This window comes from Sorex araneus, chromosome 5 (genome assembly GCF_027595985.1).
Source record: "Sorex araneus isolate mSorAra2 chromosome 5, mSorAra2.pri, whole genome shotgun sequence".
NCBI classification, from domain to species: domain Eukaryota; kingdom Metazoa; phylum Chordata; class Mammalia; order Eulipotyphla; family Soricidae; genus Sorex; species Sorex araneus.
The window spans coordinates 152,988,512-153,096,471 of record NC_073306.1 but is presented as its reverse complement, the minus strand read 5'-3'; the positions used below and the strand labels follow the sequence as shown (position 1 = coordinate 153,096,471).

Genomic DNA, 107,960 nt, shown 5'->3' with positions numbered 1-107,960 from the left:
GATGGTACTGAACTCCTGAAACTAGGAGATTTCAAAAAGAATGCAATGAAGCAATGTCGAAGGATGACTACCAATGTCAAAGTAGAATGTTGGGGGGGTTCAGGAAGTAAGCCTTCAGGATATTTAGAACAGAGGTTGGGTATATGGGAAATGTAAGGAGTGACACAGATATTGGAATACTAACTGGGGAAAGCTAGTAATGAGAGGAGGCAATTAGAAATAACATGTGGGATAGGGGGTTTGAGCTCCCAGCAGTTCTAGGCTAATCAGACCTGTGCTTCAATACCAGGGCCTGAGGATATAATTGTTCAGAGCGTAGGTGCCAAAGATCCAACCAGGGTTTGAGCCAGAGTTGGCCATTTGCGTGGCTTGCCTCTCAACTTCTGTATTATCTGGTCCCAAATACAGACTTTTGGGGTTTCATTTTACACCTAAAATTTTCTCTCAATATGGAGTAACAATTTCAGCAGTCAGATTTTAGAAGTTGATGTTGTATCAGCTCCTTAAGCCATCATACTGTGGATACTTGCTTTAGATGCACACTTAAGTAAGATGTATGCTGCAGAGGTTTTTATTTGGGGGGCTCTGGGGTGCTGCAGGCAGAGGAGATTGGGAGTGGTACATCTGGCAGCTCAGGACTTACTCCTGACCCAGTGTTCAGGGATCTATATCTGGTGCCTCTCAACGTTCCGTGCAAGTACCTTAACATCTGTACTATCTATCCCTCTAGCCCCTATACACTTTTTTTAAAGAGGAGATAATTCAGGAATTTTGTAAAATGGACTTTTTCCTTGCTTGGAAAAATGAAACAAAAATTTGTTTTCAGAAATGATAGTTAATTTAACTTCAGGCTTTTTATTTCAAATGTTAAGCTTTCCTAGACTCGGACATAAGGAATTGTCTTATACATTTGGACTGAAAATTTTACTTTCTTGGGGTTGGAACAATAGCACAGCGGGTAGGGCGTTTCCCTTGCACACGGCCGACCCGGGTTCGATTCCCAGCATCCCATATGGTCCCCCGAGCACCGCCAGGAGTAATGCCTGAGTGCACGAGCCAGGAGTAACCCCTGTGCATCGCCGGGTATGACCTAAAAAGGAAAATTTTACTTTTTTGTTTTGTTTTTGTTTGTTTGCAGGGGCCACACCTGGCGGTGCTCAGGAGTTACTTCTGGCTCTGTGCTTAGGATTTACTCCTGGCTTGTCCATATAAGGTGCCAGGGATCTAATCCAGCTCAGCCACATGTACGGCAAACAACCTCCTTGCCAGACTGTTGATCCGGCTCTGCTTTCAGTTTTTCATTTTGAAATTTTACATCGTTTTTTATCTTCAAGCTTTTTGCTCTTAAGATGTGGTAATATCCAGTGACAAGTTTGGTTATGGTTGAAGGCTTTTTGTACATTAGTTTGTTTATATCAATAATGCATAACCAAAATAAATTTTTACTTAATTGCAAATGATTATGTATGCTCATGTCTTTTCACTTGGTCGCCAGATGTCTTGAAAAAATTATGCCAGCCAATATTTTGGTTTATTTTTGGGTTTTGGTCCATACATGATGGTGTTCAGGGCTTGCTTGTAGCTGTGCACTCAGTAATCACTCCTGAAAGGGCTTGGGAACCATACTTGCTTTGTGCCCAGGGTGGAACTCAGGTAAAGTCACATGCAAGGCATACGCCCTATCCACTAGACTATTACTCCGGCCATATATTAATCTTGTATCTTGTTATTTCTTGGTGTTTCACATAAATGCACTTAAAGAGACATTCACATAGATTTAAATAGAAATTTTTTTCTGATTGCCTACTATTAGAAAAGAAGTCCTAATATAGGCCTTATCTAGCCCATAGGTGAATGGGATCATAGATTGTATTACATAAAAAATATTAAGAGTTGGTTTCTTTTATCATCGTGTTGTGATTGACTTAGGTATTTGCATGTATTTCTTTTTCTTTACACTTTGTCCCTGTATACATATATTACCCAGCTGCAATAAAAATTCTCATACATGTATTTTTTGTGACTAAGGGTGCTTGTTCCTCTTGGGCATGCTCTAAGAGTTATTACTGTGTCATAGATACTTGTCTGTCAAATGCTTTTTAAAGTTATTGTATATTTTATACACCCACAGCAATGTATAAAAGTTCAGTTGCTTCTTATCGGAACAGATTCTTATTGTCCATCTAATTTTACCATTAAGGTTAAGGCTTTAATAAGTATTTCTCATCTTAAAGGCTATGAAGATTCTGTGTTGTTTTTAAGACACCATTATTTTAGCTTTCACATGTAATATGAAATAGAACTGTTATTAAAGAATTCTTATTCCAGCTGACATTTTGGAGATGGGGGTTTCTTGGAATAATGTTGAAGTAGGAGAGCAGTATAGAAAATTACTGAGAGGTAGAAAATTAAAGGATGGAAATGCCAGCATTCTTGTTCTTTCAGTTACATCTCAGAACTAGTTCCAGTCAGTTACCAGTGCACTCTCAAGGAAGAAACCCAGACTACAATTTAGATGCCAGAGAGATATAGCAGGGTTTAAGTTTTTCACACCTGTGTTTGAGGTTCATGCTTTTAAAATCCATTTGCAGGACTGGAGCTTAAGTGCAGCAATGCTTACCTTGCACGAGGCCAACCCAGGTTCTGTGTCCGTGCCCCATGTGATTCCCCTAAGCAATGAGCCAGGAGTAAACCATGTGGCCCCAAAATGAAAAAATTCTTTTGCTCTCTTTAGATACCCTTTTAAACTTAATTCTCTAGCAAAGACAACTTGATATTTTGGTTGAGACTTCTTTCTTTCCTCTCTCTCAGTGTAATAGAGTGGAGGCATCCTAAGTCAAGTTCGTGCTTCCTGGTGGAAGGGTGGAAGCTTCCAGGCATGAAGATCAAACCTACTTGACGATTGCTTCTGTGAGTTGCCTGTGGACAGCTTAATTCCCGGCGCCTCTGAGAGAATGCGCTCCCAACAAGAATTGTTTTAAAACATTGTACACATTTTAAGAGTTCAGGTTTGCACATCTTAGATTTCCCACACTTTTTCTCCATACCTTCACCAAAGCTTGTTCTGGTCTTTACATTTAAACCAGTCTGGTGTGTGGTGATATCTAATTGTGTCTTTTATTTGTATTTCCCTGATAATTGGTGATAAATACTTTTCATGTGCCTGTTGGTCATTTGTGTATGTTTGGAAACATCTATTCAGTTCTATTCATTTTGGGGCTGGGTTATTTGAGATGTATAAGCTCTTTATTCTCGTATGTTAACTACTTGTTGAATATATGATGTGAAAACATTTTCTTAATCAGTGGAATGTATTTTTGGCTTTCTGCTATGTATACAGTAATTTGCTATGTATACAGTAATTTGCTATGTAATAAAGAGAATTAAAAAGCTTTATTTCTAACTGTTGCAGCATTTTATTACTTCTGAATGCTGGGGGGGTGAGAGGGGAGAAGGTAACTGTTTTGAGCTACAAGATTCACCTCATGTCTGATCTTAAAGGCAATCTCTAAGTGCACTTTGCAAATTGGTTGGTAAATGTTTTATGTACTGGATAAACTGAACCTTCCATTTCTCTATTCATGGGTGCAAATCCTCTTTAATCCTGTGTTCCACACTTTTGTTAGCACTAAAACATTCTTAAGTCAGGAAGATGGAAAAACAACTGCCAATGCTAGAGGTCCAATACTCACGTTACCTATAAGCTGTTTTTCAAACATTTATGGCATTCAAGGTGATTGTCAGCATTTAATATAATCTAGAAATAATTGTGATCCAAAACATATTGCTAGTGTCATTCCAAGGTATTTATGTCTATGCAAATCATACCACTTTGTTTTTATTTTCCCCAGAGATGAGAAAAAACCTTAGGTCTCTCAGACTACATTTAAAGACATCTTGGTTTTCTTAATGTGTATCAGGATTATTATAGAAGCATACTGTCAACTGAAGTTGTTAATCCCTTCCATTTCTTCACTTACTATAAAAGGTTTGATAGAGCAAGAGTTTTTAAAAATAAAGTATGTGTTAGTACAGTAGCTAGGGTGCTTGCCTTGCATGCAGCCAACCTGGGCTTAATCCGCAATACCTCATATGGTCCCCTGAGCCTTGCCAGAAGAGCCAGGAGTCAGCCTTGAGCACTGCCATGTGTACATATTTTCACCCCCCTGCCCCCAACACATGCTCCTAATGAACCCAGGTTCCGTTTCTTCTCAGCCATCAGAGCCCCTTGATATCTGCATGACCCTGCCATCAGGAGCCTAGTACTGAGCCACAGAACTCAACACAGTTGGACAAGATTTTAATCTTGTGATGGAGACGAAAGTGAACAGCTTCAAATCAGACACCAGTGTTTTGTCATACAGAGCAAGAAAGAACTCCAAGGAGTGTTTTATAGAATGTCAAAGAATTTGTTAGGTGAGCATACACAGCCAAATCATGGTGTGCATGCTCTCGAGGTGGGCATTGTGAGGGGAGTCACACCACTAATTTGGGGTATTGAAGTAATGCTCAAGATCCATTAAGAGTTGGGCTAATATTACCACCTGGGGAGTAATAGTGGGATTGGACAAATATATCCAAGTTACGTGTTCATGAGTCACTACCAGCTATATGAATCAGCTGTACAGCTAGGGGACACACCGGCTAAGGGAAGGTGAAATCAGCATCAGAGGTCTTTGCATATGCCAGTAACCTACTGGAACTGGTTCCTTTGAGTTCCTTTATTAAAATTGCAAAAATCACAATTATGTCTGCCAATGTTAGTGTATAATATAGATACAGTATGCCATTTTGTACTTAACATCAACATTTCACACAAGCTACTTAATGAGTTTCACAATACTTTTTGGGGGGTTGTACTTTATAATTGAATATTCTTACAATTCAACAAAACCATGCATTATGAACACGAAGCATTGTATAATGGAGGACTCAATACATACTCAATACTTCTCATTAACAAAAGTCTTATAGTGGGTTAATAGAAAAAAATTTCAGTGCTATATATTCACAAAAGATTTTCTAGATGTTTGGGAACATCTTTGGGATTTTGAACAGATCTTTTCCAAAATAGGACACTTTTGGATGGAAATTTTTCTAGACTGGATGGTTTTGCCTTGTTATTGCAGAAAATTTCAGCAAGAAGCTTATACTTCTATAAAGGGGAAAAAAACAGGTTTTAAATCTAACTGCCAGCATTATTAAGCTCTAGTAAGAACAGCTTTTGAAGTCGGATAGAACCAGATTCACATATAAATACATCAATAAAACTGGATACTAGCCTTCCTGCGCTTCATTCCTGGTCTGTTAAGTGAAAAGACTGAGCATGAGCCCAAGGCATATAGCACAAGTGCCAGAAACACATTAACAGTAAATATTCTTCCATCCCCGGATTTGCCCCAGTGCTTAATCCATCTGCCCTGTTTTTCCATTCCCGGCAGTATGGAAGGACCTACTGCTAACTCCCTGCCACTGCAGACCTGTTCGTGGCGTCTGCATTACAGCAGTGGGGTCCAGCCAGGCCTGATAAGTAACTGGGTTTTCCCACTGTCTTCATTATCCAGTTGAAAGTGTAATTCTCTAGAAATACCTTGACCTGTGGGTATAGTGAGGTCATGTTTAAATAACTAAAACTTGGACCTGGAGAAACAGTTTAGGGGTTAAGGCACTTGCCTTGCATGCTGCTGACCAAGGGTTGGTCCCTGGAATCACGTGTCATCAATTGATGATGCCCCCAGGAGTGATCTCCGAATACTGCCAAGTATGGCCTAAAGTCATGGAAACTTGAAATTATGTCTGCCCCAAAGTTTTAGTGTATAAATTACAATCCAAGCGTTTTCCATCCTATTCAGACATAACTGCCTTTTTCTTTATAGCATTCATGGTTCTGTGTTGAAGTTCCTAATTTCAAAAGTGTATGTATGTAGCACTGCACTGCAGCACTGTCATCCCATTGTTCACTGATTTGCTCGAGCGGGCACCAGTAATATCTCCATTGTGAGACATGTTACTCTTTTTTGGCATATCGAATATGCCACGGGTAGCTTGCAGGGCGGGATACTCTCGGTAGCTTGCCAGGCTCTCCAAGAGAGATGGAGGAATCGAACCCGGGTCAGCCTCATTCAAGGCAAACGCCCTACCCCCTGTGCTATTGGTCTAGTCCAACATTTGAAAAATTGGTCTGATTTCACAGTAATGAGTATAAAGGATAAATCCTATGTATAGAGACACAGAAACTGGTAGACTTAATCCTGTGACACAATGCATACACAGATTGGTAGAATTCACCACGAATTCCAATACTCGATAACATGAGCCTTCGTGGCCTTTGATGGTGCAGTTTTCCTACATGGTGAACAACTGGTCAAGTTCTGGCCCAAAAGACTTATTTCTATTTCGTAGTGCCATGATTGAATTCCTGTAAAATGTGGTATCTTTTAAAAGACTTCAGAAAATTCTCAGTGAAATTTAGAATTTCCTAGGGAGCTTGTTTAAAACGTGTATTTTAGGCTCCACCTGCCTCTACCCGCTCCTCCCGGTTCTCCCAGCCCCCTTCCCGCCAGGCTCGGCCTACGGAGTCGGGCATTTCAGTAAGGAGTTTCAGTGGCCTTTACCCTGCCAAAGAAAGGATACTAACAGGTAAAATGAGGTGCCAAAAGAATAATGGTCGGCCTCACCAATGTAGGGTAAAAGTAAGCAATTTAGAATTCAAATATGTTTCAGATGCAGTTTCAGATACAACAGCTGCTTGTCCTTACAGACTTGTGCAATTTTATAAAAATGAGTGTTGTCACCTACAGCGTGGAGGGTTGGACCCCTCGAAGTTTGCCTGCATTGTTTATCAAGATGAAAACTTGACCACGGACTAATAATAAACTGAAATATATTAGCTAGGCAGATTGCTTGCCGTGATCATGCCATAATTCACACTGTGGGGAGATGCAGCCAGGGTGCTGTCACTCAGCCAAAAAAGCTCACGGCTTGAAACCAGAGAATAAGAGCCGCAAAGGCATTTTTGGCCTGCTAAGCCCGTCCACCCTCCGAAGCGGCTCTTAGCCGGAAATTGACCTTAACCCGAAATGCAACCGGATTGAAGCTCCAGGCGGGCCAGGATCGAGAGTGTGGAGGAGTCTCTGCACTGGGCTTGGTGTCCTCAGACTTACGATCCCATCAGTTCTTCAACTCCTCCTTTGCTCTCCTTTCCCAAGCCTCCCCCTGCTGCCGGCTTTCCCCCTGGGCCCCTACCGCTTCTTACATGCCGCGGTCCGTGCTTTCTCCTCGCGGATTTCCCTTCCCAGCTCCTGGACAGCCCTGTTCGATTTCTTCCTTTTGTTCCTCGATCTCCCACAACGCCCAGGCCACTCCCCAAGATAGGAAGCAGAGGGGGGGCTTCCCATTTGCAACCCGAGTAAGACCCCGCACCTCCGGCGGTCCCTGAGACTCGCTTCCACCTGCACGCCCCTCCCGTGGGGTCCCGCCACCCCGACCCGTGCACGGCGGCTCCGAGCTCCCAGGCTGAGCGCGCCCGCGCCAGTCCCCGGGCTCCGTCCAGCTCTTCGCCCTGGAGCACATGGCCAGGGGCTCCTCCCCAGACCGCGCCCCGGGGAGCTGCCCCAGGCGGCGGCCGCCGTGGCCCGCGGGGCTCGGGCTGCCCGCCACGGGCGGGGACTGTCGCCGCCGAGTCCCGGGCCGGGCGCCACCCACGTGTCCGAGAGCGCCGGTCTCTCCGGGCGGGCACGCCGTGCCAGCGCGCGGGGCGAACGGCCGGGCAGCCCGAGCCGCAGGGGGCGGGCCCCCGCAGAGCCGGCGGGCGGCGGGACTGCAGTGCCCCCGAGCCCGCGCCCCCCACTCGCACGCCCCGCGCGCACACGCCCGCGCACACGCTCCAACGGGAGCCTGGCCCCGAGTGCGGGGCGCGCTGCCGCGATGGCTTCTGCGCTCCACGGCCAAAGCCACGCTCCGGGGGGCGCCGGCTGGAGGATGGACTGCGACGACCCCGACATGCACGTGAAGATGTGCAAGAAGATCGCCCAGCTCACCAAGGTAAGGCGGGCCAGGCGCCGCGGGGCTGGCGGCGGCGCGCCCGGGGCCGCCCCCGGGCCGAGGAGGGAGTGCGGGGTGCTCCCCCCACTCCTCCACCCCACCTCCGGGCGCTTTCGGGCGGGAACTTTGTGCTCGAGGCCAGCTCGGAAGGGAAACGGGCCTAAACCCCGGTGGGCTTGACCTCCGGAGGCACCTGCCTAAAGCCACCGAGACGGAGTCTGGCCCAGGAAACGCGGAGCAGGTGGCCGGTGCTCCCGAGCCGGTGCTCCCGAGCTGGCCCGGGGACTCGCGCGGCATCGGTGTGTGTGCGTGTATGTGTGTGTGTGTGTGTGCATGCGCGCGCGTGGGTGCGTGTGTGTCCGTGCGTGTGTGTGTGTGTGTGTGTGTGTGTGTGCGCGTGGGGGGGCGGGGACGGGGGGGGGGTGGCTGGGTTTGCCCCTCGCTGCCACCGCTCCAGTGACCGTGCCTGGAATGTTTGGCTTCCATTCATCGCCGTCTTTTCCAGCCGGCCCGTCCTGCGGGCTGCTCTTCCACACTTGATTCATCTCCTCCCTTCCACGGGCGCTGGAGTCGTGGGTGGCGTGCCAGCGGCGTGCGTGGCGCCGTGCTGGAAGGCAGCCCGGGCACTTACTATCAAACTGGGGAGCGACGCTGGGAGGAGCGCCCGAGGGGGAGGAGCGCGAGTCCCGCTTGGATTAAGGGGATCACCAAGGACCTTGGGAGGTCAGCCCGGCTCTTCTCGCCCCAGCCCCGCGGGAGAGCTGGGTCTGGCATCCCCCGGGTGAGCAGGGGGGCGTCCGTCCTTTTGGGAACGCCCCCCGCAGCCCCCGTGAGGGGCGCCGGGTCGGAGCTGCAGATGGAGACCGCAGCCCTCGCTGTCCTTCATGCGCGCCTCCCAGGGGGGCGGTTTGGCTCTTCCCCCAAAGGGTTTCCTGTGCTTCTCACGGTCAACTCCTGCTGTCAGGCGGGCTGAGCGGGCAGGCTGTGCCCCGGGGGTAGATGTGCAGATCAGATCCAGGTTCTGCCCGGAGGGTAGGGGACAGGGTAGGGGACGTTGAGGCTTCCTTCCCGCACTGGCTCCCCTCTCTTCCCCGCCGCCTCCCTCCCCACCCGCCAGCAGAATCAGAGGCAGGTTTTCCTCCCTATTTTCCCAGGAGACAGCACAGACTTGGTGTTGGCTAGTAGCTGCCTTCTCCCTGCCCTCCCAGAACTTCATATTCTTTGCCTTCCTACCCCTAGCTCCAAGCACCCCGTCTCAGGACAGGGATCTCTTTATTGAGGATGAAAAGGGGGAAAGGCGGGTTCCCCTTGGGCGCCCTGGCGGTCTACAACCATCTAAAGAGCGACACGCCCCCAGTCCCCAAAGCACTAATTCAAAGCACTAATTCAAACATGTGTCAAAGGCCCCCTTCTATTTTCAAAAAAACCTTAAAATAGTTTCAAGGGTGGGGGGGGTGGGGAACAAGGTTTGAAATGGGAAGAGAAAAAAATAAAAGACACTTCTATGTAATCAGGCGCTAAGTTGGGTGTTTCCGATTTTGCAGGCCTTAGAAGTAGGAGCAAAGGGTGGGCCATTGCGCGTAGGCACAGTTAGAAAAGATTTCATGGCCTCGACGATCCTTGGGATCCTTGGGCTCTGTTTGAGTTCACTGAGCTCCTTCGTGTGCGAGGCACCCGGGCGGGTTTCAGTGGCATGAAACTGAGCGAGACATGTCTGCTTTCTTTTTTTTTTTTTTTTTGCTTTTTTGGTCACACCCAGCGATGCTCAGGGGTTACTCCTGGCTTTGCACTCAGGAATTACTCCTGGCGGTGAGACATGTCTGCTTTCTGTGCTGAGGGACTGCCCCACCAGGCTTGGTGGCTGTGTGACCAGTGCTCCAATTAGCGTTTACTGCACGTCTCCGACTCTGAGGATGCAATACTGAAGAGACCCTGGCCCCTTCGAAGGAGCATTTTTCAAAGTATATTCTGCCTTGGAAGTCATGATTGAGCCTGGTTACCTGGTGCCTCTCGTTACCTTCAGGCACATCCTGGATAAGCCACCTCTCTTTGGACTACTGTTTGTAAGCACCGTAGTACTGTCATCCTGTTGTTCATCTATTTGCTTGAGCGGGCACCAGTAACATCTCCATTGTGAGACTTGTTACTGTTTTTGGCATATCAAATAGCCATGGGTAGCTTGCCAGGCTCTGCCATGTGGGTGGGATACTCTAGGGATACTGTTTATATGCCAGATTTTTTTTTATTTCTTTATAGTTAATACTTTTGTAGGCTTTAGTTGTTTTTCCAATTTTCTCCACATCTCATACATGTGCATTTATGGCAAATGCTAATATAGCCTCTCATTACAGTTTCTTTAATAGTTCTTTATGCGGGGATCTTGGTGCATATGCATAGGGAATTCTATGCATATTGTTTGAAAATGTCTTTCTTTGGCCCCTCATTTGGGGGGTTCATTCATTTGGGTGTCAGATTCTAGCTCTATCCCCATAGTACAATGGTGATTGTGCTCCACTGTCTTCTGGTGCTAAGTTTTCCTGGTAACAACCCCACCGCCAGACTAATTTTCATTCCTGTGTAGATGATATGTCTTTTCTCTCGCTGGCATTGAATGCTTGTGTTTGTTTATTTTGATGTCCATCAGTTTCATGAGAACTCTCTAGATGCTGGTGATTTTCTCTTTTTCTTTGTTGAAAACTCACATGCTCTCATTAATTCTGAAAAGCCATCAAGGGTTTTTTTGTCTTCCAAGACTGTTTCTCTCCTATTGCCGTCAACCGTTTACCTGGACTTCCTGTTAGGTGTAGGAGCCACCTCACACCATATCCTGAAATGCATCTCTTTTGTCCCCGTGCCACATCCCTGTGAGCCCCCCCTTTGCCAGCCACGCAAGTAAGTTCTGCAGTCGGAGACGTCTCCGTCTGTTAGGTTCCAGAATGTTAATCTTTCTGTATTTCCGTGGCTGGGCTTGCCATTCTTCCTTTCTAAGTTTGGCCACTTTTCCATTCTTGCAGATTCATTGAAATACAATTTCCACTTCATGAAATTCCACTGTTTGGGGTGTACAAATCAGCAGATTTTCATAAATTCATATCATCGCTGAGCAACAACCATAGTCTTATTTTAGGCTATTTCCATCGCTTTACACCACCACCAATATTCTAAGATATGCTCTGGGGCCCCATCTTCACTTTCCTGGGGGCCCCTCAGCAGCCTTGGGTGGCCCAGGACGTCCCCAGCACTGTCAGACCCCAGCAACAGGTCCTCAGTTCCTAGCATTGAGCTATCTGGCTGGGTTGGCTGCCTGGGCCACCTTGAGCACGGCTAGGGAGGGAGGAACCCCCCAAGAAAACAATCTCTTTGAAGACAGGGGAAGTGACTTAAGTGGTGAAGGCCCTCGCTTGCGCCATCTTCGAGCACCCTGACTTAGAGAGAGCACAGGAGGCCCCAGGGTTGGTTCCCAACACCGCTGGACCCCCACTGTCCGGAGTGGCCTCTACAGCTAAAAAGAATAGATATTTAAGGCTGAAAAGTGCTCGACACGCTCTGAGCTGTCAACTGGTTGTCCTGTTTTGGTTGGCGGAGGCTTTTGTGGGAGGGAAAAAAACAGCAACAGTAAACACTGCACGCAACACGAGAAAACGGGGGGTGCCCGTCACGTACCTCTCCTCGGGAGCTGTCCCCGGGGAAGTACCCAGGATAGGAGCATCCTCCGGGTGCCAAAGGCGACAAGCACCGAGCACCAGGCGTCCCCTCCCCTAGGGCACTCTGCTGTCTGTCGGAAGCCTCCCTAGGGCAGAGGCCAATGCGTGCCCGTGACTTCTGCACGGGTGCCAGGTCTCGGGCCCTCTGTGTCGGTCCTCTTGCCGTAGCCTCTGAAACACTCACCCTTTGCGTGCGCAGCAGTTCTGCTCGGAAGTGCTGTGTCTAACTGAAAAAGGAAGAATCTCGCCGTGAGCAGCTCCCAATTCTCCCCTGCCTTCAAGCTGGTGTTACACTGACAGAACCAGGAGACCCAGAACCTCCTACTGGATTCGGGGGCATAAGTGGCCTCTCCAAACTGCCTGCACTGTCTCCCTGTGCAAGGAGGAAGGTACATGGATGCACTGAGCTCAGAAACTGGTCTGCAGAGTCTCTCCTCCCCCGGCGCCTTCCTACGGGTGCCCCTAGAAGGATACATCCTACTCTTTCTTCCCAGGGCCCTCACTGTAATGGGATTAGGTATGGTCCTGGAGGGGAAAGCTGCCCTAAATCAGCATTGTGCCCAAATCCTGGCACTGCAGAGGTTAAAGCGTTTGCCTCGCATGAGGCCAACCCTGGCTTGAGTCCCTAGTGTCACATACGGTTCCCGAGCCCTCACTCCTGAGCACTGAGCCATGAATAGCTCCTAAGCACTGTTGGGTTTGGCCTCCAAACAGGTTATCCAGAATCCAGCTCCCCAGAGCATTCCAGCCAGCCAATATCTATAGCACTGTAGCACCGTCATCCTGTTGTTCACCGATTTGCTCGAGTGGCACCAGCAATGTCTCCATTGTGAGACTTGTTGTTACTGTTTTTGGCATATTGAATACGCCAATGGGGGTAACTTGCCAGGCTCTGCCATGTGGGTGAGATACTCTTGGTAACTTGCTGGGCTCTCCGAGAGGGGCGGAGGAATCGAACCCGGGCCGGTCGCATGCAAGGCAAATGCTCTACCTGCTGTGCTAACGCTCCAGTCCATTAACACCCACATCTCATCATTTCTTTAGAAAGACACAGACAACTCAACATGCTTCTATCTGGTCGCACAATATTCTGCTCTCACAATACCTCCGAACCCCGACCTTGTATTCCCTTCAGTTCAGTAATAAAGTATTTTGTTTACTGGACTTTCCTGAAGACCCAACGCACAGATTTGGGGATGAATTCAACGTTGAAGAGTTTGGGGAAATGTAGTAGAAATGTCGGAGAATCCTCTAAGGAAGGAGGGCAGCTGGAGGGGCCGTGAGGCGGATCATTCGTTCTTCTTCCACGGGAAGCTATGGAGTGTAAAGCCAAATACGGTTCGATCGGGATTTGTGGGTGCTGAGTCTACCCGTGTTCCGGAGCCTTACCAAGGCCTCCTGAGACCTGGTAGGGATGGAGTCTGGGGATGTTGTTATGAAGATCAGTCATCAAATATAAAATCCTCCATGTTAAGAACAAAGAATTACAATTTAAAACTTGAGTGGATTTAAACTCAGTTTATTGTGAAAGGAATACTTCTGGGGCAAGAAGAATAGCCCAGGGGTTAAGAGCCTTGCAGGTGGCTGGTCTGGATTGGATCTCAGGCATGACTCATCAGCCCCCATCAGCACCCCCTGGAGGGAGCACAGAGTCAGGACTAGCCCCTGGTCACTGTCAACTACAGCCCCCCAAAAAACTCTCAAACATTTTCAGAGATACTTTTATATTTATTTATACTAATGAATACCACTGGAAACTAAGCGACACTTGAAAATGGAGACGTGGGCTGGAGAGATTGTCCGGCAGGTAGAGCACTTGCCTGGCACACAGCTGACCTGGCTTCAATGCCCTCCACTGCCTCTGGTCCCCAGAGCGTCGCCAAGCCTGATGCCTGACACCACTGGGTGTGGCCCAAAACAGAAACACACCCTCTGAAGACCCTTGGAGCTCTAGACGGTGTTGCTATGTCTCCTCCTGGCCCTCCCCGGGTTGGTGGCACCTTGGCACCGCGTCAAGGAGGCTGTCCGAGCTTCCCAGCCAAGAGGGACCTGCTCTCTCCGCTGGCCCCGGGAAGACACGCTTCTTTCTTCCTTGGCGATCTGTTGGGAGGTTCTGCTGACTCCAGGAATGTGGGGCTAACCCAGGGCTGGGCGGGCGTGGCACGGCTCTGGGCTTCCCTCCCTGGCCGGCCAGGGCCGCGTGGAGCACACAGCTGCAGGCCTGCCTTCCAGCCAGCTCTGGAGGAAAACCGAGCCCGCCTGGGACAGAGGGGCCGGGACAGTGTCCTAAGGTGCCCTAAAGCCGCAGGAGGCTGCAGGGACAGGCTGCCACTTGCTCCCTGTTCTCCCCCATGCACGTTTTATTGCCTCCCCACCCCAACTCCCTCGGTATCTCAGGAAAGGCTCCCTTGCTTGCGGGCGCTTGTCTGGGGGCAGATGCTTAGGTGCTTCCTTACCAGTTGGCGCTAGGATTCTCCATGCAAAGTGCAGCTCTGTTTTAACAAGCCCGCCCAGTTGGAATCTTTTCATTTAACGATGTGATTCATGGTGTAAAGATGACTTTCTCTCTCTTTCAAAATCCTTTTGTCAAAAACCACTATCAAGTATATTGTTGGGGCAAGGCTGAATCCTAGGGGTTCTCCTTGAGCCCTAAGGAGAGGCCTCCACTTAGACACAGCCCTCTGGTCCCTGCTCCATCTTCCCCTGCGCCTTCCTCTACGTGGCAGCCCCGGGAAGCTCAAACAGAATCAAACCCTCAAAGCCTACGGCAGGAAGCGGACAGGGTCACAGCCAAGTTGGAAATCTGCCCACCAGTTCCTCATTTAAACTGAGAGTTAACCTCTGAGAATCCCTAATTCCACCTTTGGGCAGGTCCCTAAGAGAGATGAAAACAAACACCTACAGAAATGAGTTCGTAGAATAAGTGTTCATAGAAACCTAATTCGTAATAGCCCAAAGCACAGGCGCAAGCTCAAGACCCATTACTTGAAGGCTGGGTCGATAAGATGTGGAAGCAAATGAAACACCCATGAGTTCAGGACTGGGCCAAGGGTGGTTCAGAGGACAACAGTGGGTGGCGGGTGAGGGGTACAGGGTATTTCATCGCTGGGGGTGGGGGTGTAGCCTTCTAGCACCTTCTAGCATCCTTCTGGCTTATGCTACATGAGAGAAGAGAACTCTGCTCAGTGCAACTCCAGTTTGTGGTAACCACGTCTGACGAGCTCCAGGAAACGGATCCTCTGGCCACCCGTCACCTTGTCCTCTTCACAGCTTCCCAGGCTGCTTCCTCCTGCGACCATTCCTGACGAGGTTTTTGCCACTGGTCATGGGCTTATTTTTCACAAAGCCGGACTTGTGAGCTGAAATCTGCGGCTGGGGGCCTGGCAAGTCTGCATTCTGTTTTGTTTGGGGATCCACCCCGCAGTGCTCGGGGCTGCTGGGGACAGAACCTGAGGTTCCCAGGTGTCGAGCTGGCACTTGGTGGTTGAGCGAGCTCCAGCCCAAGGCTCTACCTTTGAAAACGCTCCCGGTGGGAGGGCCTGGAGAGAGCCCAGGAAGCAGGCACTGGCCTTGGGGTGGCCGTGCAGGATTCCCCACCAAACTCACTCCGGCGGCTTTAGCCTCCGGTGCTGCTCCTCGCTCCTTCCACCATGGGTCCTGGTTCCCAGTGTGGTCACATCGCAGAAGGGGAAGATGCCAAATACTTGGCATCAGTGAAAGATTAATGAATGCACAATAGCCTAAAAGGTGATGCGAAGTCAACCCTGTAACGAATCCTGGGTGCTGCATTTCTTGGGGGGAAGGTTTCGAGTAGAGCCAGTTTACAGGGCTCTGGCCGGTTTACAACGGACTCTCACTGGCATCAGAGAGGGCGAGCCTTTCCTTCACTTCCTCTGTAGTGTTTGTTGGTTTGTTTGGGGGGCCACACCCAGTGACTGTGGGCTGTGACACTCAGGGCTGACTCCTGGCTCTGTGCTCAGGGATCTCCCCTGGTGGGGCTCAGAGGACCGTATGAGATGCCTGGGCTCAAACCTAGAGTGGCCGTGTGCAAGGCAAGTGCCCTACCTGCTGGACCATCAAGCCAGCCCCTCTTTGAAGTTGTTTAAAAGACTCATCACGCTCAGACCTAAGTGTTGAGCATCACGGCCGGGCCCACCTGCACTGTTCCTCCTGTGGTCGGTTGAGGCTAAAGCTGCAGAATTCGCATTTTAAAGTCATCTGAGCTGCAGCCAGGAGTCTGGGTGGGCTTAAAGGATGATCAGCTCTGTCCGTCTTGCCCGTTGTGAACTTGGAATAACTTCTAGCTGTGCTACTCTCCGCGACACCCGGTAACGCGCGGATTAAACTCTTAAGGCCTGAGGTCTTCGTCTATATCTTTTTACTCTCTTGAGCAATTTCCTGAGTGCCCAGGCACCGGGAGTGCCCGGAGGAGCCCCCAGGGGTGGGTGTCCCCATGAAACTCCCTCTGAAAGGGAAGCTGGTGTCTTTCTAGGTCCTGGTACGTCATAGGAAGTGCCCAGAGAGGCTGAAATGGCAAACGCGTCCCCAGTGCATGCCCCAGGGACGTCCAGCTTGGGACGGCGCTTGGGGGTTGCCGACGAAATATGCAGCTTTAGGGCCTGGGCTGGACTGCTTCAGGCAGGAGAGGTTCCAGGTCAGAAAGACGGCATGGGAGCTAAGGCCTTTGCCTTGCTATGTGGCCAACCCCAGCGCCTCATACTGTTCCCTGAGCACAGAGCCAGGAGCAGTCCCCGAGCACCAAGCACCACCACCCCCCCCCCCCCGCCCCAAAGATTCATCTCCCCTCGGCAGTTTCCCTCCAGCTGCTGCCACTTTCGTCTAGGTCGGAAGGAGGAGCAGACGATCTGGTTCGGATCTTTGCTGCTTGCTTCATTCTGACCAGGACTCCAGGAGCACTGGTGGGTGCTGGGAGGAACTGCAGGTGGGATACTGCAGGGTGGGCGGCTTGATTTGGGTCTGTCCAGGTCAGTTTGGGGTGCACAGAACCTGTTCTACCAAGGTGAAAGGAGCCTCCTTCTGGCGCCCGCCCAGCTCCTGCCGGGATCCGCTGCCCTTGAGATGCACGTTTCTCCCACACAGGCCTTGCCTGCACTTGCGAGCTCACTAATGGCCTTTCCCGGAGGCCCCAGAAATAGCAAATTCCATTAAAAGGCTTATCATTAAACACAATACAGGTCTTTATGTGGGAGAAGGATGGCCTTTGTAGAGGAGTCCATTAGGACTATGGGCTGGAAAAAATGGGTCAGCTCTCTTGTAAGGGAGAAATTAATACAGCAGGCCAGAGCTAGCGATACAGCCAGCATTCGTCTCCCAAAGCTGCCCCCTCCGCACTGCCTAGTGTCCCTGCCCAGACCCGCTATTCCTGTCCTCAGTCCCTTGGAGAAGGGCCCATCTGTCCTGAGGAAACCGAATGAATTGTCCGGTGAGACCCAAATAAATTAGGAGGAGATTAGACCTGAGCCAAGGGTCCAGTGAGGAAGTGTGTGGGCGCAGACACATTCCAAATGTTTTGTTGAGTTTTTGTGGTGGTGGTGGGTTAGGTTTGGGGGCCATACATGGTGGTGTTCAGGGCTGACTCCTGGCTCGTGCTCAGGAATTACTCTTGGGGGGCTTGGGAGACCGTATGGGATGTCAGAGACAGCACCCAGGTGAGCCATGTGCTCGGTAAGCCAGAGCCCTACCCACTGTACCACCGGCCCCTACGCTCCTGATGTGATCCAAGCCGGGCCTCCTCGGTCCCTGTTTCACTGACCGCTCCCCACTGTGGTGTGCCTGGATGTCACTGCCACCATCTGTGGCCCGTCTTTGAGTCCTTCTGAGGTTGTGTCCCAGAGAAGGGCTCAGGGAGAGATGCTCGTGTCTGGGGTAGCAGGTGAGTGTTTCCTCCTCTAGCTGCACACTGAAGCTTGGGCACTGTGAGCCCGTGGTCGCTGGCTGACTGGCCAGGGAGAAGCTGGCACAGAGCAGACGGGCGCCAGGAACCAGACATTCCACTGTCTCCAGGGACGCAGCGTTGGAAAAGCACCAAGAAAGTCAGCCCTGCTCTGAAGCGGGAGGGATGTCCACCGTGCAGACCAGAGCAGGGGCGGATGACCCGAATCTAAGGGGCTCCGCTGTGAGAAGTAGGGGTTCTCTCCAAGGTCAGCAGGATCCGGGCCAGAGCCATGGTACAGCAGGGAGGGCGTTTGTCTTGCACACCGCTGCTCTAGGTTCCATCCCTAGCATCCCATATGGCCCCCCCGAGCAGGAGTAATTCCTGATTTGCGGAGCCTGGAGAAGCCTCTGAGTATTGCCCTACCCCCTGTTCGATCACTACAGCCTCCATGAGCCTCTTTGGCAGTGAACTCTACAAGATTCTTGTCATTCAAGCTTTGGCGTGGACTCTGAAGAGCCTGACTTCAGTACGTCAGGACTCCCGGGGTACACCGGAGAAAAGAAGCACATTTCTTCTGGAACCCCAGCAGGGGATTTTACAGATTTGCAGCCAGGCAGTGGTTCTACTCGAAGCTAAACTCGTGTCCCGGGAGGACCGAGCAGCCAGACTCACTATTTCCCCAGAGGTCCGTGGAGACTCCTAAGTGTGGGGCTGGAGAGATAGTGCCCCGGGGAGGGCATTTGCCTCACATGAGGCTGACCCAGGTTTGATCCCAGCATCCCAGATGGTTCCCCGAGCACCAACAGGAGTGACTCCCAAGTGCAGAGCCAAGAGTAACCCCGAGCATGGTCAGGTGTGTGTGTGTGGGGGGGGGGGAGCCTCTTAAAAATGCCCTGAAAACAAAAAGAACATTTCACCCATACTAGTAATAAAGGGAGGGTTTTGCAACCAATACAAAATAAATTATTTCGCTTCTGCTTTGGGGCAGGGGTTGGAAACATCCAAAATATGGTGATGGGATGTGTAATGTGGTGGGGTTGTTGTTCAAATAATAAATGTAATCAAATATTGTGAACTACTTTATAAAAATTAATTTTTTTAAAAAGGGGAGGGATTTGTAATAATGGGCAGAGTAAAATATCGTAGTACTAGAGACCCAAATTTGAGCGTCTGGTTGATCTTGAATTTTCATTCCTCTACACCTCAGGGTTTCAGTCTGTGAAATGGACCTCGTAGGGACTGGAGAGAGAGAGCAGAGGGTAAGGTGCTTGCTTTATACACGATGGGCCCTGATGCTGAATATGGCCCCCAAGTCCCCTCAGGAGTGACCCCCAAGCACAGAGCTAGAGTGAATCCCGAGCACTGCTGATGGGGGTCAAGCATTGGAGCCAAGAGAGAAAATCAAATCAGACCCTGCTCTCGGTGTGCCAGTGTAGACGGGCTGCAAGGGTGCCGCGTGCTGTCCTGTCCCCGAGACACGCACACCCGCTCGTCACTCAGGCCTGCCTCCTGCTAAGTGCCCTTAACAGCCTCCAACAACCGTATTTATCGCCCTGTTCGCTTCGCCGTGGGAGCACCCTCACTCAGGCAATAAAAATGACAAGTCACCCTTCCGCGGATGCTTCCGCAGGCACCAGAGGTCAAAGCTATCTCTTCCTCCTGCCTTGGAAAAAATTGCGCCTGTCACATTTGTGAAACAGATACTGCCGCCCAGGTGCGGAAGAAGCCAGCCACCTAAATTATCTTGGCCATCACAGACAGCTCTCTGGCTGTCTCAAGAGCGAGGCAGGTGGGTAGCTGCGTGCTTGGTTGGTTCCGGGATGCACGAGCCCAAACAGAGACAATTAGAGGAGCCCGGGCTGCAATTTCAGTCAAATCCTCTGCAGATAGATGCCAGCACTGCACACATGACCGCGGGTGGCTAAAGGCATGCTAAGCTTTTACGTGACATGGAGGGAGTAAAACAGGACTAAGATGCATCAGGAAATGGATCCGGAAGCATTTATCAGAAAATACATCGGCTCACTTCCTTCTAAGGTCATTTGAATTTGTTTGTTTGTTTGTTTTGTTTAGGGGCCACACCCAGCGGTGTCCGGGGCTTACTCTTGGCTCTGCACCTAGGGGTCACTCCTAGCAGTACTTCGGTGACCACAGGGAGTGCCAGGGATAAAATTTGGGTCAGCCACGTGCAAGGCAAGCAGTCTACCTGCTGTACTATCTCCCCAACCCTAAAATGACTTCTTTTTTTTTTTATAAAGGACACGTACACTGCCATATATGGCCTTCAAAACAATAATAATTATTTTTAAAAATTAACTAAACCTCAGGTCTGAGAGATGGTACAAGACAGAGGCATTTGCCTTGCATGTGGCCAACCAGTTTGATCCCTGGTATTATATGATCCCCTGAGTACCAGGGGTGATGCCTGAGCACAGAGCTAGGAATAACCTGTGAGCATCATTGGGTGTGACACATACAAAAAAAAGAGGAAAAAATCTATGATGGATAAGCTCTGGGGTTCACCTTAAGGCCCACCAGGTATGACCGCCCTCCCCCCAAAAAAGCAAATAACTGGTACCAACAAAGGGGGGAAATTTTAGTCTTGTACATTGCTTGATCAAACCTGGCAGTGTTCAAGGGCTAGTCCTGGTCCTGTCTCAAGAGTGACCCCTGGTGGTGTGGGGGACCATCTGCAGTGCCTGAGGGAGACCCAGGGCCAGCCAGGTGCAAGGCAGGTGCCTTAACCCCTGCACTCTCCTGCCAGCCTGCCAGTGGAGCTTTTTACTTGGCTCCTGGCGTCCATGGTCATGGAACGGTCATCACCGGTCCCACTTGAGGGGTCTCTGAAGGCGTCTCCTTGCTGACCGAGTCCCTGGAGTAGAGAGAGGGGGCACCCCACCGCGCCTCTCGCCTCTCTCCCATGAAACAACCACAGCTCCGTGGCCTAGTGAGCAGAGAGCCGCTGGCTCTTTAGTTTTGAGTTCCCTTCAGAAAGAAGCTATGCCCCTGCCCAGACAGCACCGCAGCCGACCCTGATTCAGTCCCCAGCACCCCACATGGTCCCCCGGAGTATGGCCAGGAGGAAGCCCTGAGAGTAGAGCCCAGAGGATGGGTGTGAGCAGAATGAACAAACCCCAGAAGTTGTGTGTGACTCTGGCTCACAAAGGTTCTGGTGGTCTCCCGCCAGCGGCCCCGGGCCTGTGCTCACTCCCCAGGGCAGGGGTGCCCTGCGGAAAGGGGGCCGCCTAGACCTTGGGGGTGGGCTATTGGATACGGATGCTGTGAGAAAACTCAGCAGCGATGCTGAATAATTGCTCCCCAGACGCTCCACTCCTATGGAGTAGAAATAGAATCCAAACCCAGGCGTTCGGGGCTGGAGCGATAGCACAGCGGGTAGGGCATTTGCCCTGTACATGACCGACCCGGGTTCGATTCCCAGCATCCAAAATGGTCCCCCAAGCGCCGCCAGAAGTAATTTCTGAGTGCAGAGCCAGGAGTAACCCCTGGGCATTGCCGGGTGTAACCCAAAAAGAAAAAAAAAAAAACAAAAAACCAAAAAACAAACCCAGGCGTTACTTGGCATTAGTGGTGACACTCTCCGAACCCACAGGCAACCACTGGGAGACTCGGTGCCAGTGCTCTGGGGTGATGGCTGGGAGCACACCAGGATGGTGCCCGTGTAGCTGCGGCCGGCCTCCGTGGCTCTCTGAGAAAGTGGAAACAGACAGGGCCACGGAGAGAGGCAGGCTGCCGTTGCTGAAATCAGGAAGGAGAGAGCACTGGAGGCAGAGTCATGCAGGGCCCCACACAGAGGTTCCTGGAGGGGAAGGAGGGAGCGCCCAGCTGGAAGAGGCCAGGAGAGAGGGGAAGCTGGGGGTCCAGGCAGAGAGGACAGAATCTGCTTCTTCGTGGGCTACATCCCATCGGAAGATTCAGTCTCCACCCGCAGAGTTGACTTTCAGGATGGAAATGAAGACGGGGCACTGGAGCAGTAATACCTCGGGGTGGGCGCTTTTGCCTGGCACGTGCCAAGCCGGGTTCCATCCTCGGCATCCCATACGGACCCCTAAACCTTGCCAGGAGTAACTCCTGAGCACAGAGCTAGGAGTCAGCCGTGAGCATCGCCAGGAGTGACCCAAAAACCAAAATAAAAGAATGAGGAGAAAGTCCGTGATGGATCAGCACCGGGCTTCTCCTTGGTACGACTGGCTGCGTTCCTCAGGACACATCCCCCTTGGCGTCCGCCTGAGAGCTGCTTCGGGTGGGGGGAGGGTCAGCGCAGAGCAGTGGGCTTTGCGGGCACGGCGGGGTGGCTTCCCTGGCACGTTCCTGTTTGACCTCACCTGCAGCACCAGCACGGCCTGCGTTTGCTCCTCCTTTTCATCAGCATCAACACGTCATCCCTGATTTGCTCCTCTGTCCTCGTATTCTTTCTTTGGTTTGTTTTAGTTTGGGGGGTGTCACACCCGGCAATGCACCGGGGTTACTCCTGGCTCTGCATTCAGAAATTACTCCTGGCGGTGCTCAGAGGACCATATGGGATGCTGGGAATCAAACCTGGGTCTGCCGCGTGCAAGGCAAACGCCCTACCCACTGTGCTATAGCTCCAGCCCCTGCCCTTGTATTCTTATTTATGTCTCAAATCATTTGTGTTTTGGTTTGGGGGGGTCGCAGCCAGCGATGCTCAGGGCTCCCTCCTAACTGCAAACAGGGATCACTCCTGGCGGGCTCAAGGGACCATTTCTGGTGCCAGGTTGGAACCAGTGTCATGTGTGCAAGCCAAACGCCCTGCCCGCTAGACTCTGTCTCCAGCCTATGCACTTTTATTTCCTTCCTTCTGATCTTGGGGGTCCAGCTGGCAGTGATCAGAGCTTACTCCTGAATCTGTGCTCAACTCTCACTCCTGGTGGTGCTCAGGGAAGCCGGTGATAGTGCCAGGGACCCATCTCGGGTCAGCCACACGCAAGGCCAGTGCCTCAACCCGTGCTCTCTCCACCCCCTCTGCCATCTAGACGCATTGGTGACCGTTCCACACCCTCCCGAGACAAAATGACTCACCAGCACACCATCCCGGCCGTGCTCATGTGTGTCCTTCCCTCGGCTTGCAGTGTCCTCTCTCCCTGGGGACCCCAGGGCTCTGCTCCAGGGGCTCTCGGAGGCCGTGTGCAAGTCCCGCAGTGTGGGCAGCGACCTCCCGCAGCTTGGGGTCTAGAGCCGCCCAGCTAGCCCTCTCCGAAGGAGGGCATCAGGCGGGGAGCACTCTCCGGGGAGCAGCTGGAGAGCAGCCACTGTGCAGACTTCCTCTGAGCTCGGAAGCCAGGGGTCTCCTCGAGGGAAGAGGCAGGCAGGCCGCTCCCCACTGTGTAGAATCAGTAGATGATGCCCCCCCCTCTCCTCTCTCCTCTCTCTCTTCTCTTCTCTCTCCTCTCTTCTCTCTCTGTCTCTCTCTCTATTCTCTCTCCTCTCTCTCTCTCCTCTCTCTCCTCTCTGTGTCTCTGTTTGGCTGTCTCTGTCTTTCTCTTTCCCTCTCTCTCTTCTCTCTCTCCCTCTCTCTTCCCTCTCTCTCTCTCTCTCTCTCTCTCTCTCTCTCTCTCTCTCTCTCTCTCTCTCTCTCTCTTCCCAACCCTCTAATATTTTTGTCATTTGATGCCTTAGTTTTTGGTTTGTCAATTTAGGGTTTGGTGATTATTCCCTAAATTGTTTTTCTCTCTGGAATTACTTTTGCTCTAAAGAATCGAGTTGGGCTCCAACTTCATTCCTTCTCAAAGCTTTTGCCATCTATCCTGCACCTTCATTGAGTTTTTCAGCCATTCTTGGTGGATTTGAAATACCCCCTTCACCATGAACTCAGTAACCAAGGGTTCTCTTGTGTTCTCAGATTTTTATCTCCTTCATGTCTAGAACAAGGTCATTTAGTTATAACTTTATGATAAGCCTTTTTATCAATATGACTTTTCTATAGTATTTTCCAGTGTTTTAAATAGTGTTTTCTATAGTATTTTTAATAGTATTTTCAATAGTATTTACAACACAGGCTCCAGCTTAGTTGCCTGTTTATTTTCCTTTGTGCATATCAGAATCAGTGTTTCCAGACCCCCTGGACCCTCTCAATGACTGCATTTAGGCATCAATTCAGAGGAAAGTTACCGACTAGATGCTGCGTTCCTTCCCAGGAGCATGGCAGGTATCCTCGTTTACTCTTCTTGGACTCAAGCTTTAAAGTGCTCTACACCTTAACTGCACATTTCTTAAGTGTCTTCTGCGTCTTTGCAGATCTGTGCGTTCACTTCTCTTGTCAGTGGAAGCTTCCTTTCTTCACCTTTTCCAGGCAGTTGTTTTATCCTAATTGGGAAAGCTATGAAATCATATATATTTTAAACCTAGTCAATTATTAAAGACATCCAGAGAGTGTCAGCCTCCAACTCCACAGCAGCCCACCTCGGTATTTAATGACCTTTTCCTCTGAATTACTTGGTTGTGGAAGTTAACAACAAGAAAGCTTGCCTTATGGCTACCTTTAGAGCTGTGTTCTATTTAAATGCATTTTTAAACTTCTAGTGATATACATAGAGAACAGAGTGTAATTGTTTCCTTTTCTTTTGTTTGTTTTTTTTGCTTGGGGGCCACACCAACCATGGTCAGGGTTTACTACTGCCTGTGTGTTCAGGGAAGACTCTTTTTTTTTTTTTTTAATGAAGATGTACTGCTTTTTATTCAGCCATTGATTTAGCTGATTGAATTGGGCATGAACTCCACATTGCTTTTATATATGTGTGTGTGTGTGTGTGTGTGTGTGTGTGTGTATGTATGTATATATTGAATCACCGTGAGAGAGTCACAAAGCTTTCATGTTTGAGACTCAGCCGTACAAGGATCGAACACCCATCCCTCCACCAGTGCACACTTTTTACCACCAGTGTCCCCCCGTATAGCCCCCGCCCCCATCCCAGTCCTTGCCCTGCCTCCATGGCAGGCAATTTCCTCGATACTCTCTCTACTTTGGGGCTTTATGGTTTGCTCGAATTTTCCCACCACCATTCAAGCCTGCCTGCCAGGGGCAGATGCTAGCTCATTTATTGTCCATTGCTCATTTTGGATATCTTGGGTGCCGCGACTGCATGCTTCTGGAATCCTAGATTGTAGATGGTTGGGTTCCAGAGACATTTCTGTAGGGAACTAATCCATTTTGGGGTTCAATTGGGCGTCTCTGCACCAGGGCTATTGGTGCACTAAGATGGTGCCCAGAGACACATTGTGGGGGTGACAGCGAGGCTGACGAGGGGAGTCGGGGAGGGACAGCCCAGTGCCTTGCCAGCATGTGGACCGGATACTTGGTCCTGGAACCCGAATACCTGGGCCTTGCTTGTGGGAGCTCTTGGTTGCTGGGATTCCATCTGGAGTAGGCGGGGAGATTGCACCTGCTCCATCTTGGTCTCTTTCGAGATTTATCTATGAGTCTCTGAAATAAGGTGAGTAAATGAGCTTGTATAGCTGAGCCGGAGGTGGTTTGTGGGTGTGGCTCCCACATACCTAACTTTTGGCTGTTTTATTTCTTGGTAAACTTGGCCCCAAGTTATTGGGGTCTGGCCAAAGGCACAGCAGCAATTTTGGGGTGTCAGGAACCCTGGAGGTACCATCAGGCTGTTGATGCACTCGCCCCACAGGTACAGATTGACCTGTTGGCGGCACCATGCCCCCTACAGGGATGACCCTTGGTGGTACTCAGGGAACCATATGTAATGCCAGGGACCAAACCAGGGTCAGCTGCAAGCAAGTCAAGGGCTTAAACCTCTGTACCATCTCCCTGATCCTTCTGCTGTTCTCTTATGTATGTGTGTGTGTGTGTGTGTGTGTATTTTATTTAATTTGTGTTTGGAACCATACTCAGCGGTTCTCGGGGCTTACTTCTACCTCTGTGCTCAGGAATCACTCCCAGTGATGCTTGGGAAAACATATGTGGTGCTGGGGATTGAGCCTAGGTCAGCGTGCGAGGCAAGTGTCCCACCCGCTGTCCTATCTCCACCCCCACTGTGCACCTCCTTCTATCAGTAAGGAACTCTTTTGCAAAAGGACTGAATTCCATGCCCGAACCACAATGGAGCTGTGAGGTTTGGCTTCGCCCACGTCCAGTTAGCATGGGAGAGGAGCCGCCCAGTGACATTGTTCTCCAGAAAGGATGTGAGTGGGCACATGAGCATTATGACACAAAGGAATGAAAGTCCAACATTGACATGGAAACTTGAACTAAGGAGCCTTGCACGCGTCATTATTCAGGAGCAACTTAGTTCCCAGGGGACTTTGGTTGACTCCCAGGGGTGTTTTACCCAGTCCTCTGGCGGGGGCTATGCTTAGACACTTCCTGGCACTGTTTTGGGTTGTCACTAACAGAGGATAGTGATGGCGGCAGGAGACGGCTGACATCTGGCAGGTGGAGACCAGGCGTGCTGCTACCCACATTAGAGTGCTCAGCACGGCCCCTGCAGCAAAGATTTATCCAGCTCAAAGTATCAGTAGAGCTGAGGGTGAAATGCGGCATTAAAATGCGAGAATACAAAGCACGATCAAGTGAAACAAAAACTGGCCTTTGAGCATGTATAAAATGTCTTAGCCCATTTTTTGAGCTTGATAATATTGGATACAATTTTACTGGGGTCTCCAGGAATCAAGGTTCCAATATCCAGGATGAAGGGCAATCAACTCTCTATGCCCTCCAGCAGGAAGAACTTGTAGAAGAGAAATCCCACCACAGTGGTGAGGGTACGGTGATGTGGACGTTTATTTAGCCAGGCTGGGGGCCAGGTGAAATGATCCCAGGGTTCAAAGCAGATTAGCAATATGTGTTCGCTCTTAAAAATGTTCATATATCTTCTCATTCCACCTCTGAGAATCTATCCTAGGGGAAAACTCCAAAATAGAAAAAGGCGTTAGTGCAAACCTTTATTTTAAGCACCATTACCTATATAAGAAAACACCGCATCCAACACAAACCCCCCATAAAAGGTGTACAAAGCAGTAAAATCTGATTGAGGTAGATAATAGAATTTTATGTGCACATGAAGCATGATGCTTATGAAGGAAAACTCACTTATAATGGTAAGTATAAAAGGAGGAAATGAAACGGAATACATGCCAATACATCTCAAGTATGGAAATAAATACCTTAAAACATTAACACACACACACACAAAAAAAAAAAAAACATTAACCCACAAAAGCATTCTGGTAGGAAACACCTGAATATTAACCTTTTTTTTTTTTACTATACTAGTGTGGATATATGTGATTTTATTCCTTGATATTTTTAAGCGATGCACCACCTTTATTTAAGATTTTTATGTCTAAGGAAACAAAAGCCTAATCTATAGTTGGCACTAACTGCCATGTTTACATCTGTTTCTGTTTAGGGGTCTTTTTTTCGGGGGTCTTAGTTTTCCACCTCTGCTTCCTTTTTCCTTCTGCCCTTGGGAAGATAGACAGTAAAAGACTTCAGAGGGATTTTAATACCCTAAAATCAGAGGGGATACATATATTTATTTACATACATAAATAAGAGCAGTGGGCTCTTTCCATTTGGGGTTCTTTCATTGTTTACCTTGATCATGGTTAATTTTATTTTTTAAAAAACAGGCTTCTAAAAATAAAAGTATAGGGGATTGAAATTGAAAGGATGAAGCCATGTGTCAAATTTAAGAGCAAGTAATGGGCTAGTTGTTAATCGACTGAGTCGTTTGATCCACTCTTCTGCCAGGGCAGCCCTGTGGAGGATGACCCGTACCAAACCCACGTGCCTGCTGCCTCCTTTCCAAAAAAAAAAAAAAAAACACCAAAACTTAGCACCCTTCTGAGCACCGAGCAGAAAGCTTATTAAGAACAAGCAGAGGGGCTGGAGCGACAGTACAGTGGGTGGGACATTGGTCTTGCACGCAGCCGACCCGGTTCGATCCTCAGTATCCCATGTGGTCCCCCAAGCACCGCCAGGAGTAATTCCTGAGTGCAGAGCCAGGAAGAACCCCGGAGCATCGCCTGGTGTGATTTCCCCCCCACCCCCTGCCAAAAAAAAGCAAAAAATAAAAGAACAAGCAGAAAGCTTCCCTCAGTTGGGCCTGAGGGGACAGTTACTCCCCAGATCATCCCAGTGCTCCCTGACTCACCGCCCTGGTGGGGAGCACTTACCCACTTTGGGGGGCTGGGGGCCCTAGAACCAGAGTAACTTTGGGGTGGACAGGAAAGGGTTACCAAAGCCAGTTAGATGCTCCCTCCTGAGACTGTGACCTGCTTCTGGAGGATGACAAGGCACAATCTGAGGGAGCGAGAGCCTGCAGGGACTGAGTTCCAGAGCAGAGGATGCTGGGTAAGGAAAGCCAAGAGCCCCGAGCCTTGACTCTCTCTCTGCTTCCTGTCCATTTCGGAAAGAGAGGTTGCCCCCTTCACTGTTCAAGGGATGTTTCTGTGCCCATCAAGGCTGTCCAGAGGAAAGTCCAAGCTGGACACTGAGATGAAAGCCGAAGGTCCACTTGCCCTCTTTGGGTTTTCGAACCCACTGTGACCAATTCCGGAATGCCCCTACTTCAATAGAGAAGGGACCACTAAGTCAGTGATGGCTGGAAGAATCGCTCGGGATGGGAAATATGTGCTGAAAGTATATAAAGGACCAGATGTGATGACCTCTCAGTATCTGTGTTGCAAATCACAATGCCCAAAAGGAGAGAGAGACTATGGGGGAAATTGTCTGCCGTGGAGGCAGGGGAAGGGCTGTAAAGGGGGGGATACTGGGGACGTTGGTGGTGGAGAATGCACACTGGTGGAGGGACAGGTGTTCAATCATTGTATGACTGAAACTCAAACACAAAAGCTTTGTAACTGTATCTCACGGTGATTCAATATAAATTAATAAATAAGTAAAATAAAGACAGGTAGCTCATAAATAAATAAATGAATCAGCACTGTCATCCCACTGTTCATCGATTTGCTTGAGTGGGCACCAGTAACGTCTCCATTGTAAGACTTGTTGTTACTGTTTTTGGCATATTAAATACACCGTGGGTAGCTTGCCAGGCTCTGCCGTGTGGGCAGGATACTCTCAGTAGCTTGCCAGGCTCTCCGAGAAGGATGGAGGAATCAAACCCGGGTCAGCCACATGCAAGGCAAACGCCCTCCCCGCTGTTCTATCACTCCACAAATATCACTCAATAAATAAATAAATAAATAAATAAATAAATGACACTCCACAAATAAAAAAATAAATAAGAGACAGAATGCCCCTACTTAACTAGCTAAATAGACTGGGCATGCCCTCGCCATCTTACCTCCCATGGAACTTGTTCTTTCTCATTTTTCTTTTTTTGGGTGGGGGCTGAGGGGAAGCTGTGCTCAAGGCTTACCCCTGGCTCTGTACTCAGGGATCACTCCTGGCGGTGCTCAGGGGACCTTATGGGTACCAGGATCGACCCCATGTTGGCTGTGCACAAGGCAAGTGCCCTACCTACTGTACTATCTCTTGGGCCTCAAGAAATCCTGGTTTGGGGGCAGGAGGGGGGGCATGTGCCATGCATGCAGCCCACCTGGGTTTAATCCCCAGCATCCCATATGGTCCCCTGAGTAATTCCTGAAAGCAGAGCCAGGAGCAACCCCTGAGCATTGCTTGGTATGACCCAAAAAGAAAGAAAATAAAAGAAGAAAAAAAAGAAAACATGATTTTGCAGCGTTCTGTGTATGGGGACTTGATAGGGAAGACTGAACTAACCAATAAATAAAAACGTGACATAAACTCCCTGTGAAGCTCTACAGCACAAAGGCCTGGGCGTCTCTGATGAGAGTTACCTCCTGTAAGTACTCAGTCCGTAGAATCACAGAGGCCAACCAGCACTGCCTCGCTGCTCCTCTGCTGTCCGTCTATTCTGACTTTAACGATACGACCAGCCTGACAGCTGACCCCTCCTGCACACAACCCCAGAGATGTTATGCCAGGAGGCAAAGAGTGTAAACAGCAGCCCCACCGGACCCTCCCCAAGCAGGGGAGGCCCCCGCAGAAGCCCAGAACCTTCCCTGCACAGACTTACGTGTGGCTGCCTGACGCTTGGCTGGTCCTGCCTCTGCCAGTGCACACCCGCCCTCTGCCGTGGCTTCATCAGGTGTGCGCTCCCCTGGCACCTGTTGGATGTCAGAGGCCGGGAGACCCAGTCCCACTGCCCTTGTGTCATGACAGGGACAGGGACACCTCTGAGAAATGACCCATTAGATGGTTTGGACACCGTGGTGGTGTCAGGGGGAAGTCACACCGCCCTAGGTGTGGCTCCACACCTCAGCTGTACAGCAGAGCCCGCCAGATCACTCCTGAGTGCAGCTTGGTAGTCACCCAAAGACTGTTGCTCTGATGGTCAATGGCAGCCAAAGAGAACAACCAGAGAACCTCTGACCAGTTAGCATCAGGTTTGGCCACACGGAACAAAAGCCCACTCAGCTAAGAGGCTCATTTCTGTCATGCAGAAACGCAGTGATTAATTGGCAGGGAAGCTTCATATTGGAGGTGAAGTCGGTGGGCTCCCACGGGTGGCTTAAATGAGGTGGGGAGGAGAGAGACGGTCACTTTCTCCATAGGGTCAGTCCTCGGCCTTCCCCAGGGTTGCGGGTTCCTTGTCTTCCTCACAGAAAGAAATTTCAGCAGTTGATAAGCCATGGAGTGAAAACAGATTTCATTTGGAGGTTTTTAGGAAGGGGATAGAGGGAGAGAAAGTGAGGGGGGGGGAGAGCGTGGGCTTCTCCAAGGGTGGAGAGCCCCTACACGCATCCCAGCATTAGCTATGGAAGCATGAAAGTACGTACCTCAAGAGGGGAGATTAGGCGACACATATGATGTGCTCAGGCACCACATGTGCCGGCCATGTGGGCACAAGCAGGACCTAGGCTCCGGCAGCGTATGCACGCCCTTCCTTTGTTCAAGGTGGCTTTTACAGGGTCTCTCCAACTTGCCCCCACATGAATCTTTGCAGCTAGCTAAGAGTGTTGCTAGGGTGGTTGCCAGGGGGCAGAGTTGGGAGTGGCCGATGGTCCTCTTGAAACTCCTTTCCTGGTCTTTGTTCCTGCTTGGCTGACTGGAGGTCCAGCCTTCTCTGGGACTGTGGCTGGCACCGAGTGAGGGTCTTACCAGGCCTTGGTTTCTGTGCTTGCAGCCTTGGCCCTATTGGTTTTATTAATCCTAGAAATTCCATTGCCATGGGGCCCTTCCCTGTCTTCATGCCTACATCAGAGGGAGCCAGACGTTTTATCTTGTTGCTCTGCCAACCATGCCATGCCTGCCTCAAGATCTCCTCTTCAGCCTCACCTCACGGCCCAAGGTCGCTGCTGCTGCTCCAGCCATAACAGCCCCTTTCCCACACTGCTGAAAGGAGAGGGGGTAGAGACCGGTACATTCCCTCCCACTGAAGGCGCCTTCCTGGATGCCCACCTAACATTCTTGAGAATGTTTCATTAAATAGAACTCCGCTGTAGCCAGCTGCAGGCGTGAGATACAGCGGCGTTTATCCACAGGCTAATAGGTAAACATTGAAATTCTTGGGAGGGGTCAGCTGCTGAGCAGAATCCCAGGCACAGGGACCAAGGCCAGGGGCGTACACTGCAAAGACCCTCACCAGACAGGCCCCAGGATAGAGTCCAAAACACTTCTGCCCGCTGCGTTTTTGACCCTGGGCTCACCAAGGAAAGGGCAGCGCAGCCGAGTGCCGGAGGGAGCAGTTTGCTGTCATTTGCTCTGGTTGAGAAAACTTTTGAGTTGAAAGTCTGAGAATCAGGGGCCCGGATACTGTCCAGCCCCGTCTGGGGGCAGGCCAGCCAGCTGTAGAAAGCTTCCTTCTCCCGCAGACTTCCGCTCCAAACCGGCTTCCCAGGACTGAGTGAGGCCCACCTGCAGTGCGACAGCGCAGGGTCCTAGTCGACTATTCTGATGTCTTTGTTTCTGCTTTGCTGGGAGCTTGCGCAGGGCTGGGCTACACCCAGGGCTTACTCTGGGCTCTGCGCTCAGCGATCACTCCTGGCCGTCCGTGGCGGGGCTCGTATGTGGTTTTGGGGGTTGAACCTGGATCCATGACATGCAAAGCAAGTTTCGACCCCCCCTGCACATTCTCTCCAGCCCTTGTCACTCCGATGCTAAATCTCATCGAGAAACGTTCTCCTGAACAGGCTTGGAATTATGCTCTACCCCAAACTGTGTACCCCAGCCCAGCAGACACTGGTGTCACCCCACACCCGCCTGGTGGATGCATACCCTTCACCACCACGGGGGACTGTATTCCCTGGAACTCCAGTGAAGCAGGACCACGAGGGAAAGCTTTCCCTCTGACACAGAAGCCGCAGTTCCCCAGTTACGCAGCCCTTCGCACTTCCAGTCTGCGGTAAAACCCAGGTGCTCACCTCTGCGAACCCCAGCAGCCTGATTTCTGGGGCACGTTTTGGGAGGCTGCATGATCACCCAGTTCTCTGCAAACAGGATAAATCTAAATCCCCACCCGGGATGCTGGAGCCTCGGGTGTGTCAGCCCCATCCACCTGCCCCCCTCCCCCCGCACCGGATCACACTGTGACACTGTCGGCCCCTTCCCCAAACCCTGGCCAGGATCCCCTTCAGAATGCTCTCCTGTCATCTGTCCGTGTTTCCCAACCGTTTTCCAACTGTAACGTGCCTCTAATCTCTTTCCTTCCTGCGGCCCCCTGTACTGTAGGTTGACCCTCATGCTGTGGCCCCGTTGACACGATTTTCATCTGTGGTCCCCTGAAATACCCCACAAACCTATGAGGGCCCATGTGTCCCGAGGTGAGAAATGCTGCTGGAGGCTATGCCTTCGGGCTACTTTCTGTGCCCAGCGCTTCCCCTATGGGGATTGTCCTCTCTTTTCTGTCTGCCTGGCTGACGTTTCCTCTTCATCCCAAAGCCAACTCAGGTTTCTTCTGCATCCTTCTGCCTTTCTACTGAGACGAACAGGCATTTCATTCAGCTAATAGTCATAGTCTAAAATGCATCCCATTTTATTCATCCATTTTCCCGTTGATGGATGGTCGTTTCCACCTCGTTAGTGTGAATGATGCTGTGAGTCTGAGCATGTCGGTATCTCTTCACGGTACTTTTTTCATTTCTTTGGGAATTCAGTTCTGCACTGCCTCCCCAGCACTCACTGTCTGAGCTCCTGAGGGCGGCCGCTCCGACTTGGTGATGTAGAATTTCAAGTCGTTTTGATTTGACTTTCCTTAATTAGTGATGTTGAGCATGTTTTCACACACTCGTTGGTCAGCTCCAAACTTTTTACCTGAGCCCCGGGAGCAAGGAGATTGGAGAACCTCACCTGGACTCTGAATTTTACTGTGGGTGACGTGGAGACTGTTGTGGGAGAAGCAGTTTTTGAAGGAGACCAAGTTGGAGCCCAGGTGAGATGGCAAACGGAGATGCTAGTGGGCCACAGGGCAGGATCCAAGAGCCAGGCGACAAACCCAGCCTGTGCAGTACATTTGGGAGTTGCTAGCAAATAAAACCTGAGCCAAAACTTCACACTGAATGAGAGAGAGAGCTCCAGGGGATGTTTGGGGAGAAAATGAAGAGCCGAAGCGTAAGCTCTGGGGTCCTCTAATTGGGGGGAGAGAGGGAGAAACTAGCCAAGGGGATGAGATGAACTGGTCAGTAACCGGGTGATGGACCCTAGAGGCCCGGTGAAGACAGTTCTGGGAGAGGAGGGGAGGGCTTAGGGCCGAGGCGGAAATGTTGAGAAGACAGAGAGTGAGGACGAAGTTTCACTAGCTGCACAGAGGCCTTCGGTGGAAGAGCAGAGAGTTCTTTGGGATATGAGCTGAGCTGGAAGCGTTATTGGAGAGGGGTCAGGAGAGAAGGTGAGGGGAGGAATTAGTGACCGACAAGGTGTAGAAACAAACTTGAGGAGTTTCTGTAGAGGACTGCAGGAAACAGGGGAATACTGGAGCAAAAAAAAGCATTTTTGTTAAAGATAAAAATTATGGCACTTTTTGTTTGTTTTCTTCGTTTGGGGGCCACACCTGGTGGTGCTCAGGGCTTAGTCCTGTCTCCGCACTCAGGGATCACTCTTGCCAAGCTCAGGGACCATTTGACCACACCTGGTAGACAGGTACCCTACATACTGTATGCTCTCTCTGGCCCCCCAAATTGTAGAACTTTTATATGTCAAACATGATTAAGATGCAGGAAGGAATCAGGAAGAGGAATTACAGGGACAGCTCAATCCACCCCTTCCCTTTGTGTTTCTCTCCTCTCTGCAGACTTGCAGCCAACTCCTGAAATAACTCTCAGTGTACTAATTAGCTTACTTCCCCATTCTTTGGGTATTAGCCAGGCTTTCCTCCAGTAATGCCTAGTGACAACAATGAAGTTCTGAAGTCTCATTGCCCCGCAACAGCAGTCAACAACGGCCCTGCTTAGGTTGACTATTCTCTGCTGGGTGTGGCCGGGCCTAGAGCTGGGGTCCAGCCTGGTCCACGCGACTCTCGTCCCGTGCCAGCGGTTACCCTGCATGTCCTCTCCATCTATCGGCTACAGATAGATGATGCACCAGAGCGCAGCCGACACACCGAGGCACAGTTAAAGCCGTTGATTGCAGCCGGTCCATTCCATCAGCCAAGGCAGCCTCCCCGGCTCGCTCCACAGAGAACAGGAAATGCATCCCAGTCTGGGAGGGCCGTGGCGAAGAGAAAAGGAAGTGGGGAAACACACAACCAATATCATCTACCCCATTTTGCTGGGGTTTGGGGGCACCACACCTGGAAGTGCTTGGGGCTTAGTCCTGCTTCTGTGCTCAGGGATCACTCCTGGTGCTCAGGGATTGAACCTGGATTGGCCGTGTGAAAGGCAAGCACCCGACCTGCTGTACTATTGCTCCGGCCCCCGGTATACCACCATTTTGCTACTCAACAGAATGATTTTTTTTTCACTTTATTTAAACACAGTGGTTTACAACATTGTTCATGATGCATCTGTTACAGACCTTCAATATTCTAACACCAATCCCACCACGAGTGTCACCTTTTCTTCATCATCAGGCCCATTTTCCCAGGCACACCTCAAGCCTGCCCCCTTAGCAAGCCCAAAACAATATTTTATATTTCTTATTACCACTAAATGGCTAATGTAATTATCAAAACATACTTCAGTAGAAGAAAATCTGTAAAAGGGCCGAAGCAATAGTACAGCGGGTAGGGCATTTGCCTTGCATATGACTGACCTGGGTTCGATCCCCAGCATCCCATATGGTTCCCCAAGCACCACTAGGAGTAATTATTGAGTGCAGAGCCAGGAGTAACCCTTGAGCATCGCTGGGTGTGACCCAAAAAGAAAAAAGAAAGAAAGAAACAAATTGTAAAAATTGTGTATCTCACTACGGGGACGTTTAGTCCTTGTCCGCGGGTTTGCTGCACTGTTGTTCCTAGCTGAGCTGTCTTGCTGTTTGGATAGTTGAGCTTAGTTGGCTGCTTGTTGCTTCCCCACCTGACCCGGTGTGTTCCTACTGGGCGGTCAGAGTTGTAGAGCCCAGAGATGCCAGGCTGCCACAAGGATGGCCCCACGCTCCAGAAAATCCAGAATATTTCACGGGGCAGTGAGTTTCCATGGTCGTGGGCCGTGGGCGTGACGGCCAGGGCTTCCAGAAGCATGGCCGGGCGGAGGGGGGAATGCGGCCTGTCCCCACTCTGAGAAGACCCCAGGGCTCTCAGCCAAAAATCCCAGTGTGCCTGACATTTCCAGCAGTTTGGTGTGTGTGGTGCTCAGTCACAAGGCAGTGGAGTCTGGCTGCACGCCGGCCTGGCAGCAGCCGTTGAACTACAACAGCCTGACAGAATCATCTGACGACTTGGGCCTGTCTAGTTCCTATCCACCTGCCGAACGGTGTAGAAATATCGAAGCAAAGAATGGTGCTTGTTTTTTCCAAGCAAGCGTATGGTTCTATTTCTTTTATTTGGGATTCAGTGAAATTTGGATCTTAATCACAGCATTCTCCCTTTGAATGCCTTTCTGTATCATTATATTTATTATTCTGATGGACTGGAGCGATAGCACAGCAGGTAGGGTGTTTGCCTTGCATGCGGCCGACCTGGGTTCGATTCCTCTGTCCCTCTTGGAGACCCCAGCAAGCTACTGAGAGTATCCCGCCCGCATGGCAGAGCCTGGCAAGCTACCCGTGGCATATTCTATATGCTAAAAAACAGTTACAAGTCTCACAATGGAGACATTACTGGTGCCCGCTCAAGCAAATCAATGAACAATGGGACAACAGTGCTACAGTGCTATTCTTCTGATATCTTTCTAAGATTTTGGAGCAATAGTATCAACTTTCTCCCCAACAACATTTCTCAGGTGTCCACTCCATATTAGAAATCCTGCTAAGGGCTTTAGGGTTACCGTGCCATTTGGTGGGAGAGGCAGGGGGTGGTCAGGAGGATTGATTCAAGTATCTGAGAGCTGAACTCAGCCATCTGAGACTGCAGCCCGCAGATGTAGTGCTGCTCGGTGTTACAGTGTCAGGGATCACCTGTACCAGCCCAGCAGCGCACAAGGGCCTCCAGAGCTGCACCCAGAGATGCTGAGGGGACCGTGAGGACCCAGGGGGTTGACACATGTGCCTCCATCCCTGTATCACTTTCCCCACCTCTGTCATGTCATTTGGGAAGTGATGGGCCACATCCAGCTGTGCTGAGGTTCTCTAGCTCGGTTCCGACTTCACTGCAGGTGTTATTCCAGAAACCTGAAATGTGGTGCCAAGAATTAAACCAGGGTCAGGTGCATGCAAGAGAGTTCTTTAACCCAGTATTATCTCCCCGGGCCCTACCATGTCATTGTAATCTCCAGACTGACCTGGGAGGTAGACATTTCTCTCTTATCATAGGTGAGTGCCTGAGAGTCAGAGTGATTCAGCAACTCACTCCAGTCATGCTGTTAGAAATAGATGAAGCTACAGTGTAAACTCAGTTCCAGTAGGTTCCAGAGCCTTCCTTTTTTTGTTTCCTTTTTGGATCACACTCGGTGATGCACAGGGGTTACTCCTGGTTCATGCTCTCAGGAATTACTCCTGGCAGTGCTCGAGGAACCATATGGGATGCTGGGAATCGAACCCGAGTAGACCACATGCAAGGCAAATGCCCTACCTGCTGTGCTATTGCTCCAACCCTCTCCAGAGCCTTCTAAGCTCAATTTTCTCTCATTCCTACATATTAAGTGAACCCCACCTGATGTGTTTCCTCATTGGGCTAGTAGGGATAAATCTGCCCGCTTCGCAAAGCTCTCGGATTCCCTGAAAAATGTTAATTGCTTGGCCCAGTGAAGGTTATTTTCTGGGCACACAGCAAATATCATTTCCTTTTCCACTGTACTCTAGGTCCTGCTGCCAGACCCATGGAAACGTTTCTCAGGATTTAATGCCCATAGTCCACCCATGAGAGCTTTGTTAGGCCTGCCAGATGTGATTCCCCCACAAGGCCCTCCTCCCAGGCCCTCTGCTGGAATTTTCTCTGAATTCAGACCATTAGCAGTGCATTTCTAAAGCCTGGGGGAAGACTTCCCCCACTTGCTCATATTTCTTTTGTTGCTGAATTATTCATGTCTCTTGATGTCTGAAGTCAGCCCCCCCTGAGGAGGTGGATTTATAAATGAGACTTGGGTCAGCTGCTATGATGTGGCTGCTAAGGAGATGGTGACCAAATCGCAAGCAAGCTCATGACCTGAGAGGCACCCAGCACCCAAGGGGAAAGGCTGGCTTGAAATCTGCTCGGGTGTCAGGGTTGGGGCGGGGGCACAGGCTGATTGTGCCTCCAAAACCAAGAACCATTTCAGAGTGACAGGAGAGAAGGAAGAAACAGTGAAAGGTGTTTCTCTCCTCCGTGCCGGACACCGAATAGATGCTATCCCAATAGATAGTGGATCCTAAATGGGAAATAATAATCAAGTATAAGTTGTCTCTATTTTAGAGGCAGAAAAACGGGGTTGGAGCAATAGTAAATGGGTAGGGCATTTGCTTTGCACGCGACCGACCCGGGTTCGATTCCCAGCATCCCATATGGTCCCCCAGAGCACATCATGAGTGATTCCCGAATGCAAAGCCAGGAGTAACCCCTGAGCATCACTGGGTATGACCCAAAAAGAAAAAAAAATAGAGGCAGAATGAAAAAGTGCTCTACATCACTAGTCGTCAGAGAGATGCAGATCAAAACAACCATGAGATACCACCTCACACCACAGAGACTAGCACACATCCAAAAGAACAAAAGCAACCGCTGTTGGAGAGGATGTGGGGAGAAAGGGACCCTTCTACACTGCTGGTGGGAATGCCGGCTAGTTCAGCCCTTTTGGAAAACAGTATGGACGATTCTCAAAAAACTAGAGGTTGAGCTCCCATTTGACCCAGCAATACCACTGCTGGGAATATATCCCAGAAAAGCCAAAAAGTATAGTCGAAGTGACATATGCACTTATATGTTCACCGCAGCACTGTTTACAATAGCCAGAATCTGGAAAAAACCCGAGTGCCCTAGAACAGATGACTGGTTGAAGAAACTCTGGTACATCTATACAATGGAATACTATGCAGCTGTTAGAAAAAATAAGGTCATGACGTTTGCATATAAGTGGATCAACATGGAAAGTATCATGCTAAGTGAAATGAGTCAGAAAGAGAGAGACAGACATAGAAAGATTGCACTCATCTGTGGAATATAGAATAATAGACTATAAGACTAACGCCCAAGAATAGTAGAAATAAGTACCAGGAGAATGTTTCCATGGCTTGGAGGCTGGTCTCTCATTCTGGGTAACTCAGGGAAGGGACCACCAAGTAAACTGTGGTTGGAGGTCATGTGGGGGAAGGGTGAGGCGGGTGGAATACAGACTAGAGACTGAACACAATGGCCACTCAACACCTCTATTGCAAACCACAACACCTAATCAGAGAGAGAGAACAAAAGGGAATTCCCTGCCATAGTGGCAGGGTGGGGTGGGGGGAGACGGGTCTGGGGAGGGGGGGAGGGATGTTGGGTTTACAGGTGGTGGAGAATGGGCACTGGTGAAGGGATGGGTTATTGAACTTTGTATGGGGGAAGCATGAGCACAAAGATGTATGGATCTGTAACTGTACCCTCACGATGACTCTCTAATTAAAAATAAACTAATAAAAAATTAAAAAAAAATAGAGGCAGAAAAACTAGGGTTTCAATATATACACTAATGATCATTCTTTATCAGATGAAAGAACGTGAATATATCTGTGAATCTTTACATTTTCCCGTGAATCTCACAACTCTACAAAGTGGACATGCTTATTTATCCCCAGTGAAATGATGAGGAAATTGACAACAGGTGGAGTTCACTTTGCATGTCGGTGTGAATTGAAGTCAGTGGGACTTAGGGGTGGCTTATGAGAGGCGGAGAGGAGAGAGACGGTCACTTTCTCCCCATCGGCCTCTGCCGCCCGAGCCCCAGCTGGGAAGACCAGGGCTGCTAAAGTCTGCGATGAGCCCCTGCTCGGCCAGGGTCTGGGCCCCGCCTGCCCCACCATGTGGCCGTCAGGCCACACCTGAAGTCCCCTTGGTCTGCAAGGCACGGGAGTCGATCCCCGCCACCCGATTTCTTGGGGAGCCATGGACTCAGGGTGGGGCGAGGATTTGCTTTTTTGCAGGAAAGGAAAGCCAGTCCCTGGCTTTAGCCAGGCTTTCAGGGTTCTTCTCTTGCCTGACGGAAAAGCATTTCAGGAGTAGACGAGCAGTGAAGTAAAAACAGATTTTATTTAGGAGGCTTTTAGGAAGGCGAAGGAGGGAGAGAGAGTGGGAGGGCTTGTGCAAAGGCGGAGAGAGCCCCTCGCACCGCCCAGCATTAGATGTGGAAGCAGGAGAGCACACGTCTCAAGAGGGGAGATGCGGGCAACACGTGTGCTCAGGCACCACGTGTGCTCGGCCACGTGGGCACAAGCAGCACATGGGCTCGGGCAGCATATGCGCGCCCTTCCTTTGTCCTAGGTGGCCTTTATAGGGTTTCTCCAACCCGCCCCGTGTGGGGCTTCTGCTTGGGTCGAAGTCTGCTATTAGGGAGGCTGCCTGGGGCTGGAGTCGGCAGTGCTGATGGTCTTTGAAATTCCTTTCTTGGCCTTTGGTTCCTGCTGGAGCTTCTCGAAGGGGGTCCAGCCTGTTCTGGGTCTGCTGCTGGCACCGGGTAGAAAGTCTTGTCAGGCCTTACTTCCTGTGCTTACGGGGGGCCCTGATGGCCTTAAGGGTGGGCGGTTTATTACATCCTAGGAATTCATTGCCATCGGCGCTTCTCTGTCTACCAACCACATACATCAGTATAACATAGAGCTTAAGTACCGGCATTATGGGACACGGAAACAGTTCAATCCGGGGCATCAGGCTGAGCTGGCACCGTCTTCCCCGGTACTGAGACCTGACTCTGCTTATTTCCTTTATTGGGCTACCCTTCCCGTGGCGTCCACTTCCTGGTCCCAGAGGACGGTTCAGAAAGGGACGATTCACCCCAAAAGTAACGACAACACATCTTTCTATACTCGGCCAGGCAGAAGGTGGCCACTTGGCCGAGAGTGAAGAAAGTGGAACTTAATAACGTGGAGATGCGAAACCCATCCGTCATCTTCTACAGGGAACCTACTTACTGTCTCTCAGCGGGAACAGAGAGATTAATTTTAGCACATTCAAATGATGGCTTATGAAGCAGCCAGAAATAAAAATGAGGAATTTATCGACAGAAATAGCAAAGGCTCCAAAAATCTATTGTTAAGGGGGAAGACAGGGTGAGGATGAATGTGAATGTGGATAAAACGGGGCGAGAATACAAGACAGGTGATGTGTCTTTAAAAGGTGCCTGATGACTCCTGGCCCGGGACTGTAGGAATGAGGACGGGAGGGGAAATGGGGAGAGAGGAGGGGGAGGGAGGGAGCGGGGCAGGGACCAGGGCCCCAGCTTAGCAGTGCTGTGGAGCATGGAACATGGCCTCAACCCCAGAGCCAACAACAGTGACCCCGGAGACCCAGATGACGACAACCAAGCCAAAAACTGTGCCTGTGAAGGAGGCGGGCTGCGGGTGCGAGGGGCCTGGGGGCACTGGGGAGGGAAGTTATCGCCTGTGTTGGGGCTGATGCGGGAACATCGTCTGCCTCAGCGAGGAATGACTGTGTGACGGAAGATGGAGAGGCAAGGCAGCGCCGTGACAGGCCCTGCGAAGGATTTGGCCTGAGAGGCCTGAATTTTGCTCTCTAAACTGAAGTTGCAGCTTCGCCCCTCCCCCACCCCCTGAAATAAAGTGACAGGAGGACAACTAATCAGGCACGGCTGGCTAGAACAGCTAATCTAATTAGACCAGGGGCAGTTAACCCTGGGCCACCGCCTGGCAACTGCCCGGGTCAGCAGCCCAGCTGGGCAGCTGACCCCGCTAAGACCCAAACAGAAGTCACCAAGTAAGGGAAAGTCCCCGAGACATTGCCAAAGGAAAGCCGCCCCCCCCCCCCCCACCAACGCTTGCTTGGAGGATGGTGACTCTCCCGCTAGTCCTAGCTCGAGCTAGTCAATAAAGACCCTCTTGCGCTTGCACTTGAGTCAGCTTCTTGGTGGTCTTTTGGGAAACCGAGTCACAGGCTAACAGTAAATCATGGTGCCTTAATAAAACATATAATATATATATATATATATATTTTAATTGAATCACCAGTGCACATGTTCCACCACCAAGAACCTCAGTATACCTCCCATCCCATCCCCACCCCCCAACCTGTGTAGCTGATAATTTTCACTTTACTTTCTCTTTACTTTGATTACATTCAATATTTCCACAAAAAAACTCACTATTATTGTTTAGAGTCCCCCCCCAAATCAGACCTGCTGAAAAGGAAGCATTTGATAATTTGTTTTCCACTGCTGAGAATGAAGAGATATGAGGTCACACGACCGCGATAGCAGCCGCGCGGTTTTGGATTTCTGCATTTTAATATTTTAGTAACTAAGTCCAGAGAAATTTCTGCCAGAAATTGCATCATTGCAAGCTCCTGCCTCTCTTTAGTGGTCCTTATACCTTTCCCCTCCTGGGGCGGCATGGGGCTGTGGCTTAGGTCACAATCTAGAGACACTTCTGCAAGAAGCTGCTGGTGCCAAAAGTAGGTCGGTGGGTGGCCTCTGGGATCAGGTCATTCAGCGACGGAGAAGCCACACATGTGCGGCTGCTCAGATCACATCTCAGCGGAGAGCAGCTATAATTTTTTTTTTTTAAAAGCATTTCCTTGGGCTGGAGTGATAGCACAGAGGGTAGGACGTTTGCCTTGCATGCGGCCGACCCGGGTTTGAATCCCAGCATCCCATATGGTCCCCTGAGCACCGCCAGGGGTGATTCCTGAGTGCATGAGCCAGGAGTGACCCCTGTGCATCGCCGGGTGTGACCCAAAAAGCAAAAAAAAAAAAAAAAAGCATTTCCTTGCTTATGCACACACTATCCTTAGGCTAAGCTCCCAGAGAAGGGTCATTATCTCCCCTTTCCCGTCTCCAGAAGGGAGGTCAGTGGACAGGAAGTCTGAGGCCCCTTCAAAGCAGCTCTTCACAGCCAGAGCTTCACCCACCAGACGACGGTGGGGGGCATTAGCCACAAGACACCGCGAGTCACCGAGGCTCAGAGAGGCCTGCCCAAGGTGGGAGGCCCTCCCTGCTGGCCCAGCCTGGTCCCACCTGTGCCCATTCAGGGGGTGCCCCCGGGGACGGCTTCCCAAGGCAGGACGCTCGGGAGCGGGTGCCCAGACAGCACAAAGTGGGCCTGGCACACCAGGCAGCTTCCTGCCCGCAGAATATTCTGGTCTGATGTCCCGAACATCAGGCCACACTGCACCTTCAACTAAGTCTTCTGTTCCTGAGCAGAGGAGAATGTAGGAGCTCTAGGTACGCACCAACATTGGTGGTTCATTTTCCCCTTGACTGAAGCCCCAGTGCCCCGTGTCCTGGAATAACCTTTGTTTTCACCATGAGAAAAATCCCATACATTATGATTTGCTCGTGGCAAGCGTGGCTATGAAGGGTGTGGGGTCAGTTTTTCTTCAGTCAGTTGGAAACTTAGGTATGCAGAAGGGACTTAACATGGAGCTGGAGCGATAGTACAGCGGGGAGGGCATTTGCCTTGCATGTGGCCAACCCGGGTTCAATCCCCAGCATCCCATCTGGTCCCCTGAGCACCACCAGGAGTAATTCCTGAGTGCAGAGCCAGGAATGACCCCTGAGCATTGCCGGATGTGGCCCAAAATAAAATGAAACTCCTCTGGTGTTTAAAAAATATAAAGAAGAGACTTAACATGGCTGAGACTATTGACCCTGAGCACGGCCGGCATGCGAGGCTTTGCCTGTCCATGCTGGGATGGTAGGACTCATTCTTAGCGTCTGCTTGGTCCTGGGCACCTGGAGTTTGCTTGACGCTGGATAAGAGCTTCCCGGAGCCGGAGCCGTAGTAAGCAGGTAGGGCCCTTGTCTTGCATGTGGCTGACCCGGGTTCTATCCCTGGCACCACATATGGTTCCCCAAGCCCAGCCAGGAGTGATCCTGAACACAAAGTAAGCTCCGGGCACTACCACATGTGGCCCCCCAAAACAAACAACAAGAGTTTGCTTTCTTCCAGGCCCCCAGTGAAAACCTCGAGGGCCAAGCCTTTAATGAGCCCCTTTGGGACAGTAACCCACAGGCCCTGTCACACGGCACTGGGAAAGGAGCAGGTTCTGTGCGACTCCAGATGGGAGAACGTCTGGACGCTGTGCGCGGTGCTCGCCAGACTTACCCCACTTGCCTTTTCCTCTTGCTGATTTTGCTTTGTCTCCCTTTGCTGTAATTGAGCACGGCCACGGGTGGCTGGGCCGACTCCACAGACTTCTCCCGGGGCAGGAGAGCTGCTGCTATTGACAAACAGACCTAGGGACTTCGGAGGTTCAGCATGACGCTTTATTTGCAGCTGGCACTGCGCGTTTGCCATACATGCCCTGCATCCAGCTGAATAAGCGCCTTCTGGTTCTGGTTTGCTGAGTGTTTTAGTCCTGACGGGGTATTGAATCCTGTCAAGTGCTTTTCCTGAGCCCGTGGAGACCTGGGGTGTGTGTGTGGGGAGGGGGGAGGGTTGTTCTTTATTCTCTTTGGCTGGTGTAATACTGATTTTCAGGTATTGGATCAAAGTTGCATTCCTGGGAGAAATTCCAGTGGGTCATGATATAAAATCCTTTCTGCATGTTGGATTCTTCTTCCTAGTGTTGTGTGGTCTGGGGGTAGGGGGTGGTGTCCCAAAGTGTTCTTTCTGCAACGGCCCCTCGACATTGCTTCCACAAATTCGCCTCTTTTAATTTGTCCTGGGAGAGCGAGCCTGCCTTCCTTCCTTCCTTCCTTCCTTCCTTCCTTCCTTCCTTCCTTCCTTCCTTCCTTCCTTCCTTCCTTCCTTCCTCCTTCTTTTCTTCCTCTCTTCTTACCCTTTCTTGCTTCCCTCCTTCCCTCCTTCCCTCCCTCCTCCCTTCCTTCTTCCCCCCTCCCCATCTCTCCCTCCCTCCCTCCCTTCCTTCCTTCAGTCTTTCCTCTTTTTTCCTTTCTTTCTTGGCCACACAGCAGCAGTTCTCAGGGCTTACTCCTGGCTCTGCCCGCAGGGATTGCTCCTGGCAGGGCTGTGGCGGGGGGAGCAATCCTGTGTGTCCCTCTGCCACTCCCCAGCACCCCCCCCCCAGGACAATTTTTACTTACTTTTAATTGAATCACCATGAGATACACAGTCGTGCACGACTGGGTTTCAGTCATACACTGTCCAACCCCCAGGCCTTCACCAGTGTGCATTTCCCGCCACCAGTCTCTCTCCTTTTAGGCACTGTGGCTTGCAGTATTGCCACTGAAAGGGTATCATATATCTCCCTTTATCTCCTTTCAGCACTTAGTTCTTTTTTTTTTTTAATCTTTATTGTTTTATTTTTGACTCACCATGAGCTACAGCTACAAAGGTGTCATGTCTGAGCTCTGGTCCCGCAGTGATGGAGCACCCGTCCTCCAGCAGCCCTCAGCTCTGAGCGCCCACTTCCACGACCACGAACACAGTAGCCCTTCTCTCAGGCCATTTTCTCAAATTTAATTTTTTAATTGAATCACTGGACTGGAGCGATAGCACAGCAGGTAGAGCGTTTGCCTTGCACACAGCCAACCCGGGTTAGATTCCTCTGTCCCTCTCGGAGAGCCCGGCAAGCTACCGAGAGTATCATGGCCGCACGGCAGAGCCTGGCAAGCTCCCCGTGGCGTATTCGATATGCCAAACACAGTAACAACAAGTCTCACAATGGAGACGTTACTGGTGCCCGCTGGAGCAGATCTATGAACAATGGGAGGACAGAGCTACAGTGCAATTGACTCACCATGAGATACAGTTATGAAGGTGTTCGTGATTGGGTTTCAGTCATACGGGTCCAACCCCCAGCCCTTCAGCAGCGTGCATTTCCCAGCACAGTGTCCCCTGTTCCCTCCTGCCACGGCCTCCCCACCCCAGCCTGCTTCTATGGCAGGCACTTTTTTCTGTGTGTGTATGTGTGTGCATCTGTCTCTGTTTCTGTCTGTCTGTCTCTCCCTAGATCTGTGTCTGTCTTATCTCTCTCCTTGTCTCTCAGTGTGTCTCCATCTCTCTCTGTCTCTGTCTCTGTGTCTCTCTTTCTGTCTTTCTTTCCCTGTATGTGTCTCTGTCTTTCTGTCTCTGTGTCTCTGTCTCTGTCTGTCTCTATCTCTCTCTGTCTCTCTGTCTCTGTCTTTCTTTGCCTGTGTGTGTCTCTGTCTTTCTGCCTCTGTGTCTCTGTCTCTGTTTCTCTCTCTGTGTATCTGTGTGTGTCTCGTGTCTTCCTCTTCTCCCTGTCTCTGTCTTAGTGTGTCTCTGTGTCTGTCTCTGTCTCCCCCCGCCCCCGCACCCCTTTCCGGGCACTACTCTTTGCAGTACATGTCCCCAGAGGTTGTCCCTCCTGTCCCCTTACCTCCCCACCCTTCCGTTCCGCACTCAGTTCTCCAGACCATTTTCCGCGCACACCTGCCCCCAGGCCCTCCCGTCGAGGGCAGCGCGTCCGTGCGTGGGGTGGGGCCCGTGGCCCCGTGGCCCCCGTGCCCTGCTGGCCCTGACCCTCCCGGCCCCCGCAGGTGATCTACGCCCTGAACACGCGGCAGGACGAGGCGGAGGCCAGCCTGGAGGCGCTGCGGGAGGCGCACCAGGACGAGCTGCAGCGCGCGGCGGGCGCGGGCGAGGCGGCGCTGCGGGAGCGCGTGCGGGCGCTGGAGAGCGCGCTGGAGCTGCAGACGCGCCGCACGCAGGAGGCGCTGGCGCAGTCGGCCTCGTGCCGCCTGCAGAGCCACGAGCGCGAGCTGCGGGCCGAGGCCGAGCACGCCGAGCGCGTGCTCACGCTCTCGCAGGAGATGCTGCAGCTCAAGGCCGACTACGAGAAGCGGCTGCGGCACCTGGGCGGCCCCGAGCCCCCGCCGTGGGGCGGGCGGCCGTCCCAGGACAGCCCCGAGCCGCAGGCCGAGCCGGGCCGCGACGACCCCGGCATGCGCGAGGTGCTGCAGGAGGTGGAGCGCCTGCGGGGCGAGAACCAGCAGCTGAGCAGGGACTACGCGCGCAAGGCCGAGGAGCTGCAGGCCACCTACGAGCGCGAGAACGAGGCCATCCGCCGGGCCATGCAGCAGTCGGTGAGCGAGGCGCTGTGGCAGTGGCAGGAGAAGGAGACCGACCTCCGCAGGAACTTCCAGGTGCAGGAGTCGGCGCTGCAGGCGCAGGTGCGCAAGCTGGAAGGCGACCTGGAGCACCGCGGCCGCAAGATCAGCGACCTGAAGAAGTACGCCCAGAAGCTGAAGGACAGGATCCAGGTAACGCCTGGTCTCCGTACCCTCTCTGTGGGGGGCGGGGGTGGGGTCATAAGCAAGACCCGGGGGGCGAGCACCTACTATGTGTCAGGAGAGTGCCTACTACATGCAAAGCCCTTGGCCGCTACATGCACTCACGCCTTTCCATGGAGTTCCATGGCAAGCCGCTGGCTAATGTTTATTGAGCACTTACTATGTGCCAGGCCAGGCTCTGTGCAGGATATACCCGCGGTGAGCTAGATGTGATGTCTGGCCTCAAGGAGCCTCTTAGAAACTTTCACAGACTATTATAAACTTTCACCTGAGAAGATAAGAGAAACTGAGAGCATAAGAACTGGCCACATGCAACATAAAGACAAAGTTTCAAACTTGGGTCAGTCTCATTAAAAGCCCACACTCGGTGGGAACCACTTCCCTGTTCTGAACTACTTGAGTCTGGGCTGGAGTGATAGTACAGCGGGAGGGCGCTTGTGTTATCACAACTGACCTGGGTTCGATCCCCAGCACCTCAGAGGTTCCCCGAGCCCTGCAGGGTGTGGTCCCTGAGCTCAGAGCCAGGAGTAAGCCCTGAGCACTGCTGTGTGTGGCCCCCAAACAAAGCAAAACTTGTGAAAGTGCTTGAGACTTCCTGGGAGAGGGAGGGAGGGACACCGGAGCTCCGAGCCCCACAGGCTCCTGGGGCTGCATCTCTGTAAGGAGCAGGAACTGAGTCTCCTCATGTTTACTCGGCGCTTGCTCATTCCCGGAAGGTGAACCCCTCATCCCGGGGCACGCAGCCCTGCAGAGCTGCAGCCGGGGCTCTGACGGGCCCTGGGACCCACGGAGCTGCCGGCGGTTCTGGGTTCCCGGGTGTGTCTCTGTGGGACTGGACTAAATCCCGTCTGTCTGTGTAGGACCTGGACGTGCAGCTCAAGGAGGCTCGGCAGGAGAATTCCGAGTTGAAGAGCACCGCCAAAAAGCTCGGGGAGAAGCTGTCGGTGGCCAAAGACAGGCTGCTGCTGCGGGAGTGTCACGTGACCCAGAAACCAGGTGTGGCGCCCTCCCCCCTTCTTTGCCCACTGACAGGCTGCTGAGGGCTGCCACCTCAGACCCGTGGGAACGGAGTCGGGGGGGCCAAGGCTGTGAGATTTGACCTTCCTGGTGGGGCGGGTGAGCTGACGTCACAGGGCTGAAAGGCAGGGTGCAAAAGCTCCTCTGCCCATCAGTCCCCCCCACTTCCCACTGTGCCCCAACTTCCCGCACCCTAGGCCAAAGCTCTCTTCTTAGTTTTTGGTTGTTTGTTTGTTTGGGGAGGGCACCCATTGGTGCTCAGGGCTTACTCCTGGCTCTGCACTCAGGAATTACTACTAGTGGGCTCAGGGGACCACATGGGATACTGGGGATCGAGCCCAGGTCGATGGCATGCAAGGCATGTACCCTCACCACTGGACTATCTCTTCAGCTCCACAAAGCTGTGTTGTAACAGCGAAGAGTGCTGGCCTGGCCGATAACCTCCCGAGGCTGGTCTGCCCCTGGACTCTGGCTTACATGTAGGATGGGAAATGAGGCTGAGGGTAGAGACATACTCCAGGGGTTACGGCACTTGCCTTGATTTCGGCTGGCCCTACTTTGGACCCTGACACCCCATATTGTCCCCTGAGCACCGCCAGGAGTGTTCCCTCTGCCCTAGGAGTTACTCCTGAGCACCATTGGGCCCAAATCCACCTCCCCTAAATACTAGCAGGGAAGGAACGAGGCTGAGAAGGATAAAGTGGCTCTTCATTGAGAGCCAGTTAGCTCAATGGTTGGTGGCAGAGCCTGTGCTTATTTCTAAGAATCTCTAACTCGAGGCACTGACAGTGAGACCAGCTGGACCCCAGGAGCAACGGCAAAGACCCCAACACGAGCCCCGTGTGGCAGTGCTCAGGGCTGCCTCCTGGCTCTCTGCTCAGGGATCACTCCTGGAGGGACCCAGGGGGCTTTCTGGGGGGCTGGGGTGGAGCTGAGGTGGGCCGTGTGCAAGGCGTGCATCTCACCCTCCGTGTTGTCTCTCCGCTCTGCAGCCCCTGGGGACACTCTGCTGTCCTGGGTGTGGCTCTCACAGTAGGGATGAAAAAGTTCAGGACAGAGGGGCCGCCACACTCTGGAGAACTGCCGGGGAAGCAGTGCCGTGCGGAGGGCCTGGAGCAGACCCTCAGACATAGCGTACGGGCGCCTCAGCAATCAGGGGACAGAATGAGCCATTCCCGCTTGATACACATTCTCTTCTCACTCTCTAGATTCCTGTCATGCTCCTGTTGAATGGATGGATTCTGTGTGTGTGTGTTTGTGTGTGTGTGTGTGTGTGTGTGTGTGTGCATATGTGTGTACATGCACGTGGTTCTGGGAATCAAACCCAGGACCTCACACATGCAAGACATGTGCTCTACCACCACGCCACATCCTGGACCTGAATGTTTCATCTTGTGAACCCATGGAGGCATAATCCCCCAAATAAGAAAAACTCCTGGGGCTGGAGCAATAGCACAGCGGGTGGAGCGTTTGACTTGCACGCAGCCAACCAGGTTCGATTCCCAGCATCCCATATGGTCCCCTGAGCATTGCTAGGAGTAATTCCTGAGTGCAGAGCCAGGAGTAACTCCTGTGCATTGCCAGGTGTGACCCAAAAAGCAAAAAATAAAAAATAAAAGAAAAAAAATTTAAATTAAAAAAAAAAAAGAAAAACTCCTTTGCTTGAGGGAAAAAAAGTAGGGCAACTGCTTGAACTCAAGGTTTTTTTTTTTTTTTTTCTTTTTTGGTCTCACCCAGCGATGCTCAGGGGTTACTCCTGGCTCTGCACTCAGGAATCACTCCTGGCGGTGCTTGGGGAACCATATGGGATGCTGGGAATCGAACCCTGGTCGGCCGTGTGCAAGACAAACACCCTACCCTATCACTCCGGCCCCTGGACTCAAGGTTTTGGGGGGTTTATTTTGAACAAGAATGGCCACCATTTGGGGGACAGGCGTTGGGGGCCGCAGCCACAGTGGTTCTCAGGGGCCCGTCCTGGCTCTGAGTGACCCTGGGCTATTGCTTGGGGACGTGTGCAGTGCCGGGAGAGACCCAGGCAAGCGCCTGCAGCCCTGGGCTCTCTCGCGCCAGAGATGGCCACCTGGGGCGTGGAGGAGCGGCGACTGCGGCGACTGCTCGGGGGCGGTGGGAAGGAGTTGCCCGTCTCAGGCTGGGGGTTCAGTCCTCAGGCGCCAGACCACGGCCAAGGGCATTGCAGAGCATAACGAGGCTTCTGCTTGCAGATGACACGAAGACACAGCCGTTCCCCGAGCATAACGTCCCGGGAGAAGCAACTGACGCGGAACCCAGCAGCCCCCCTCCTCAGCAGGACCCGAACTTCCTGCCGGAGTGTTCGTGCGTGAAAGGAGACCCCGAAGGGCAGGGAGTGAGTGTCTGAGGATGTCCGGCCTCGCTGCCCGATGCTTCTGCTCTCGGGAGAGGCCGGCCCCCAACCACGTGGGGTCATTGGGAAGCCAAGCTCTGGGGCCTTCGGGGGCTGTGTGTGGGAGCCTTTGGCCAGCCACCTCCCGGCCCAGCTGATGACTGGGGAGTTGGGCCTAGGAATCGTGCCGGGATGTGCCCATTTCTTCTCACTGACTCCCGGGAAATTAGATCCTGGCCTCAGGTTCCCGCCGCCCCCCTGCGTGCAGGTGGCTAATGGGAAGTCTCGTACAAAAATCAAATATACAGTCTTGTAAACTTTATTGCACCTTGCCACCTAAGCCGTAAACCCAGAATATAGACACTGTAAAAGCGGCGCCGCAGAAGGCGTGCGAGGCTCGGCCTCACCCTGGCAGCTTGCCAAGACTCTCTGCTTTCACAGACCCAGGACGAGGCCTCTGTGGAGACGGAGTCCGTGAAGCAGCAGTACGAGGAAGACCTGCGCAAGATCAAGCAGCAGACGGAAGAGGAGAAGGAGCGTCTCCGAGAGCAGCTGGTGCGGCGGCTGGAGGAGCTGGTCAAGAAGCACGCGCGGGAAATCAAGTCTGTGCGCTCCTCGGGGGAGGCCGAGAGGAGGAAGCTGCAGAGGGTGAGGCCCTTCGCCGGCCGCCTGCTCTGACCCCCATTCTTGCTCCTCTGCTTTCATTTCATTCCTGTCTCTCCTTTCTCAGACATTCCTTGCATGTATTTTGGAGGGGAGAGATGGGAGTGGCACCCCGCGATGTTCCAGGGTTACTCCTGGCTCAGCTCATGGAAATCACTCCTGGCTGTTCTTGGGGGGCCGTGTGGGATGTCGGGGATCAAACCCAGGCCGACTGCCTGAAGGCAAATGCCCTCCCCGCTGGACTAGCTCTCTGACCTCACATTTCCTGCATCCTGCTGGGTGCAGATGCAAGCTCACCCAAGGGACTTCCGGGTGATGCAGGAGAGGGAAGCCTCCCCCAGCCACAGCCCCCCCCCCACCACAGCCCACCTGAGACAGTAAGGTCTGGAGTCATTGAGGTCATTGATATAGTCTGGAAGTGTCTTACGTGAGTGATTTTATTATGAGGGTGGGGGGCCTCCCAACCAATGCTTTGGAAACATGGGGACCCCTCCCCGTGATTCCCAGCCAACTGGTTCAATGCAAGTGCCCAAGGATTGGGCGCTACTCAGCCTCAAGGCACCAGAGATTGCCTGGGTCACCTCTCTTGTGGGGGCCCCCCAGGGCACACCTAGCAGTGCCTGGGGACCTCTGGAGCTGGACTCAGCGATGCTTGGGGCCCAGGAGATGTCAGGGACCAAACCAAGGTTGGCCTGTGCACAGGTTTCACCTTAACTCATCTGCTGTCTCTCTTCAGCCCCTTTTAACTTACAGAAGCTCAATTCTCTTGAACAAAAGTAGGAAAAAATATAACCAGAAGCAAACTCTGGCCTGGCAGATTGCCAGGTCTCAGATCCCAGCTCTGCCTCACTAAATTCGTGGGTGCAGCAAATATTTTTGAATATTTGGAGCCATAGCATAGTGGGTAGGGAGTTTGCCTTGCATGCGGCTGACCTGGGTTCGATTCCTCCATCTCTCTCGGAGAACCCAGCAAGCTACCAAGAGTATCCCCCTGCATGGCAAAACCTGGCAAGCGCCCCATAGTGTATTCAATATGCCAAAAACAGTAACAACAAGTCTCACAATGGAGACATTACTGGTGCCCGCTCGAGCAAATCGATGAACAATGGGACGACAGTGCTACAGTGCCCTCAGAAGGAATCTGGTTTAGACCTGGGTTCTGCTGCGGGTACAAACCAGATCCTAGCCCTTGTCGCATCTCCTGGAGCAGCTGCAAGGATTAACTCAGGAGCAGAGAGGAGCCTGCAGCATTAGAGGCGCTAAATCGCTGCTGGGGATTAGTGAGGGCACAGCGAGGAGGTCTCTGCCCCAGCTACACACCCGAGGGCGCGGCTCCGCTGAGCGAGATGCGAGAACTGTGTGTGGGTGTGCTAGGAGAGGAGTGGCGTGTGGGTCAGCCTTCCAGGGACGTTGCTTTATCATGAGACGCCCTGTGTCACCCCAGGACCTGCAGGAGCCGCCGGGAGCATTCCCTGCGAGTGTCACGGGGCGCCAACGCGCGGGTGCTCAGCGGATGTGTGTGCAGTGAATGAACTCGGCTTAGACCCAGGCTGCTCCTGGGTACGAGGCCCGAGTTTCCTGCTCACTAGCCCCCGACAGGTCACTCCACTCCTCAGAGATCTGATTTCTCGGGTAAGGCGAAGGACTTTGAGGGCTTAGACGGCTCACTTCGGGATTCTGTAGGTCCATAGCTCAGTGGACAGCACTGAATATAAAATAGTGGCTCTGTTTACACAGCACACCATGAGTCGGGTTCCATGGCGTGAGCCAGTTCGGTCCCCACTCTGCTCTAGGAAGCGCTGTGTTCTTGCGACACATTCAACCCTCCCAATGACCTTAAAAAATACGTACACATGTCCTTATTTCACTTTATTGTTCACTGTCACTGTCGCTGTCATCCCGGTGCTCATCGATTTGCTCGAGCGGGCACCAGTAACATCTCCATCGTGAGACTTGTTACTGTTTTTGGCATATTGAAAGAAGAGCCCGGCAAGCTACCGAGAGTATCTCACCCACACTTTATTGTTACTGCGTTACTATTGCATTATAGGGGCTGGAGTGATAGCACAGCGGGTAGGGCGTTTGCCTTGCACGCGGCCAACCCGGGTTCAATTCCCAGCATCCCACATGGTCCCCCAAGCATGGACAGGAGTTATTCCTGAGTGCAGAGCCAGGAGTTAACCCCTGTGCATCTCCGGGTGTGACCCAAAAGCAAAATAAAATAAAATAAAAAAATACTGCATTATAACATTACATAAGTTTCAGGTGTTCACTGCAAATTGACACAGACCCCAGCTTCCTCTTAATATACCTCTTCTCCTCCTCCCCTCTGGTATCCTCTGTTGGCATCAGAGTGCAGAAGCTCTGCACTGTGTGTTGTGTTCACCTTGTTGTGTTTTGTTTTCTCTACACTACACACATGAGTGAAGCCATGTGGAGTCCATCTCCCTGTGTCTGGCTTGCTCCACTAAGCCCAATGCCTTCTCCATGCATCCGTGTGGTTGCAAATGGCAGGATTTCCTCTTGGCCTGTGGAGGAGTCGCCTGTCGCTGTGTATGTACGTTCCTCCTCATCTGTTTCCGTTTGTCTGTCAGTGGTTCCTTAGGTTGTTTCCACTTACTGTTATAAATAGTGCTGCAGTTCATAAGGAATGGGTTCATCTCTTAAAGTCCGTGTTTGCTTTTTTCAGGCAAATGCCTAGAAGTGGGTGATATTCCAGTTTTGGAGATGAGCAAACTGAGGCTGAGCAAACAGTGTGGTGGGGAGGAGGTGTGGAACCTCAGAGCCCAGCAGGGAGCCGTGGTTTCCCCCTGCACCGGGTAGAAAGTTGCAGAAAGGGTGGAAAGTGTCTTCTTCCCTTCCCGCTGTGGCAGTCACACAGCTCGTCCTCAGGGAGCCAGGCCCAGCTCTCTTTCCACCAGAGCCACAGTCAGCAGGAGGGCGGGCACTCTCCACAGGTGCCTGTTACCATGGTAACCTGCCTCCCAGAGCCACAGTCAGCAAGAGGTTGGTCACTCTTCATAGGTGCATGTTACATGGTAACCTGTCACCCAGAGCCACAGTGGGCAGGAGGGTGGTCACTCTCCACAGGGGCCTGTTACCATGGTAACCTGTCACCCAGAGCCACAGTGGGCAGGAGGGTGGTCACTCTCCACAAGTGCCTGTTACCATGGTAACCTGTCACCCAGAGCCACAGTGGGCAGGAGGGTGGTCACTCTCCACAGGGGCCAATTACCATGGTAACCTGTCACCCAGAGCCACAGTGGACAGGAGGGTGGTCACTCTCCACAGGGGCCTGTTATTGTGGTAACCTATCAGCCAACCCTGACTCCGAACATGGAAATCCCACTGCAGCTGTCACAGGGACTGTGAGTTCATCTGGTATGAATCATGCAGGACTGGAGCGATAGCACAGAGGGTAGGGCACTTGCCTTGCACTCAGCCAACCCGGGTTCGATTCCTCCGTCCCTCTCAGAGAGCCCAGCAAGCTACCGAGAGTATCCCGCCTGCATGGCAGAACCTGGCAAGCTACCCGGGGCGTATTTGATATGCCAAAAACAGTAACAACAAGTCTCACAATGGAGACATTACTGTCCACTCGAGCAAATCGATGAACAACAGGATGACAGTGCTACAGCGCTACATGAATCATGCAAACATAAATAATATTATCCTACTCTTTTTTTTTTTTTTTTGCTTTTTGGGTCACACCTGACAATGCATAGGGGCTGCTCCTGGCTCTGCACTCAGGAATTACTCCTGGCGGTGCTTAGGGGACCATATGGGGTGCTGGGAATTGAACCCAGGTTGACCGCGTGCAAGGCAAATGCCCTACCCGCCATGCTATTGCTTTAGCCCCCCTATTTTTTCTTTATTATAAAAATTTTGGTCATTCTATGAGCTGTGAATATACACTACATAGACTAGGCCATACAGATTAGGGAAAGGTAAACCTTTGAAAAGCTCCTGATTCAGGGCCAGCAGACACTGTGTCCCGCCCAGCAGAGAAGACAGCGCTGTCCCTTTGAGTCCTTGAGAGCAGTGTGTCCTGAACACTCCCCTTCACCTGGCCGCTCTAGGGGACGTGCTGGGGTAGACTCAGAAGGCCCATCTGCCTTCTTCCTCTGAAGCGCTAGAGGAGAGTACCACTTAGTCCTGAGGGACAGAGTATTCTCGGGTCAGCCCTTGGCCGGATGGCCTGAGTGGGTGGAACAGTTTATTGAGCAGTCCTCGGCGGTGCTGGCTGATGCTGCCCTACACGTCTTGTTTGTGTCACTTAAGATTCTTGGTGGTGTGGCAGGAGGGATAGTTCAGGCCTAAGGCACTTGCCTTTTATTAAGGACTCCCAGTGGAAATGCCCAGCACCCAAGTGGTCCCTAGAGCCCTGCCTGGAGCCCAGGCCAGGGCTAAGCCCTGAGCACTGCCGGGTGTGGCACACCCCTGCCCCAGCTATTCCAGCGGAAATCGCTGGTAATTTGGGGGGTTGCTTGCTGGGTCTTCCCATCACAGCAGAACCTTCACGTGTCTCTTTCCCTAAATGACCATAGCTGATGGACAGACTAGATATGGAGAGTCTAGACACGGAAGCAGAAAAGTGTGGGTCTTGGTCTCATGCTACCTTTGGGCTTTTCTTCACTTAAGCAGCATGCAATAAAAATCCTTTTTCCCTGAGTATGAAAAAAGTTCAGGGAGAAGGGCTTTTTCTGAAAGTACTTTATGCATTCTAGAAGTTAGTGGCCCATGAAGCACTTCTTCCACATCTGGGACATGCTAAACACAACACACACACACACACACACACAATGTATAAACACAATTTAAAAACATCCATCTCCTTTCTCCTCCTGTTCTCATCTTCAAACTCTGCACCTGAGTTAGAAGAACCTTTCCCAGCTCCGTGTTGAAACCCTTGAGGTCACTTTGGATTAAGCACCACTTCGACAAGCTTTCTGCTAACCTCTCTCTCCCAAGTGATCAGTCCAGAGTTGTTTGCTTTCTGACAGCAAACCATATTATTATATACCTAAAACAAAGCTTACAATTGCCAAAAAATGGCTAAAACAATTTTTTTCCATCTCTGAAAATGTCTTCCCCACTAGCTCCATTTGTCAAGCCAGCAACTGGCGCTGTGATTGATTATGTGCCCTGCTAGGTTTGGCTCTTTAAAATTAGAACTAGCTTTTGATTTAGGCTGGGAATCTTTCTCTCGGGGGTCTCCACCATGCTGTTCCAGTGAATCTGCCTTAGTAAAATAGTATGTCTGCTCTAGTAAGCAAGTTAAACAAAGCCTTGGTTGAATAAAAGTTTCCGTGAATGGGAAGTTAATTAGTGAAGTGAAAAAAATCAGAATTTTTGCTGAGGGAATGTCTGTGTTTCTGATAGTTCCTTGAATTTGCTTTACTGACTCGGAACACAAGGATAATTTGTACATTGTCTTCAGAAGCAAATTCTCCAAAAAACAAACCCCACAAAAAGAGATCATAGATTTAATGAAGAAAGAGACTCTTCTTTTTTTTTTTTAATTTTTCTTTTTAGTTGAATCACCGTGAGAATAGTTACAAAGCTTTCAGGTTTACGACTCAGAAAGAGACTCTTCTTGTGCTAAGTGTCTTGTGATCCTTACAATGGATCCACAGATACTCCTGGTTCTGTGCTCAGGAAAACCGTAGAAAGTACTGGAGATCAAACCTCGGTTACCCATGTGCCAGGCTGCTGGTTAAGTTCCTTAACCACTGCGCTCTTTCTGCCCAACACATATCTTTTTGGATGCCCAACAAACACGATCAGAGCCTCTTCCCTTAACATTCACTCAAATATCAAGTCCATGTAATCTGCTTCTTCAAAGACCTAAATTTATATTTATTTGTAAATATATATATATATATATATATAATTACACCCAGCAGTGCTCAGGGCTTACTCCTGGCTCTGCACTCAGGGATCACTCCTGGCAGGGCTTGCAGAACCATATGGGGTGCCAGGAAGTGAATCCAGGTCAGCCACATGCAAGGCAACAGTGCCCAACCCACTGTGCTATTGCTCTGGCCCCTGGATTGTCTTAACTTCCCCTTATTTTCAGTGGAAACAGACAGCTCATACAGCCATCACTGTTACTTTTTATTATTATTATTATTATTATTATTAGTGAATCACCATGAGGTACAGTTACATACTTACAAACTTTTGTGATTGTGTTTCAGTCATACAATGATCGAGTACCCATCCCTCCACCAGTGTCCATTCTCCACCACCAATGGTCCCAGTATCCCTCCTACCACCTCCACCCCATCCCCCCACCGCACCCGGCCTCTGTGGCAGGGCATTCCCTATTGTTCTCTCTTTCCTTTTGGGTGTTGTGGTTTGCAGTAGAGGCATTGAGTGGCCGTTGCATTACTGTTACTTTTTTTAAAAAAAATTAAATTTTACTTCCATAAAGTAGTTCACAATAATTGATTACATTCCATTTTCAACACCAGTCCCACCACTATTACATTGTCCCACCACCACTCAAGCCTGCACCAGGCAGATACTAGATAATTTATTTTGTATTGCTTGTTATGAATAGTATAAGATGTCTGTAAGGGTTTATCTCAGTGATTCAACAAAAATCAAAAATAAAATAGTATGAGCATCACATGGCTGCACGCTCCTGGAATTCTAAAAATTTAAATAACTGGGATGCAGAACCATCTCTGCAGCGAGCTGCTTGGTTCCGAGATTCACTTGCATCACCGATGCTTGATGGACCAGACCGTGTGATGGATGACGTAAGCGGTCTTCTTTTCTCCCATTTCCCTGTTGCACCTAATTCAATTTTTGAATCTTCTGACAACTCAGCCTTAGTTTCAAATTCTCCAAAGGCATATGTATTGTATTCCTCACGTATTTCCAATTTATACAGGCTTGACGATACTCTCTGTGTGACCTAAGTCCTGTTTGCACCTCCTGCTCCATCCCACACCTCTCCCCTATCCAACTTGGCCCTCAGCTCTTTAGTTCATACTTCGTCCCATGCCTCTTTCCCATTTTGGATTTAATGCATAATTTTCCCCTGATGGAGAACACTCCCCCCACCACACACCCAAATTCCCCTCCCCACATCTATTTAGTTCTGACAGGTGAGTCTTCCCGCCAGCTCTCCTTGTCAGATCTAGTGATTTTATCACTGCTAATGCCACCCTCAGCCCCAGTTACGATACCTCTTACAACGCTGCCTTGTGATCGCCTACTTACTGCAGGTTTTTCCCACTCCCTTGTCCACTTCACCATCTAATGGAGCCTTGGAACTAATTCATATTGGTTCCTGAGAGGCAATTGTTGGGTTTGTTTAGTTTGCTTTGGGGGACCACACAGCTCTGGCTGTGCTCGGGGCTGACTCCTGACTCCTGACTTTGTGCTCAAGAATCATTTCTGGCAGGGCTCGGGGGACCATAGGGTGTGGTTGGCTGGACAAACTAAACCCAGATCGGCCAAGTGCAAGGCAAGTGCCCTACGCACTGTATTATCACTGCAGCAGCTCTGAGGAGCAATAGTGTGACTCTTCCCAACTCAGTGATGTCTCTGTAATAGCCGGAAACCAAGGCTGCAACAGCACTCAAATGGTTCAAATCCATAAATGCTTTGAGTTAATTCTCTCCTTTAGAAAACCAATTCTTAAACATTACCAACACACAACGACCATCTCCCTAATGCCTTATGCTTGGTGTAGAGTAGATGTTCAGTTATGTTTGTTGATTGGTTGGTTGGTTGATCGAATGAGTGAATGAACAGAGGACAAGTTTCTATTTGGCCTCTGATCATTGGTTGGTTGATTGGTTGAATGAATGAATGAATGAATGAATGAATGAACGAATGACAGGTTTTCATTCGGCCCTTGATCAGCCCCCATGACACAAGCGTCCTTCCCTATCCACAGTACACATACATTCCTACAGGTCAGCTGGAATGAACCTTCTTTCCTGGGTCTTGCAGGAATAGGTAAAACTCTGGGGCCCGGAGACTGAATGGGCTTCCCGCCCTGGGGAGCATCTGTTTCCTGCTCACAGACTCCTTCCACTTAGCCAGAGCAAAGACGGGAAGTCCATTAGTCAGATGTTTGTTTGGGTGCCTTGTTCTTAGGAATCAGGGAAGAAGCACAACCAAGAAATCTGCCTTTCCTGAGTCCTGATCTTTGATCACCACTTTTGGACCTTCTGGCCAGTCATTCACCCTCTTTAAGTTTCCTTTCTTTGTCAGTGTGAGCGTCTTCCGGTGTACCTAGCTCACAGAGTTGTCACTAGCACCGAGAGATGACCTGCATAAACTCCCAGCAGATGGAGTGCACTGGGTAAAGCCAGCTGGTGTGCATGTTTCCTTTCAGTTATACCATAAAGGGCCAGAATCACCGTCCCCGTCCAGCATGGTGTACAGCAACGTAGACCTATGGACTTTGCAACCTGTCTCTTTTATGCAAATTAGAGCAGCGGTGACTGGGGATTGAATCTCTATTTTTGTTTCACCTCCAAAATAGCATCAAGCTCATGACAGGCACTCAGTAGATATTTGTTGGATAAATAAATGACAATATTTACTTAAATTTCAGCTAAGATGAAGAGAATATTTCATTCACTGCTCTAGGTACGTGCAAAATTTTGGTAGAAATTAAGCCAAATTGGAAAGACTAGACATCTGAAAGAATAATGGTAGAACTTAACTTTTTGATCCCTTTTACCATGTGCCCTGAACTGGGATGACCATGTAAGTAGCAGCAAATGAGTGTGAATTGGGGAATGAGCTCAAGAGCTCATGTTAAAAGTCTACAATCTGGGGCTGGAGAGATAGTACATGGACAAGGCACAGGCCTTGCATGTGGTTGACTTAGGTTCAATCCCCAGCACCACATATAGTCCCCCGAGCACAGAGCCAGGAGTAGTTCCTGAGCACAGTCAGGAGTAATCCCTGAGCACTGATCCAGGAGTAATCCCTGAGCACAGAGCCAGGAATAAGACTTGTGCATAGCCAGGTGTGGACCAAAGCAAACAAACAAAAAGCGAAGTGAAAAGGCTACTACCACTCACTCACAGGACTCCATAATGTTCTTATCTGGATCCAGATTTCTTCTGTGTGTTCAGCTAAGGTGAGATGGCCACCCAGCGAGCCGGGTGCTTTCGGCTGCTTTCGAGAAAACCACAGAAGAAACTTGATTCAGATTTTAATATGTACCCACATCGAACTTGGCTTTAGAGTTGTCGGGAACAGAAGCTTTTGCCAATGAGTCTTCTCATTTGCTCGCTTGACACTGTGTTGGCTAGAGTGATAGCACAGCGGGTAGGGCATTTGCCTTGCACGAGGCCGACCCAAGTTCAATTCCTGTGCCCCTCTCGGAGAGCCTGGCAAGCTACCAAGAGTATCCCGCCTGCAGCAGAGCCTGGCAAGCTACCCATGGCGTATTCAATATGACAAAAACAGTAACAATAAGTTTCACAATGAAACAGTAACAATAAGTCTCACAATGAGACATTGCCCGCTTGAGTAAATCAATGAGCTACAGGATGACAGTGACAGTGACATTGTGTATCTATCCTGCTGTCTCCCCCCCACCTCTGTACTGATCAGCCTCAGGGTGTGGCTACCACCCTCAGTGTCTTCACCCTTCTCATGTGTTTCTGGTACCTGCTCTCTGGCTGTGTTATATAACCTCTCTGCAACGTCTTTATGTTCCTTTGGGGACGAACTTATTTCAGTATGTCTGTCCGTGAGTCCTGTCCTAGTTTTCATGCCACGGGTGGCTAATCCATCTAATCGTCGTTTAGGAAGTAGAAGCCAAGCTGGAGGAGGTGACGAAGAAGTCAGAGAATCGAGTCAAGCAACTGGAAGAAGAGAAAGCAGCCCTGAATGCGAAGCTTCAGAACTCTCTGCTGGAAGTAAGTCAGGGAGAGGCGCGGCGGGGAGAGTGAGCGCCTCCTTAGCTCCTGCACGCCTTACCCGAGTTCAGAACTCCGGAATGTCCTAACCTCCGTAGATGCAGCATCCATGAAAGAAAGAAAATCACTTTGGCTGCTCAAGATAGCTCCCCTGACGGGGCTGGAGTGATAGCACAGTTTGTAGGGCGTTTGCCTTGCACGCGGCCAACCAGGGTTTGATTCCCAGCATCCCATACGGTCCCCTGAGCACCGCCAGGAGTAATTCCTGAGTGCATGGGCCAGGAGTAATTCCTGTGCAACGCCAGGTGTGACCCAAAAAGAAAAAAAAAATGATAAAAAGAAAGCTCCCCCGAGCACCGCCAGGAGTAATTCCTGAGTGCAGAGCCAGGAGTGACCTCTGAGCGTAGCTGGGTGTGACCCAAAAAGCAAAAAAAAAAAAAAAAAAAGCTCTCTGGGGGAGTGTAAATTGGCCTGCGAGTAGCAGAGAGACGGACTGAGAGGCTTACACAGCCCGCCTTTCTACCTCCCAGGAATCAGGCTAGGGCTTCGGGGGCTAAGTGATGTCAGGCCTCGTAAATCTCTAGTTTTCTTGCTCGCTTCTTTATCCCCTCTTTGGCCCATTAGGTACTTTTGCCTCCGGGACCTCTTTCATGATTGGGGGCAAGGGAGTGAGCAGGAGAGAGAAATGACTAACTCCAGGCTCTATTTTTCCCCTTCTGATTTTATTTTTCTTTCTCTATTTGTTGTTTTTGTTTTGTTTTTGAACCACACCTGGCTGTACTCAGGGCTTACTCCTGGCTCTGCACTCAGCAATCACTCCTGGCGGGCGCAGGGGTCCACGCAGGGTGGCAGGAATCCACCCCAGGTTGGCCCTACCCACTGTGCTTTTCAATAGATTAAACAAACAAAAGGACAGGGGCTGGGGCTCAGGGACAGTGGGCAGGGAGGGGGGTACAGTGGGTTCGGTCCCCGGCATCCCATGTGGTCCCCTGAGCACTACCAGGAGTAATTCCAGAGTACAGAGCCAGTGGTAACCACTGAACACCTCTGGGTGTGGCCCGACAAGCCCCTCCTCACACACACACACACACACACACACACACACACACACACACACACACACAAAAAAAAAAAAAAAAAAAGGCATTCCATGCCCCTAGACTACGTTGTGCCACTTGCCTCTCATGCGGAAGTGACTCAGATTCCCCTGGACCGTGGCTCTCGAGTTGTTATGTTCAAGTCTAAGGCAGGAAACTGGGATTTGGGAATATGCCGGCCAGGCCTGTGCATTTCATCCTGGAAGCTCCCGCAGCTTCTCTCCTAGCAGGGGAGCAGGCAGAGAGGGAGGAGGGCTTCGGGGAGGCCGGAAGGCAGAGCTTGCTCTGGCCCCTCCCGCCCCCACCTCATCCCAGAGATTAAGGCCAGACTGTGTCCCTTGGGGAAGAATTAGCGGAAGGAGAGGACACAAGGTCCACCCTGGAGCTTAATCAAGTGAAAACACGCGTAACTATGTGTCCTGGCTTCCTGGGCCTCCTTCGCACACGAGACCTGCTTCTGCCCCGTCTCAGGAGCCCAGGAAGGCGACTCCTCAGCCCTGGACATTGCTCAGCTCTTCCTGGGGGAGCTTTTTGGCTTCAGTGATGGAGGTGGGGGGCTCCCAAGAAGTGTTCAGGAGGCCCCGAGGCCACTTCCCGAAACTCTGCCCATTTGGTCTGGCAGATCAGTGTTCAGGCCCCGTGATTCAGGGATGCTGGGACCAGGGTCCTGGTGGCCACCAGGCCTCCCCAAGCATCGAGGGGCTCGGACCTGAATCCTTGTGCATTAAAGCTTGTGTCCCTGACCTGTCCCCAGTGTAGCTCTAAGGACACATGGGCCATATGCAAAATAGTGTTGAGTAGTTAGGAGGAGTATATGTTATATATAATGATGTGAAGTCTAAAGACGTGGCCAAGCATGACACAACTGACTGTGAGCAAGTGTTTATTCCCAGGAGGGGGAGAGGAGCGGGTTGCAGCCTTCATTATGGTGCATTCATTATTCCGTGGTGGGTGACAACACACACACACACACACACACACACACACACACACGCTGTTTCATCTCACGTCTTTGGATTATTTTCTTTTTTCTAATTTTTGTTTTGTTTGGAGGCCACACCTGGCAATGCTCAAGGGTTCTCCTGGCCCTGCACTCAGGAGTCACTCCTGGCGGTGTTCAAGAACCATATGGAATGCCAGGGATCAAACCCAGGTCTGCTGTGTGCATAGCAAGCACCCTGCCCACTATACCACCTCCCTAGCCTATTAAAAAAAAAAAAATTGGGGCCACACTCGGCAGTGCTCAGGGCTTATTCCCAGCTCTGCACTCAAGGGCCACTCCTGGCAGGGTTCAGGGGACCGTTTGTGGTACCAGGGGTCGAATCAGGATAACTGAGTGCAAGGCAAGCGCCCTGCCCGTGATACTCTCTCACTGTCCCTCACTTTCTTCTCTGCCACAGGCATCCTTTATTTTAAAGGTGAGCGGGTGCTGCCTTGGGCTTGATGTGTTGGTGCTCTAGGCGTGGCTCTCGGTGGGAAATCTCTGCTATAGATGCTTCGGTTCCAAGCTGGGGTGTGCAACAAAGAAGCCCATTCCCCACTTTCTTCCTCCCCTGCTTCTCCTTCCGTTCTTCCTCCTTATTTCTGTCCACAGTGAAAATCCCCAGGGCTCTGGACAGTTATGCTCTGTAGAGTTTGGGGAGCCGTCCCGTGGGTGTGTGAGACCCACCCTGTTATCCTTCTGATACAAGAGTCTTGGACCATCCCTGACTTTTTCTCAGAATGACCCTACACCCTTATGTCTGCACACTGCCGCTTCTTCACCCGCTGTTCCCACTGACTGTTAAGAGCCATCACAGGGGCTAAAGAGAGTATCTCAAAGGACAGGATCCATGTTCTGTATTCAGGAAACCTGGGTTCAGAACCAGGGACCGTGAGCCAGAAGTAATCCCGGGCACTGCTCAGCCAGGAGCCATCCCGAGCAGAGCCGGGCACAGTCACCCCCAAGCACCATCTAGTGTCACCCCAGACCAAAGCCAGGACTGGAGGGATAGGACAGCAGTGGGCACTTGCCTTGCACGCGGCTGCCCAGGTTCCATTCCCAGTGCCAGCTGTGTCCTCCCAGCAGTGGCAGGAGTCATTCGGAGCACAACTGGGCATGGCCCAAAAGCCAGAAGCAAAACAAGACCCAAACAAAGACAGAGAAACCGCCCCTGGAAGTGGCCTTCGGCAACCAGGAACAAGCATCTTCTGCTGGACCTGGCGTAGGTGTCTGCGTGCAGATCGATCCGGGGAAGTTGCAGAACTGCACCCTGGCACGCGCTTCTTCTGGGAAGGCCAAGCTAACTAGAAGTGGCCTTTCTGGAAGCAGGTCTGGAATTTGTCTCAAGAGGCAATGTCCCCAGGGCCCAGACAGGTAGTGGCATCTGCCCTACCTGCAACTGACCCAGGTTTGATTCCCAGCATATGCCCCCCAAGCCCCGCCAGGAGTGATCCCTGAGTGCAGGGCCAGGAACAAGCCCTGAGCACAGCCGGGCGTGGCCCAAGCACCAACATCCAGATTTAAAATAATAACAACAACAACAACAATAATAATAATGATAAGAGGCACCCTCCCCAGGGCCCCTAGACGCAGACTTCCTATTGGCCTTGGTTTCATAGTCAAGTGGCTGTTTTCTTCTGTGTTAGGTTTTACGACTGGAAGAACTGATCCAGCAGAAGCAGATACAGTCCCTTCGAGGTGAGGAAAGGGAAGCCGACGCCCAGCACTGCGGCACCGGCTCGACCCAGGTAACCTCCAGCTCCTTCCGCTTGAATTAAGGCTGTTTGCCTTCTCGGCCACAGCCCTGTGGCGTCTCTGGTGGCACGGGTGAGACATTCAGGGACTCGCATCTCCACCCTTTTGTGGTCGCCCAGATGCTTGGCCCAAGGAAAATCCGTTTGCAAAAACCGCCAGGAAAATAGAGTTCCGTGTCATTACCCTTTGTGGCTTGAAAAAGAACAAGGCCGAGAGCTCCATCTCTCCCTGCCTCTGAGAGCAGCAGGTGGCGAATGGGGGACTCTGAGGGGGAGGAGGACTGACCAGCAGGAAGCACAGCCACCCCCCCATACACACACACATGCTGTCTCCCCCACCTTGCTCCTCCCTCCAGAGCTATTCTCACACTAAAGCTCCGTCGCCCAGTGCTCTCTCACATTGTCCTACCCCCAATCTTACCTCCCCAGAACCTGTTTCCTGTTCCTCCCAGCACTTTGGGGGGCTCGGAGTGCAGGAGCTTTCTGTCTTATGGTTGGGGGGCTGCTGGGAGGTCCCAGGTTTCCCCCTTCTCTCCCCTCGCTGGTGGCTGTGGCCTCTGGCCCGGGGCCTTCTGTGGCCGCCAATATAGCCCTGCAGTCTTGCCTTTGGGCAAACACTCATGGCCGTTTGCCCCGAGTCTGTCTCGAGCTCATTTATGTGGACACAGTTGCTCTAGTCCTTTTTTTCTTTTTTGGTCACACCCAGCGCTGCTCAGGGGTTACTCCTGGCTCTACTCTCAGGAATTACTCCTGGCAGTGCTCGGGGGACCATATGGACGGCTGTCAGAGCTCCTCAGCCAAGTCCCGCTACCCAAACCTGCTTCCCAGTGAGATCCGGTCTTCCAGGTCAGCACGCAGACGCAGTATTGGGGGAAACCCACTTCACTTTCCACTTAATTATTACCTGGAAGTCTGTATTTACCTTTGTGGTGTTGTTTTGGGGCCACCCCATCAGCTCAGTTCTGGGGTGCATTTGGAGCCGACCCCGTTGGACTGCGGGGTTTTGTAGGGCCTCTGATGGTTAGTGGGCTGGAGCGATAGCACAGCAGGTAGGGCGTTTGCCTTGCATGAGGTGGATCCAGGTTTGATTCTTCCATCCATCTCGGAGAGCCCAGCAAGCTACCAAGAGTATCCCACCCGCACAGCAGAGCCTGGCAAGCTACCCGTGGTGTATTCGATATGCCAAAAACAGTCACAAGTCTCACAATGGAGACGTTACTGGTGCCCGCTCAAGCAAATTGATGAACAATGGGACAACAGTGCTATAGTGCTATAATAGTTAAGGTAACATGACTACAGTCGAGTTAATGCCTATGATTTTATGATTTTATATTGTGGTTTTGGGGCCATGCCTGGCAATGCTCAGAAGTTACTCCTGGCTCTGCTCAGGAATTACTCCTGGTATTGGGGGACCATATAGGATGCTGGGGATGGAACCTGAATTGACTGCGTGCACTCTACCTACTGTACTCCGGCCCATGTTTATGATTTCAGTGTAGTCACCACACCTTCACCCTCACCTAACTGTCCCTGAACCACTTGGGGTCTACCTTTTCCACCCGCCCCCTTGCCCACCATTTGGTAATCCCAGTTCTGTAACCCAAGGCCAAGGATTTGCTGTTGTTTGATTCTGTCTGTCTGAGGCGACGCTTGACAGAAAACATGGCTCAGAGTTCTCAAGCGTCCCACGAAGCCAGTGGTAGAAATAACACCCCTCCCTCGGGGCTTGGATGGTTTCTGCTCCCTCTCCCCTCACCTGCCCAGACAGAGCCTTTAAAGACCATCCCTCTCCCAGGGCAGGAGAGCGGACAGTGGGTAAGGCTTTGCCTTGCTTGTGGCCAGCCAGGGTTCAATCCCTGCCACCTCACAGGGTCCATGAGTCCCTCCAATGGCAGAGCCAGGACTAAGCCCCGAGCACGGCTAGGTATGGCCCAAATACACACACACACACACACACACACACACACACACACACACACACACACACACACACACACACACACTTAAATATTCACCAGCCTCAGTTTTGTGTCTATTACACTGTCACCCTGTCCCTGCCTCAGAGTCCGGGTGGGCAAACTGCAGAGCTGTGGGAATCCGCCCGCTCTGCCCCAGCCATCCTTCTGCCCCGTCCCCCCATTTCTGGCGTCCTCAGACACGCAGCCTCTCTGCCATAACGCCCGTCTTCCGAGCCCGCGTGTGCACAGAGCCCAAATGAAGCCCCGGGTACTGTTTTTGGAGTTGGATATGGTCAGCATTACTCACTAACGCCGAAGGCAGGCCCTGGTCCTTACAGAGCCTTGTGTCCTCCTACAACTCCCCTGGGGGGTTGCACCCTCCCCAGGGGACCATTCTGCAGAAGAGAAAACAGAAGACAGAGGTCGAGGGGCTTGCAGGTCAGGGCCAGAGGCAGCCCCCACTCTTGCTGTGAGAACCCTGTGTGCCGAGGACTCCCAGTCAAACAGGCCCGGTGGTCTTTGTGTCCGCTGGGCTGAGCCGGGACCCCCGTCTTTCCTCCGCTCACACGCAGACTCAGGAAGATTGCCAGGACAGCCCCATTACTCCTGTGGGTGCCGGGAGGGGGCACGGCAGTGCAGACGGACCCCAGGGCAGCCACCCCACCCAGCACAGGGACCCCAGGACACCCACCCCACCCCGCACAGGGACCCCAGGACACCCAACCCACCCCCGCACAGGGACTCCAGGACGCCCACCCCACCCGAGAGATCCATGACCTCAGCTGACACAGACACAGTGAAGGGAGTAGGGGAAGTTTATTGGGGTGCGCTCCCAGTCCAACTCTATGAATCTCAGGTGAGGCTGGGTTCGAGCCGCGCCCTGGTCGAGACTGGGGGACATTTCTAAGTTGTCTTGGGCAGGAAAAGGGAACCAAGACTAGTGGGGCTGGTGCGCCTAATATGGCTCCCGTTATCTGTAGGGGTCAGTGGTGGGGAGGCAGGGAATGTAGCCGGGGGCCTCCTGCCCCAGGTGGGGCGTCGGTCCTGTCCTCCGTGCGGGGGCTCTGTCATCTCTGTTCCAGGAATGCTGTTGTTTCATCAGCCAGTTGCTGTTGGGTCGAGCAAACCTCATACCACACCCTCCAACCCCCACCTCTGCAGAGGGACCCCCAGGACAGCCCCCAACCCACCCACCCTCAGCCCCACCCTAGCAGAGGACCCCAGGACGCCTCCCCAGCCCCTCCCACCTCTCCTGCCCCTGGTCTTGGCGGCCCCCCTGACAAACACATAGAACTTTCATGCTCCGCCTCAAGTCCAGCCGCGGGCCGTGCCCTCTGCAGGAGGAGCTGGGCTCAGGGGGTGCCGGGCTCTCGGGACCCGGGCATCTGCGACATCTCCAAGCTCACACTGTCTTTCTCCAATATTCAGGTTTTTGCTCAGCTCGTCCAAGCACTGTGCAGGAAGGTGAGATTCTGAGCCGGGAGCCTTGGGTCAGAGCAAGGATGCGCTGCTGCGTGTAACTGATGACCAAGTGTGACCAAGTGTGGGGGAGGACATAGACTGTGTGCGGCATCGTCGAGGGTCGCACTCTGGAAAGTTCTAGGCATATTCTCTGCTGGTGACCCTGAGTCAGAGCTCCCTGCACGGTTCAGGGGTTATCTGCCTTGACTCTTGACTATTTGGGTGAATAGATTTGGGGGCCTTGTATGAGACAGCGCAGCAGGAGGGGCGCGTGGCTGGCCCGTGGCCAGCCCAGGTTCAGTCCCCGCACCCTGGTTGGTCCTCCTGAGTGCTGAGACAGGAGTCAGCCCTGCACAGCTCTGGGGGTGGTCCCATTCAGTCCTAGCATTGCAGACCCCTGCCCCATTCCTGTAGGTCACTCTCCAGAACTCTGTGCATGCAGCTCGTGCCTTAAAATGCAGTCTTGTTTCAGACAGGTCACCATGCTCGGAGGCGCAATGGGAAGTAGGCACTCCTATCTGTAGGCTTTCTTAGTGAGAACGCCAGCCCTCCGCACCAGGGGTGCAGGTGAGGGGCCAGGGAAAAGCATGAGGAGCATGAGGGGACACTCTCAGAACCGCAGCTTCCCGGAAAGGACGCTTGATTACCGCCCGCAACCCTCTCGGCAGGCCCCTGCTCCGGGTGTTCTATTTTCAGAGGTGCATAATGCCGCCTCTGAAACACTGGCCGCCGAGCCTGAGCGTGACTGGGAGTATTCCCTTCAGGAGACCTCTGGGTGTGGGCGCTTCTTTAAAATAGAACCAATCCAAAGAGGTGAATGCCCGCAAGGTGAGCGCTGAAGACCTAATGCGGACCAGGGTTTTATGGTTCTGGGAGTTGGTGTGGGGTTTTTTGTTTTTTTGTTTTTTGTTTTTTTCTTTTGCTTTTATGGGTTGATGTCAGTGGGCTCCACTGGTAGCTTGTGTGAAGCAGGGAGGAGAGAGACAGTCACTTTCTCCCCATCCGCCTCTGCCCCCCGGGTCCCACTGCAAGACTAGACTGGTAGAGTCTGCGATGAGCCCTGTTCAGCCCAGGCCTGAGCCCCCACCCCCTCACCCCACCTCCCCACCTGAAGTCCCCTTGGTTTTCCAGGCAGGGAATCAATCCCTACCACCCGATTTCTCGGGGAGCCACGGGCTCAGGCCGGGGCAAGGATTTGCTCTTCGCAGGAAAGGAGAGGCCAGTCCCAGGCCTGACCCAGGGTTTTGGGGGTTCTTATCTCACCCCGAAGAAAAGAATTATGGGGGTGGGAGGTATACTGTGGTTCTTGGTGGTGGAATGTGTGCACTGGTGAAGGGACGGGTGTTCGAGCATTGTATGACTGAGACTTAAGCCTGAAAGTTTTGTAACTTTCCACATGGTGATTCATAAAAGAATAAATTAATTAAAAAAAAGAATTTCAGGAGTAGATCAGCAGTGAGGCAAAACAGATTTTATTTGGAGGTTGTGAAGGGGAAGAGAGAGACTAGCTCACTCAAGGGAGAGTGCGGCCTTCCCCAAGGTGGAGAAGCCTTGAAAAGGCCTTTCAGGGGCCTTGCACGCGGCCGACCCGGGTTCAATCCCCAGCATCCCATATGGTCCCCCCAGCACCGCCAGGAATAATCCCGAGTGCAGAGCAAGGAGTAACCCCTGTGCATCAGGGATCAAATCCAGAATCAAATCTGGGTCGACTGCCTGCAAGGCAAATGCCCGACCCGCTGTACTGTCGCCCCAGCCCGTGGGGAAGGGTTTGAAATGACCAGCTTCGGAGGAGCTGGCGGAAGGGGAGTGAGCTGGGAGTTCAACCCCCGGCATCCTGTAGGGTCCCCCGAGCACCGCCAGGAGTAATTCCTGAGGGTGTGAGCCAGGAGTAATCCTTGAGCATCACCGGTGTGACCCAAAAAGCCAAAATAATAATAGTAATAATAATGATCAATAAATAAAAAAAGACATGGTTCCCACATCTTACGTTTCCTCGAACCCTCCCTGTCATCTGCAGTCAGATGTCCAGGTCTTGATGTCCATGCCTGGGGATCTGGCATGTTTTTCTTACGAGGCTGTCAACTCGTGACCCTGCGACACAAAATGGGGTCTGGCCTTCCACCAGACATCGCTGAGGTCCTGTTTCTTTCAGTTCGGTTCTTGTTTCTTTATTTTGGGTCCATCCCCGCGGGCGCTCAGGGATTCCCCCTGGCTCTGCACTCAGGGATCACTCCCGGCAGGGCTCGGGCGGAGGCTATCAGGAGTGCCAGGGATCGGACCCAGGTCGGTGAAGCTTGGGCCAGAAAGGGAAGGACTGTCTCAAAGATTCGAACTCAGCAGAAAACCCAGGTTGCGATTAAAATGAAATTCACCAGCTGAAGCATTGGCTCCTAATCTTCTTCATAAAGAATTTCCGGGGGTTGAAGGGACAGTAGAGTGGGCATGGCATTTGCTTACACGTGGCCAAACCCAGGTTTCCTCCCTGGCATCCCTGAGCACTGCCAGGAGCAATTCCTGATTGTAGTCAGGAGTAACCTCGAGCACTGATGAGTGTGGCCCCCAAACAAACAAACAAACAAAATCAAAAAATAAGTTTCCCAGCATAGTGCGGCAGGTAGGGCGCTTACCTTGCACAACACCTACCCGGGTTTGATCCCCGGCACCCCACATGGTCCCTCAAGCCCCTCCAGGGCTGCTCCCTGAGTGCAGAGCCAGGAGGAAGCCCTGGGCACGCCGGGCTGTGGTCCCAAAACAAAACCAAAAAAAAAAAAAAATCTTTTTCCTGTGATAGCAGTTACCATAACAACTAGAAAACTGAAAACGAGAAGGACTTTTTAGTCTTTAATCTTTGGGGAAAGGGGAGAATGATAAGAGATGAATAGGAAGCTCTGTCGCCCCCACTGTCTCAGCTTTATATTCTCTCCCGTCCACCCCCTTTTCTGTGTTTCTGTTCCTCCAGTCTGCAGTTTCTGATCCTGGGTAACAAGGAGCCATCTGTAAAATGGGCACAATTGTCCTCCCAGCTGCTCACACCTACACCCGCCAACCCTGGGGATCAGGCCTCACACGGTCTGTTGGTTACCGGGAGGTGGGTACGGGCCCAACCCCAGGGTCAGCTTGCCGAGAGCATTTGCTTACACGTGGACCCTTTCCCGGGGCTCTGTGGTGGGTCCCGGGACACGTGACTTACGTGTCTCCCCGTAACTGGCTTCCTTCATCGTGCTGGTCACCTGGCCAGCCGGGAGCCGTGTCGAAGGCTGGCAGCGTGGGCAGGCTGCAGACAGGTCACCCTCCAGGCTGTCTGCTGAGCTTCCGTCAGAGAGGGCCCTCGGCCTCTCCCTCCTGCCACGGTTTGGCCAGGCCCCGCAGAACAGGGCCCTGTGCTTACTCGAGTGTGCGGCTGGGTTTTCCCTTAGGACCCAGGCTTGACGCTGAGCCGACCTCCCGAGAAACTGCGCAGCGAAGAAGAGCAAGCGGAGTTGGTAGCGGAGGAAGGAAGCAGCAGTGACGAGGAGGAGAGGTAGGGGAGAGCAAGCAGCTCCCGGGCCCCGGCTGGAGGACTCAGGTCTGGAAGGGATTGCTCACTCTTCCGTGCTCAGTCTCTCTCATGCCCCTTGTGTCCTCCGTGGAGAAGAAGCAGATTCTGAATGTCTTCAGCACAGCTGAGGAATTTACATACGGGTCCTGTTCCGTTGTCACATGTCTCCCGACCAGCCTCTTCTTAGAGTGGGAGTCCGGAATTCAGAACCTGGCACCTAGCACAGGGGACAGAGCAGGATTTGCTTGGGTGAGACACTGTGTTCAAAACAAGCAAAAAAAAGGGGCCGGAGAGACAGTACAGTGGGTAGGGCGTTTGCCTTGCACGTGGCCATCCCGGGTTGGATTCCAAGCATCCCATATGGTCCCTTGAGCACCGGCAGGAGTGCAAAGCCAGGAGGAACCTCTGAGTATTGCTGGGTGTGACCCAGAAAGCGGAAAAAAAAAAATCCCAACTGAAAAAGAACCTGCAACTCAATGAGATTCATAAACCCACTCGACACTTAGCCCTAATGCCTGAGAGGTAGCGCAGATGGCCAGATACTTGTCTTGTATGGGGGGGTCCTAGGCCTCCTTGCAATGTGCGGGCCCCGTGGCACAGTCAGGTGTGGGACCCCTGGCCTTGGATCTGGACTGACCCAAAGCTTCTGTTCTTTTCTTCCAAATGCTCTTTAACTAGGGCACCTGTGGGAACTTTGTCACCCTAGACATGTGCCATTTGTATCACCTCTAGGGCTCAGCATTTACTGCTATAACAAATATTTCCCAAATATTGGCCATTTGGTTCAGAGGTCAACGGATGTTTTGTTGGCTGGGCCAGGTCCCGAGGGGCTAGAGGACCATGGCTCCTCGCTGAGGGCAGCGGGTGGCTCCGTCCCCGAGTGTGGCCGGAGTTCCCGTCTGCCCCGCAGTGCCTCTCACTGTGGGACCCAGATGGAAGCAAAACACCTCAGTAATCATGCGGGTATCCCGGTAAGGGGAAGTGATGGAAGTATGCCTCCCGGAAGCCTACACCCAGGACTCCATGCTCTCATCATGAGCCAGGGGCCAGGGGATCCTGGCATCTAATCTGCCTGCCCACGTGGCTCTATGGGCAAGCCCAGGGTACCTGACGACGAAAGAAAATAAGGAGGTGACAGCTTCAGGCTGCTGGCGTGGAAGCTCATGGGAGCAGGCAGGCTTGGCGGTGACGGGGAAGGACGGAAAGGGGGCTGGGGTCAGGGGCTTCAGGATGGGATCACTGGGGTCCCTGGAGGAACGTGGTTGCATGGTTGGAGCATGATTGCTTTGGACGTGGTAGATGTGAGAGGTGGTGCCTTAGCTGTTGATCTGAGAAGCTGCTTCCGGAGAGTTGGCTGTGCAGAGTCCGAGAGGGACAGCAGGATGGGGTCAGCTCCTCGGCATGTGAAGGAATCTGGGGCCGGTGGAATGGGGTCAGAGAGGGAAATTCCCCATAGAATAATGATGACGATGACGATGATGGTGATAAATATTTATTGAATGTGCAGTGTGATAAAGACATGTATTTATTGCTTTTTGGGTCACAGCAGCAATGCTCAGGAGTTATTCCTGGCTCTGCGCTCAGGAATTATTCCTGGCGGTACTCAGGAGGACCATATGGGATGCCGGGGATTGAACCCAGGTTGGCTGCATGCAAGGAAAATGCTCTACCCGCTGTACTATCAGTCCGGCCCCAGATAAAGACATTTAAAAAGTAATCCATTTCATCCTCATTAGGTGGGCTAAAGCTTAGGTACCCCACTTTACAAATAAAGGAAGCTAAGGAATGAAGAGATGATGTGACTTGTCCAAGTTACACGCCACTGGAGTAGTTACACTCATCAGCATGAGGGGTGTCAAGGATATAAAGGAAAATACTGTTAGAGTGATGAGCAAACAGGAATTTCAACAGAGCAGTGAAAACAGTGGGAAAAGAAGAGTGCATTGGGCAAACAAACAGTGAGGTGGAGACCGTTAATACGAAGTTAGTAACGGGGGTCAGATCAATAGAAGCTTTTTACCCAGAGAATGAAGAAAATGAAGGTTTTTGTTGTTGTTGTTGTTTATTTTTTGAGTTGGTTGTGGTTTAGTGCCAACAATCAAACCCAGGGTATCATAATGGAAGGCAAGTGTTCTACCATTGAGTTATATTCCTGGCTCCAGAGAAATATTTTAAAATGAAGAGAAGGGCTGGAGAAATACACTTACCTTTAATGCTGCCGACATGGGTTTGATCCCCAGCATCATATATGGTCCCTGAACTCTGCCAGGAGTGATCCCTGAGCTCAGAGCCAGGAATAAGCCCTGAGCATTACTGCGTGTGGCCCAAACTCCAAAATAAATAAGGGTCCAGAGTGATAGTCCAGATAGTGCACTTGCCTTGCACACGGCCAATCCAGGCTTTATCCCTAGCATTTCAAATGATCCCCTGAACCCACGAGGGGTGATCCCTGAGCACAGAATCAGGAGTAACCCCTGAGCACCGCTGGGTGTGGCCTCAAAACCAAAAGAAATGAGTAATATAAAAATAAGAATAAAGATGCCATCACTGCACTGAATTAAATATCAAGTGAGGGGCTGGAGCAATAGCACAGCAGGTAGGGCGTTTGCCTTGCACGTGGCCAACCCAGGTTCGAATCCCAGCATCCCATATGGTCCCCTGAGCACTGCCAGGAGTAATTCCTGAGTGCAGAGCCAGGAGTAACCCCTGTGCATTGCCGGGTGTGACCCCAAAAAGCAAAAAAAAAAAAATCAAGTGACTTGATAATCACATATTTATAGCCCATAAATGAGAAGAGAATTAAAACAGAACAGGGAAAAAATGAATGATAGTGGTTTAAAGCCCCCCCAAGGTGGACAGCAATACATATACTTAAGAAGCTCAGTGGGGTCCCAGCAGAATAAAAACAACAACCCTTCATAGGAAACGGAATAGAAATAAAACAAAACCACATTAAAGCTGTCAGCATGTAAGAAAGACAAACTTCAGACAAAACATACTTAGCTTCTCATGAATAGTAAAGACAGTTGTCTTCTCATCATCTTTCAGTCCCATTTTCTTCTGAAAGCCAGAGAGTAATAAGGGTAGGGACGAGAGCCCAGTCAGCTCCAAACTCTAAATCCAGTGAAGTGCCCACAAATAATGCGAGTGAAATTAACATGCTTTCAGATAGATGAAAGTGTAGAGATTTTTTTCACCAGTTAGCCTGCCTGGTGATAAATGTTAATAGAGTTTATTCAACCCGAACGGGGATTACACCAGATCTAAATTTACCTCTAAAGAAGAAAAAAATGATAATGCATTATAAATATAAAAGACCACACTCTTCCATTCTCTAATTTCTTTTGGGGGTGGAGGAGCAGGTTTTGGTGCTCGGGGTAATTCCTGTAAGTGCTCGGGAGTGACCTTGGGTCACATGGGGGGTCACATGGGCTCACCTCGTGTCAGGTCTTCCTCCCTGTCTTACCTCTGAGGTCATCTTTAAATTCTTTTTAATGACATGAAGCTTGGGGCCGGAGCAATAGCACAGCGGGTAGGGCGTTTGCCTTGCACGCGGCCGACCTGGGTTCGATCCCCGGCATCCCATATGGTCCCCCAATCACCGCTGGGAGTAATTCCTGAGTGCAAAGCCAGGAGTAACCCCTGAGCATCGCCGGGTGTGAGCCAAAAAGCCAAAAAAATAAATAAATAAAAACAAAGATATGGAGCTGTTTAATAACAGAAGCATAACAACAGTGTTGTATTATGGAGTTTTTTAATATATTGGAGAATATGTAACCCCAGTAGCACAAAGAACAAAGATGAGAGCACTTGCCTTGCAGTTGGCTGCCCTGGATTCCACCCCTAACACCTCATATGGTTCGCCGAGCTCTGAGCACTGAGTCAGGAGCAAACCCTGAGCACCACTGGGCGTGGCCCCCTCCCCTGACCCCAAACAAAAATCCAACCTGCCTCAAAAAAAAAAATAGTAGGTATGAGATGATGAAACTATTCTGCTGGAAACAACCTTTATTTTACTTGAAGACATGATATTAACTAAGAAGATCGTGATGAACAAAGTGTACAAATTATAACCCGGTACTTAACATCAATAGGAAGAAGAACTAAAAGTCTAGTAAAAGAATTAAGTCACAATACTAAAAAAATATTTGTCAGGTAGACAAAATCCCAGATACTTTGTAAAGCTGGAATACTTCAGCTGGCCTGTGTTCGGGGGGTCTCACTTCACCAAAGCAGGGTCCTGCTCCTCAGCGCCTCTCTTCCAGGTCCAGTCGGACCCTGACCGCGTGTCCTGGCCTGAGCAAACACACCCATGCGGGCCCGTTCCCTTGTTACAGAGGAGAAATCCGTACCACCCTGTTCTGAGCCACGGGCATTTGGATTTCTCGGCTGGTTCCAAAGTTTGGGACTGAGAAGGAAGGTCTCGTCCCAAGACTCAGTGTAAGACAGTCTGCGGAACTGAAGGCGTGGGGTGGGGGTCACCATAGAGCACTGCCCGTGTCATCGAGGCCCGGGTTTACCCAGCACAGACAGACGGAAGGAAAGGAGGAAGGAGGGAGGGAGGGAGAGGGGGATGGATGGAGGGAGGGAGGGAGGGAGGGAGGGAGGGAGGGAGGGAGGGAGGAAGGAAGGAAGGAAGGAAGGAAGGAAGGAAGGAAGGAAGGAAGGAAGGAAGGAAGGAAGGAAGGAAGGAAGGAAGGAAGGAAGGAAGGAAGGAAGGAAGGAAGGACTCTAAATTTCTGTTCGTAATCCTATTTGTGTTGGGAATGGCCAGGAAAAGTCAGTTCAGTTTGTACACTGTAAACTAGTGTCTTCAAATAAAGCATCATGGGCCTTATCTTCGTGGGCAGGACGGGCTGTGACATTAAAGACCTCTCCCCCCCCCCCCTCTCTCTCTCTCTCTCTCCCTCCCTCTCCCTCTCTCTCTCCCTCCCTCTCCCTCCCTCTCCCTCTCTCTCTCTCTCTCTCTCTCTCTCTCTCTCTCTCTCTCTCTCTCTCTCTGGTTTTTATAGCGCCCCCAACGGTTCCCTATAAATAACTGAGATCTCCCACATGGACTGTCACTGTGTCCAAAGCCCCCCCTGCTTTGTGGTGATGTGCCCGGTCCATCAGGGCCCCAGGAAGGGCGTGCCCGGCACACTCGCGGCCCAGCGTCTGGTCGCCGGCAGCCCCTGAGTGTTGCCGGGAGTAGCTCCCGTTCTTGCCGCTGTGTTGGGGCGAGGGTGGGGCGCTGCCGGACCCCAGCAGCAGGACCCCAGACTGCACTGCCTGAGGAGGTCCTGCACCGCCAGGCGGGCGTCCCTCTCACGGTGGCGGCTCTTGTCTCCCAAGGACCCGAGCGCCCTTCCGGGGAACAGCTGACCTGCAGGCCACAGCGGACTCTGTGCTGGACCAGCAGGGCCCCGAGCTGCAGGAGTGGCCGAGGCAGAAGGCACAGGTAGGCCCGCGGAGACCGCCTCCTCAGGGACAGGCACGCGGGTGGGGACGGCAGGCAGGCCAGGCCAGCGGGGACTCTGGGTTCTGGGCATTGATGCATCCCACCCGCGAGCAGCTTGAGCCCTGTCGAAGAACAACTGGACCATACGTGCTGAGAAAGCGACGGATGAGCGACAGGCAGGTAGTGGGACGGGCAGGCGTCGTGGTGCAGTGCACAGTGCTCGCCTTGCGTGCCGAGTGCCTGGTTGGACCCCCAGACCTGATGATGCCTTGCTGGGGGGATGCAGGGGGCGCACCTAGCGATGCTCAGGGCTTGCTCATGCCTCTTTGCGCAAGGTCACTCTTGGAGGGCTCAGGGGACTCCACGGGGTGCCAGGAGTCGAACCCAGGCCAGCTACCTGCCAGGCACACACCCTGCTTGCTGTCCTGTCTCGCTGCATCCCCACAATGTCTATTTTCCGTTTTCAGCCAGTGCATGTGACATTTTCCCATAGCGCTCGTGTCATTCTGATTGTGACGCCAGAGCACCTACTGGGCCGAGGTCTCCGTTTAGCGGGAGCCCGCGCTCAGGTCCTTGATGGGCGCGGGCAAGCTCCAGCCTGCGGCAAACAGTTCGCTTCAGCGTGGCTGAGGATGAAAGTCATCGGCCCTAAAAACACATCTCGCTGCTGGACGTGCAGAACGTGAAGTTACATTGTTCCATTAACCATGAAAAGAACTGCTCTCTCTGTTTGCCACAAGTGAACCCCGACGGCATCAACAGAGTATCTCATAGTGAACACAGGTCAAAACTGTCACCAGGAGGGTCCCAGAGAGAGAGGACAGTGGATAGGGCATTTGCCTGGATTTGGCCCCCAACACCCCACATATCCTCCCCTGAACGCCACCAGCAGTGACCCCCGAGCATAGCAGGAGACGCTGAGCACCACCAGGCGTGGCCTGGAAACAAATGACAAAGAAAATCCCCGGTCAGTCAGCCTGTCAGCAAGCCTAGACACTGTTTTTCACTTTCGCCCGATCCAGCACTTTCCCCCCGAGGGTGGGGAAGAGTGTCCCCCATTTCCTCTAAGGAAAGATCACAGACCGCAGGTGGCATCTCCTACGGTATCCCGAGCACTGCCAGCAGGATTGAGCGACCCCCGAGCACGGCCAGGCATGACCCCCCAACCCAGACACCAAAACGTTAGGGGCTGAGGCTCTGCGGTAGCACATGCCTTGCACAGGGAGCCCCTGGGCTGGGTTACAGCGCCCCCCAAATCTGAAAAGGACTGAGAGGGCCAGCAGGGTGTGGCGGAGGCAAGGCCCGCCTGGTCCCGCTGCACTGAAGCCAGAGCCACGGCGGCCCCTGAAGGAGCCATAGCGCAGTGGGGAGCGTTAGCCTTGCACATGGCTGACCCGGGTTCAATTCCCAGCATCCCACGTGGTCCCCCGAGCACTGCCAGGGGTAATTCCTGAGTGCATGAGCCAGGAGTAACCCCTGTGTATCGCCGGGTGTGACCCCCAAAAGGGGGGAAGAAAAAAGAAAACACATTATGAAGATTATTATGTCTCACTGTGGGGTCATTTAGTCACTGTCGAGGGCGGGCTGAGCGGCTGTGGCCAGCAGCCGTCTGTGCTACTGACTCATTGAGCTGAGGGCACTTCGGTGCCGCTCTCCCGTGAGTCTCTGTGTGCCCACTGGGCTGTCAGCGCTGTGGCATTTGGAGGGGTCCAGGACCCGTAGGAGCCACGAGGGGCCGGAGTGATAACACACCCAGGAGAGCGCTTGCCTTGCACACGGCTGACCTGGGTTCAGTCCCCGGATCCTGTGGTCCCCGGGCCCACCACAAGTGGCCCCTGAGCACGGAGCCAGGAGTGAGCCCTGCGCTCTGGCCCCAAATCAAAAAACAAAAACTGGACGGCCGAGTGTCCAGTGGGGCAGCTGCTGTGGGGCGTGGGGAGGCGACTGGGCCTCGGGAACACGCCCGACAGAGCCCGAGGGCTGCCCGCCGGGGACGCGCCCAGCAGCAGATGCGGACCCCAGCAAGGCCGCCTGGCCTGGGACGGGCAGAAGCAGAGAAGGTTTGAATGGGCACGACGGAGGCAGAGCTGGAGTCTCAGTCCTGGGCACAAGGGCTTTGCCGTGCTGTGAAGAAAGAGGGCCCGGAGCGACTCGGAGGGAAAGGGTCATTGGGTAAAGCCAATATTGGTGGCTCGGCTTGGTTTGGGGGCCACACCTGTGGGTGCTCAGTGCTTACTCCTGGCTTTGTGCTCAGGGATCACTCCTGGTGGGGTCTGGGAGACCACAGGGGTGCCTGGAATTGAACCCGGGCTGGTCAAGTCCATGGCGAATGCCCTGCCGGCTGCACCGTCTCTCTGGCCGCGCTGGGGAGAGCCTTAGGGGTGAGGCACACAGGGAGAAAGGTTCCCCTGGAGGAGTCAGCCCAAAGAAGGCCAAGCCAGCGGCGTTCCCGGGAGAGACTGGCAGAGCACTGCGCCCCAGACTCCCGACTGTGCACGGTGGGTTGGGTCTCCCCGAGACTGGACTCTCCCAGGACAAAGCGCGCGATCAGGGCGAGTATCGAGCTGCAGGAACCGGCTCGCTCACAGGGTGGCTGGGGCCGGAGAGGGCCTGGCATCGCCCCCACCCTGCTCACGTCCTGGGCATTGCCATGGTCCCCCAGCACCACCCAGGGCCCCTCCTAGGCAGAGTCAGGAATAGCACTGGGCACCCCCTGTGTGTGGCCCGAGAACGAACCACAGAAGGAATGAATGGGTGACGGAGAAACGAGCACCGAAATGACCCCAAGCGCAGAGACTGAGTCATTTCTTCTCAGTGTCAGACCAGACCGGGATGAGACCGGAAAAGGAAAATGCGGAGGGACCCTCCCTGCCTCCCCGCCCTCCTGCCAGTTCTTCTCTGCTCCGCAAGGCCCTTCACAGACTGTCACTCCCATTTCACTCCTCCTGGCTCAGGGGAAAGATGCTCATCTCCCTTCTCCTGAACGTTGAAGCTGAAGCCAACCAGTCAAGTGTCTGTGTCCATCTCTTGGCTTTCTTTCTCTCTCTTCCTAACACCAAATTATCAATAAACGTAGCCATGGATGGGGATAAAGTTCACTTGGTACAAAAGGGCTGCTGTGACCAGGCCATCACTGCTGCCATCCCAGAGGCATGGGAGAATAGAGGAGTGGCGAGTGCTCCGGGGGTCTGGAGGAGAAGGCTGGTCCGGGGAATGGGTCTGCTGCTCAGTGACCATTTTCATGCTTCTTCCCACCCACTTTTGCCACAGGCCACAGAAGAGCACCCGGAGAAGGAAGGCAGCCCCAGCGCGAGCACCACGAAGGGTCAGCACCAGGCACAGCCGCGGGAGCTCCAGGCCTCGGAGGCAAAGGCCCCACAGGAGCTGCAGGGGGAGCTGGAGAAGGCGCAGGCGCAGCTGATCGGTACCCGAGCCCACCCTGGACGGCCATGGGCAATGGCGGGGCGAGGGCGGGACGCGGGACCCTGGCCAGCAACAGGCTCTGTGGTGGGGAATTGCATCACCCTCCGCCTCCTTGTCCTTTGCTCCAAATTGGAGTTAGCGTGAGGGCCCCCGGGGCAGGACAAGATGGTACCAAGTGCCCAGCACCTAACGGGAGTCCAGTGAAACTAGCTCTGGCGCTCACTGTCTGTGTGGCCTCGAGCAAGTTATTTGACAACTCTGTGCCTCAGTTGCTCATCCTGTAAAATGAGAGAAGTGAGAGCATCCACCTCACTGGGCTGTTCCTGGAATTGCACCCGTCAGCGCGTGGGAAATGCAGGAACCAGCCTGGAGCAGAGCAGGCTCTGTGTGATTACAGGTTGCCGGTCACGGCTGCCGGCAGGGGCCACTTAGATTTTTGCAGATCGTGTCTCTCTCTCTGTCTCTCTCTCTCTTTCCTTTACTATCTCCTCAACTCTCATCTTCCTTCTTCTCCCTCTTCAGAGACAGATGAAATGCCTGGCATTAAAGACCACTGTGACTTTATTGCGTGGGTTGTTTTTCCTCTTTCAAACGCAGACAGTGCTCTTAAGATCATTATGGGAAAAAAGTCACTTTGTTTTTCTTTTTGGGTCACACCCGGCGATGCACAGGGGTTACTCCTGGCTCTGCACTCAGGAATTACTCCTGGCGGTGCTCAGGGACAATATGGGATGTTGGGAATCGAACCTGGGTTGGCTGCGTGCCAGGCAAACACTGTACCCGCTGTGCTATTGCTCCAGCTCCCTCCCCCCCACCCCAGAAGTCACCTTTTATATTGCCTGGCTGGTGCCTGGCTGACTCCCCAGGGCGCCCTCTAGCCCTGCTTCGGGAATGCGAGGGGGGGCCCGGCGGGGGCTCGGGGGAAGCACAAGGCGAGTGGTGTCTGCTGCGGATGCTCCGTGGTCCAAGTGCAAATACTGCTGTGATAGCGGATTTCCGAACATCGGGGTGTGCTTGGAGCCTTTAGAGAAAACAAGCTCTAGGAACGCAGTCTCCAACCCTACTGCAGAGGGAAGAGGCCCCCTGGCTTCACCATGACATCCATGACTGTCTGAAGTTAGGTTTCGGTTTACTAAACTGGTTTTACAGAAAAGCTTAATAAGCTTCTGGGAAGTCTTTTACAGTTGATGCACTTTCACGGGCTCATTAATTTTCCTGGTAAATTCCATTCACTTGTTTTACAAATCTGGGTCAAGCACTTTCTCTGTGCCAGATGCTGATCTTCACGTGTATGGAACTGAGAGAGCAGAGTTCCCAAGGCCTCCCGCAGTCGCTAACATGCAAGGTCGCAAAAGTCTAGGACAGAAAAGGGCCAGGTTTGGGCGCTGGAGCGATAGCACAGCAGGTAGGGCATTTGCCTTGCAGGCCGCCGGCCCGGGTTTGAATCCCAGCATCCCATATGGTCCCCTGAGCACCGCCAGGGATGGTTCCTGAGTGCACAGAGTGTGCTCGCCTTTCCCGTGGCCGACCTGGGTTCGATCCCCGGCATCCCATATGATCCTCTGAGCCCCACCGGGCGTGATCCCTGAGCACGGAGTCAGGAGAGAAAGCCTCTGAGCGCTGCCGGGTGTGGCCCCAAGGGAAAAAGAAAGCTGGAGGGGAACTTGATCCAAACCCGCAGCTGCTCTCCACGTCTCTGAACCCGCCCACCACCCCCGCGGGCCCAGCCGGACGCCCCCTGAGCTCCCGCCCCTCACCCTCGCGGCTCTTCCTTGCAGAGACCCTCCGGAAGGAGCTGGCCGAGCAGCGGGCTGCCTGCTGCCAGCACCGGAAGGACCTGGACGCCCTGCACGCCGAGCGGAGGGCCCGGGCGCCGGGCCACAGTGAGGACCACGCTGGCAGCGCAGAGGTCAGCGCTCCTGCCCACGGCACGCCCTTCCAGGGGTGCCAGAAGTGCACCGCGTTCTAGAAGGTTCCTTCCCTCCCTGATTGGCAGTGGGGGAGCCGCTTCTCCCACAAGCGGGGGAGGCCTGTGAGCGCCTCGCTTTGGAAACAGAGCAGCAGGAATTTGTTGTTGTGATTGAGCTTTTTTGGTTTTAGGACCACCTCTGGCCAGGCGCAGGGCTTACTCCTGGCTCTGTGCTCTGGGGTCACTCTTACTCTTGGTGGGACTGGGGGGGCGGCAGGGGGGAGGGGGGGAGGGGGTATTTATAGATGCTGGGGATAGAACCGGGTTGGCACGTGCAAGACATCTCTCTCTCTCTCTCTCTCTCTCTCTCTCTCTCTGGTCCTACAAATCAAGTTTCGTATTTCATGTTTTGATATTTTAAAATATTTGTTTATATTTCATGTTTTAAGCATTGCATATGGCTTTCATTTTTAATATTTGTTTATATTCACATTTTGAGGACGCACCTATCTGTGCTCAGGGGCCACTTCTGGTGGAACCCGGGACGCCGTATATGATGCTGGGGATCAAACCCAGGCCGTCCAAGTGCAAGGCAAATGCTGACCCGGGTGCACTAGCTCTCGGCCCAGCATGCATGGAATTGTATTCATATCTTTGTTTAGTCACCATGAAATTAGAAAATTATTCATGACTGGGCTTTAGTCATACAGTGTTCCAAGACCAATCCCCGCCCCGGTGTCCTTTCCCTCACCAATATCCCCCTCTGCCTCCACACCACCAGTCTGCCTCAAGGTGAGGCGGTTTTTGCTAAAAATTAGCTTTTGCACCGTGTTTTACAGCAGTGTTGCTACAAGGGTTTCACACATAACACTTCACCTTCCAGCACCACCTCCTCCTCCAGTTGAACCTTGCGCCACCATAGCCTTGCCCCCAGCACCCCCAACCCCACCCAAAGGGCATGGCTCCTGCTGAAAACCAGTTCTCAAGTTCTCTGGGCTTCCATTGTCCTCGGGCTTTTGTGAGAGAGAGAGAGAGAGAGAGAGAGAGAGAGAGAGAGAGATCATTCGTTCGGTGTCTGTCTCTCTTCCTCTAACTTCACTCAGCTTGGTACTGTCCAGGTCCCTCCACGTAGCAGCAAACTGCATGACTTTATCTTTTCTATGGCTGAGTAGTATTCCACTGTGTACATGTACCAGTTTCTTTTACCCGTCATCTCTCCTTGGACACTTGGGTTGTTTCCAGACTGAGGCTATTGTGGATAGTGCCTGATGTCATTTTAAATTCAGGTACAGTGGGGTACCAGACAGACTCTCGAGAGAGCCAATCAGGGTGGCTGCTGGGATCTGAGCTCCACAGACACTCTCACTGTCTGGCCGCCCCAGTGACTTGCACCCTGGGTCTCCGTCTTAATTGGGAGGCTCCCGCCACACCCCTTGCCTTGCTTCACCTCCAAGCCAGCCCTCGCTGAGCTCCCGCACTGGGCATCGTGGGTGGACCTGATACGCTGGTGTCCTGGGGGTGGGGTGGGAGGGCTGCCTGGAGTCCGCGGTGTTTGGCTGGCAGCGCCCCGTACGGCGCTTGCTTTGCATGCGGCAGACGCGGGTTCCACCCCGAGCCCTGCCAGGAGTGGCTTGGCCGTGAGTTGAGCACGCAGCGCGGGGCCCGACCTAGCCCCGCACACCTGTGGCCGTTTGGCCCCTTGGCGGTCTTGCACGCCCCTGGCAGCTTCCGCCTCAGACGCTTTCTCCGCAGGAAGGGACGGGCGCCGCTGAGCCGGGCGGCCCCTGGGAGGAGAACGCGCAGCTCAAGGACGCCGTGCGGCGGCTGCGTGCAGAGGTGGAGCAGCACCAGCAGGAGGCGCTGCAGCTCCGCGAGCAACGCAGGTGAGTCCGGTCGCGCCCTCCGCGCTCGGGAGGGGAGCCCTGAGCTCTACGCTGGGCACCTCCTGGCCTCTGGGTACCCGCTGGTCTCCCTTCCCTGGGAAAGACACTCCCCCGCCAGCACAGCGTTCACGGATACTATTAACTCTTCCCATCCAGGGTTCTAGAACTTCCAGAGGATGTGTATCTGATCTTTATTTTAAAATGTATTAAGAGTGTGTGGTTTACAGTGCTATTAGGAATATTTTCTCATGCACATATCACGTGCGTGTCCCCTCCCTCTCCCAAGGACCCCGACGCCCCTCCCTCCCACCAGGCCTCCCCCCTCAAGCCCCCCCCCAGTTGTGTGAGTTGTATCTTTAAGTCCCCCATATCCAGAGATATGGATATGGGGGACTTAAGATATGGATATGTGTCTGTCCCTTTCCTTCCATGACATCCTCTAATCCCATCCACATTGCTGCAAGTTACTTGGTTTTGTTCTTTCTCAGAGCTGCGTAGTATTCCACTGTGTCTCTATACACTGCACTGTCTGGATCCTCTCCTCTGTAGTTGGGCGTTTGGGTTTCCCATTTCTTGGCTCTGGTACTACGTGGGCAGTGGTCCCAGGTGTGCTTCTAACCTTTCCGATCCACGTGTTTGTGCTCGGGGGTAGATGCCAAGAAGGGGCACTGCCTACGAGTGTCTTTTAAAATCAGCCTTAGGGGGACTGTGGGGAAACAGCTTGAAATGTGTGCTTTGTGCTTTGATCTAGCTACGGGCCAGCCGCTGACCTCTCTAAAACCCGGTCACCACTTTTCAGGGCTCTTCCAGAGAGCGGTGACCGGTGGCGGGTGGCGGTGGCGGGACCCTGGTGGTTGCTGTTGGGCCTAACCCCACTGGAACGCTCTTCCTGGTCCTGGAATCCCAGACCCCCTCCCCGCGGAAGGCCGAGCCCCGAGCATTCGGTCTCCTTAGTCGCTCCAGGACTTGGCAGGCTGTTACCTGTCGAGGGAGCACTGTTAGCTTGCCTGTTTGAGACAGTAGGTCTGTGTTGCCACAGAGTTAGGATGTGTGTGTGGGGTCCCCGCCCGCCTTCCCTTTCTCTTCTGTGGAAAATGGCGTGGGAGCATACGGGGAAGCGCTGAGCAGAAAGCCCCTTACGTCTGGGTTCTCCTGGACCCCACAACTCAGAGACCCTCCCAGCTCCTCTTCCCATGACACGGAGCCACAGACACGCACTCCCGCTCCCCTTCACTGTCTCTGGAATTCGAGAAGGTGGGGGACAGCCCAGGGTCCGGGCGTTGGAACCCTGCAGTCTGGGCGAGTCCGTGGGCCTCCCCCCCCCCCCCCACGCAGGCTGCTGGAGGAGGAGCAGCAGGCCCAGCGGGCCCGGGAGGTGGACACGCTGCGCCAGGAGCACCGGAAGGAGATGCAGGCGCTGGCAGCAGACTTCAGCGGTGCCCAGGCCCGGCTCCAGGCCCGGCTGGCCGCCCTGGAGACGGAGTAAGTGTGCGCGGAGCTCCCGGGTGGACAGGCCTGTCTGCGTGCCGCGTGGCTAGGGGGCCCTCTCCTCTCGGAGACCCCGAGACTCCCTAGGCTAGCAGTCTCACGTCCCGGATGGTGGGCCAGCCGTCAGCGGGCGACTGTGGGTTCTGTTTTGTGCCAGAGACACGGTGGGGGAAGGGAGCTTCGCCTTGGGCTGTTTCACCCTCTTACGGGGCCGAAATGAGGAGCAACTTTTCATTTTTTATATTAATGTTTTGGAGGGGTCACACCCGGCGATGCTCAGGGGTTACTCCTGCCTCTGCACTCAGGAATTACTCCTGTTAGTGCTCGGGGACCATATGGGATGCCATGGATCGAACCCCGGGTCAGCCACATGCAAGGCAAACGCCCTACCCGCTGTGCTATGGCTCCAGCCCGTTGGAGCAACTCTTATGATGAGCATCTGCCTTCTGTCAATAACCATCATCCCTGCGCAGTAGTCCTGCAAGAGGAAGACTGTTCTCTCCACTGGCAAGTGAAGAGAGTCCGTCCCGCACACAGTAGTTGCTTTATTCAGTCACCAAAGAGCCCCTCAGAGCCTACCTTGCCCCGCCCCCGCCAGGGTTTCAGGCTTCAGTGTTAGGACAGGAACAAACCAGACTGTTCCCAGGCAGCCCACCTGTTCTAGCTGGGGACTCCTGAAGGCAGAGGACAAAACAACCTAATCACCACTTCACTTGATAGCAGGAAGTAAGCACATGGGGAGGAAAGGGGGTCAATGTCTAGGGGATGGCCAGGGTGGGCAAGGGCGGCTGCTCCAAGGAGACAAGGTGAGCTCAGGGAGGCAAGGCTGTGAGAGCCTGTGGAGAGCAAGTGCAAAGGCCCTGGGGTCCGAGGCAGGAGGGCTTCAGAGGCCTGAGTGAATGAGAGAGTTCGTGGGAGTTTAGCGGGTGGGTGAGTGGGAAAGAAAGGAAGGACCGTGTCCCAGATGGACGGGAAGGTATCACCTGTCTGTCTCCCACGTGGTCTGTCTCCCTTTTAGTGGACTCAGTTCAGGCTGCGCAGAGAGGAGATTGGGGACTTGAGGTCGATGCAAGGGGGAGGGGAGAGGCTTGCCTAGACCCAGGGGACAGGGAAGGGATTGCCTCTGTCCAGGTTCTGCTGGTGGAAGCCACGAGCTGCAGCAGCGGGAAATGAGCCTCCGTGTGTGGCCACTGGCTCCATCAGCGGTTCCTCCAGTGCGCAAAGGAACAAGCCCGGATGCACCCGTGTCAGGGAGCTGACCGCACACTGAGTGCTGACCCTTACAGCGGCCCCTCCCTCCACCTGGGTGCAGTGGGGCCGTTGCATTGATTTGTTTTGGCTTTGGGGAGGGCCACACTCAGGGATGCTCAGGGTTTACTCCTGGCTCTGTGCTCAGTGCTCAGTCCTGGCGGTGCTGGGAGACCAGAGGAGGTGCCGGGAATCGCTTGTCGGGGTGCAGAGCAGGCGCCCACCCGCTTCCTGGATGTGCGTGCTGGCCCCTGGGTGCCCATTTGCATGCCCATCTTCCTGTGTTCAATTTTAGTTATTACGATTGTTATTTGTTTGGGGGGTCTCAGCTGGCAGTGCTCAGGGGTTCCTCGTAGCTCTGCGCTGAGGCGCTACTCCTGGGGAGGCCAAGGATCGAACCTGGGTGGGCCGCGTGCGAGTTAATGCCCCTCCTGCTGTCCACCCCTCAACGCCGTAGGGGCCAGGCCAGCCCAAGGCGACATAGCTAGGGAAAAGGAAACGCGTTCACCAGGTCCCAGGTCACCTCACTCCAAAGCCCTGGCCTCTCACCAGCCACAGCAGGAACGCGAACCCTCCCCTGGCCCCGCCACCCACCAGGAGGCCGAGCCCCGCACCCGCACCCGCACCCCAGTCGCACCCCCAGCGCTGTGCAGCCGCGCCGCGCTCCCGCCGCGCCCCGAGCTGAGCAGCAGAGGGCGCCAGAGGCACGCGGGCGTTAGTTAGCGCGGGGCGCCCTGCGCTGGCGGCGGCGTGACGGCAGGGGGCGCTCACGCGAGCCTCCTGGGAACAGACGGAAAGACGCCGGGGAGAAGCCCGCCAAGGGCGCGTCCAGGCCCGAGGACGTGCAGCTCATCAGCCGCCTGCAGACCCGCCTGAAGGAGCGAGAGGACTTCATCCGGCAGCTCACGGTGAGGCCCCGCGCCCTGCCCGCCGCCCCCTCCCCTCCGCGCCCCGACTCGAGCCTGCGACGCTGCGGCCTTCCGTGTTGCAGCATCTTCGCTTCCCCGCGGTCTCCAGGTGAGACCTGGGGCCGCACGGTCCAGCGGGTAAGGCTTGCCCGGGGGCGATGAAACTAGGTAGGATAAAAATAATAAAAGTAAGGCCAGTCATTTCAATCCCCATCCATACAGTCACCCTTTAAAACTCTGTCATTGGTTGGTTTGGTTTTGGTTTTCAGGCCCAGTCCATGATGCTCAGGGCTTATTCCTGGCTCTGTGCTCGGGGCTCACTCCTGGTAGGGCTCAGGAACCGTACGTGGTGTCAGGGATCAAATCCCAGTCAGCCATGTGCAAGGGGAACATCCTAACCTCCGTACTATCTCTTCAGCCCCTACTCTGGTTATTTTGGTCTGTTGTATTAAAAAATATTCTCAACAGGAAAATGCAAGCAAAAACATCCTCACCTCCTTCCACCCACACACCCACACACATAGACTCATATATATACACAAATATATAAACACATACACATATATACGCACATGTATACACATACATATAAACCATACACAAATATAAATAAACACATATACACATGCACGCATGTATACATATAAACCACATACATACATAAATACACACATATGCACACATGTATATAAACCACACACACACACACACACACACACTCCAGGTCTCACCCCAGCTCTCCAGCCAGTTTCATGTTAGTTTTATCAACAAGGCAGTCAGGAAAATAATCACGACTGAACCCCATGGCATTCATGAGGAACTTCTTTGCCAAGTGTGGCAAGGGTCTGACGTGCTGCCCATAAATGTTTGTAAATAGGTAATTACCTCTTAGACAGACACATGGGGGGCTGGGGAGATAGTCTAGGGGTCAGATGTTCACCTTGCGCTGTCTGATTCTATGGCTGGAGTCACATCTGGTCCCCTGAGACCAGGAGTGGCCCCTGAGCCCGGAGAAGGAAGAAGCTCTAAGCATCACCAATTGTGACTCTAAAACAAACACAACAGGACTGGAGAGATGGGCCAGGAGATAAGGCACCTACCCTGCATTCGACCCTGGTTCAAATCCCCAGCACCACATTTGGACCCCTGAGCACTGCCAGGGCCACTCGGAGCACAGGGCAGGAGTCATCCCCGAGCACTGCTGGGAGTGGGCCAAGTGAGAAATTCCAAGCAGAGCAACACTGTAGATAATCCAGGGATGGGGGCACGTGCCTGCGCATCCCACCCTGGCTCTATCCCTGGCCCCACATAGGGTGGTCCCCGGAGCGCAGCCAGGAGCAAGTCTTGAGCACTGCCAGCTGCGACCCACCAGCAGCAAAGAAATCACACAGAGCAGAAGGAGAGGCAGGGACGGGGTGGGGCAGACAGCCACCTTGGGTTCCTTGGCCACAATGAACTGTTTGCAGGAGCCCCTTGGCGGCGGCTGCACGCTCTGCACCTGCTCCCCTTACAAGTGACGGGCGCCCTCCCAAACCGAGCCCCAACCGCCTCCACCCCTGCACCGTCCTTCCCGAGACCCCCTCCCTCCGCCTGCTCAGACTCTCCTGCTTTCCCAGGAGGAGCGCCGATTCCACTACGCCGCCTTCCCCAGTGCCATGGCCCACCGCAACCGCTCCTTCTCCTTCAACCCTCATCCCGGGTACCTCACTCCTTCCATGAAGGTAAGGCGCTTCTCCTGCTTCCCGGCATCCCTCTCCCCACGGGGGACGGAGGAGTCTTTGCATCTGCTGAGGTGGATTATGTGCACCCCTTCGGGAGGCAGGACTTTCTGCAGACCGTGAGTAACGGCAGAAACCTGCACGCCTCCGCTGATCTCCTCACCTGTGTGGGCCGTTGGGGAGCAAGCGCTACACGCCCACATCACCGCCAGTGAGGAGAGTCACGCTCACATCTCTCTCCTGCTACCGTCCAGTCTGAGTAGTGTTGGCGGGGCTGGAGAGCGCAAAGGCGTTGCACGGAGGGAGGAGGCCGGGGTCCCTCCCCGGCAGCACGTGGTCCCTGGAGCACTGCTGGGAGGAGCCTCTGAGCATTGCTGGATGTGGCCCAAACCAAACCAAATCAGCATCCTGAAAACTCTGCCACAAGCCTTATGGTCCATAGAACAGTGAGCCCCTCCGCAACGGATGTGAGCTCATTTATAGCGTGACAAGATTGATTCTTCTAATACTAACACATTTGAGGAAAAGGGGTCCCCGGGCCCTGCTGGGGTGCCATATGGCTCTCTAAAATATGAAGAAAGTGGGGGCTGGATAGCATAGCGGGTAGAGCGTTTGCCTACCTAGCATCGATTCCCAGTATCCCATATGGTTCCCGGAGCAATGCCAGGAGTAATTCCTGAGTACAAAGCCAGGAGTAGCCCCTCTATGCATCACCGGGTATGACCCAAAAAGCAAAAAACAAAAACAATAATAAAAAATAAAATATAAAGAAAGTGGGGTGCTTGTCTTGTACACAGCTGAATCAGGTTGGATCCTCAGTACCCCATACGGTGTTTGACCCCCCTCCCAGGATTGATCCCTTGGGGTGGAGCCAGGAGTAAGCCCTGAGCGCCGACTGATGTGACCCAAAAACCAACTAACAAAAATCTGACCATTTTAAACATAATACATGGTTTTAAATATTTATGGAGTGAGTGCCTAAATTATAATATCTGAATTATAAAACACTTCGGTCCAAGAAATCTGTGAATGAGATTGTGCACTTCTGTGCATTTTGTTTTGGGGGACAGTGGCTTTTTAGAAGATTTCTTTATTATAATTATTGCTGAAGCGATAGCACAGTGGGTAGGGTGCTTGCCTTGCACGCTGCCGACCTGGATTAGGTTCCTCCGTCCCTCTCGGAGAGCCCCGCAAACTACCGAGAGTATTGAGCCCGCATGGCAGAGCCTGTCAAGATACCCCTGGCATATTCGATATGCCAAAAACAATAACAACAAGTCTCCCAATGGAGACATTACTGGTGCCCACTCGAGCAAATCGATGAGCAACAGGATGACAGGGACAGTGACAGTGATTACTTTCAGACTTTGGGCCACACCCAGTGATGCTCAGGGCTTACTCCTGGCTCTGCACTCAAGAACCACTCCTGGTGGTGCTTGGGGGACCATATGGGGTGCTGGGATTGAACCTGGGTTGGCAGCCACAGGCAAGGCAAGCGCTCTACCTGCTGGACTATTGTTCTGGCCCCTTTTATTATTGCTTTTTTGGAAAATTTAAAAATTGAGATCCTGTGGTTTACAACACTATTCATAACGCTTTCCTGTGCACACAATTCCAGCACCACACCCCCACTAGTGTCCCTCTCTCTCCCGAGAACCCAAGCCCCTCCCCCCGCCCGCCCCCCGCCCCAGCCAACTGTGTGGATCAGTTCTGCCACTGCTGTGTCTTCCAACACGCGCAGTGGGTTAGGGGGACACACGCTTTACAAGTGAACGTTCGTCTGCCAGAGCGAGAGTCCAGCTCGCGACCACGCCGGGCCCCTCCCTGGCGCCCCATATGTTCCCCGAGCCCCACCAGGAGTGATCCCTGAGAGCAGAGCCAGGCGGAAGCCCCAAGCACTGACAGGTGTGATGTGACCCCCAAACAGAAACAAAATAGAAGTGAATGTGAGCACTTCTAAATGAGTCACTGCTGGCTTTGGGGGCCCTGCTGGGGCAGGGCTTGCCCGTGTTTCCAGCAGTGCCCTGATAGACATTTCTCTCCCGGGAAGCAGAAAAAGAAGCTGGAGGAGGTGCCCAGCCGAGTGGTGAGCGTGCCAAACCTGGCCTCCTACGCCAAGAACTTTCTGAGCGGCGACCTGAGCTCGAGGATCAGTGCTCCTCCCCTGACCAAGTCCCCCAGCCTGGACCCGAGCCCCAGCGGCGGCCGCCCCTACAAAGCCGCCCAGTCTCCAGACGTGAAAGCTGCCGCCAGGTAGGGGTGCAAGCTGCAGAGCCCCCCCCACCCCCTGCCACCAGAGCGGGGAAGTCCGGCCTTTCCTGGCATCTGAGCAGAGTCAGAGCAGTCAAGCCAGTCCTGTGCGAGCACAGGGGAGGGGGTGTCCTCACACGTGGTCCACCCAGGCTCCATCCCCAGCACCCCAGATGGTTCCCCGAGCCCCGCCCGCGGTGACCCCTGAGCGCAGAGCCAGGAGGAAGCCTGAGCACGGGCAGGTGAGGCCCAATGCCCCCCGTAAAAATAAAATAAATAAGATGAAGATGATCCGTCTGTCTCATCAGACTGATGTGAGCCTGGAGGAGCCGATCCAGAGACGCGCTTTCCTCAGTGGCTTGGAGTCTGTCTGTTACCAGGCTTAATCGAAAGGTTAGTTTGTTGCATCAGCTTGCAACTGTTTTAGCTTTGATTGTTTTTAGGGCCACACCTGGCACTGCTCAGGCCACATGCAGTGTTGCTCAGAGCTTCCTCCTGGCTCTCTGCTCCGGGGTCATTACTCGGCAGGGCTTGGGGAACCAGAGGAGGTGCCGGGGATGGAACCTGTGTCAGCCCGTGCAAGGCAAACACCCTGCCTTCTCCACTCGCGCTGGCCCCCGCCAAACAGAAAAGAAGCAGTTATCTTTCCCTGAAAGGATGGTGGGGATCACATTGATTATTGAATATTTTTGAAATCAGCTCTTTATTTTTTTTAAGGGCACAAGAAGGCGAAACAAGCCAGTCCAAAGAACCCCAGCCAAAGCAGGGCTCGGCCCACCAGGAATGGTTCACCAAATATTTTTCTTTCTAAACACACGCTTGGGATATGTCATGAAGACACTGAAGAAATTTCCTCTAAAACATCTGGTGATCTGAAGCCGAATGAACCAAAACACCAACCAAATAACTTGCTTGTTGATATGTGACAGTCAAAAAAAGTTGGTATTAACATCCCCGACCCCTTCATTGTGGCACCACCTCATTAAAGAGAGTGAGTCTTTGACATGGAGAGATACCAAACAGTGGCGTTAAGAAAGTACCCATAGAACAAGGTCATAGCGTGGCCCAGGAGCCACACGTGTTATGTCGTGTAAGACTGCCTTCTGTGTTGTGGAATATCAGACTTTGTGACGTCCATCATCTACCTTAATGGTGTCATTTGATGTTAGGATCTCAGTCATCTCCATGTGAAAAGTCATTGCTGTGTAAATGCTAATGGTTCCAATATGTACCTCTAACCTCAATAGGAAGAAAGAAGATAAAGTTCAGAAGAACTGGGAAAGCAGATTAAGAAACCAAACCGAAACTCCAACTACCAATGGACCGTAACAGGCCTTGCCACACTCAGGTGGGATCGTTTGACTTCCTGGGCCCAGGGACTGGTCCATCTGCGAGGGAATAACACCTACCTCCTTGGGGCCCTGGGGAGAGAAGGCACTGTGCATGAACTGGAATGAAAACACTGCCAGGATTTTTCTGGGGAGAATCCGTCTCGCCTCACCCCTTCTTGCTTTCAGTGGCTGCAGGTCTCCGTGGTTGCTCATGGAGCCTCCGAGACGATCCGTTCCTTGGCGTCAGAGAACTCCAGGGGCCCTCCAGCTTTGGGTTAGGACTTCGGCCTCTCGGTGCAGAGATGCTCAGTAAACTGCAGCCGGGAGTGTTCTCCCCTGGGGCTGGCCTGCGGTCAGTCGGCACCCACCCGCGGGGCCCCAGTGGCGCTGTGTGATTTGACGGGTCTCAGCACAGCTTTCTGTCCTCCGTCCTCCGGTGCTGGCGCAGCAGCGGCCTCTCGCCCAGTCTGTGCTGTCCGAATCCATGCTCTCTGAATAAAACTCGAAACTGGGCAGTGAAATGGTCTTGGTGTGCTTTGGCCCAGCAGAGGAAGGTGAAATTCAGAAGCCCACATCAAATTCAGTCAGATCACCCTCAAACAAAAAGGAGCTGCTTATATGAGTGTAAATGAAATGCAATCATAACACAACTCGTAAGTGAAAGCTAAAGGGATTCCAAAATGCAACAGTTATCGTGTCAGGTTCGCACGGTGGAGGGCTAAATTTACTACCTAGTCAGAACACACTGTCCTAGGGCCAGAGTGATAGTACTTCGGATGGGGCATTTGCCTTGTAGGCGGTCAACCCAGGTTCAATCCCCAGCATCCCATATGGTCCCCTAAGCACCACCAGGAGTAATTCCTGAATGCAGAGCCAGGAGCAACCCCTGAGCATAGCTGGGTGTGACCACCCCCCATGCCAAAAAAATAATAATAATAATAATAACCACTGTCCCAGTAAGAGCATTTTTCTTAATACCTAAATTTTATTTTTATAAAGTTGTTCACAATAGTTCATTACAGATAATTTCAAACACCAATCCCACCACCATGCACCTTCCCACCACCATAAGAGGAAGGTGTGTGAAGATTGCTGTATTTCACCCTGGAGCCATTTAAGCCCTTGCAGAAGGGATTCCAAGCATGCATGTTAAACCCAAACAAATGTGTGCTACTTTTGGTATATCAGTGGGCTAGAGTATGAGAGGTCCAGGACATTCTGTGTCACCCTCTGCTGGGAGCTTTATTTCAGTCTCTGGATCTTGGTCATTGATGAGATAATATGGCACCAGGGGCAGTTTGTGGGTGTGGCTGCCAAGTTACTGGAAAACTGGGGATCTGAGAGTAGAAGACCCAGTTCAGCTCTGAGTGAGCTTAGCGATCTCAGTCACGGGTCCTGCATACCTGGGTTTTTCTGCAGGTTCCCCGTAGGTGAGGCTCATCCAAGCCTGTGGAGAGTGGCCTTGAGGATGGCTGTGCAGCTGTGTTCTGGAGGTTTCGGGTGCCAGGGTTCTGCTGGGGCAGGGAGGGAAATTCAACCTGCCCCCCCTCCCCCCGCCAGTTGCCCTGATGAAGACAGCCTGGCTTGAGGTCAGGATGTTGTGTTGCTCTAAGAGCATTTTTTTTTATCACATGACTTACCACTAAATAGTAACACACCATATTACTTTTCAGTGTCACTTTTGTACATTCTTGTTTCTTACTAAGGTTAAGAATTGTAGGGTTGTTTTTATCCTGTGTTTTTTAAAACACTGCATAACGGTGGTTCTACCTTTGTTCAAACATTTTTTCCAACACTCTGCAAGTCCGGATGACAGGCAAACTAAGTAGCGCTCTATACCAGGTGTCTTCATGCTGGCCCACGGGCTAGCGCAGAGCCAGAGGTGCAGATCCAAACAACTGGTCTACCAGGCCACAGGCGTGCAAGCCTGAAGCTGGTCTGCCTAGCACGGTGGTTGTAAGTGCTGGTCCGTGGAGCAGTACGCGGACAGGAACCAGCTCACAGGGGTAGAGAGGCTGCAGGAAAGGAAGCTTTATACCACCGTCTTTTAAGCAGGATATTGGCCGCAGGATCAAATTTTCCTGGGACCCTTGATCTGTTTTTATTTAGTTTGGTTTAGGGGTCGTCACATCTAGCTGTGCTGAGCTGTGCTTAAGGATCACTCCTGGCGGGGCCCAGGGGACTCTATGGGGTGCTGGGGTTCAAACCTTGGTCAGAAGTGTGCAAGGCATGTGCCTTATCCACTGTACTCTCTCTCCAGCTCCCCTTCATGTTTCAAATCTCATAGCAGGTGGGCCAAAGAGCTCGTTAAATTCTTACACTCTATTAGAACTTTGGAGCTGGAAAGACAGTGCAGGGGCAAAGGCGTGTAACTGGCATGTGTCTGACCCTGGTTTGATTCCCAGCACCATGTGGGCTCCCAGGCACTGCAGGAGTGAGCCGACTACCAGATATGCTGCTTCATCCCCCACCCCCACTCCCCGCCCCTCAAAAAAACCTCTACTGGAACTGTGCGTGCTTGCCGTTTCTCCTGTCGGACACATTCCTTGGGGATGAAGGTGTGAGGCAGCTGGGGTAGGGATGCACAGGTCTTACGTGCTTGTGCTTCCCTCAGAAAGAATTTTTATGGGGCTGGAGTGATAGCACAGTGGGTAGGGCGTTTGCCTTGCACGCAGCAGACCCAGGTTCGATTCCCAGAATCCCGTATGGTCCCCTGAGCACTGCCAGGAGTAATTCCTGAGTGCATGAGCCAGATGTAAACCTTGTGCATCGCCGGGTGTGACCCAAAGAGAAAAAAAAGAAAAAATTTATCAGGAGCACAAAGGAGTACACATATATTAGTATGTTAGTATGAAAAAAATGCCAACATCTAGCAGGGGTTAAAGTGAGGCATTTATTGAAGAGTGATGGAAAGAACAGATCCCCCTCCCCCTGAATGGTGCGGTGGGGTGGGGGTAGAATCCTGTCTTTGTAAATGCTTTAAGCTCCCCACCTCCCCAGCACCCTAGGGATCACCCTCCTGAATGGGTGTAGAGACCTGCATTTCCATGGGTTACCATGTGCATCATGGTGGGGATGACCTGGACATTATAAGCTAGTGTTTGTCCAGAGGTCACTGAAGACTGACCTTCCCCCACTACCCCCCCCCCACCCCGGGTAAAATAAATTAGGGAGAGATCTTCGCAGGGCCATAAAAATCCAGTTCAATTTACCATTAGGACCTGCCTGGCACCTGGCTTCGGGGAGCCCATTAACACTCTTTCCCCTTCCCATCCTCCCTCCCACTCTGGTGACCTTGGCCAAGGTCACTGCTACCCACAGCTCTACAGAGTCAACATCAAACCTCAGAAAAACACACCTGTTAGCTTACTGCTGGCCGTTCCCGTTACCATCCAGAAGTACCATCTGTGCTTTAACCAACAGCGCAGGCTGCCCTGTCCCAGCCAGAATACTGACAAATATAACTGGGTCAGCCACTGCCCCCCTTGGTGTTGCCTACATATCTGTTGGTCCCCCAAGAGCAGAGTGGTCAAGAGATGATGATGATGACTGTAATGGCTTGGAGGACACTGAGAAGATAATGAAAGGAGAAACTGAGTCTGATGGCGGTCAGCTCTCCCGGCTGGACCATGAAAAGGAAGCTTGACCTTCCTGGAGCATAAGTGGGAAAGAATCTTGCTGCAAAGAGGTTTTAATTAGGGTCGAAAAGAACAGACTGGCCTGACCATGGCTGCGTGCGGCATACTTGTGCCTGTAACTGCTCTGGAGCTGACGGAGCACCTGACGCAGGACTGACAACTGAGGCTGGTGGATCTTTATGCTCAGCCACCCTGCAGGGTCACCTGGTTCTGCAAGGCAACTAAAGTGGCTGAAGGGCCCTGTGCTGCCTCATTTATTCCACTGCTCAGCTCATAAGACTTCCCCTGCATGCATTTCCTGCAGTTCTCATCTACGCCTCCCACGGCCCATTTCCTCCCTGCAGGAGGTAAGTGGGGACTCCCCAGGTGCTCTCGGTGGCACAGGCAGCTACATAAGCAGTTTGTTACCATTCCGCCATTGCCCACTGGACCGTTCAGAGGCAGGACTCTCCCAACCTCCGCTTCAGCTGGGACTTCCTGGCACGAGACGGCAGCAGGAGACCCCCCAAAGTCAGACTGCACCTCCAATACCACTCACATTGCTGCCGGGCGGGCGGCGAGCCAGTCCCTCGGCCACCCTAACAGTGGAGGGGTGGGGGAGCCTGGAGGCAGACCCCACAAAGTGAAGTGCAAGGAAGGAGTGAGGGATGCCCATGCTCTCTAGCCAAGAAACGCTCCCCAGGTGGAGCAAGTTGGATTGTACATGCAGGGGGCCTCATCACGAACGGGGAGGCCACTCAGCAGGACGCCTGGCAAGGAAATGGGGCGAAGGCCTGGGTGACAGGTGCTCTGAGGGTCACTTCTGTGACTGGGAACCACAACAAATCTTTATTAACAGTAGGAAGGGCAGTGAGGATGCGGGGGTGGGGGAGGAAAGCCAGGGATGTTTGGAGGGTTTGGGGGTGTAAAGGGGGGTGCACACCAGCTGTGCTTAGGGCTTACTTCTGGCTCTGTGCTCAGGGATCACTCCTGGTGGGCTCAGGGGACTGAGTCAGCGGGTACAGGTAAGCGCCCTCCCCCGCTGACCCTCTCCAGCTAGGATGTTGGTATTTTGAGGGTAGCTCACTCACCTTTTGCTTCTGCACTCAGAAAACACTCACCAGTAGGTCTGCTTCCCTTTGCTGTGGGCTGAGGCACTCTGTGCAGGCCAGTACTCAGACTGCGCACGCCGCAGGACCGATGGGCAGTGCTCATCAGTGCCCGCCACCAGGGGAGAGCCCTGGGTGAGACGAAGGGCTGAGAGGCAGAGCCTCCAGACCACAGTGCCATGGAGGCCTGGCCGGCAGGTGCCACGTCTCCACCAGGCCAACACGCAGGAACCAAACTGAGCCAACACTGGGTGAGCCCCGACCTGGCTCCATCGCTGCGGTCTGTCTGCTCGGGAGCACCTGCCCCCGGGGGTGGTGCGGAGTCCCAGAGGCAGGGAGGGGCTGACTGCACGCCTCACCGGGCCCCTCCCAGCACCCTCAGCCAACTGCTTGCCGCAAAACCACCCTCAGAGCCGAGGGAAGCAACTGCGCAGAGCAGGCTTGCAGCACGCGGGGCTCGTCACATCGGCCTGCCGGGGAGTTCACTAGGCAACGAAGCCATTAAAAGGAAGATTTACAAAAAAGATGAAAAATTTACTATTTGACAGAATTTAATAAATTAAGATCAGTGAATTTAATAAACAGCAACAAATGATATGTACAAAATACGATCACTGAAGCAGTTCTTTTGGTTGAGTAATCCTTTATTATTGAAAGATTGCCTCACATCAGTTGCTGTAGGGTTTAGTACAGAAATCTAAAGCGGCTGAACCTTGAAAGCATGTGACTAAAAACAGTTTTAAATGCTTGAAACACACAATCTGATGGCATTTGTTGCCCACAGACAATATGCCACACACACATGCATACAAAACAAAAATAGCGCCTCGGGTGAAAGATAAGTACGCAGACCCTGCAGGTGGAGGGGAACTACGTTCCCACCGAGAGGGCAGGGCTGAGCCCCCAGCCACGCCGGTGAGCCACACAAGGCTGGCGGGAGAGACGTGCAGCCTGTGTCCCGGCGGTGCCCGGAGGGCTCCCAAGTTTCGTGGCATCCACGGGAGGGGTGGGTGAGTGCGGGGAGGGGCGGTCGGCGGTGGGGGCACACAAAGCAAGCACCCCAAAAGACACTGGGGCTCACATGTGGGCACAAGGCTGGAACCCAGAAGACGAGACGATCAGCGAGGAAGATCTCACCCACGGAGAACCAGACACGTCGTGAGGGGCCCTGGGAATGGACCCCCCACGCCCACCCCATTAACAAGAATCTTACTTACCAGGGCAAAACAAGGCAGCACAACTCACGGGCCCACAGCCAGCGCTGCGGGCAGATGGCGGCTTCTAGACTACACAGCCAGGCGGAAGCAGGAAAGCAACACGACAGCGGACACCGAGCCCCCCAGTAGGGGCGTGTCCGAGAGGGACCCACTGCGACACTGCTACACTAAGCTGGGAGAACGGATGCTCAGCCCGGGCTCCGAGAGCGCCAGACACGGCACCATTAGATTCCTCTTTCTTGAGGTAGAAGTTCCAGGGCGGGGTACCCCCGCCCCGCGGCGCAGGCGGCCGATTCACAGGTCAGCTCAGACTGACCGACACACCGACTACAAACGGGGAAATGTGACAGGGCGTACAAAACTGACCCTCCCCCACCCCCCCCACCAAAACGAACACCGACAGTTGGCCAAAGAACAGACACAAATAACGGGGTGGTGCACGCGCTTGTCTGCCAACGCTAATGCCATTCGCTACAGTATTCACAGAACTACAGGAGAACAGCGCATAGGGACGGGGAGAGGCGTCAGCTCGGCTTCATGGGCGCCGGGATGTTGGCCGAAGCCTGCTCCAGGTAGGCCAGGGAGCCCTGCGGGGCGTCGGGGGGCTGCCGCTGCTGCACGCCCACCTCCTCCAGCACCTGCTGCCAGTGCCGCAGCTTGGCGAGGTGCTTCTGCACCAGGGCGTCCTTCCGCTGCAGCTCGTTCTTCAGCTCGGACACGTCCTGCAGAGCAAGAGGCAGGCGGGTCAGGGGTGCAGGGACACCCTCAGGGCTCCCCATAGGCAGGAAGGAACGCAAAGGAAACAGCTCCCACTGCTGAGGGGTCCCGGAGCAGAGCCCAGAGTAAGCCCCCGTCACCCCCAAACAAGACAAACTGGGCTGCAGACTACCGCGACCACGCTGCTGGGCTCTAAGACAGGGACAGTGCAGAGCAACTTTCCCCAAGGAAGACGCCAGGGCAATGAACCGCTGTTATTTCTCAAGACTTTGCTTCAGTAAGGACCATACGAGTGACAGAATCCTAAACAGCGAAAGCAGCGCAGCCAAAATGACTCTTTCTCCCCTCGGCTCCTGGCAGCCCAGATCTCCCTACAGGCGCTACAGAGCACGCTGCCAGCTGTTTACGATTCCAGCAGCCCTGCTGAGTGTGGCTCACTCCCGGCTCCGTGCCCAGGGGACGACGTGCAGTGCCAGGGATCGAACCAGAGCTGGCTGCGTGCAAAGCATGCGCCCTAGCCACTGTACTCTCAGGCGTAAAGAATTTTTAAAAATGGGGCTGGAGCAATAAGCACAGCGGGTAAGGAGTTTGCTTTGCACGCGGTGAAACCGGGTTCGATTCCCAGCATCCCATATGGTTCCCCCACCCCAGCACCGCCAGGGGTAATTCCTGAGTGCAGAGCCAGGAGTAACCCCTGTGCATCGCTGGCTGTGACCCAAAAAGAAAAAAAAAAATTTTTTTTTTTAAATAATGATAATAAAATAAAATAGGGGCCACTCCTGGTGGTGTTTGGGAAGTAAGTCAGTGTCAAGGATCAAACCCAGGGCCCTTCCCACCTCTCTAGCACTTAAGTTATCACCACTATCCTCAAATTTTTAATTGAAACTTTTTAAGAGAGAGAGAGAGAGAGAGAGAGAGAGAAGAAAAGCCCTTGCCATAGAGGCAGGCTGGGGGTGGGGGGTGATGGGAGGGAACCTGGGGACACTGGTGCTGGGAAATGTGCACACACAGGTGGAGGGAGGGGTGCTGGAACACTGTATGACTGAAACCTAATCATGAACAGCATTGTGAGGGTCTATCTCACAGTGATTCAATTAAAAAAAAAAAAACCTCTTTATTCAAAACCTGGTCTTGACTGTACACCTAATTATACACCTGTATAATCTGAGTAAGGACGCAAATTCAGGAAACGATCTGACATGATGGTTTTGGTGCCAGCCCTGGCAATGCTCAGGGGCTGCTCCTGGCTCTGTGCTCAGAGGGCCCTTTGCAGGGCCGGGTGGAAGCTGGCAGGAGCCTTAACTGTCCTCTGCAGCAGCTCTTCAGCCAACCACAAGGGATCAGCCCTTTCACCTTCCCACCTTGCTAGCAGCCCATCAGAACAATGCTCCTGATGAAAGGTCAGCTTAGGGGAGCACTCATTTCCGAAACAACCGTCTCCAGGGAGTGCTTCCCACTGGGGCTAGCGCTGGCCTGCTGGGCAGGGAAGTTCCTCCCTCCCCAGGGCAGGGGTCCCAGGCACCCCCATCACATAGGCCCTGATCTCACTCCACCAAGTTCAGGGAGACCCTGCGTTGCAAGACACTTGGGGCAGAACAGTTACTTTCTGCTCTGGTGAACACCGAGAGGCCTCACTGTGTAAGGCGCAGGGACACGCGGCTCCAAGTCCCCGTGAGGAACTGAAGGGGCACTTGCCTCTTTGATGACCTGCTCCGGTTTCTGCACAGAGAGCTGCAATCTTTTCTGTAGGAAGAAACACTCTGTCTGTCTGGCAATATCCAAGAACTTCTGGATACACTGATCAACACCTTAAAAATAATAAAGTAAGGCCAACAGACACACACTTACAGTGAGACGTGAACAGTCAAGAGTATCACAACAGCACCTCAGAGATGAACGGTGGGACTTTATCCTGGCCCCAGCAATAGTACCACCCCTGTCCCGACTCCCCAACCACAAGTAAGAGATCTTAAAAGCACACAAAAGCCACGAGTTCTGCAGGAAAATAGTCCAGAGACCCAGCAATCAGTACCATCATTTCTGCTTAAAATTGAACACCTAAAATATGATACCCCCCCCCCAAAAAATAACCCAGACGCTCTGGTCACCTCTGCAAACAGAACTTTGTGTGGGACTTTGAAAAGCCCACCAATACAGTCCATCCGCAGGACCAGTCAATAAGCAGCAGGAAGCAGAGACTCTGCATCTCAGCCGCCCCAGAAGCTCTCTTAGGGCAGTCAGCAAAATGGGACAGACTGCGGCATCAAAATGCTCTGAGCTGGGCTGGAACCCTAGTATGGCAAGCCACAGCACTCACCCTGCATGAGGTGACCTGCACATCCCTCATCCCACATGCACACCTGAGCACTGCTGGGTGTGGCCCCAAAACACCAAAAATCAAAGCCTGGCCAAAGCCACAGCCATTAGAAACCTTGCAGGCAAACCACAGGCCACAGGGCGGGGGTTCTTACCTGTTCGAATCTCTTCCTGATCTGTGCCATTCACGTAGTCCTGGCTCACAAGGGAAGCAAAGCAAGCCTGTGTGATCAAAACATCCACGGAAGAGAAAGTGTCAAAGATCCTACTTCGGAGTAAGACCAAGACTGCTGAGCTCACCAGGGCGCTCGTGCCCCAGACCCAAGGAGTGGGCTGCCCGCAAGGGAGTGCCTGAGCTCTGTCCCATCTCTCCCGCCCCATCTTTCAAGTCAGTCACTCCCAAATGTCTGAATGCACTCACCAGGAAACGCATTTTGCCTACGCAGCTCCCCCGACCCCCAATATTCCTTTATGGATGCCATCCGCGCCCCACTACAAGATTCGAAAGTTCCTGACACAGCGAACCTCACAGCTCCAACGAGAACTTATGACTGATGATTCCTTGGCCAGGTTCGACCCCCACGGAAGCTACCAAGGCACTTAACTTTCAATTATCCTTTCACCCGGCCCCGCCTCCCCTGCTGCGGTTATAAACTCCTGCAAAGAACCGAATGTGCACCTTTCCCCTGACCTCAGTCTGCCCAATACCAGGCTCTGCCCGCCAAGACTGTCTTGGGGCTACCCTTGGCGGTGCTCAGGGGTCACTACTGGGGGTGCTCGGGGGCGCTATGAAGGTCCGGGAACGAACCCAGGTGACCTGCATGCATGGCAAGCTCCCCGTCCGTTGTATTGTATCTCCAGCCCCGAGCCCGACAATCTGGCACTGTCCTCGAGCTCCGCAAGTCCCTGCGACTGGGGCCCGTGCAGTCGCTCGGGAGCCCAGACGACACGGCGCAGGGCGGGCTACGTGCTGGGTGGGCCGGGTTCGGCCGGCGGGTAAAGACTCGGGCAGCGTCTCCTCATCTCCGCCACACACCAGCCTCCGACGACTCTCGTGCCCGCTGCCCTGAGCGTGCAGACCCGTATCGGAGGGGGGCGGGGGCGGAGGCCCTGGCGCGCCAAGGCACTCGACTGCGCATGCGCAGTTGTGCTGCAGGGCGGCCGGGTCGGCCCAGGCCGCGGGCCCCCGGCCCGCCCTACCTCAAAAGAAGATTCCAGCTCGTCCACCAGCGTACTGTTGGAAGTGCGAGGGGCGCCTGTGGCGGCGTGAAGAAGGGAAGCCTGGCCTGGGAGCCCCGGCGGGGGCTGCGGGGCGCCCGGCGGCTGCCCGGAGAACATGCCGCCCAGCGGAGCCGCCATGTTTGAAAGGGCGGCAGAAGGGGCCGACCGCGCCTGCGCGGAGCGGGGGCGGGGGTTGTGGGCCAGCGCATGGTCACGTGATCCGAGCCTTCACGTGACGGGGCGGAGCTCGCGGAGGCGGGTCCGGGAGCGCTGATGGAACCAGATGAGTGTGTGTTTCCCTTAGTCCCCTCCTCTATCCCGCAAGAAGCCGCTCCGGGCTTTTTACCTTTGTTTGAGACGGGGATTAGGGTTTGATCTAATTTCGTTAAAGATGTGCGGAACGAGCCTTCCCACGGCTGCAGCCTGCTTTTCCCTTCATGGTTAAAGTGACTGGCCAATGCTCTCCCTCTGGGCTATTTACCTGTTAGTAGGGAGGTAGGTACCCATTCATTCTACACAAATTAAAAAAAAAATTATTTTAGGTACCTTGTATTACAATACTGATATTGATGGGGTTTTATGAATAAATTATTCCAGGGCCATTAGTCCAGTGGTCATCTCTGAATCGCATTACATGTCCGGTCCATCTGATTTTTGATGCCTTGGCAAACGAGACAGCGTCCCTGATTCTTAACCGTTGATGGAGGCCGGAACTCCTGATTTTTTCTCTCACTTGAGTGAGATGGCATACTCCTAGCATAGCTCTTTCGATTCCTCTTTGGGATACTGGAATAGCATTCTCAGCTTGTTTGCATAGGGCCCAGGTCTCTGAGGCATAGTTAGTGAAGGAAGTACGGTGGAGTCGAAAAGATGTGCCCAGGGTCAGAGGTTCTTCGTCCTCTTAACCACTTCTTCAACGCTCTTGAAGGCGTTCCACTCTGCTCTCTTCCTCCTGTGCAGTTCTGTTGTCAAGTCATACCTCATGTTGAGTTCTTGACCTGAAAGCTGCTGCATTCAAGGATGTTCATTCCATTGGGATCAAATGGAGTGTCAGGGACTAGTTCGTTTTTTATGAACATCGTCTTGTTGAGATTCAGCTGCAGTCTGACCTTTCCACACTCGCGTCGAAAACAGCCAGCATTTGTGCTGCTTGGCTAATGTTTGGCATTATCAGAACTATGTCATCAGTGAAGTGGAGGTGGTGTAGTTGCCGACTCTTTATCTTCACTCCCATTCCTCCTTCCCATTCCAGTCGTCGCATAACATTCTCGAGGGTGGCACCGAAGAGTTTCGGTGAAATGGTATCAACTGCTGAACCCCTCTCTTTATGTCAACGATCGCTTCCTTATAGAATGGTGAGATCCTGGTGGTGAATCCACAACACAGCTCCAGGAGGATCTTGATGTACTGACTTTGAACACCCTGTCTGGCCAGGGCTCCGATGACCACTTCATTCTCAACAGAATCGGAGGCCTTCTTTAAGTCGATGAATGTTAGACAGAGCGGCATCTTGAACTCTTGAGAAACTTCAATGAGTTTTGTCACTGTGCGGATATGGTCAATCGAGTGCTGAATCCTTTTTGGAACCCAGCTTGCTCGCATGGTTGTCCTTCATCTAGTGTTCTGCCTATTCTATTCAGGATGACACGAGTGAGCAACTTGTAAATGACAGACAGCAGGCAAATTGGGCAATGGTTGCCGATGTCGTAGATGTCTCCCTTCTTGTACAACAGAATGGTTTTCCACGGGAATGGAACCTTGCATTCAGACAGGTAGCATGTGAAGAGCCAAGCCAGTGTATTGATGAGCGCTGGCGGCAGATTCTTCAGGTGTTCGGGTCTTTTCTTATAGCTGAGTACTATTCCATTGGGTATATGTACCATAGTATCTTTATCCAATTATCTGTTTTTGGAAAGGAGTTGTTTGTGAATTTTGGCTATTGTGAATAATGCTGCAATGAATATCAGAGTGCAAATGTATTTTCTGAATAGGGCTCTTTGGGATAGACACCAAGATGTAAAATTGTTGGATCATGTGGAAGGTCAATTCCTAGCTTTTAGAGATGCAGCCATATTGTTTCCCCCCATTTAAACCTGTCAACATTCCCATCAGCACTGAATCGAGGGTGTCTTCCCCCTCACTCACCTCCCCCCACCTCACACCAACACTGGCTGTCACTATTTTTTGTGATGTGTGCCACTTTTACTGGTGTGAAATGATATTGTTTTGAATTGCATTTTCCTGATAATAAGTGATGAAGAGCATTTTTTCCCCATATACCTTTTAGCCATCTGCATGTCTTCTGTTCTGTTTTGTTTTGGGGTCACATCCAGCAGTGCTCAGGAGAACCCTCCGTGGACCATTTGTGGTACTGGGGATCCAACCTGGGTGAACCACTTTCAAGGCCAGCACCCACTCTGGCCCAAGGACGTTTTATTTTTAACATTCTACCAGCACATTATATATCTTGGATGTTAACCCTCTGCCAAATGAGTTGGTGCAAAAATATTTTCTTCCAATTAATGGAGTGTCCTTTTGCTCTGGTCATTATTGCTTTGTGGTGCAAAGTTTCTTGGTTTGATGGCACAGAATCATTGAGGATGCCTCTAGATTCAAAGTCTTGAAGTGTTCTACCTGTTTTCATCAATGTAACTTATGAGTTCAGGTCTAATATTGAGGTCTTTATTGTTTTTATTTGACTTTTGTGCACAGTGTTAGAAAGAGGCCAGAGTTTACTTTTTTTTTGCTTTTTGGGTCACACCCAGCGATGCACAGGGGTCACTCCTGGCTCATGCACTCAGGAATTACTCCTGGCGGTGCTGGGGACCATATAGGATGCTGGGATTCGAACCCGGGTCAGCCGCGTGCAAGGCAAACGCCCTACTCGCTGTGCTATCACTCCAGTCCCCAGAGTTTACTTTTTGCATGTGATTCACCCGTTTTCCCAAACCATCTGTTGAAGAGGTTTTCCTTGCTCCACTTCATATTTCTTGCTAGTTTTATTCAATTTTGTTTTCTTAGACCACACCCAGTACTGCTCAGGGCTTACTTCTGGCTCTGTGCTCAGGAATCACTCCTGGCGAAGATTTGGGAGACTGTATGGGGTGCCAGAGAACAACCTGGGTCAACTGTGTGCCAGGCAAATACCCCACCCATTGTACTATCCAGTGCCCCCTGTGCTCACTTTAACACGTTTCCCAAATCCCTTGCAGCCGTCATGGCATACCTGGTTGATGATGGAAGCCCAAGGGTTGTGTCGGGCTTCAGTGAAAGCTACTCACTCATGAATTGTAACTGCACTTCCTTTGCCTGGCACCAGTTACTTATCTTCATGTGACCTTTAACCCCAACAGGCCACGGGGACTGACGGTGCCGGTGATACTCACAGTCTCTGGTTTCTGATGGTTCTGGGGCTGCACTGGGCTCTGCAGTTTCTGCTTCAGTCATTGTGAACACTGATGGGGAGGAGGCGTCCTACATCTGCAGTTCTGGAGTTGCTTCTCTCCAGTTCTGCAGTATCCGCATCTACGATGCAGATGGAGGTACGGCCACTAGGTGTAGAGAGAGGTTCTGAGGACCAGTGTCGGGCTGCCAAGGAGCTAGCAGGCTGTTGCAAGTGCAGTGACCTCTATCAAGTTTCAGCTAAAGTAAGATAAGCCAGAGCATCCAGGGCCCTACCAGGCTCTTTGACTCCTACACTCAGTAAACAGAGTGCTATTGTCCTTTTGTCCGTAAAAGAGAAAAACACAAAAACCCTCTGACAGTAAGCTTCTGTCAAACCCTTCCTTAGCCTTGTGAATCTCCTAGAAAGAAACTGGGACATTGTGTGACTAAAACAACTATGAACAACTTTATTCAACAGTGTCTTTTTCTGGTTTTGCTCCCAGCAATGCTTGGGGTTACTCCTAGCTCTGCACTCAGGAATTACTCCCAGCAGTGCTTGGGGAACCATACGGGATGCTGGGGATTGAAATCCAGGTCAGCCACGTAGCAGAGAAGAGCTCTGTCCACTGTACCATCTCTCCAGCCCTGTAAACCATGGTGTCTTAGCACAAATTAAAAAAAAAAAATCCCAAATATTAAAGTTTCCCTCTACAAGCTGCCAGTTCTACCTCCTGATTCCATCTTTCCTCCATAGCAGCGGCAGCTTCTGGGGCTGCAGAGAGCACTGCAGGCGGGGAGATTGTTTGCATGCAGCCAACCCAGCTCCAATCCCCAACTCCCCATACAGTCCCCTGAGCCCCACCAGGATTGAGTCCAAACACCGAACTAGGAGTAAGCCCTGAGCACTGCCAGGCGTGGACCTTCCCCCCCACCACATCAAAGTAGCAACTTCTGAACCTGAATAACCAGGGAAACCCATAGGCCCCCTTTAGGAATTTCTTAATTCATGTAAGATACACTTGCATGCCGCTACCATCACCTCTCAACAGACAGGTCCAGATGCAGCAATATCCTCCTCTGTATCAAAAATTTTCAGTATTAAAAATAACTCCCAATACTTTCCCTGCCAGTTCTCCGTTTCCGCACACGGGGCAGGGCAGGGATCCTATTCCTGGGTAATCCGATTCATCCGACACAGTGAGGAAAGCTTTATTCTAAGCTTGTACAAATCAAACTCGGTTGACTGGCTGCAGGCCCAGGAGGTAAGCAAATAGTTTGTCTTGGTTTCTTACTTTAGTGTTTTGGACAAATTCCTTCCCCATCCGACCTGAAAGCCCGCATGACAGTGTAACTGAGGGCAGAGCCGAGAGCCAGGCCCTGGTGCTCATTCGCTTTGTCTATGGAATGAGGACTTGTTTTTCTGTTTTTGTTTTTTGGGGGGCCGCTTCTGATACGCTTAGGGCTTACTCCTGGCTCTACACTCTTGCCGGTGCTCG

General features: G+C 52.5%; 2 protein-coding genes across 2 annotated transcripts; one reads left to right on the top strand and one right to left on the bottom strand.

Moving 5' to 3' along the window:
- The first annotated feature begins 7,676 nt into the window (after window positions 1-7,676).
- On the top strand, window positions 7,677-93,589 carry FAM184B (family with sequence similarity 184 member B). The gene is made up of 17 exons (XM_055140463.1): window positions 7,677-8,043; window positions 45,802-46,524; window positions 47,415-47,550; window positions 49,794-49,936; window positions 50,375-50,581; window positions 60,388-60,498; window positions 64,224-64,325; window positions 71,167-71,270; window positions 76,620-76,725; window positions 79,996-80,149; window positions 81,927-82,057; window positions 83,810-83,940; window positions 85,276-85,422; window positions 87,467-87,584; window positions 89,201-89,305; window positions 91,356-91,555; window positions 92,270-93,589. Exons 1-17 carry the CDS (start codon window positions 7,927-7,929, stop codon window positions 92,361-92,363), a joined length of 2,829 nt encoding a protein of 942 aa, XP_054996438.1. The 5' UTR covers window positions 7,677-7,926; the 3' UTR covers window positions 92,364-93,589.
- A 4,643-nt stretch (window positions 93,590-98,232) lies between these two features.
- Window positions 98,233-103,252, bottom strand: MED28 (mediator complex subunit 28). Its single transcript, XM_004616537.2, has 4 exons — window positions 103,060-103,252; window positions 102,015-102,081; window positions 101,239-101,351; window positions 98,233-99,548 (listed from the first exon to the last, which is right to left on the bottom strand). Exons 1-4 carry the CDS (start codon window positions 103,216-103,218, stop codon window positions 99,351-99,353), a joined length of 537 nt encoding a protein of 178 aa, XP_004616594.1. The 5' UTR covers window positions 103,219-103,252; the 3' UTR covers window positions 98,233-99,350.
- Between the last annotated feature and the right edge of the window lie 4,708 nt (window positions 103,253-107,960).

Excerpts from the sequence above, each read along its gene's own strand:
- FAM184B (XM_055140463.1), top strand. The coding sequence starts at position 7,927 with ATGGCTTCTGCGCTCCACGGCCAAAGCCACGCTCCGGGGGGCGCCGGC. Across the intron at positions 47,551-49,793 it reads TCACGTGACCCAGAAACCAG|ATGACACGAAGACACAGCCG; the intron begins GTGTGGCGCCCT and ends TTCTGCTTGCAG. Across the intron at positions 60,499-64,223 it reads TTCAGAACTCTCTGCTGGAA|GTTTTACGACTGGAAGAACT; the intron begins GTAAGTCAGGGA and ends CTTCTGTGTTAG.
- MED28 (XM_004616537.2), bottom strand. The coding sequence starts at position 103,218 with ATGGCGGCTCCGCTGGGCGGCATGTTCTCCGGGCAGCCGCCGGGCGCC. Across the intron at positions 101,352-102,014 it reads TCAGGAAGAGATTCGAACAG|GTGTTGATCAGTGTATCCAG; the intron begins GTAAGAACCCCC and ends ATTATTTTTAAG. Across the intron at positions 99,549-101,238 it reads CGGAGCAGGTCATCAAAGAG|GACGTGTCCGAGCTGAAGAA; the intron begins GCAAGTGCCCCT and ends CTTGCTCTGCAG.